This window comes from Drosophila albomicans, chromosome 2R, assembly GCF_009650485.2.
Source record: "Drosophila albomicans strain 15112-1751.03 chromosome 2R, ASM965048v2, whole genome shotgun sequence".
In the NCBI taxonomy this organism is placed as follows: Eukaryota; Metazoa; Arthropoda; class Insecta; order Diptera; family Drosophilidae; genus Drosophila; species Drosophila albomicans.
Window position 1 is genome coordinate 24,723,674 of NC_047631.2, and position 138,824 is coordinate 24,862,497.

Sequence of the window (138,824 nt, forward strand, 5' to 3'; positions counted from 1 at the left end):
AAAAGTAAATTCCTCCTACGGTGTGTAAATTCCTTTTGGCGCTGAAGTTTGGTTCAGGTGAAATTGCAAACAGGTTTCTGCATATTTGCTGATGACATCATAGTTGTGACGCGTCTAGAATGCCGCAAAGTATGCAACACATAAAAGAAGAACAAGGCGCAAAAAGCGAGAGAGAGAGAGAGAGGTGAAGTGTGGGAGAGAAAGAGAGGGAGCGAGAGAGGGCGAAAGGAGCACGCGCTACTTTCAAAGTGGGCAACAAAAACAATTTGCATGAAATTGCGAGTACGTGGAAAATTAGCTGCACCTCCTTCCCCCGCTCCGTCCGCACTCTTAAGTGCCTCGAAAAAAGTTGCCACCGCTGCCACCTGCCACTTGCCACTTGCCTCCCACATTTTGCTCCCGTCTTGTGCGTTGGGCAAAGCGCATTTTTGCAGTCATTAGAAGACACCTGAAAATATGCAACATAAAAACGACGATGGGGGCCAAAAGTGGTCTGGCCAGAACGAGACTATGAGTCCGCAGGGCTCAAAAACAGGACGAAGGACGAACGCTAAAGTTAGCTAGAAAGTCAACGCAGCTGCTGCTGTTGCTGTTGGGCAATTTTTGCTGCGTTTTGGGTCTGTGTAAGTGGATTATGGCAGAGCTCATGGAATGGGCCAAGGAATTGGCCACAACGCAATGTTGTAAATTTTTGATGCTGCTGCAAATTGAAGCAGCTGCTGCTGCTTCTGATGTTGCAATTCTTGGCTTTAAAGCGTTGCTAATAGCTGGGAAAAGTAACAACAATTTGTCAGCATTATGCAAAAATATTTAATGCCACCATTCTCTCCCCTCTCTGTCTCTGCATCTTTCGTTCTCTATTTTCTTTGTTGTTATTATTGTTGCTGTGCAGTCACCTGTGAAATTTGCCCACTTTTCTTCTTCTTTGTTGTTGGCGGTTGCCTACTTTTGAAATTGGGTCGTCGTCGTCGCCTTTGTGTGTCAGTATGTGTGTGTGGGCGTGGCAGGGGCTCGTCAAATGCCAAACGCAGTAATTGAAAATTAAATGTAATTTTATGGCCAAAGTTAAACATTGGCAACACACAGCCAAGTCTCTGCCTTCAACTCTCTCCCTTCCCTTCGCTTCCCTTCCCTTCCCTTGCCTTCCCTTTCCTCCTTCCCTGCCCACCTTCCCCTTTTCCTGTCTCTGTTTGTGGCAATGAGCCGCCTCGTCTTGTTGCTCGTCGTGTGAACTCGCACAATTGTTGCGGATTTTCGCTGGCGATAATCATAAAAATGAAAATTTTAATAGCGCACACGGCGCGACGTTCTCTTTCCCCCCTTTCCCTTTCCCTTTCTCCTACTTCACTCCTGTTCACAAGGTAACCACATCAACCCCAACCCTCAGCCCCTAGGGACAACACTCCTTTTACCTTTTTTTCTAGCCAAAGCACACGCAATAACACACACACACACACACACACATACAATGCTTACACCTTCTGAGACACGCACACACATACACATATATGCGGGTTTATTGATTTTATATCCCCCGATGTTTTCATTGCATACTTTTAGGCGAGACACCCACAAAATTGCCTTTCTTTCCTTCGTTTTCCAACATGCTCATTAGGATTAGAAAAACCAAACGATACGAATTAAATAACTGCTCATTGTGGTAATAATCTTATATTGGCAACTTCAAATTTGGCTTACACATATAAAAATGTGTTATGTGAGAAAAATGTAAGCAACAATTTGGTTTTAGATTCATTTGCTTTGTAATGCAAATTCTTTAAATATAAATAAAATAAAATAAAATTGTACTAAATGTTTGATTGTAATCTAAATTATAATGAAATATAAGAATAATAAAATAAAATATTTATTTAATAATATTAAATCTATAAAATATTAAATGAATGAATTTAATTTTAAATTGGTTTGCTTTTTAATGCATAATGCATTAAAAAAAACGGGATAAATAAAAATTTTACCAAAAGTTTAATTGTAATCCAAAATGCTGTTGGATTGTACTAAAAAGTAGATATTTAAATAATAATACTAGATAAATGAAATATTAAAATATTGAATTTGATTTTATATTGTTAAATTTGCCATACAAATTGAAAAAAAAATATTATTTTAATTTTTGTTATTCCAATTCTTAAGACAATAATCAAACATATATGAGGTGAAATAATATTAAGAGGATTAAATAGAATTCTTGTAAATGGTCTAAACGTAACGTATTTTTAGTTTGAACCGTTTAGTTTTCTAATAAGTTAAAAAACACCAACCATCAAAAATAATAATTGTACATATGTATATGTATATAATATGATATATAGTATAGATGTAATACTAAAATACACTATACTATTTATACTTGTACTATGTAATCCTCATACTTTGTATTGACGTTTGGTTTAATTTTCATTTACTCTCATTCTAAACATTCTTAAATTTTTACAATCTTAATCTCTATAACTTACCTTGACTTCAAAAAAGTTTTCTCCACAGTTGTCCTTTGTCTAATCCACGTTAAAAATCAAATTTGTTTTAGCTTTCGCTTTGTTTAGTTTAGTTTCGTGAAAATTTGGTCCACGTCTTGAATACTTTAAAAAGTAAACAACTTCAGTGTTGCAAGATGGTTATAATAAATAAGTTTGATATGTTTTGCGATAAGTTTTCTTTCTTTTCACTTCGTTGATATGTTTAGTGATAATTTGTTATAATAAGTTAAGTGTTTGTATAGAATACTCGACTTTGATGTAAAAATTGCTAACAAAACTCGTTTGAAACTTATGTTTTTTTTTATATATTCGTGTATAATTGGTTATAGTTGTAATAGTTATAATTATGTAATTTGTTGTATAATAATTAATTGATATTTGTTGGTAATAACGCTACGTTGACTCTTTGCAAGAGCTCTGATATGTATGCGATAATTAGCACGATTTATTACTTAGACTACAGCATTAATATTAATTTGTTTTTCTTGTTTCTTGGTTAATTAATTAAGCGCTTTGTAAAAGTTTGTAGTCAACTTTTTTTTTGGGGTCCTTCTACATGATATGCTTTTTGCGTTTCCTTTCTCTTTACATCATTTCCTTTTTCGTATTGTTTTGTTTTTGGGTTTTATTCGCCAATTTACATTTTAGCTTTTGATGTTTTGTTTTCGAAAATTAGATTCCACTCTCAAGTTCCACACAAGAAATTTCGTTCTCTTTACACACACTGTGTGCGCGCTCGCTCTCTTCGCAGTAATGCTCCACACCTTGGTGCCTGCTCTACTCCCACTCCCACTTTACTTCTCTCGTGTGTGCTTCACTCTCTCTCTCTCTCGCTTGCTCTCACGCACTCACAAGGCTTTCAGGCGGCAACGGCAGCGGCGTCAGCGACGTCGACAGCGGCGACGGCGACGGCGGCGGCGATTTCTCGATGTGTTTCCTTTTGTGCCTTAGTTTCTGCAATTCCGCTTTGTGTCCACATTCGCTACGTACAACGTAATTTACCGAAAAAAAAACGAAAATACACAAACAACAAACGCACTTTAAAAGTTTACTTTTAGGCGCTTCGCGTCTTTGACGTTTTGTGTTTTATTGAATGTTTTCAATTAGCTTTATTGCTGCTTTTACTTTGCTGCTCTTCTCTCGTTTCCGTTTTTTCGCCTCTTTCGCAACTACTGCGAGTTTCCTTCTTCTTTTGCTGTTGTTCTTGTCGTTCTTCTTCTTCTTGCTCTTCTCCTGGCCGCTGCCGTTGGCCGCCCGCCCACAAATTATACAATCGTCGCAAATAATTTGCGGCTTTCGATTCTTTGTAATATTCGCTTTTTGTACTTATTTTGTTTTACACTCGCGTTGAGATTTATTTGGGGGGTTTTCTTTTTTATTATGTTTGCTGCGATTTATTGCACAATTCAAAATGATACTGAGTTTTCTCGTTTGTCGTTTCGCTGCTGCTGCTGTTCGCTCCGTGTGGCAGAGTCAAAGTGTTGTCGTTTACTCACGAGCTGCTGGACGTTGCCAGCGATGCCAGGCCATGAATTTTTCATGAATCCTTATTAGAGATTTTGCGCCCCCGTCTCGTTGAGATTGCCTTCTACTTCTGTCCGTTGTCTGTTGTCTGCATGTGCGCGCACAGCAGCCAAAAATTGAGAGAGCAGCAACCTCTACAAAATATACGAGTTTTGCCTTTGACTTGGGGATGACTCTGATGTCTCTTCCCTCTCTCCCCACTTCTTCTATACACTTCCCACACCTCACCTGCTCTTGAGCAGCAGCTGAAGAGGCGACCCCAAAGACAGTTGATAAAGCAAATTCCGCTTGAAACATTTCTTTTGCATATTACTTCATCTTTTTGTCTAAGGGTGGCTACTGAATATATGCGAGTAATCAAAAGGGGGTTGCCTGGGAGGCTGTGGGAGCCTTTTGCTCTTCTGTGTGTGTGTGGGGGTTGCATTAACTGTTTATTTTACGCTCTTTTCTTGCTTTCGCCTTTGCACGCTGCTTCGCATCACGGTTTGACATTTGCCTGTGCTCTTGAGCTTGGCAACTCTCTGCTCAATTTGGCTAAGCGCAGGCGCTTGACTTTACGGAGTGTCGCTAGATGGCGCCAGTCTTGCAGTTGGTGGTGTGTCTTGGCTAACGTTGCGAGGTGCTCTAGCGGCAGCAGAGTGTACCCATTAGCTTAGCTGAGAAATGTACCTGCCTGGGAACAGTTTTTTTTATTTGTATAATATTTATTAAATTTATTATTTTTGATGAAGTGTCAAGTGGGATATTAAATTGCAGTAAGTGGAATAATCTTTAGTAATTATTTTTAAATATTTGCAAGTATTTTTTAAGCTAAGTTATGAAAATTTTAGAAAAGCGTTTTAGAAAGAAGTAAAATTCTTGAATGATAAATAGTCTTAGCTCTTTTTCTGGAGCATTTCTGAGATTTACGTTTCGAGGCACAGCTAAAAGCAGCTTCTTAATAAGTATAATCAGATGATGTACGATTGCCTTGCACTCTTTGGATTCTTCCATTAGCTCTCAGCTCTCAGTTTTTGCCTTCCCATCTCCCATTAATTGTGACTCTACCAACATCTGTTGGCCTCCCACTCTGGGGGCAGTTGTTGTCCTGCTGCCTGCCTGCTTGCCTGCTGTCCTAGCACAAGCATTTTTCGGTAACATGAAAATCAATAAAAAGCTCAATGACGTCAGTCGCGTGAATTCACACACACACATATACATATGCACTGCTGTCTATGCTCAAGATGAATACTCCGGCTGCCGCTGGCAAAGTGAGCTGCGTACGAGTCGCAAAAGGACACCCGCAGGATCCGTCGTCGTCGGCTGACAGCGTAGCGCAAAGGATATGCGAATCGCATTCATTCGGCCTGTCCCCGAAGATGTTGCACGTGAGCCGGCCAAAAAAAAAAAACATAAAATGAAGAAGAAAAGTTTCATCAGCAAATGCTGAAGTTAACTCACCCACTCACCAAAAAGAGGGGCGAAGGGGAAGCGGGGAACGATGAAGTGAAGATTCTCTGGTGCTAACGCCGCATGACAATTTTCGCTAAATCACATGATAGCTGCGCGATAAGCAGGCAGATAAAACCGACAACAGCAGCAACAACAACAACAACAACGAGGAACATCGACTAAGTAATTTTGAATATGCACTGGGTAACAATTCTGTTTTTTTTCTGTTTATTTCCTTCGTTACTTCTCTCCGTCTCATTCACTCTCATTCATTTTTTCGGCTGCTTGCGCCAATCCCCGAAAGTATGCTGCAATATTTTTATGTGCACGTGCTGTGTGCAAAGTATTTTTGGCGTGCCGCATTTTTATGCTACCAGCAAATAAAAAAAAAAAACACAAAAAACAGAAAAAAACGAGATAGAAAATGATCCAATTTTAGAATAAATCTCGTTTCCCATTGATAAATGGTTCAACTGGCAAACGAGAGAAATGACTAAATGTTGAAATTTATATGGCAAGGTTTCTGCTTTAAATTCTTGTCTGTCATCATCAATGCGGGATGTTCTCAATTTCACTGCAAATGAAAGTGAGAAAGTTTGAAGTAAAGTTTGTGAAGAACTGAATAGTTGGCTGTAAAGAAATGAATATGCTGCAATTTTGGTTTTTAAGAAAATTTGGCAAAATTCTGCCGAATGCGATTTTTGTAATCGGGACTCCAATTAAAAGACTTTAAAGAGAAGAGAAAATAGAATAGTAAATGAGAAGTAAATAATAAATTTGATGTTCTGTGTTAAGCATTGAGAATTGCTGCCGAAAGCTTCTAAAGAATAGAATAGTTTAGCAATAAATGAGTAAGCTGTAACTTTGGTTTGTAAAGTCTGTTTGCTATGTGAAATCTTAGCAAATTGAAAAAACCAATTGAATTTAAAAACCTTTTAAATTAAAATCAGGAGTTCAAATGACAGACTCTAAGGAGTACATACATATGTATAAATCTCATAAGATTTTCAATTCCAGAAATGCATCCTCGACATTTTTAATATATACGAAAATTTAATTACAAAACTGATTATCTAACCGGGATATTCTCAATTTCACTTGATGAAATCGAAATGAAATACTATAGAGGAAGTTTATTCTAAAAACCATAAAGCACAAAAGGTTTATACAGGAAAAAACGAATATGCTATCAATGTAGGTCCTAAGAAAACCGAATCATGAAATTATTTTCAATGTGAAGCATTGGCGAATTGCTGCAGAAAGCGATTTTGGTAAGCATTTGTGATAAACTCTACAAAAAACATGAGCATAAAGAGGACAAAAAATAGACTAATGATAATGTTGTGAATATGCTGCAAGAAAGTAAATCTGGTCTAAGTTTGAATATTCTATGTAAAACGTTGGCGAATTTCTGGAGAAAGTGATTTGCAAATCATTTAACTTAAAAATGCAGAACTACTTATAAAAAGAACTCTGAAAAGTATAAATCCCGAAAAGACTTGCTGTTCAACAAATTGATGTTCCACAACTTAAGTTTAAAAATGTATTTGTTGAAATCGTTATTCCTTGAAAAAAAAACTGACGAATTGCTTCAGAAAACGATTTCGGAGTTATAAATCGCGACTTCAAGTGAAAGACTCCACATGTATTTCTCTTTGTTTATTCATAAATTTCAGAAAGATTTGTCAATCATAAATTGCATGAATGTTTAATTTATATCAATATTGAATAACAAAAATAATATTTTAAGTGAAACATTGACGATTTGCAATAAAAAACCGCAAAAAACACGATCATAAAGAAGACAAAGAAGAGAATTAAAATAAGGTAATGAATACGCTGCAACTTTATTCACTATTCAAGAAATTAATATTCCGCAACTTAAGCTTAATTAATTTTTAAATCGATTTACTTTACGAGACATTGGCGATTTGCTGCCGAAAGCGATTTTGGAAACCATTTTACGAAAAAAAACCGCAAAAAACACGATCAAAAAGAAGACAAAGAACAGAATTATAATAAGGTAATGAATACGCTGAAACTTTATTTACTATTCAAGAAATTAATATTCCGCAACTTAAGCTTAATTAATTTTTAAATCGATTTACTTTACGAAACATTGGCGATTTGCTGCCGAAAGCGATTTTGGAAACCATTTTGCGATAAAAACCGCAGAAAACATAAGCAATAACAAGCATGGAAACAGGAACAGGAACAAACAGTCACTGCGGCAAAATAACAGCAACAACATGAGTAATAATAATAACAACAACAACATTGACAGCAACAGCAACAACAAGAGCGACAACAACAACAACATGGCATAATATACACTTGAATTTTATGAATATGCAACATCAACTTTGATGTTAATGTTTGGCAGCATGCGACACAGAGAGCTTCAAGTTAGAGCGAGAAAGGAAGAGAAAGAGAGAGAGGAAGGGGAGAGAGTTGGAATTTAGGGAGAGAACGAGTTGGGAAGAAGGAAAAAACACACACACACACACATACGTTTATTAACGCATTTAGTTTGTAGTAGGTGTTAAAATTGCACATGAAATATGAAAAGGCAGAGTCTTAAGGGCAGCAGCACTCAGATTGTTGTCCCCCCTCTTCCCCCTTTGCTCCCACCCTCCTTTGGTTAACGCTCACGCAGCGTGAGCATTAGGGGCATGGTTAATAACTCCCTTGGCCTATTCTCACCACGAGAGCGAAGAGAGAGCGTTAAATTTTCGGGAGCAAGAGAGCAAAGTGAATGTTGCTCGCTCTCTGTCACTCCAAGGCGTTCGCTAGCACGCTGTCTCGCTCTCTCTCGCGCTCGCTCTCTCTTTGGCACTCGTGGGTGGCTCGACTCGACGACACTTGAAAGCTCAGACGTCTGTTGGCTTCAGTTTGCAGTTCAGTTCAGTTTCAGTTTCAGTTTTAGTCGTTGTCGTGTCGTGATGTCGTTGCCGTCGTCGTCGTCGTTGTTGTAGTCGCAGCAGGCAGCAGCAGCAGGCAGCAGCAGCAGAAGAAGAAGCAGCAGCAATCGTCGCGCGCATAGTACAACAACAAAACAGCAACAGCAACAAACAAAATAGCAGCAGCAACAACAACAGCAACAACAACAGCAGCAACAACATCAATAATAATAATACAACAAAATAATACTAAATAGTAACAATAGAGAAGAAGAAAAAGAAAAACGGAAAAGAAGCGAGGCAAATTGCGCATATGGAATGCACATAAGGGCGCACAGCCTTATAGATATACACACACACAGACACAGCTACGCACACGCACACAACACACATATGTGTAGGTGCAGAACACACACACACACATACATAGAGAAACAGAGAGATGTCTAAGTCAAACTAATTGTGATTTAAGCTAAACAACAAACAACAACTCGTAACAACAACAACAACAACAACTGAAACAACAATAGCAACTACAACAAACAACAACTATTACAACAATAAACAAGCAAACATAGTGTGTACTCCGAAATAAAAAAAAAAAGAAAACGTAAGGCGAAATTCATTTTTCATTGCGCTTTTCATTCTTTTATTTTCCTTTTTTTATTTTTTGGTTGCTTCACTCTCTTCGTGTTTTTTTCTGTACACACAACACCACGCAACCCCCGTCCCCGAAAAAAGCCCCCACCTGACCTCCCTCCGCCTCCACCTCGTCAGCGAACCAACCAAAAAAAAATATATAAAAAAAATACAACAAAAAAAGTGAAGCAAAGGAAGAAAAACCCAACCCAAAAAGCAAGCGAACGCTCTTCGTTTTTGTCGTTTTTAGTGACTGAAAATATGTGATTTTAATAAAGGAAATAAATTCAAAAATCCGTATTGAATTAAAGTAAAATAATTAATCGAACAAAATGAAATAAACCTCAAAAACAATTATGTGCGTGAGTGTGTGAGTGTGTGTTTTTTTTTTATTCACTTACACTGACACACTCGCTGTGATAAGTTCACCACACACACACACACACACAGAGCAAACGACAATGAGAGCTCCCCCTCCCACCAAAAAATAATGGAAAGAAAAAAAAAACAACAATGCGCAATTCTCGCAAAACACACGCAAAATGTTAACTGTCAACTGCCAAAGCGCACAAAACAAAGTTGGCAGCTCTCTTCCACACACACACACACACACACTCAGCGCGCTGACGTCTAATGGCAAATTGCTGTGTGCTGTGTGTGAGCTACAACAAGTTGCAGTTAGACACAATAGACGACGCTCTCACGCTCAGTTCGCTCACACTGCGTGTCACACGGTGCGTATGAGCAATGTATGCAAGAAGAACAATGCGAGTGCATCAAGAGTTATCTGTGTGTGTGTGTGTGTGTGTGTGTGTTTTTTATTGGCCTGTTAAAGTTCTGACCCACCAAGACAATTACCCAGTATTTTCGAACCCAGTATTTTTGCCCAACATAATTACTTTAGAGCTCGACGCTCACAGACGGCAAACGCAGCTCGTTGAAGTTTGGCCAGCGACACGATTTCTAAGTTCTACACAATAATTTTAGTTCTAAACAAAGAGAAAAAAAATATGCAATAAATCAAGTTCTTTCAGTTCTGAAACATTCAGCAAAAGTGCATTGTAAATATCTAAACACAAAATACGAAACAAAGTATAACAAAAAAAGAATGCAAATCTATTGTGCAATAAAATATCTACAAATACTTATGTACAGCTTCGCTTTTCTATGCAACAAGCAACTTGCAACAACTGTGTAAGCAACAACAACAATAATAATAATAATACTAATAATAATTCTAATCACAAACATCAGCAACAATTTGAAATAAAACAAACAACGTTCTACAAATTCAACTTACTTTTCTAATGCAAAATACAAAAATACAAATTTGAAACAACGAATGAATAAACAACGCCGTTTACAAACATAACTTACAACCAAGAACAACAACAACAACATTATGAATATATGTAAGTTTATTAAATGGTATTTCAATATTTCAAATTCGGTTATTGATTAGATAAATTTATGGCAAATATTCCAATATTTAAAATGCATTTTCTTAATACATAAATTTATTGCAAATATTGTGAAATTTCAAAGAGAATTGTTTACCAACATCTTTAGTATTTCATCGATATACTAAATATATATATATATTGCGGTATATTGTTTGGTATATTGTCAAGAATATTACCGCTCTGTTTTGCTTTTACACCATATGAGTAGCGTGTAGCTTTCTTACTTGTTTAACAATATCATTTTTATGAAACTCTTCATAGAAATAAAGGTAGAAAAAAATGAGTTTTTATGAAATTCTTCTTTTGTAATATATTATGAAATTCGTCGAAAAGCAAACTCTTCGAATTCGTTTATAAAATGTTTTCAATTAAAAAGACTTGCGAAATTAGTTTTACAAAATTCTTGGAATAAAAAATTCTTTGAAATTATTACTTTTATAAAATAAGTTTTACGAAATTCTTTCAGTAAAACAACTAAGGAATCTGGAGTCGAGTGTAATTGACTGTAAGATACTTGTTACCCATTTTATATAAAAGCAAAACAATGTAATTTAATAATATAATATATCAACTACTTGAATGACTTCCTAATTGAAAAGTTAACAGACTCTTCAAGTAATTGAAATTGTGTTTAATAAAATATAAATGTATTATTGCGATCCATAATTCACAAGATAATTTTAGTTAAAGATTCTGTCAATTGATAATACAAATAATACCATTGTCATTACCAAACAACCTAATACTAAAGTATACCAAAAACTACACTTCGTATATTGATAAAGTACAACATTTAAAATATACTACAGAGTACAAAATATACTAGATTGCCAGCCAAAGTAACGAATTCACCATTGTTTTTGGCGTTTTTCTATACAAAAGTATTTCTTAAATAATTAAAATCATCTTTATTTGATCGATGACATTTTTATACATGCTGTCATTCCTTATATTCTTCCATCATTTATTCTATGCAACTTTTAACATTCTTAAAGTTTTAAAGTCGTAATAAATCTAAAAATTATCTTTCATTAAAGTTGTCTTTTTAGAAGTTTTGGCTGCTTCAATAAAAAGTAATGCAAAAGCAGCTGCAACGAAAGTTAGGCAAATACTTTTTGGTACTCTCAAAAATAAGAAATCTTTCTTTTCTTTCTTTTATCGATGCATTTAAAAGAACTGAAGTAATATAGTTTTTAGTTCTCAGCTAATCTGTAATATTAAGTTACCAAAAATGAGCTTGAAAATGAAAACTAAAGCAAACAGAGCAAACAAAAAACCACGAACACAATGCGAACAATGACCAAAAGATTTGCAACAACAACAACAGCAACAGCAAATCGGCGACTGCCTCAAATGTCATTGCTTTCGATATTGTTGTTGTTGTTCTCGTTGTTGTTGCTGCTGTTTACTGGCCAATAATGAGACAGTGGGATGGGAGGATATGACAACAGGGCTGCATTGATGGGCGGCAAATTTAATTAAAAGGTAAACTTGTTAAGCAAAAGGGACGAGCAACAACAGCAGCAAGAATAATGGCAACGCCAATGATAACAACAGCAACAACATCAACAGTAACAACAACAGCAACAACAACAGCAACAGCAACAACATGACGACGACGACAGTAGCAACAGGCAGCTATTGAATCGATTTTACTGCTAGTTTACTGCGCTGTCAACTCAAAATGGCAAACGTCACGAGGCAAAACAATATCAACAATGACTGCAAAGCATTTGCAAAGAAAAGATTGACTGCAAGATACCCTTTTTTAAGATGAGAAATTAGGCAACATAATAAAATACTAGCAAGAAAGCTGCTATTGAGTGTCCTCGACTGTGAGATACCCTTTATCCATTTTGAATAAATGCAAAACATTGAAGTATTAATTTCAAAATATACCAAATTAATATACCGCAAGCTATATTTGATATATTGAAATAGTTCTATATTAAGAATATACCATAGAGTGCAAATATTCCAGATTGTCAGCCCATACAAAAGAATTTTTTATTTAACTTCTACAATTTTTACCAGAATTTTCAGGAATCATAAAAACTAAAGTTATTATTGTATGAACCACAATTCGAAACTCTTGCTTAAAAATTACCGAAAAGAAATTCTGTTTATCAATTGAAAACTATTTAGAAATATTAAATATTATGCAAAGGTTTAACAATTATTTACTTCTTAGCTATTTTTTATCAACAGTGAATTAAAAATACTTAATTTAAGGTTACTGAAAGTATTTTTTAGCAGTTCAATTGCCACAAGCCAGTTTTAAAGATATAAGAACAATGGGAAAAAAGTATTCAGAAAGATTTGTCTAATATTCATAAGTTTCTTACAATGTTTAAGGGAAAGTATTGCTATAAAATTTGGCCAATCATTAAAAGTTAGTATAAAAGTTAGCACTTATGAAAAATGGTTATATTTGTCAGTAATAAACTCAATAGATATAAAAACAATTTAGGAATAAGTAAATCTCATCATCATCATCAATTATCAATCATCATCATCTGTTCTTTATTCATGAAAAGTAGTTAGAAATATTTGGATAATATTCAAAATTTGATTTAAGGCCTTCAAGAAAGAACTGCAGAAATGTTTGGCGTGTATTTAAATTATAATTTAGTATATTATAATTTATTATATATTAGATATTTCATATATTTAAATATATGTTAGAATAAGAGACAATACCTTTTCAAAAATAATTAGTATGTTTCATTGCACTACTAGAATTCATTAATATAACAAACGAAATTTACCACTCAAAGTACTTTCGATATACCCGCCTCGTGTGCAAACTTACAGGGTATAAGGGGTCAGCAATTGAGTGCTGTGACTGTCGGTTGCCCTGACAAATGACAATGATGACGACACGCGACGGGGTCCTTTATAAAAAGGGACACACTACAACGACGACGACGGCGACGGCCACGGACGTCATAAATGTTTGACAATGCACACGCGGCGTATGAGTAATAGAAAAAAGCTCTTCTTTCGACTAGGAATCATCTTCCCCTTCCCCCACTCTCCCACACTCCACATCGGTTCACGCCAAATGGCAACATCAATGTGGGAGCTCTTCTGTGCCCTTTGTCTATGTTTGTGTGTGTTCGTGTGTGTGTGGCCAAGCTTGTTAAAATTATTGAGGCAAGGAGGCGCTTCCCAACGCCCACGGCATCTTTATTGTTGCTGCTGCTGGTGCTGTTGCTGTTGCTGCTGGGTTCAATGGGTGCATAAAATTGCTTTTTGTTGCCCCATGTCATCGTTCGCTTTTTGACATTTTCACTACATTTACAATGCCAGCTGCCAGCAAAACAACAGTGGAGACAATTTTTGCTCTCTGTTCATTTAGTTGGCCAACTTTCAGTTAGTCTCTCTCCCCGAGTCCCGTGCCCCATTCCGGTCTGCAGTCAATGTTTGCCGCTGGCAATTGACAAGCTTTGTATATATACTTTTTTCACTCATTGTTCTCGCATTTGTTTTCTGTTAATTGCATGGAAATTGTGCGAACAATTGCAAAAGTTGCACAGGAAACGAAGAAACGTTGTTGCATTTGCCACAGCTCCTGCTTTTTTTTTTTTTTTGTGTTTGCCCTTTGTGTGTGCTAGAGTGTGTGCCCAGAGTGGTGCAGTGTGACCAGCTGTGGCGCGGGACGGCAATAAATTGCTTGTACTGGGCAAAGTAAAAATACACAAAAAGTGTTGCCTACTTTTTGGGGTCAAAAAAAATGAAAAATTATAATTACATGCATGCAAGCAACAACAACGAAAAAAAAGGCTGCAATGCCCCATTAGCTTGGGGTTCAACAGAACTCGGTTCGTCAGTCTAATGGCAACAACAACAACAACAAGTACAACAACTGCAATAACATCAGCAACAACATCAGCTACAACAACAACAAATACGGCCAAGTCATTGGCTCTTTTATAGTTTTGGCTTTGGCTTTGAGCTGCAGCCGCAACAGCAACTTGGCCACGTTTTTCTTTTTAGCTGTGCCAAGAAACGACACACACACACACTCACACACACACACTCATGAAGTGAGTGCATTGCTCTCGGCGTTGTTGAAAATGACGCCATGAAATTTATCTGCATAAATTTGCGATCGTGAGGGCGATGACGCCGTCGTCGTCGTCGTCGCCTCCGCCTTTGCCTCCGCCGTCGTCTGACGTCACCAAACAGCAAAAGCAAATGCAAAAGATTAAGAACAGTTTGCAAGAACAAAAAATTGTTGCAGAATTAGCATTTGTGTGTGTTGACAGCTTAGACACAGTTGAGGCTGATAAATGACCCCAAGAAAAACTTCCAGTTACCAAGCGGGAGCAACAACTAAACAACTCTCCAGCTATTTGCAACAGTTGCCACTTTGGCATTTAATAAATTTGCAAACTAAATTGCGACTAACAAATGCGGTCTAAAGCCGAGGGCTGTAATACTCTTCATATGATTATTTGTTAAGCAAAATGTATTAAAAGTTTTTTGCATTTATAGTTTAAAGTTTAATCTATTCAATGATTAAACGATATATTCAGCTCTCTGTAAGAAATTATTATAGGTAGATTAAATTTCGCGCTCCTTATTTTCTTATAACAACGCTGCAAAATGATTTTTTAATGAGAAGTTAAAGACGAAGTCAAAGAATGAAATGTACATCCTGTTCTTCCTTTCTCTTCATTCTGAAATTTTACAACGTTCCAAAATGATTAGTATAGCAAAAGGTATTAAGAGTTTGGTTCATTAAAAAGCTGAATTTGAACTTCCTCTTAAATTTTTATGTTTTATTCATCACGCAATTTAGTTTCTATTTCAAATTTCTCATTCCTCCGAAGTATAACTATAAACAAAAATGATTTTTAGTGTAAAAGAGTGTTTTCTAATGAGTTGTTAAAGAAGATATAACATAAAAGACTCCAAATAATATCCTGCTCTTCATCATACCTTACTTTTCATTCAGAAACATAGCAACGATACAAAAAGATTAGAAATGCAAAAGGCATTAAGGTATTCATTATGAAGTTCAAGTTGAATAGGAAAACTAAAATTTAACTCCCGTTTTTATATTCATCACGCAGTTTAGCTTCCACTTCAAACTTCTCATTCTTTATTTTCTTTTCATTCAGAAAAGTTACGTTATGTGGGTTGAAACATAAGCTTAAGCTGCAGTTGCAGTTGCATACTATAATTAAGCCTTTTAGTAATGGACGTGAAGAGCTCGTAATTCCAATTAACACAGCATTAAAATTAGTTTGTTAGCTGCACAAAATAAGTTGAGAGTTGTGAATTGTTAGTTTATTACGCTTAATGAGGATGTAAGACAAATATTATACCCCATTATGGAGGTATTAATCAGAGGTATTAAGGCAAGGGGAAAAGTTTTGCGGTTGCACTGGCAAATCACAAAATGCTCTCAAACAAAGTGTTGAGGCGATGGCTGTGACTGTGACTCTGACTGTGGCAGCTGCTTGCCAAATGTGGAATGGAAAATGGGAAAATCAAGATGAAAATGTAAATGAGAATGAGAATGAGAATGGGCTTATTTCAGGAAAAGCTTTTGCATTTTGACCTTTTGGTTTTTGTGGTTCCTTCACATTGCTTCTTCTTGTGCTTCTTGTTGTGTCGTGACCAGAATCAAATACCAGAACAATTCCCTCATTCCAGTTTTTAGTCGCTGCCGCTGTCGTTGCAATTGCTATTTCATTTCTGATTGCTAATTGAAAGTGTCAATTAGGGGGTAAGCTGAGAGAGAGTGTTGCATCTCCATCTCCTCCCCCCCACCGTCTTCTTCGTTTTTCCCAGACTGAACTTTCACATTTATCAACACGGTTGCGCCTGGATGTGCGCGAGAGTACGACGGGGCGTATGCGGCGTATACGTTATGTGCAATAACCTTGGTTAATAAAATAAGTAAGAGGCTGGCTTATGGCTGGCTGACCTCTTCGGTCCATGCTTTGCTCTTCGCTGCTCTGCTCTGCTCTGATGCATCCTGCACTTTTCATTATTATTATAATTTATCCTTGTCCCTTTTTAGCTTTTGCTTGGCGGTCGCTTGGGGCTTATGCTTACTTTTTACTCTCGTCGCTTGCTCCTTTGCATTTTATTCTTTTAAATTTTTACTTGCATATAGTTTTTGTTTGCTTTGTGTTGAGCGTTTTGATTGCGTTTTGCTCTAGTTTGCTGTGGCAAAGCGTAAAGAAACCACGCACAAAAATAAATACTGGGAAATTTTTTGATTTTGTTTTTTCTTCCCTTTTGCTGTCTCTCTCTCTCGCTGTCGCAGTCACTCATTCTCTCTCTCTGCGCGTAGTGTGGTGAATAGTTAAACCAACTCTCTTTTGAACATTGCTCTCTTGTCCCTTGCTCCTTTGCCCTTTTTGGTTGCCACCACCCTTGAAGTGCTCCACAGTCACTCCATGCATTGTTAACCCCGTGCATTTTAAAGTTTTTCACTCCAATTTAACAACAATTTTGCGATTGACAAATCTTAGGGAAATTGTTCTATTTTCGCCTGTAAAATCTGTGACTATCTGCAGTTCCTTGCGCCATCAAATAGTCACTTAAGCCCCACATAACTCCCAGTGCAGCCATCAATTTTGCATGTGTGTGTGTGCATATGTCTCTGTATCTGTGTCTGTGTTGTTGTATCTGCTGCATTTGCTGCATTATCAATTCATGAGCCATGGCAGCTGAGCTGAGCTGCCAACGACACGAGCTGGCCAAAGCAGGCCATAAACACCCAGGATTTTATCTCGACCCAACCATAAGACTATCTTTTCCTCCTCCTTGCACAGTTGTCTTAAGGCGACTGATATACAGTTGGAAAGAGAAGCGAAAGAAACGTAAATATTTATGAAATTATTTTTACTTCTGTCTGAAACTTGGCTTAAAGTCTGAAATATGTGTTGCACAAATGCCACAAGTAACTTTCCAGTTTATGATTGCATAGACTGCATTTTCCTTACTGCTGCTTTGCTTGTCTGCTATTATTAAATATTCATTTCATATTTTATTTAGCTGCTGTCTTAGCAATTTCTCTTATTATATCAAAATTTTTCGTATCAGCAATTCTACATATTTTATTTGGAATTGAAGGCAGAATTGATGGCAAATTGTGCGCAGTATTTTTATAAGGGCAGCATTTTCACTATATTTAGAATGTTTGATAGAAAAATAGCTAATTATGTGAAGGAAAATAAAATTCGTGGATCTAGAAATGTTGCCAAAAAAAAAACCTATTTTAATTATGTGCTATCAGGAAGTGTATTTAACAGAATGTAGAACTTCATCGATATGCCAAATATTACCTTCGTATATTTAATAGTGGATACAACAGAATGTTAATAAATATACCATATATGGCCTTCGGTGTATTTTAGTATTTTTGGGTATATTATTTGAACTTTTTTTTTCATAATGTATGTAGCAGAATGTATATATATATATACATTAAAATACCCTTTTTTAGTGAAAGTAGAATGTTAATCGATATACCGAATGTGGTCTTCGGTATATTTTAGTATTTTTTGGGTATATTATTTGAACTTTGTATATTTTATAATATATGTAACAGAATGTAGTATACCAAATACGACCTTCGGTATATTTTAGTATGGTTTAGGTATATTATTTGGTATATTTTAATACCGTACTTTTAGCTTTTCACAGTTGAGCACACTCGACAGTTGCTTTCTTACTTGTGGATTAGAAATATTTGGTGGTGATTATGGAACAGATTTGTTTTGAGCAAAGATTTGAATATAAAAAGAAAATTTTAATATGCATTTGTTTCGCATATTTTCGTTTTATTTTATAAAGAACTTAATTACCTTAAAGCACCATTACCTTTTAATAATAAACAGACAATTATCATAAACAAAATTAAGGATCTTTAATATAAGGAACTTTTCATATTCATCTATAAATGAATTAAAATATTATTTTGCAAAAATGTGCCTAAGTAAATCCTTTGAATCAGCATTAACTTTTAATATAAAATTGATTAGAACTTTAAACAATAATTAGCATCTTTCGCATAGCTGAGAAGAAAAAGAGAGGGAGAAATTTTCCATATTTGTTTGACTTTTTTTCCTAAGAAAGTAATTACTTAAAATAAGCATAAACTTTAAATACAAAACTGATAATAATTATAGAAAATATTTTAGAACTTTAAACTCTTCTCTTAATTTAAATTCAAGTCTTTCCTCTCCAAACTGCAGTCTAATTTCTCTCGTCGCTGCATTGTTGATGAGGCTGGCCACCAAATTGCTTCTGAAGCTGATGCTGATGTTGTTTTGCTCTCTGACCTGCTTTGAGGTGCTGCAGTTGTTTGTTGGCAGATGCTTGATGGGGTAGATGGTAGATGGGGTCGATATCCTTTTAATACAAGTTTGTATTTATGCCTTAAGCAGCTCAAAGCTGAAATCTTTTGCTCAACATAAATTGCCTAATGGCTTTTCATTTCAACGTTGGGATCTAAGGCAGCCAGCCTACTTGGCTGTGGAATAAGTTAATTCTGAAGTGCAAAAGCCGCATTTCAATCTGCATACAAGGGAAACACACACACACATGCATCGGAAATGAGGCGCATGAAAGGCTCTTGCTACAGTTTCCTTATCCTGCAGCTGCATTTCCTACCCCTTCCTCTCCCTGCTCTTCTCTCCTCTCCTCTCTCTTCAATCACTCTGCCATTCTTCGCACTCTGCGTGAAGTGCTTGCTTCCGCTTGCATTTTGCATTGCAGCGCCGCAACGAACAAGTTTGTCAACATTAATAGCTGCAACGCCACCTCAACATCACTCTCTCTTTCTCGCTCTCTCTCTCTCTCTCTCTCTGCCCCTCAAGTTGCATCGTGCGTCTGTGTATGTGTGTTTGTGTGTGTTTATGTAATGGCCTCGTGTATATTTTCGCATTTTATACGTGCGTCACCAGGTCAACCGCAACCAACAACAGTCCGCAACAACCCTTTTCATCACCCACCCCCCGCTCCGCCCCCTCTTGTCCCTCCACATCCCACGGGGCACGCATCCTGCTGTGGCTTGTTGTTTGTTGCCTCAGCACGTTGATGACCATAAATACAATTACACATGTTTGCATTGTCACCCTTAGCACAAATGCCTCTCCTTCCTTTGCCATCCCCCAACCCCCCAACCCCTCTGAGTTCTCCCTCATGCTCTGCACATTTGCACGATCTCGTTAAAATTCTCATTTCCGTTTAGAAGGCACCAAAGTTGTTTATATATTTTTCGAATTTGGCATGTGACTTTTAATTAAACTGCAACAGCAAAATAGGAAAAAAAAGTGTTGCCTACTTTTCAGCTGCAATTAGATTTTGCACTTTTCTAACTAAATTTGCGCCTAATTGAAAATTGTCAGCAATATATGCGCTATGCTCTGCAACCAGTTTATTGATAATATAGGTCAAGCCTTAATGCAAAATGCAAGCAATATTAATAAATGAGAAAATTGTCACGAGTGATACAGGCAAATGGAAACCGAAAAGAAACAGTTTGATAAAATGGTCAAATTCCTTTTTTTAGTATTTCTTTTGAGTAAATCTGTAATTAATATATATTGTATATTCCTAAAACGTTCAATTAAATAATCAATTGCCCAAATATGAAGTTCTGTATAAATATATACAAATATATATAAATATTTTCCTAAAAAGTTCAAGTTCAAATGAATATTAAATTAAATTAGTTATTAATTTTTAATAAAATTTGGTTATTTGTATATTTCACACATGCTTAAATTCATTTTACATTTATAGTATTTTTATTAGATTAGTATTATTATGTAAATATACCATATATAGGCGATGGTATATTTTTTCATTTTGATATACTAATTTGGTGTATTTTCGGAACAATATCCCACTATTTTGCTTTTATTAAAAATTAATAGCATGCGATACCTTCTTCATGTATCGGCATATTAATATTTTTAGTATTTTTATTAAAAATTTGTGGCAGATGTTACCTTCTTCCTATATTGGTATATTAATATATCAAATACATCATTCAGTCTATTTTTAGTATTTTTATTAAAAAAAAAATTGTAGCATGTGTTGTCTTCTTCCTATATTGGTATATTAATATACCAACCCCATCATTCGGTATATTTTTAGTATTTTTGCATATTAATTTGGTGTGTTTAGATTCATTAAAAATAGGTCACGCGTAACATCTCACAGACTGACACAATCGACTGTAGCTTTCCTCCTTGTCACTAAATAACATAACTAATAATAAAATGTTGTCTCTCTCTCTGTTTTCTTTGCAGTGCTGACTACTGAAAATCTTCTACTAAAATAGCGGGTGCTTTAAAATCTATTAACAACACAAAATGGCTGCGAAACCGAATGTGCTACAGGAAAAAACATTTGAACTGCAACCACAACAATTACAACAACAACAACTCATCGCAACAACAACAACAACAACAACAGAAACAACCGCGACCAGCAGCAAAGTTCGACAGCGTTTTACTCGAACGCTGCAAAAATGAAACAGAAACAGAATCGAGGCATTGTTGAAAGAATTATACAAATGTTGCTCTCAATATGAAAGCCACCTAAAGAAAATAGCAGCAAAATAACACGGAAGACAACGACCTTATCAAGGTCAAAGTGCAACACACACTCACACACACATACACCCACATACACAACACTTCCACACACACCCACTCACAACCACACACACACACACACACAAAGAAATGTGTTAAGTGCGATGCAAACTGCAAACTGATCCGTGAAAAGGTTCAACGAATTTCTTAAAGTCTAAAGAAAGAAAACCAAAAAAAAAAATAAAGAAACCAACAACAAAAAATCTAATAAAAATTCTTTAATACCAAAAACAAAACAAAAAATACTAAACAAAAAGTAAAATTTAGAAATTTGCTCTGTGATTTTCTATCAGAATGGTTTAATAATCCAAATAATATTAATAACTAATAATAATAATAAAATAATAGAATAAACGAATACAAGAATTCATAAATTATTATATTTATAAATATTGCCTAATTGCATTCAAAAAATAAATTATTTAAGAACGAGAAGCTTTAAATTTCCCAACACAAAACCAAAAAACCGAAAAACAACTAAAATTCTATATACATAAAACAAATAAAATATAAAATTTAGAGGCAAACTAATTAGTGCAACTGCAATTAGTATTTATGTGCAAAGCCAACGAAACAACATAAACCACATACGAGTTCAAGTTCGAGTTCGAGTTCCAGCATTTCAAGTTGCATTTGTGGCATTCATATCGCGAGTCCAGCTGAACTCCGCCCCCATCCCTTAGTAGCCATGGATGAAATGCCAGATTTGTCGCATCTGACGCCGCACGAGCGCATGCAGATTGAGAATGTGCTCATGCGGCAAAAGCAGGAGGAGGAGAAACAGAATGAGATAATGCGGTGAGTAGAACATGCTTATTATTGTTATTGACATGCTAACTATAGTACAAAATAATATAATAATTAAAAGTAGGGAGTGCTAGCAACTAAGGCCATTAACTAGAACATACTCAAATATTTCTCAAATAAAGATAACATCTTAAAAAAAATTGCTTCAGTCAATTATTTGTTGGACCAAAGACCTATCAAGAATTCAAATTTAAAATTTAAAAATAAGAAGTAATGGAAAAAGAGTATTTATAAAAAATAAATGCATTTATACTGAAATTATGAAGTTTTTAAAATTTATTTTTAGTATTTCGAACATTTCTCTCATTTTTTCTGTTTTTTTTTTTTTTTTTTTTTTTTTTTGAAGATAAGGAACTATGTATTTTTCAAATTTATATATATACCAATTATACATTTTGGTATATTTAAGTATTTCTTTGCATGTATTTATTTTGTATATATGCTAGTAATATATCGATATACCAAATATAGACAGTATATTTTGTATTTCTTCGATATATTAATTCGGTATATTTTAAGAATACTACAGCAATGTTTTGCTTTTATTGCATAGTAGTATAGAATATTGATACACCAAATATATAGTATATTTTGTATTTCTGAAATATATTATATCGGTATATTTTCAAAATAATACCGCAATGTTTTGCTTTTATTGCAAACGAGTAACGTGTATCTCATTTGTAGTATAGTATATTGATATACCGAATATAGATAGTATATTTTTCGGAGATATATTAATTCGGTATATTTTAAAAATAATATCGCAATGCTTTGCTTTTATTACAAACGAGTAACGTTTGTAGTATACAGATATGCCAAATATAGATAGTATATTTTTCTGAGATATATTAATTCGGTATATTTTAAGAGTAATTCAGCAATGTTTTGCTTTTATTGCATACGGGTAACGGGTATCTCATTTGTAGTTTAGTATATTGATATACCAAATATAGATAGTATATTTTGTATTTCTGAGATATATTATTGTATTTAGTATAGTATATTGATATACCAAATATATATAGTATATTTTGTATATCTTCGATATATTTATTCAGTTTATTTTACGAATAATATAACGGGAATAGTATATAGATATACCAAATATAGGTATATCGGTATATTTTAAGAATAGTACAGCAATGTTTTGCTTTTATTACAAACGGGTAACGGGTATCGCATTTATAATATTTGTTTTTGTAATAAATATTCCAAAGCCAATACTTAAAGATGAAGGAATTCCAATTGTGAAAATGTGCTTTGAGTAAACGAGCCACTGGCCAAGCTCTTCCATTTGTACTGACGGTTGAGTGACTCCATCTTTGAGCTGTGCGAACTCTCCACGCAATTCAAATAGTTTTCACGCACAAAGTACTTGTAGTCCGTAGCCATTTGATTGGGAAAGAAGACAGCATGGGCTTCCTCGACATGCACCTCGAATTGACAGTAGTTGCAACGCAGCTGCTGCTGCTCCTTTGCGAACTTGATGTCGCCAAAAGCACGACGATGGCACAACAGACAAATATACTTGAACTTGTCATGGCAATTGTCAATCTGTGGCAACTCTGGTTGCAACATTTTGGCTCGATAAGCCCACTGATGACAACGATCACCGTGTCCCGTCTCGCCGTGATAGATGAAGGCGGCAGCATGACACATCTCGTGGAGCAACTCCTTTACCAGGATGCCAGCTTGCTGAATTCGTCGCGATAATATGATGAGTGAAGTCCTCTCGCCTCCATCCTTAATAGAATGCACAATTGCACTGGGACGGTTCTTCAGGAGTCTTTGCCACTTAATGATGAGGTGTAGACCACAATAGAAGATGCTGTGATTGAACGCATTGAACAAAGTCGTGGCTAACTTCCGCCTAATCTTTTTAAAGTCACTCTTGCGATAGTCGACAGCGAGTGGATGACAAAGTTTTAATGGAGTCTCAGATTTCAGGGAGTCCACAAAGCTGTATAAGTGCGCATGGCGAACCAGCAAATTGGAGACGTTCCTTTTACACTTCTGCTGCTCGCAATTCTGAGCACGCTGCTTCTCGCTGAAAAAACAACTGAGATCAACTGACTTATCGAGCACTTGACTCTCACTCTCACTCTTGGCATTCAAGGCTTTTGCAATGTCGTCCCACATCAGCTTTTGCTTTTCATTGGTGCTTCGCAAACACCTCTCTTTTAACAATGGCGGAAACAATCTTTTTTGTCTAGTTATCGATGCTGTCGCGGGTAGCGAATCCCTTGAACATGGCAACATTTCCTCAACCTCCTCCACTTCCCCGTAATTGTCCTCGGGATTGTAGAGACGACGTCGCGCCGGTTTCACGCCCAAAAACATTTGCAACTTTGTCTTCAATTCACTGTCGCTTTCGACAGCCGCAGCATCTGAGATTGGCCCATTGCTGACCATGGCCACCGATTGTCCCAAGTCGAGATAGATGAGTTCCTTATGCGAAGACTGCTCTTCATCATCGTCATCGTCTTCAGTTTCCTCATATTCGCCATCCGCGTTGTTGTCGTCATAAGTATCACTCTCATTAGTTGAATCATTGAGCTGCTTTTTGCGCGGTGGCGAATTAACCGATTGATCGACAACAGGTCGAATGCGCGTTCTTATTTCTTCGGTAGCGCTTTGCTGCTCTTCCCGTTTTCTTTTGTTATTACATTTATTGCTGATTGATAAGCCTTCCTCCTTCATTGTGAATATTAATATACAGACTGCAACAAATGTCACTTTGCTAATGACAAAGCATATTTTGGTAATTTACTCTTGCCAAAAATATGATACGGTCACACTGAAAGCAACTTGATTCAGCAAAGAATCGCTATTGAGTAATACCAATGAAAAGCAAAAACACATCCATCGGTCAGTTCACTTTGTCTTAACTTATAAACCACTCAAATGTAGCTTTCTTACTTGTTTTTGAAAAGATTGCTAGAAATGCTTTTGGTGGAATAATCTAAGTTTGAATATTATCAATCTGGCAACATTAATCAATTGACAGTTCTCTGTAAGCACTCTTATGTATGTTATTTATAACGTCAACATTCGCATTACGTTTTGTGAAATTTTGACTAAAAAAACAACAATTTTGATATAACTTTACGTTTTAAAGTCTTGAATAATAATTACTAATTACAACAGCTTTGCAATGTAAACTAGAACAAGTTAAGAACAATTATCATGTTTTAAAACATATTTTAGGGATTAAATTATTATTATTTACGTGTTTAATTATTATACAAAATGATATAATAAATAAAAGAAGGGAGTGCTAGCTACTAAGGCCAAAGACTATTTAAGGATTATTGATTGCTGAATTTTTATGATATCATAAATTAAATAAAAGTGAACACATTCATCTTAATAAAAAGTTTTGGTATCAATTTAAATCTAAAAACGAAAATATAAAAAAATCCCAAGTCTAATTTAAATTGACTATCTATATATAACTATAATAATTGAAAACAATATTTAATCACAACGTATTGATTGTTTTTTTCTTCAACCCGCTTTTCTCGCCCTCTCTCGCTGCAGTCGAAAACAGGACGAGGTTGTCACGCTGGAGATGCAAATCAGACAGCGATCGGAGCAGCAGAAGAAGGCCGGCGTCGAACTGGATGCCACCTGTCACATATGCCTTAAGACCAAGTTTGCCGATGGCGTTGGCCACATTTGCCATTATTGCAACATTCGCTGTTGCGCTCGTTGCGGTGGCAAAGTAACTCTGCGTAGCAACAAGGTAAGTAAGACATTGAGTGTCCCTTAAGTACGTCTGTGTACGTATGTATGTGTGTGTGCATCGCTGAGCTGACAACGTGACAGGCTGTGACACATTTTCCAGTTGGCAATTTTCAAGTGCCATTAGACGCGCCTGTCACTCGACGCAACGCGTGAAACCGGCAAAATGCTTGAGCAACACACATCGCATCGCATCGCATCGCATCCCATCTCATGGCCTCTGCCTCTGCCTCTGCCTCTGCCTCTGCTCATTTTCCAGCCATTGATAAATTGGATGACACTCTGTCGCCAGCTATTCTGGCGTCGTCTTCGTCACTAGTAAAGAAAAACCCATTGCTCATACGCCCAGTTGGCCAGCGGCAATTGCCCAAAAAATAAAAGAAAGCTGGCTGCGTGCACTACGCATAAATAATCGCCATTTTCTCGACTGCCCCTCCAACTAGTATAAACAGTAGCCAATATTTATTGAGCATTTTATAATTCTTGAGCCAACAGCGGCAAGCAAAAGTCACAGCAAATTGCTGAGTAAGACCAAAAAAGACCAAAAAAGACAATTGCAAATAGTTTGCTTTTAAATGGTTTACAGTCTAAAGTCATGCTTTAAGTAGATTCCTAGTAATGGAGTTCCTTAAAGAATTGTTTTAAATTTATTAAAGCAGACTTTTATGTGACTCAAATGCCATTGTAAATAATGATGTTTTAGAAAAATTCAGTTCAATGGAAAATTGTTTTAAATTGCTTACAGTCTGAAGTAATGTCTTAAGTAGTGTCCTAGTAATGGAGTTCCTTAAAGAAGTATGAAGAAAAGCTTTTAAGTGCGTTGAATCCCATTCTATGTTATATATTTAAATGTATTTTACTATGAAAACATTTCAACAAAAATTAGTAAAACATTTACAGTCGGAAGTAATGCTCTATTCAACCTTTAAGAAATGAACTTCGTAGAAGAATTTTTAAAGTTTTGGTTTTTTATTGAAGTAGATGCTCAAATGGATTCTGTTTTAAGATAAATTTGTTAATTTTTGCCATTATCTTTAAACAGAAAAAATTATTTCAAAATAATTCTTACCTCTACATTCTTTACCTTCTTCAAAATAAGAATGATACATCAATGTTTTACTTTTATTAAAAATAGGTGTCAGGAACCTCAAAGATTAGCTTTCTAACTCTACTATATTCTATGAAAGTATGTAAAAAATGTTAAAATATATAACTACCTAAATTTTCACATATGTCAAATGCTTATAAATTAAATAGCGATTTTAATGGCTTAACACGTGGGCTGAAAAGTCCCGGGCCTTACACATAGGTGGCGCTAGTTTTATTGCAGTCACCTATTTTTCAGTTAATACAATCCTTCAGAAGACAGCTGCTAAAATTTCATGATATTCTATTCATTAGTTTGTAAGTTATTGAGCTAAGAGTGACACTACTTTTGCTATTTTCAAAACAATGGATCAAAAGCAATTTCGTGTTCTAATCTTACACTGCTTCTTGATGGGAAAAAATACCGTTCAAGCACAGTTTTGGCTTGAATAGTGTTATGGGGACTCCTCTCCATCAGAAACAACAATTAAACGTTGATTTGCTGACTTCAAACTTGGTCGTAGAGAAACCGATTATGCAGACCCCAGTGGACGTCCAAATGGGGAGGTCACACCAGAAAACATCAAAAAAATCCACAAAATCGTTTTGAATGATCGAAAATTAAATTTGCGTGAGTTAACTAACATCGTAAAGATATCAAAAGAACATGTTGGCCTAATATTGCATGAACATTTGACTATGAGAAAGCTCTCTTCAAAGTGGCTGCCGCGTTTGCTCACTTTTGACCATCAACAAGAATGTGTTCATGATTCAATGACAGTGACAAAACTACATGAATTTAACTTCGAATTGCTCCCACATCCACTGTATTCGCCAGATTAGGCTCCCAGCGACTTCTGGAGGTTCGCAGTCCTGAAAAAATATTTGCCGGTAAAAAATTTCGTAGGAATGAAGAGGTTATCACTGAAATTGAAGCCTATTTTGAGGCAAAAAATAAATCGTTCTAAAAAATTTATATTGAAATGTTACAGCGGCTCTGGAATGATTGCAATGCTCTTGATAAAGATTAAATTAATGAGTAACGCCAATTTTGATCCAAAAAAAGCGTGTTTTCTATGTTAGGCCCGGGACTTTTCAGCCCATGTGTTACAGCTATGCTTGAAGAGTTTTTAAAATTTTGCAATTCCATTTAAGCAGATTTTAAAGTAGGTTACCTATTTTATTTTTCTGTGAAAGAGTTTCAAGAAATAGTAAAAAATGTAAATTAACATAAATTGAAGTTGAACAAGTTCAGACTACTGATAAATTTATATATATTTCTTCGCTGCATACGATACTTACAAAAAGTTCTTAACTGATAATATAAACATTACTTTTATATGTACATAAGTAGGCTCGAAGTATTTTCGCATTCACAGTGCAAATTGTGAGCAAATGCTGCAATTTCAATGTCCAGCCCGAAAATGATATTCAAACGACCAGCTTCAAGTCTTTCCAGCAATTTTGCGCTGCAATCCTTTCGATAGTTGGGGAAGGTGAAGAAGTCCTTTCAGCGCAGCATTTGCCATTTGGCACACCATTTCACATTTCACATTTCACATAGCATTGCATTTCAATTACACTCGTGAAATTCACTCTTTCTCTCTTTTTTTCTCTGGCTGGTTTCAATTCTGTTCAATTTTTATTTTAGCCAGTGAGCCGTGACAGGGCTTGGCTCTTCTTTGCCTGGGCTTATCATTTGCTGGCCACGTTGCCAAAAACGTTTCGTTGAAGCGTTGCCAAGATGTCACACATACACACACATAGAGTATAGACATTGACATTGGTGTAGGTAAAGCAATAGAAAACTTTAACAATTCTTTTTTGTTTTTGGAGAAACGCGAAATGGAATTTCAATTTGGCATTTAGTTACTGAAATGGGAGGCACGAAATATGCACGACATGTGCAGCCAATGATATGTCAACTGCTCATCTTCATACGTCTCCAAGTCCAACTGCTCCTCTGCCTCTTCATCCTCATCCTCATCCTCTTGAGATTGCGGTGCTAGCCACTGCAGACTGACAAAGCCCGCAAAGTATTCGTTCTGACCTCGCTCAATGTAGGTGGTGAAATGCACTCCAATACTATCCCAGAGCTCCCACATTCGATTGTAGAAATAGAGCAGAGTCGTCGAGTATGCCTCCTCATCATCCATAACTATTCAAAAAAATTCTGACTTAAGCAACAATGTTAACTTTGAGGTTGATTTCTCTATTCTTCAGGTCATTTGGGTGTGCATACTGTGCCGCAAGAAGCAGGAATTGTTGTCCAAAACAGGTCAATGGATCAACAAGACGGCGGTGCAACAAGATGGTTTCATCCGGCGCATCGAACCCGATGGCAGCAGCGTAAGTTATTTATAATCCCTGCAACCTACTTCTGAACAACTCTTTAACTTTATTGTATTTTGCTCGCAGGACATCTCACAGCAGGCCATTGTGGATCCTCACGATACCACGGACAAGCGACCAAAGCTGGAGCGCACTCGCAGCGCCGCCGAGAAGGAGAATCTGCCCATGCAACGTGCTGGCAGCATGTTGCGTCGTCAGTATTCACAGCAGGAGCAGCCAACGAATCGACGTCTCTCCGTCTCAGATAGCGGCATGGATGCCATGAGTCCTGGACAACAGCAGCAGCAGCAACAGCAGCGACAGCGCATGCAACCAATGAATCCGCAGCAGGCGCAACAGTACCAACAACAACAGCAGCAACAGCAGCAGCAGCAGCAACAACAAGGCTATGGACAGCAGCATCCACAGCGATCTGGTGCTTATCCAGAGGATGATCCGCGATACTATCAGGTGAACTAAATGGGATTCATATAATAAGAGAAGACAAGGGGAGAAAAGGGAAAAGGAAGAGTATTATCAGATGAACTCAAGGGAATTCATATACGAAGAGAAAAGAGGGGAAAAAGGGAAAAGAAAGAGTATTAACAGGTCAACTAAATGGGATTAATATGAGAAGAGAAAATAGGGGAAAAATCGGAATGGAAGAGTATTATCAGGTAATGAAAAGAGGAGCAAAAAGGGGAAATGAAAGATTATTTTACCATGGCAAAAACAGAAAATGTGCCAAAGCAAACTAAGCTGAATTGCAAGTAGAAAAGCTTAAACAAAAAATGTGGAAGAGTTTAATAGTAAAGCGGAAACTAAAACAAGCAAAGCAATAATGAAAATGCATTCGTGGTTAACTCAAAAGCAGATGAGAAAAGATGATAAGAGAGATGCAACAGAAAAAGGTAAATCATAGTAAGCAAAGTCTAAAGTAGAAAAGGGAGTAAATTGAGTTAATTAAGAGATAATAGACACACAGGAACATCTATGAAACTAGCGACAGAAACAGTTCACTACTTGAATAAAAAATACATATGTATGTAGAATAATCTGTAAAAGTAAGGAATTAATTCAAGTGGTCAGGAAGATGAAGTGGAAGAGAAGAAAAATAAATAAATTTGTTGTGCATAGCTTAAGAAACTACAGTGAAATTAGGATAAATAAAAATATGGAAATACTACAAATTGTAGTGGAAGAGAGCCTGCGAATTTATAAGCGATAGAATCACAATAAACTGAGAATTTCTTAGGGTTGAAATGAAAAGAATTAATAGTTTTTTAAGAAACAAGAAATCAGAGACTCTGAATTTCTGAGGCAGAACAAAGAATTTCTTATATCAAAGAAACAACATTACATTTAAGAAATAGAGATAATAAAATGCACAGTTAAAAGTAAGATATTAACACACATTTATTTTAATAGTGGGAGAGAAACTTTAAATTTTTAAAAGAGAAAACATAACTAAAAATTTCTTAGACAGACAATAAATCGTGTGTAGCCTAAGAAGCAACATTGTATTTATAAAAAAAAAAAAAACAATTAAATACATAAGGAAGAGTAAGATAATAATGAATCATAATTTGAATATGGAAGAAATAAAATTTGTTGGGAGAGAAACTGTGAATTTGTAGGAGAGAAGAGTCAACTAAGAATTTGTGAGGGTAGACAACAAATTGTGTCAAAGAAACAATATAGAATTGTTGAAGATTATAAGAATTAAGAATTTGTTTGGGTCGACAACAAGGAAACCATTTTTAATGTATGATTAATATTAGAGAGCATTTTGAATTCGAAAAAGTATCAATGAAAACTAGGCACAGCTGCAAGTAGAAAACTTACACAAACTAAAAACTAACAAAGAAATATGAATGAATTTATGTTGAAAATAGTTTCAAGTATAGTGCAAAAATGAATATTTATTAAACTTAATCATAATAACCAAATATTTAAGGCTAAGGCAAGTGCTTTAGTAAGAGTTTTAATGATAATTTGCATTATATTAAACCAAATCCAATAAATAACAAAATATCTATTTAAATTTCAGGGCGAACTGGACGGTTTGATGCGACAACATCCGCATCTGGCGCATCCCAGCCAGGTGCAACAGCAGCCACATCATCAGCAGCAGCAACATCAGCACCAACAGCAACATCAGCAGCAGCAACAACAACAGCATCTCACGCCACAGCAACAGCAACAACAGCAGCGACAGCAACAAGCACAGCAACAGCAACAATATGCTGCACGCCAGCAACAGCAGCAACATCAGCAACAGCAGCAGCAGCAACGTCAGCAGCAACAACATTCACAGCAGACACAAAGACTGCAACAGCAGCAGCAGCAGCAGCAACAACAACAGCAGCAGCCGTATCAGGGACAAGCGACACATGCTCAGATCCATCAGCCACCGTCAGCGATGAGCCAAAGCCAACAAATGGTGAGCGGTGGATATCAGAAGCCGCCGCCACTCACTCGCAATCTGACGATCAGCGGGGGACACGCAATGGATGCCACCTCGTACAATCAGCAACAGCAGCAGCAACAACGTCGTGCCTTGGCCGGAGCTCAATATGCATCGCAGCAGCAGCGTTCGTTTAGCAGCTCCGAGGAGGAGTTCCAGAACCAAATGATCGCAGCTCAGGCCCAGGCTCAGATGGGGGCTACGATCAATGCGGGCTCCGATTATGACGGTGAGTCGATTCGTTTTCTCCAATTTGTTTTGCACTCCTCCAAAAATCCTCGTATGTCTCTCAATCGTCTCTCTCTCTCTCTCTCGCTATTTCGTTGTCTCCCTCTCTAACTGTTGATCGCGATAGCTGTGACACAATCTCTCTCTCTCTCTCTCTCTCTCTATCTATCTATCTATCTCTCTATTACTTTCTCTCTATGTGTATTCCCTTCGCTTTCAATTTATTGCTCTAAGTGTCCAGCAAAAGACGATTTCAAATTGTTATTTCTTAAATGTTTCTGTCTCTGTCACACTCTCTCTCTCTCTCAAAACTCTCTCTTTTGACTCGCTCGCTCAACAAAAAAAAAAATATTCCAATCAATATTAAAAAAAAAAAACCAAATAACTTTTCAAAAAGTAACACACTGCTGTCTCTCATTGGTGCGTTGTCTTTTCCTTTTAGATCTTTTTGGCTTTCCACTAACAAAATTTATCAATGTGTTTTGAAGCAACATTTTCCCTTCAATTTTCTCACTACCCTTTTTAATTACTTTCCTACTTTTTGATTTATGGTTTTTATGTTGTTCAACTAAGCTCTCTGACTAACTTGAGGTGCTCCAAATTCTAGTGGCAAAGTGTAGAAATTGGATTAATGACGATTATAGTTTCTTAAAATGAGATTTAGTATCTATAAATATAATTGAACATATATGTAATTGTACAAAATAATTTTTGAATTCTACCATTTGTCATGAAATGTTACCAAAAAGTTTAGATAGTCAGAATATACTTTTTAAATAATTGCGAAATAAATTTTACCATGTTTCTAGAAATATTCAAGAAGAAGATTTTTGAACTCTCACAATAATTGGGAAGTTGTTGAAATTAAAGTAATGAATTTTAGCATTTCTTAGTGAATATATAATTTATAATTATTAAAATGTAAATATTTAAAAAAGATAATCAAAAATTCAAATATTTTATTTTCCCATTTCTTAATTTAAAAGAAGAGTTTTAAACTCTCAAAAAAATTGGACAATTGTTGAAGTTCAAATAATGAATTTGACCATTTATTATTAAATTTATTTCATGATTATTTAAAAGTAAATATTTAAAAGAGATCATAAAAATTTAAAAACCTTATTTTACCATTTGTCACTTTAAAATTTAAATTTAAAAGAAGAGTTTCATATTTCTCACGCATACTTGTTATAAAAAGTAATTTCTTTAGCGAAATTGGAATTTGGAGCACCCCTTAAATTATCTTTAAGTCCTAAGTCTAAAATTAAGCTAGCTGTAAAAGTAGTTAGATAGCTATTAAACTCTTACTCCAATACACTCACACTTACACACATACATATAGTATTTGTAGAGTAAGTGCTGTAAGTTGTTTTCTAAAGTTCTGGCTAAAATCGAATGGCAATTTACGTAGCGAAAATAGCCACGTTTAGTGACCTCCTTGTGTATGGTGTGTGTGTGTGTGTGTGTGTGGTGTGTGTGGTGTGTGTGGTGTGTGTGGTGTGTGTGTGTTGTTGTTGGAGGCGTAATCTGCAGGCAAAAAGAGGAAGTCTTAAATTTGCACATAATTTTTCACTGTGCAAAATTGTTTGGGGCAAAGTGCAAGGGAAAAGTTTTTGTGCAAATGCTTTCGAGAGCGCGCCACAAAGGAAAACGCAAGTTGCATGCACCGCATTTGCAAAAATAGAAAGCAAAACCTCAGACCACACTCACACACACACACACAAACACAGACAGAGATAGAGATACACGTATTCTGTTTTCATTTTTTTTTTTTTTGTGCAAGGGAAACATTTCGAGGCGCTTATCTTGGGGCCACTTGACTTTCAACAACAGCAATGGCAATGGGCAACAGCAACGGCAACGGTAACAGCAACCGCAATGGCAACATAAACGAAATAAAATAAAAATAAATTGTTGACTATGCAACGAAAGAGGAGGCAAGGCAAAGGCAAAGCAAAGAGGGGGGGCAGGCAAAAGAACCGCGACAAGTGCGCACTTTTTGGACGTTGCATACTTTTAGGCTGGCCGTTAAATGCAATCAGCATAAATTATATGCAGCAGCTGAAGAGCCATGCTGCGAGTACTGAGGAGTGGAAAGGGAAAGGGGGGAAGGGGGAGGGAGAAAAGGGCCACAGCTGACCCGAAAACACATTTTCCAAGCAGCAATAGGCAGCGGCCGAGGCAGAGGCGTTTTCCTTTTTGGCAGCAACCGCAAGATATCAAATAGTTGTTTGGCCAACTTGAGCTGCGACAGAGAACGAAGGTTGGGGGCATGCTTCCTGCTGCTGCTTGCTGCATTCAGCTTGCAGCATGTTTTGCTGCTGAGCGACAACGAAAACGACAACGGCGACACTGTCAAGTGCGTTTTGCCTGGCAAATTTATTATCCTAATTAGAAAGTTTCTTGTCGGCACTTGGCTGCAAGCCTCAATAACCAGCCCAAGCATTTTGCTTCTTCTTCGTCTTCTTCTTCTGCTGCTTCTTCGCCTGCTTGTGGCGCCCCACAAACTGCAAGAGCATTTTGGCTTGACTGCGCCTATTACAAGGCATGCATGCAACATGGCGACGGGTGATTTAAATTCTTTTCTTTTTATTGCTGCACATTAGCGTGCAAAGTTTCTGGCAAGCATGTTGCACTTGCCACACACACACCCCCAGTCCCCAGCTCCCACTCTCTGTCTCTCTCACACTCCCAACACTTGCTCTCACCATGTCATATAATAATTATTGATTTCAACTTTGGCCCCCAAAAAGAGGCAAGTGCGAGTTGCTTCTCATTGTTGTTGTTATTGTTGTCGTTGCCTCGACCAGCTGCAAGAAACTGTGGCATCAAAATTAGGCGCAAAGTTTTGGTCTCGATAAGCAAGCAGCAGCAGCAGGCTGCAAATTTGTGGCAAAAACTCTGTGACTGTGTGCCACCTCAGCTGTGATAGCTTGCCACCCACAAACCCCTTCTTCAAGTCCACTTCGAGCTTGTTGCCACTTGTCTCGCGGTCAGCCGGTGCAGCTGCACTAATGTTCAGCACCTTCCCCACACGTTGGTGTGTATTCACCACAGCGTCGGCGAATTCACCACGATTCAAAGTCAAGTCAACTTTACCACGCGACAATTCACAATAGATTTAAGCGTCGCCAGACGTCATGCGTTGGAATTTTTCCACTTCCAACTGGAATGTTTCCCACACACACAAATACAATTGGAATGCAGCACGCATGCGCTTGTCTCACTTTACAACTCTGCTTCTCTCTCTCTCTCGCTCGCTCTCCATATTTGCCCTTTCCTCGTGTGGATATTCCATGGCATCGCCATCAACAGCAGCAGAAGCAGCAGCAAAGAAAGCAGCAGCAGCAGCAGCTGATGATGTTGCGGACGAAGCGCGCGTAATGTCAAATTTATTTGATTCAAGTCTAAAAATGTATTTCCCTTTATGAGTTAGTAAAACATCAGCCTTCCTGTTGTGGAATGTACTTACCGTACGAGTGGAAAGAGTGGCGATTAATGAAAGGGGTTGAATTAGTATTTTGAAAACAGTTTCATGTTGACGCTGCAATTGGAAAAGAGAAAGAGAATAGATCAACAAATTTGTTGTTAGGTTAGGTTAGTCAGGCTGAAAGATATGAAATTTATTTTGGAAAACAAATTTGAGTATTTCATTTAAATAAGAATTTATTAAATGAAATATATAATTAAAACAATGTTTTTAATTGTAATTTTGTTAAATTAAATATGGACATATATATTTTTTTTAACTTTAATATGTACTACAATATAAAAGACGGAAGTTTTGGGTTTAGAGAGATCTTAAATTCATTAAGAACAAATTTTTCAGGGAATGTATATTATGATAAGTTTGTCGGTATATTTAAATATGTAGTAAATGAACTTAATAAGTTCCCCTACATCGTTCTTTTTTATTCAGTTGTTCAATTTTGTTCTTTAGTTCGTTCTTAGCGAGTTCGAAAAGAATGAAGTGAACGATGAACAAAATTAAAGAGCGAACAAAATGAACGTCCCAGTTCTGATCCGAAATAAGCTAAAAAACTTATTCAGTAAATTGAAGAAATTGTACACAGTAATTGTTGCTGCGTAGCTTATAATTTAACGTCTTCAATACGCATTACATTGCTGCTGTAATCAGAAAGAAGAATAGATGGAAGTCGATGACGCCATTCGTGATGCGCTTGATTCCTACGCAAAAGATCAGATTGCTTTGCACTGTGCGTTACGCTGTCATTACGCTGCTCCTCTTTGCCCTCTCTTCGTCCCACTCGCACAGTTGTTGTCTCACTTGGCTCCAATTCACTCTTCAGTTTGGTTTTGCAGCGACGTCATTTCATTCACTGCCTTTCATTTGATGCAGCGTCATGCTCTTTACTACGAATTCGCTGCCAACAACAAAAACAACAACAGCAACAACAGCAACGAGCAGAACTAATGCACTTGCAATCCAGTTAGACAGAACAGTTAGTCAAGCATCCAACACGCGCGCGCCTACGCTTCGTTGTAGTCGGACAGGGCGGGGGAAGAGGAAATAGGGAAGAGAAGAGCATGGGTTTTGTGGTTGTGGGTGCGCTGAGTGCGGCGTATGGGGAGTTGGCGTTGCCACCCTGCTGGAAAGCAAAGACAAACACGTTGATTTTGCCATTCGCCTTGGAGGTGGAAACAGCAGCAGCAAAAATACAAACACACACACACTCAGTCCCAGTGCAGCAAAAACCCCTGGCCAAGGCTCAACCCGCTGACCCCAGCATGAGGCAGCAGCAGTAGCAGTAGCAGCAGCAGCAGCTGTCAATGTTATCGCAGTCAGCGTCGCTGTCGCAGTTGGCGTAGCAGTCAGCTTTGGGCACGCTTAACTTTATTTTTAGTTGTGCATTGGAAGCGTCATGGGAAAGTGCTTTTACAGCAGCAACAACAATAATAACAACAACAGCGACACGCGGGGCGAACTTGTAACATTGTTATTGGAAATGTTGTAGGCTACCAACAACAATAATAACAGCAGCAGCAGCAGCAACAACAACAAGCAGTGAGGGTAGGCGCCAAAGGAAAGCGAAAACGTAAAGCAAAATTCCATTGAGGTTTTTTATGAAATCGAAACGAAATTAGTTTTCGATGAACTTTAAAGGCGACCAAACACAGCCGCTGCTGCTGCGTTGCGGTTCTTCTTCGCTCTTTTTCGCTCGTCGCACGTGTCGCAAAAATTGCAAACAATAAAAAACGCAAAATAATATCACAATACATCATAAATAATAAAAATGGATACAAAAATGAAAATTAATTAAACACAAGTGCTGAAAAACATCGCGAGAAAAAGACGCGAGAAAACATAGAACAATTGTGAGAAATCGAAAGTGAAAGAAACCAAAAACGAGACGAACGCGTGTGCGTGTAAATGTACGTGTGTGTGTATGTGTGTGTTTGTGTTTGTGGCAATTTTAAGGCTAAGGCTAAAACAACAACCTTGAAGCGAAATTGTGCAAAAGAAATGTAAGCAAAAAAAAAAAAAAGGGAGAAACAAAACAATTATACTACAGAAGAAAAAAAAATGTGTGTGAGTGCGGAAACAAATCGCATAAAGTCGCGGCGGTTAAATAACTCGTAATTGCCATTGAATAATAAATAAGTGAATCTGAATTCTTGTCCGCTGAAGGACAAACAAAAAATATAATGCCATCAAGTATGCTCACAGAAGGTTAAAATTGTGCGCGAAGAAATATTTGCACGAATTCCACGCAAAATAAAACAAAGAAAAAAATCTGTTAACTAAAGTGCAAATTCAATTTGCTTCTCAAAGGTAAAAAACAACTGCCAATCGAGAGTTAAGCAAGTTTCGACCATACAAAATAATAGAATAAATTAAATCGAATTGTAACATAAATCAAATTTTTGGCTAGCCCAAAACTGCGCAAATTGTGGCGCCCATTGGGCGCTTTTGCATATGGCCACCCACACAAACACATACAGGCACACACACTCACACACACACATACCAAAATCCTCCTAGGCCGTTTTCTTGCGTGGGCGACAAAAAAAAGCAGCAGTAAAAACATTATTCTTATTATTATTCACTTGCTGAGGGTTCATGAAATTTGTAGGACTTGAAATTGGCTTCAAAACGAAAACAGCTGTTACAATACAGCTTTCAAATCTTTCTGAAATATACCTCATAAGTTTCTTGCAATACAGTTCTCAAATCGTTCTGAACTATTCCTTAAAAGTTGGTCAAATTTAAGATCTATACACAAAATTTTCTTACTTCACTTCAGCATTTATTGATTTTTTGTAATTACTAAATTCAAATAATTTGCATTTATTAGAATATTCACAATTACTTTACTCTGCGCCACAGTTTGTAGCACGATTCTGGCAAGTCAAAAAGTGCAATTAAAATCAATTGATTATAATTATCATAAAAGTGTTTGAAATTTTTTATAGTCTACTTTAAAATCGATAACAAAGTGCAATAACCTAAAACAAACGCCAAGAATTAAACAATTTTTAAAGTAAATTCATTAACAAAAGCTAAACAACAATAAGGTGAGTGGGATCGCAACCTGTGCTTCACATAATACAACAACTAACTAAAGCTAGCAACAACCCAATCAAAAAAACAAAAAAAAAGCAACTGCAACACTTTTCTACAACACACAAAAAATGCTTAGAACAGCTAAAAAACAATAAGCCAAAACAACAACTAAAAGAATCTCAGCAAAATGCAAAATGCAAATAGATTAGCACACAACACACAATCAAAGAGGAGGAAACCAAGAACAAATTGAATCGCTTACAAAGTAGCCCAAAAAATTGCAGGCATTTGCCAAAATATCCTAAAACGAACAGTTCCCAAAAAACAAAAAAAAAAGAAATGAACCAAAATTGCTGCCAAAAAACCGCTTAGACATACACTGTAAAAAAATGTAGTGGGGAGGAAGTAGAAAATAATTTCGGCCAATTCCGAAAACGTTTTATGCCATTGCAGATGATTTTTAAGGAAGTAGGATAGATAAAAAATTTGCTATTAATTGAAATGAATGTAAAAGTATATTTCTTAATTCTATTTAGCACTAATTATATTTTAAAGAAAAGTTTTACAAAAGAGAAAAGAGCACAAATTTGCTATAAATTTACATATATTTTTCAAAATGAAGGGAAATGAATGTAAAAGTATATTTCTTAATTCAATTTAGCACTATTTATATTTAAAAAAAAAAGTTTCACAAAAGAGAAAAGTAAAAAAAAAATTTGCTATAAAATTACATGAATTTTTACAAATGAAGTGAAATGAATGTAAAAGAATATTTCTTAATTCAAATTAGCACTATTTATATTTTAAAGAAAAGTTTCACATAAGAGAAAAGAGCACAAATTTGCTATAAATAAAGTGAAATGATTGTAAAAGTATATTTCTTAATTCTATTTAGCATTACTTATATTTTTACAAAGGAAAATAGAGCAAAAATTTAAATTTTTAAATACTCGTATCCAATTAAAAAGTTTGTCATGTGATCTATATTTACATATTTCTAGCATAAAGTTGGCATTTTAACCGCCAGCTATTTGTAGGAATTTATATCCTGTTGTAAGCTCTACTCTTTTTTAGTCCGCGCTCTTTTTGATGCACTGAACATCCAATTAGTTTCCGCTTGAATTGCGCATTTAAAAATACATATTGTAGCATACTTTTAGGAGGCGCCAATCGACTCGCTGTGGGCGCTAATCATGGACAAATATGTCATCCAATATGCACATATATATTTTATGTCTGTTGCCCCTATGCGATATACTACAATGGCATAAAAATGAGGAAGGAGGGAAGGGGGAAAGGGGGGAGAACAAATCAAAAGCAGCTTCTGTAACTGCATTCAGCCCCCGCATAGCGCGCATCATTTGCCATCCATCTGCTAACAACAGAAAAAAAAGGACTTCTGTGTGTGTGTGTGTGTTTTGTTGTATCCTTCTATTGTGTGTGATTTTTGGGTTTTGTTTTTTGTGTGTTCGCTGCGTATTTGCATTTCGTTTCGGATGCAGCAAGCAAGTTTAATTCATGAATAAAGCGAAATCAATAGACAAATAAGCAAATGGCCAAACAGCCAAATGTCAACCACAAAACGCGAAACATGTCGCATATGGCGACAGCACAGCCTGTAAATAAGTAAATAAATATAGACCGCCGCCCACACACGCATATGTGTGAGTGTGAAGAAGAAGAAGAAGATGGAAAAGTGTGAGGCCTGCGGCCTATTTTAAAATGTGAGCAAATGCAGCCGTGGGAACGAGACGAATTTAATTAAAATGTTGACCAACATATTTGCCTGTCCATCTACTATGTGTGTGTGCGTAGGCGTATGTGTGTGTGTGTTGGTGCATGTGCAACTGTGCGTATGAGTGACATTAATGCGAACATTGAGGCTGGCCAGCCAAAGGGACGAACAACACTAACGCATTTTCGTGCGTACTTCTGTTTGTTGTTGTTGTTGTTGTTTGTTTGTGCTATTTATGCGCCTGCGTCTGCCTCTGCATATGTATGTGTGTGCAGTATATGTGTGTGTGCGTCGCTTACTGGTTTAAAAATAGAACAAGCTGTTCTCGCCTGCTGTGCTTTTGCCAGCCGCAATGCCCAAACACCTCGCCTGCCGCCTGCTGCCTGCTGCCACGCCTCCTCTCCACCCTGCCGCCCTTGCTGGCAACTGTCAGGCAAACTGGCTAGAATTTATGGACAAAAATATAAAACAGGAAGCAAGTGTGGCACTCACACACACGAACACGCGCCGAAACAAACACAAACTAAGGAAAAGTTTGTTTGATTTAACCATTTTTTTTCCTTCTTCTTCTTCTTTTTGTGTGTTTGTTGTGCGTTGATTGTGCATAGCTCGACACACACACACACACATACGTAGTTACACACAACAAAGGGCAGCAGGCTGAAGCGACCAAACGACCGACAGCCCGTGTTTTTGTACACTTTATTGATTTTTGCCTTCTTTTGCGCCTTTCTTTTCTTCTTTCGTCTTGGCTGCTCGCTTCCCACCTTCTCTTCTTCCCACACTCTCTCGTTCTCTCTCTCTCTCTCCCTCTCTCTTTCTGTTGCCCACACTCTCACTTTATCTTCTCTTTCGCACTCGCGTGTTTTCTCTCTCGTTCTCTCTGTCTGCCGCCTTCTCCACCTGCCGCCTGCAATTGTGCGTGCGTTTCAGCATTTCAGCTCACCAGAGCAAACACTGTGCTACAAAGATCTGTGCAAATTAACCAAAAGATTTCAGTTTAAGAAGCCACATTCAATATTCAATTGTCATTAGGGTTAATTGGTATGATTTTAGTAATTAAACTACTTTAAATTATATAGAATAGTCCACATCGCTTCTATTTTTTATTATTATTATTTAAAAGGTTAGTTATAATTAAAATTTATACTAACGCTATTGGTAAAGCAATGGCAGCGAAGGCCTTCAGCTTATCTATTTTTTATATAGTAAATCAATTCCTACAAAATTGAACAACAATTCAATAATCAAACTACTTTAAAATAGAGCAATATTTCACATCGTTTCTATTTTTGATTCGATTCCTACAAACTTCTCTAACAATTAAATGATTCAATAGTCAATTGTGACATGCAATAATTCCTGCGCCTTTTATTTTCGAATAGGTTCAAGTTTCAGGAGCCTTTAGTCATACTTCTATTGCAGAATATAATTCGTTTTAATATATTCTAAATCATCTAAAATGGATTAACAATTCAATTATTGAATAATTATACTTCTCCAAAATAGATATTTTGCTCTCCCATCCATTTGAGATATGTAATTGTCCTGTGGAATCTCTAATTATAGCATGTGACAATGGGTGAATTTCAAATTATAGCATGCGTTAACAGTTATGGAGTTTCAATGGAGGCTTCAATGTCATTACTATTTTAAAACAAGTAAGAAAGTTACAGTCGAGTGTGCTCGACTGTGAGATACCCGCTACCCATTTTTATTAAAGGCAAAATATTGCGGTATCATTTTCAAAATATACCGAAAATACTTAAAAAATACTAAAAATATACCAAATGGTATATTTGGTATATCGATATAGTTCACCATTCAAAATATACCATAGACGGCACAATGTACCAGATTGTCGGCCAAAGCAACTCAGACCCCTAGTAAGTAGGCGTTTTTGCCCATACAAAAGTATTTCTTTAATAACTTCCACAATTTTTATTTGATCGCAACCAAATTTTCAGGAATCATAACTACTACAGTAATTATTGTATGTACCAAAATTTGTAGCTCTAGCTTTAAAATTACACTTGTTATTCAATTTTTTTGATTTGCGGGGGCGGAAGTGGGCGTGGCAAAAATTTGAAACAAACTTGATCTGCGTGCAAACATAACAAATGCTGTCGAAAAAAAATTATAGCTCTATCTCTTATAGTCTCTGAGATCTAGGTGTTCATACGGACGGACGGACGGACGGACGGACAGACGGACATGGCTATATCGTCTCGGCTGTTGACGCTGATCAAGAATATATATACTTTATAGGGTCGGAGATGCCTCCTTCTACCTGTTACATACATTTCCTGCCGGCACAAAGTTATAATACCCTTCTACCCTATGGGTAGCGGGTATAATGAAGCCTATATTTCACATCGCTACAAGTCAATCTCAATCACTTCAGTACGAAATATATAATTGTTACATGCTATAAATGATGAATACTCAATTATAGCAAGCGATAATTGGGATGAAGTTATTTCAGAAATCTTTATTGTTTTTATTCCTTAAAAATATAGTAAATAGTTCACATCGCTTCAAGTTAATCTCAATGACTTCGCAACAAAATGGATTAATATTATGAAATATTTATTTGTCACATTTATTGGTGAATCACCAATTATAGAATGCGATAATTTCTATGAAATTTTAGAGTTTCAGAAGGCTTTAGTATCTTTACAAGTAAAGTGGTAGTTCATGTGATTTTAAATTATGTTACTCAATATTCAATTGTCTAATGAATACTTAATTATCACATGCGATAATTGCTATGGAGTTGTGAGGCTTCAATTTTAAAATGTTCGGAATAGTTCACTTCGCTTCAAGTTAATCTCAATCACTTCACTACAAAATGGATTAACAATTATATAATATTATGAACTATTCATTTGTCATTTGGTGAGTCTCCAATTATAGCATGCGATTATTTGCTATGAAGTTTTAGAGTTTCAGAAGGCTTTAGTATCTTTACTACTTTAAAGTGGTAGTTCATGTTATTTTAAATTATGTTATTCACTATTCAATTGTCGCATGAATATTTTAGTTTTGAGGCTTCAACTTTAAAATGAGGAATCTTTCACACCGAATAGTTCACAACGTTTCAAGTTTATCTAAATCACTTTACTACAAAATGGAATAACATATACATATTATTCAATATTCACTTGTCACATGCGATAATTGCTGTCTTCTATTCTATAATTACTCACTATTCAATTGTCACATGCGATAATTGTTGAATATTTAATTATCACATGCGATTATTGCTAAGCCTTCCATTTGAGAAAAATGTCCTCTGCATTGAAGGTCAAAATTGTAGCAAGAGTTGATCTAACTCAGTCAGTTCCTTCCATATATATACATATATAGTACATATAGTAAATCCAGTGGCCAGAAGCAGGGCACAAGAGTAGCGCAGTGAAAATCAGCCTAGTGTACAACGGTGTAATTTACTTTAGTTTTTGCTTTGTTTTGTTTTCCTAAGTTCTTTTGTTTACACTAAAACGTTGTTGTTGTTGTTGTTGTCGTCGTTGCTGTTTTTATGTAATTTTTTTTGTATATATACATATATATATGTGTATATATATATTTAGCTGTTGTTCTGCGTTATTTTCTCGTCGTCGTCGTCGTTACGGGCACAATAAACGTTTTATATCGTGACCAAAGTCAAAAGAAACTGTGCCAGGGGTATGGCCCACAATAGGAGGACAACTAAACACACACACTAGTGTCTGTGTGTGCGTGCATGTGTGTTTGTGTGAGTGTATTGGTGTGATTGTGTGTCAAGTTTACAAGTTTAAAGAAATGAGCGCAATGCGTTGCCGACGACAACATTTCCATTTGCTTGTAGAACAAACCAATTAAATTGTAGTTGAAAAATTGCTAAACAACAATAACTCGTAAGCAGCTAAAACGCTTGAAATATGTAGTTAACGTATTTAAGTATTAAGATTATTAACATAAGTTAATTTTAAGTTCATGTTAAGTATGCGTATACGTAATGTGCTCACAAATTACCTAACTTCACCAAACTTTATTGTTTACTTTGTATGTATCATATATTTATTATATAAAACAACAACAAAATATTGTATATTTTCTCCACTCTCTCTTTTCTATTTGTTTAACCACCCAAAATCAAAATCAAAATCAAAAACCAACTCAATTTGCCCACTCAAAAATGCCCGCCACAAAAAAAAATATATTTTGCAAATTTACCAACCAACAAAAAAAATATATATATGAAATATATTTTACAAAACCTATTCAAAAATAAATACAACAACAACTACAGCAGGTAATTTTGGCGGCCAAACAAATCTCTCGCCCGGCGATCTACAGATTCATGCAAATGTAAGCAAAATGTTACAAAAAAAAGAGAAAAAAAAAAACAAAAACCAAAATGAAAATGAAATCAAGCAAAAAGTTTTATTACATTTTTACTGCGTGTCTCCTTTTTAAATGTTATACTTTATTTATGATTTAACAAAACGAAAAACCAAGTCACTTAAATGGAATGTACAATTAATTAATGTCGTCTCTTATTAATCCTTATTTGAATTAACTTCGTTTCTTTTTCGAAGCACTTACTGCCAGTGTGTCCACACTCTCTAGACTTTTAATCCTTGTTCCTTGCATTATTTCCATTCGATGTTTGTGTGTGTGCGAGTGTGTGTGTGTTTGTAGGAGTGTGAAAAACTCCTTTTTAATGTTACTTCTTCTGTTCTGCTTTAATAACCTCTAATCACAACCACACCACGTTTTGAATACCTCACCTCAACTCACCTCACCCTTCCCCCCTCTCTCAATCTCACACACACACAGACACACACTTTCGCTCGCTGCGCTGTGTATTATCCTCCTCCTTACGTTTTCAATTATTATCTTCCATGTTTTTCTTCTTATCTACCTTTTATTTCTTACTTGTAAATGTAAATTTTAAATGACAAAATGATAAACCAAAAAACAAAAAATTACAAAGTGAAGAATTTGCATGGATATCGTAACGCTGTTTCCTCCTAACTTCAACACACACACACATATATACACACAGAACAGTCTCTCCCAACACTCTTCAAACACAACAAGCAACACACTCACAGCTCCAAATTCAAGTAGTTGATGTTTAGGTCCCACTCAATCCCTTTTTTGTAGCCATAAGCAAATGCATAATTATCTTGAATCTTTTAGCCAACACAGATAAGTATTTCGATTTCCGTATACTCTATATCCAAAAAAATATACTGGTTCCCAACTGGCACAATTCCAGATCAATCAATTAATCAATTGCCTTGTTTGGCTTGTTGTCATGTTAATCCCGAGCACAACTCCGATTGTAACACACTTGATGATTAGCTTAGGTCTTAAGCAGTAGCAACATTTGGCCAAGTTTCAGCTCGCTGTATGCTTTGTACTCCAATCTTGGCACTCTCTACTGCTCTCTATATCTCTCTGTCTCTTAGGTCTATTTAATTACATACTTTTATACTTATTCATAAATAGTTAACATACATTACATACTATGCATAACATTTAAACACACACAAAATGAAACAACACACAACATTTACAGCTCTCCGGAAGCGTATTTTCAGCAGCTGTTTAGAAGAGAGTAAATTCGGAAATAAATAGAGAAGTGAGGAATAATATTCTTTTATAAGAACTTTAACTAACATATTTCATAAAAATTTTCCAAATTAATTTATAAAATTATTGAAAAAGTTTGAAGTCTTTCAATTGAATTAGATATCAGTTTATCGAATAAAAACGTAAATTTCAAATTTCCAAAATATCTTAAATGTATTCTTTAGTAATAATAAAATCAATTGGCAGCAGAACAAGTTTAAAAACATTCCAGTTAATCAAAATATAGATATTAGAAAAAGAAAATAATAAAGCATTATCTTTCGATCATCAAATTGTAACTTACAGTCCTTTTTCCCCAAAGTTCTCTATACTTCTTCGATAGTTGCTGAAAATACTTTTCCCTCCACTAATAAGTCTGATAACCATACGTATTTAATTTACACAAAATCTATGAATTTTGATTTCGAAAACATATCAACATTATATCGATCAGCAGCAATACAACCTTATGATTAAATACTCGCACCTTGTTACATATTCGCCGAAATATATTTAATACCCGAAAGGACAACAAACTAATGTCAGGCAAGCAGCGAATGCGTCAAGAATGTGTTTTTTTTGTCTCTTCCGTATCGAGCAATCAAGAAAGTCGTTTCTTCAGTCCCCCGTTTTGAAATAATTACTACATAGAGAGCCAACTTTTTTCTACTACTACTCTACCCCCAAAATAATCCCCTAAATACCAACCCCTAGAGATGAGTAACAAGAAACAAAAGCATTACTAGTACATCCTACATCTACAGGCGGGCGTCTTCAGGTGCGCACGGATCCCTGGCGCCAACAGCGCAGCCTCAACGAACGTGATCTGTTGACGGTCGGCGGTTCGTACGGTTCGACGGACTTTCGCCTGTTGGGCCATACGAATCAGCGGCTTTACGCCTCGGCGGATCAACGGGATCGTTACGAGCTGCAGCTGCAGCATCGCGATCGTCTCGAGCAGTATCCATTGACCAGGACCGCTCGCTTGGACGTGCAACAGAGGAACTCATTGAATCGCAGCAATCACGAGCGACAATTTACTGGAGGAGGAGGAGGTGGAGTCGGAGGAGTCGGAGTTGGGGGAGCTGGTGTCGGTCCTGGCGCTGTTTCTGGTACTGGTGCTGGAGTCGGTGGTGGCGCCTTCCGTCGTGCACCGCCCTTGGCCGCGGCCAGCGGCTGCGGAGGCAGCAGCAGCAGCAGCACCAGCAGCAGCTACTATCCACAGAGCCAGAGCCAGAGCCAAAGCAAGCCGCAGATTGTAATCGGAGCGGGCACGGGAACGGGTGTTGGAACATCAGCCGGAGGAGCAGGCATTGCCTATGATCGTGGCGCCATGTCGGCAACAGCAGCTGATGGCGCCAGGGGCAGCCTGAGCCGAGAGCGCGGCCTGCTCGGCGCTGGCGGTGGCGGCGGCAGCAGCTCCCTCAGCTCCACGGAGGCCGCCTACTGGGACGAGCCGACGGGCAGCACATCCTCCTCATCGGCGGCGCAGGATTCGCGTCGCTTCACCGAGCGTAGAATAAAAAAGACCGTGCGCTTTGATGCCCACGACGATGAGTCGCTGTTGCTGCCACCTGGCAGCGGAGGTGGTGGCAACAACAGCAGCAGCGCCTTGCCACCAGTGACAACTATATTGCCCTCGACGGCTGTCGATGTGGGCACAGCGACGCTGTTGACCAGCGCCAAGCTGACGCAACAGCCCCTCGATGGGGATTGGTCGCGTTGGGATGCCGAGCGTCAGGGCAGCCAGGACTCGGCGACCAAAGATTCGGGCATCGATACGAGCAGCACGTTCACCAGCAGCGAGGACTCGAATCGCGGCGATGGCCCCAAGGTACACAACGATGCAATGCTGCAAAGTGCGACAAGGCTAAATATACATATGTGAAAAGAATTCCCCCATTTCAAAGATTGACTCCCCCCCGAAAAGATTGCATTGTGTCTGTGTAGAGTCTGAGTGTGTTCTATGTGGTACCCGAGGATGAACTCCCTTCTGTCTGTCAGTCTGTCTGTCTGTTTGTCCATCCAAGTGTACCCCATTCTGAATCCAGCCGCTAACAATTCTTTCCAGTCTTTCTCTTTCTCTCTCTCTATCTCCTTTCTCTCTCTCTCTAACTTTCTCTGTTTCTTACTCTCTGTTTGTTGTTCTTGTCATGTCTTCAACTCGTACCAACCGAATATCAAAGTTGAACCCTTTCATCTACTTTTATTGTACTATATAGCGATCTAGTGTTTTTCAGTTTGCATTCTTTTTAGGCCACACTCTCCAATAATAATAACTCGATAAGTCCAGCTCTGTGAAAAGAATCCCCTTCAACCATTTACAGATCGAAAACTCTTTACAATACTCTCTTAACAATTGCATGTCATATTTATATATCATATTTGTTGTCTGTATCTATCTATCTCGCATGTACTACGAGTCGTATACGTAATAAGCACACCAGCTTAGTCCCCGCGCTCTGTTCCCCGTTCCAATGCTAAAACCTCTACAAAACCCCTAAAAAACACCTACTAACAATAACTTTGCACGTCCTTTTTATCGCATGTCTTCTAAATGTTGTACAACAATCAAAAACTATTTTCCAAACACTCTTTTTTATACATTTTCGATATTCGATGTCGATTTACGACAAAATAACTGAAACGTGTGTGTTCTCAATGTAGGTTTAAAACCAAACGAAAAACTTAAGCAAAATGTGAATGATACTCTATAATCTATAACTATTCTATCTACAGTGTATTTTAGTAGAAACTGTTTTTAGCTCGTAAGAAAAAAAAAAAAAAAAAAAACTGAAAACTGAATGTAAAACTGGAATTGTACAAAATGATTTTATTTTGAATTACTTTTGAATTGTTGTTTCCTTAATTGTTTCTTTGGTTCAACTCCAAATGTATAAGAGTTTAGTATAAGACTTAATATTATAAGACTGTTGTACGGTGCAAATCTAAAACTATAAACCATTCTACTTCCTGCATACGATCATCGACATTCCGCAACAAAAAACTCAAATCCACAAAATCTATGCAAAATTGATATCCACCGATCCACATCACCCGAACACCCCGAACTCAAAATCTAACCATGATAATCACAAACCACCAAAAAACCTCAAATAAAACCACCTCCACCTCGAACCACTTGTAATGTCACCAAACCACCACCAACAACAACCACCATGTGTATCCATATAGAATCCGGTGAATTGGCAAACATCCGCGGATAATACTCGCATGATTGGTCACATGATATTACGTAAATACTATGATGGGGAAGATATATTAGGCTTAAAGGTGAACGGCGGTCAGCCCATTGGCAGCATCCATGGCGGTCCATGCGGCGCCATTGTGGAGAAGGTGAAGCGCGGTTCGGTGGCCGATCTCGAGGGCTGCATTCGACCAGGTAAACAACATTCCCCCACAAATCATCAACCCCCCAAAAATATTCATTTCTCCATTACTCATCTCTTTACTTTTCTGTCTTTCTCTCTCTCTCTCTCTTTCTCTCTCTATATTGCTGTTTTTATTCATCATGCATTCACATTCACATCATTCATGCAAAACGACAACCGACAGGCGATGAGATCATCGAGTGGAATGGACGCAGTCTGCACAACAAAAGTTCAGATGAGGTCTACGATATTATAGACGAGAGTCGACTGGATGCCCAAGTGGAGCTCGTTGTCTGTCGCTCGTTGCTGTTGCCCACCGGGCCAAGCGGCAGCATCGACAGCGGCGGCAGCAGCAGCAACGTCAGCCCCATCAGCGCCTGCTCCGGTTCCACCAGCAGTGCCCCCCAACGACGCTCCTCGGCCAACACGCCGCACAGCGGCCTCGCCACCAGCATGGCTGGCAGTGCGGTGGTCAGCAGCGGAGGGCGGTATCTGCAGCGTAAAGGTGAGGGCGGGATCTTATCTTATACTCTATGTGCTTTCATGTGTGTGCTTATCTGTGTGTGTGTTTGTCTGTGTATGAGTGTCGTAACCACTTGTAAGGAATCAACCATCGATCACTCCTTAATGGTCTCTGCTCTTGCAACCAGCTAACGGTGTATGTCTAAGCATTGGGTTGAATTACAAGATATATGTAGTAACATCTACTTAGTAGGAAGCTATTGTGCTACAGTTGAATACATAACATACAATTTAACAAAGTCATTATTATTACATACATATTTTCTGGACAAAGTTAATAACTTTAAAATTGAAAGAATAAATACTAAATAACTATTTCATTTATGTTTTTTAAGATTTTTATTTTATAAATAATTGAACGAATGAGTGAAATTACCTGTAATGAATTATCGCAGTTTTTATGAAATTTTAATTCCGAAAATTGAAGATTTATTTAATATTAGATACCAAAATACCAAAATAAATCAATTGACTTAAATTGATATTTTTCAATTGATTTTTATGAAATATAAATTCCGAAAATTGAAGATTATTTTTATAACAGCAAAATACTGAGCTCAATCGATTGACTAAAATTTATGTAATATGAAACTTAAACGTTCAACGTTTGAAAATTTTCTTTAAATTTTCCAAATATTTGTTTGAAATGTTTATAACTTAGGTTTGCTCAATGAATTTGATAAATTTATCAAACTTTCTCGTAATTTATCTTAACAAATTTGATTTAATTTTTTCAATTAAAAATTTTAAATCCAAATAAATTTAAAATGACTTAAAGAATTTACAGAAATATCAAAATGTTGGCAAAATTAAGTCATAATTTTCAAAATTTAAATATAAAATATTTTAAAGAATGTTAACAAATTATCAAAAGGTTATCAAAATGTACGCATAATTTTACAACATTTTAAATTTTCCTAATAAATTGAAAACTAACGTTGAAAAACGAATTTGAGACTTTTTAAATGTTTCAAATCTATTAAAAGTTTTTCAAATTAGATCTTAAACATGCAGAAATAGATTTGTGCCAGAAAATACAAAACACATAAGTATTTCTCTACACCGATTAATACCTGCGACAACTTTAACGAACCATTTGTAATCTCTTTTTCACATTTAGCGCCTGGCGTTGAAGCCCTCGAATTGCATCGTGAGAAGCCGAGTGTGCTGATCACATCGCCTGGCTCGCCGGATCTGCACGTTAGCGGATCGGGCAACGGGCTGCGGCATCGTGGCGCAGGCAGCTCGAGTGTTGCACAGCAGACACAGCGTCTGGGTGCCGGAGGCCACAGTCACAGCCACAGCCACAGCGGGAGTAATCACAGCAGCAGCCACAGTCACAGCAGCCATAGCAGCGGCAGCGGGGGCAGCAACAGCGGGAGCGGGAGCAGCAACAGCAGCGCGACACTACAAGCAGCAGCTGCTGCCGCCGCGGGCGGCCTGCACAGCACAACGACGGCGGGCCATCATCACCATTGCCATCCGGCAGCGCCATCACCGCCATCGCACACGCATCCGCACCCGCATCCGCATCCCCATCAGCATACGCACAGCCATTCGCATGTGCCGCACCATGGCATGGGCATAACAACGCAACCGATCCCGATCGAGGGGCGGCTGCAGCTCAAGCTCGGTTACGATCAGAATACGCTGCAGTTGATTGTGACGCTTGTTTGCGCCACGGGTCTGTCGCTGCGTCAAAGCGGCGCCGGGCGCAATCCCTATGCCAAAGTAAGCATCGAATCAAGGACTTCCCACAGATTCAATACTCATGAATTGCAAATTGTTTTTTGCAGGTGTTTCTGCTGCCCGATCGCAGTCACAAGTCAAAGAGACGCACGAAAACTGTGGGCACAACCTGCGAACCGCGCTGGGGTCAAACGTTCATCTACTCGGGCCTGCGACGTTGCGATCTCAATGGTCGACTGCTGGAGGTGCGTTTCCTTTTACTTCAATCAACTCTCATTTAGATGGCTAATCACTCTTTATAATTGTAGGTCACACTGTGGGATTATGTCCGCTATGGCGCCAACGACTTCATCGGCGAGGTGGTCATTGATCTGGCCCATCACATACTCGACGACGAGGCCGAATGGTATCAGCTGCAGCCACATCAGGACACCTCCCATCTCGTATGTCTTCTTCAGGAACTCGTTTCGTTTATTTTCGTTTCATTTCGATTCGTTTCGTTTCAATTATGTGCTTCTTTTGTTTCCGACGTGTTTATCGTTTCTGTTTCATTTCGTGCGTTTCTTTTTTTGTGTTTCATGCCGTTTCGTTGCATTTCGTTCCTAAGTGTTGGTAAACGTTAAAAGAAATGAATATGCAGCCAAAGTCCCAGGTTGAGGTTTTCGATGCCCGCAACAAAAGTTTATTTGAGCGAAAAACTTAACACAAAACTGAAAAGCAGAAAAAACTAAAGAATCAAAATAATGATAAATACTTTCTTTTGTTTTATTATTTTTGGTTTTGAAATTTTTTGGTTTATTCGGTATTTTAGATGTAATGTTTATCCCCGCAGCCGTCCACAAATTGAACTAAATTATTAACTGAGCATTGCCATATCTTTTGTTTTTGTCGTGCACCCACCAAAATAACCAAACCAACAACCAACCACCTACCACAAAAACCACCATCTGAAAAAAATAAACAACAACCAAATCCAAAATCAAAAAAAAAAATAAAACAAAACAACCACACCACAACAATACCAACAACAACAACAACACGTGCTCGCTTGCGCCGTTCCGTTCTGTTCCATTCCAATAACATTTCGACGCAAAATTTATGACAACAATAACAACAACAACAACAACAACGATGAACAGTTACGTGACGAGGGCAGCGATGTGGACGGCCTGATACTGACACCGACAGATCATTTATCACCGCCCAGCACGATGTCGCGTCTGAGCGATTCGGACACAACGTCCGAATGCGACATCGATGGAATGACGCCCGGTGCCAGCATATCATCCATGGGCAGCTCCACCAGTCCGCCGCTGCTTGAGGTAACAACAACAACCACAAGAACAACAACTACTACTACAACAACAATAACCACACACATTGAGTGACACTCAACAACAACAAGAACAAAATTAAATCAAAATATATTATTTATGTACATACTTATATAAAATATACTTACGACCCACACACAAATACACGCACACACATGCAGTCATTGTATGTGTGTGTATATGTGTGTGTGTGTACATGCAACAAGAACTGACAGCAACAAGAGTGAGGACACATAAAGGGTCACACACACACACACACACACACACACACACACAGACAAACAATCGCAGCTTGCCTCTTTCAGTGGCACTTCAACAATCTCACACATTCACATAATTCGAATACACACACACACATACACCGCACACACTCACACACACTCAACACCCACATACAGCAAAACAGTTCCGCCTTTTCTTTCACACTTGCAGAGCAAACTGACAAAATTCTCCCCCATCATAAATGTGCCAACTGATTCGAATAAAAAATTAAAGCACACTTTTGGCAGCAACTAAAAATTTAATTAGATAAAATCATAATTTAAATATTTCATATGAAATTGTTGAGGCTACGTTTTGCCATGAATACTTAAATTCAATGTAGACCCAAGCATTTGGAATGTACTTCAAATCAATTTAAATGTCAGCCAATTCGAAATGCAATTTCCAGTGATTTCAAAGATTGTTAAACTTTTTTAAACAGTATAGAAATATAATTTTTATTAAATGTTTCTTTATGAAATGCTGAGCAACGTTTTACTAGAATTACATATATCGAATATATAAAATCTAATTTGGAAGAACAAATCAATTTGAAGGCAATATAAAATTGTCAAGCTCTCTTAACAAGAATATAATTTTAATACAAAATATTCCTCTAAACAAAAACTCAGTTTCAAGTAATTAAAAGTTAAGTTATTATTACTCTCAAGTTGCTTTGCAAGTCTTGTGAAAGCGAAGGCCTAACGTATACGTGTTATTTGATCCTGTTTTTATACTCCGTTTTTTTTCTGTGGCTTATCTTATTGTGCGTATGCATTTTTTAATTCCTTAACTGTGTGTGTCTCACCACTCACCATTCGGCTCTCGCAATTCGCATCTCACAATCATCACGAGAACATTTTTAGCCAGTCTTTGCTGGTCTGTCCATCATTTGCACACACATATATCACGCATACGCGCCGTTATCCAGTTAAATGCTCGCATTCACATTCACATCTGCCCACCAAAAAAGGCTTCATTGCTGTTCCTGTCAGTTACTTTGCATGCCGGCGATAACCAACAAAAAATTCGAGATACCAAACCGTACAGTTTTCATTATCGGAGAAATCCCATTCAGTGTATATATATTTTATTGCACACCATTGTATAAAGTTATTATTGTTTCAATGTTTGATTTTGATTTGATTTTCCCGTTTTCTCAACTAATTGGTGTCGTTGTTTCGTTGTGCGTGTGTTAAATTTTTCACTCTCTAACTCTGAATCTCTGAATATTTCAAACTCTCAACTCTTATCTACGCTCTACTAAAACAAAAAACTGAAAACTAACTAACTCTATACTAAACCAAAGAAACAACAAAACTAACTATAACTAATCCAACAAACAATCAGCGCGTGGCATTCGAAACGGATGTCAATCGTCTATATATTTCTCTCTATCTGTTTTTTCTTAAGCATCATCAGTTTCAGCTATCAATAATAATCTTTGCATTTAAGATCAAAGTAATCATAGTTTAAGTGGCTTAGGTTAAGTTTCAGTGTATACTTTTATAACTTGAGAACACATACTATATTTCTTTTACAAAAAATTAAAAGAAAAGAAAAGAAAATGACAGTCAGTGAACTGTCGCAAAGAATCTAAAGTCCCAAAACTTTGCATTAAACCCAAACCCAAATTAATATAAATGCATATCAACTGCACTACTCCACGCTATATAGTATAACCGATATACACACTCCACACTCTACTCAACTATAATTTAAGACAGCTTTTGCATGCCTTTTGCCTTGGCCAATCCACAAGCTACTAACAACTCACGTGCTTCTATTATCTCTGTAGCTTTAAGTGTGTAGATTTGTTGTCAATTTGTATTATACTTGATTTGATTTGACCCGAAATGAAGGAAACATCCAAAGATATACACACACTTAACCCTTAGTGAACCCACCACCCACTTTTGTCATATGAATATCTAATATTCTCTCTCACACACTCTCACACTCACACAAACGCAATGTAAAAGAATTAACATGCAATCATGTTAATATACATATATATTATTTACTTATTTACTTTCTCTCATTTTGATCATATATGTACATTTATTTTATCTACTCCTCTTGCTCTCTTTCTCTTTCCTTCTTTTAATATATATATATCTTAAACAAACACACACGAAACATGAATAACTTCCCCCACCTGAACCCTTCTCGTTGATCTTGTGCTGATATATCGCTTCCCAACAACAAACAAACATATATCGAAACTATCCCTAAACCAAACCCCAATCACAAAATATTCAGCTCGATCTAAACGAGCGTCGATCCAGACGTGACATGTCACCCCAGGGCCGTAAACGGGTGGCCGGAATGGTGGCCCGAGATTATCGCACTGTATCTGGCATTGGACAAAGTTATCACAATCAGGTTTGCACCTAAGCTACTAAATTAACGCAACACTCGCCATCAAAAAAATAAAATAATATAATTCAAATTCAGAACAGAACAGCACAACAAGCAGGTAAACACGAATCAGTTCTTTCAAACTAGGGTTCTATCTCGATCTTCAAGTAATCGTTGTCCGTTATAAAATATCCTCAATAAGAACATTAGGAATATTTCCTGTAGTTAAATATTTCTTGATTTACATTCAATTACAATTTAAGGGATATATCTCTTCTTAGATTTGTCAGGCTTATCTTGAATCAATCTCATTCATCCGTGAAAGTTTGTAAATTTTTAAATAACCTGGCAAATTCCTTCATCAGTATCTCATTTATACATTTATCTCTATTAGCTCGAACTCACCTTTAACCCCATTTTAGCTAGGCCCACCTGCCAATATTAAACTGCACTTTAAATTTCAAATTTTTGCTAATCTCTTTAATCCAAACTCAAAACTAATTAACTCAACCAACTACTAACTAATTGAAATGCAAAAGCGACGCTTTCATCGGTTTGACAAACACGATCTTGAGATCTGTTCCTGAACTGATAGCAGCGTTGTTTCCATGTTGTTACCTTGATTTTGTATTAAAAAAAAAACAAAACTCTTGCTAATTATGCCTTGACTTGTAATTACAAAAAATTTAAACTTACAACTTACGCATACTATTTATCCGTGTTCCAGTAGAAGTTTGCAGTAACCAAAAAACAATAACAGTTAACCAACAACTAAACACACACTTGAATTAATTTGAATGAAACTCAGAACCACTCTCTCCACTCTCTCAAATATACTTGTATAAGCCTCTTAGACCGTAAGCTCTACAGGATTCGGCTCTGGAATGCTGAGCAGAGCATTCTCATCTTGCCCCTTTTGTATTTGCTTATCCCACCATACTTAAGTTTACATCGTTTTCTGCATCGTTCCCCCTGCAGGCCTCTGCCACGGGCTACTATAGGCGAGGTGGCGGTAATGGTGTTGGCGCTGCCATTGGACCCGGTGGCATGAGCCTGAGCCAGCGCAGCCACTCGGCGGCACCAAGCGATAACTACCACAGCGGCGGATCCGGGTCGGGGCACGGTGCGCCTGGCTACGGCTATCGAAGCAGCAGTCCACGTCGAGGCTCCCTCTCGCCCCCCGACGATCGTTACATTGACTATCCAGTGCTTCCAATTCACGGTTCACCCAACGCCGCTGCTTACGGCGGCAGCTCGGCTGCGGCGGCGGCACAGCAGCAACGTTTCCAATCGCGCTCAGCGACTGCCACGCCCACGGGATCTCCCAAAAAGCGTCAACTGCCACAGGTAAGAAATTCTAAGCATCTTAACACTGTATGAGAATTGCAAACTATTTGATGACGAGATCGAATCTCAGCTCCGAAGTAGAAGAAATATCCCTAAAGTATTTCTATTGAATAAATAAGATTCCATACTTTTCGGGACTTGAATTCAAAGAATCTACAATATTTTCCGTAAATTTCTGATTTTACTCTAAATCAGTCTTGTTCCTTTTTATACCCGATAATAGGATTTTATAATTTTGGGTCTTGAAGAAATGTATGTAACAGGCTGAAGGAGGCATCTCTGTCCCTATAAATTATATGTGTTCGTGATTAGCGTATACAGCAGAGTCGATATAGCCATGTCTGCCTGTCCGTCTGTCCGTCCATATGAACACTTAGATCTCAGAGACTATTAGAGACATATTTATAATTTTTTTCGACAGCACTTCTATGCTTGCTAGAAGATTGTATTTGTTTCAAATTTTTGCCACGCCCACTTTCGCCCCGCAAATCGATAAAACTCTAATAACAAGATTAATTTTAAAGTTAGAGACTCTAATTTTGGTACCCTGACCAATTTTCTTAAAGTTGTTAGGAAGAAGTTTGATGCGTTTTATAACCAAATCATTTAAACTACTAAAACCATGCATTTACATAGTTTTCTGCTCTACAAAACCCTGTAAATTTCCTCAGTCAGTATCGAGTTAGTTGTAGTCGATCAGTCGATGATCAGTACGCAATCATCCGATCTTAGAGAGTTACTACACTTCTTTAAACGCCTTACCCCAACTGAAATTTCCGTTATAGGTACCACAAACTTCGCGCAGCGCCATGTTGCGCGATCGACTGGGTCAGGACTTTGACGAGCGCCTCGCTTCGGGCAGTCGCTTTGGACGTCATCGGACACGACAGCCGCACCATCAGGCTACATATCGCAGTACCGGCATGGGCGGTTGGGAACGCCACTATACCGGACTGTCGGACAGCGATCTGCAGTCGATGGACACACGAATGCGGCCACGCCACTCTCTGTCGCCGGATAAAGATTTCATGGGTGAATTCGGTGACTCGGACATGGAGTCGGTGGTCAGTGTGACGTCCAGCGCCTTCTCAACGCAATCGGAACGGCCGCGCACATCGCGTGGACTCAGGTGAGTGAGCCGAGAATTGAACTCGGCGCCTCGTGCTGCACCGCGTCCGCTTCAAAGTTCAAGTTCAAAGCCAAAAAGCCAAAAGCCAAAGCCATGCCAAGCAAAGCTGCCAAACAAAAAATTCTGCTGAAATTACGTACATAAACATTCTGGATTGGATGCATTATATTTCTCTCGAGTAGACGCTACAAAATCCTAAATTAACCCGTTAATTAGGCCCTTATAATTCAGTTCCATTCAGCGAATCAGAAGAGCGCGCTTTTCTCCCACCCTCTTTTCTCTCAGTCTCTCTTTGTATCTCGCTGTCGCTCTTTCTCTGTCAAAAACAAAAACCAAAAAAAGAAAATCAACAACACTCAAAATCAACACGAAAAAAGAAAAACACAACGTATACAAAAAATGCAAAAGGCAATCCGAAAAACATAAAGTTTCTTTTCTGCATTTATTTTTTGCGTTATTCGAATTCAACGAAACAAACAAATAAAACAAATATCGAAACGATTCAAAATCGACGCGCGCTCTCGCTTTTGTGTTCACTGCTTCTCTTGCGTGCTCTTCACCACACACACACACACATACACATACACTTGCACACATACACTGACTCTCGCCACATGTGAACTCGGAACTCACCACAACAACTACAACTTCAACAACAACCTTAACAACAACAAAACCACACTATCGCCGACCTCGGACGCAAACCATCGCTTGCATCTGCTAACGATCGTTCGTTTTTGGACACAAACCTATCCACCACCAACCACCCACCACATTAAAAACTCACCACTCTGCTAAAAATGCCCGCCGCATGTTATCCCTGCATGCGAAACTTCAACTGTTACACACCACCACCACACACTATTACACTTCACCACAACCACAACCAAACCCAAAACCAATCAACGAATGGCAACCACCGATACCACCAACCACAACCAATAATCGTCAGCTTTCCACGCAACTGGCGCAATCTTTTCGGCGGTGTGCCCCACAGCCTGCTGGGCAGCACCGTTGGCGGTGGCCCCGTCACCGGGCTCAAGGTGTATCACCACCCCATTGAGCACCACCGTGCCAACACCATCGAGGTGGATGACTGCGACTATCTGTCGAGTGGCGGCACACAGCAATTGTTGCTGCTGGAGCAACTCGAGCAGCTGCAACAGTTGGCCGCCTTGGCTGCCGCTGACTCGCCACCCAACACAGCGGCGCTATGTGCAGCAGCAGCAGCTGCAAGTGGCAACGCTGCAAGTGCACTGCCAATGACAGCACAGCGAGTGCTGGTGACGGATACGAATAGCGGTGAACTGGTCGAGCAGTTCTTTGTGGAGCCAGCTTTGGTGGCGGAGGAGACGCAGACGCCACTGTCGCTGTCGCTGTCGCTTGATCCGTTGTCGCATGAACCACATTTGCATACGCATGGTGTCTACTATTCGCCATCGTCTCATTTGCCCCATACCACAACAACAGCAACAACAACAACATTCATACAGCCGCCGCCAGACATGTACCACCACCAACAACTACAACAACGACGCCACTTGAACGGACGGCCGCTCGCCCCCACCACTGTAACCACTCATGACCACCACAACCACCACCACCACAACAACAGCATCAACAACAGCAACAACGCCTATGCGATGCCGCTGCCCAGCTTTGAGCAATTCAAGCGCATTACCACGCCCGTCATGAATCTCTTTCGCAGCTCCAATTCAGCGGCCAGCGCAACCGCAACCACGCCTGCCCACGATCACGCCCATCTCCACGCCCACGCCCACGCGCACGCCCACACAGTATCCTCCTCGCCCAGCTCGTATGTGGGCTATGTGCGTGATCATCTGGACAAGAGCTGCAGTCACTGCCAGAACGGCAGTCAGCCGGTCGTCCTGTCCACCAACACAGCGCTCGCCACGCCCGGCCTGGCAATTGGCGCCTGTGGGGATCCCTGTTGTCTGGCCGATGCCCATCCACATCCACAGCACCAGCCCATTGCGTATCCCTACAGTGCCGAGCAACTGCTGCGGCGTCCCTCGCTCTCCATGTACCAGCCGAGCAGCTCGGAACCCTCGCTGCCCACCATGGATCCCACGATGTGTGGCGAGTGCGTTGATCAGCATTTCCTGGGCGGTCTGACGGGGCCACAGCTCAATTTGGGCGTGGTGCCCACCTATCATGTTCACACACCGACGCCGACCGCGCATCGTCGTGCCAAATCGCAGCTGGCCACGCCCCCATCGCTGCCCACACAATCTGTGTTGCGTCTGTCCCGACAGCTGAGCGAGGACGCCCTCGTCTCGGCGGTGCCCATTGCCGAGGCCACCGCACGGGCGCAACCCACTTCGATCCTAAAGAAACCGAAGCTCGAGCGACGTCGCATGTTCCACGAGGGACAGTCGCGGTCCCTCGACTACGACGATCTGCACACCAAGAGTTGGGGCCGTCGACGCATACGCTACGAGGACGAGGTGATGCCACCCGATATGATGCTCGACATGGCCGGTTATCCCGAGGAAATGGGTGGACAATTGCCCAGCTCACGACGTTACGGCTCCGAGACGAACATACGTCAGTCGTATATGGGCGCCAATGTGGATGCCGCGAATCCGTTGAGTCATTCGCATTTTCTGGTCACCGACGACAAGATCGTAACGATCACCTATGACTCGGATGTGGGTTGGACGCGACGCGGTGTTGCTCCCTCTCTGTTTCGGGGGCCACATCGACGGGGACTCGATGCGCGCAATCACATGTCGCTCGATCTGCAGCGCACTAGCCAGCAGAAGATGTATGGCCCGGCAGCTCCGTATATGAAGCGACGACGCAATCTGCCGCATCCGCCGAGTGCGCAAAATGCCCACAACTTTTCGCCCATGGAAGTTGGTGTCGGTGGTGGGGTCGGTGTCGGTGTCGTTGGGGCTTCGGGGGTTGGTGTTGGGGGCGGGCCACAGAACAGTGTACACAACAACAGCAACCACCTGAACAACAGCAACAGCAATAATTACACCAACAACAACAACTACAATAACAATCACAACTACAGCAACAGTAACAGTAACAACAACAACCCACACAACAACAATAGCCAAGCAGCGAGTAGTGTTAGTAATAGTCACAACAACAACAACCAACAACAACAACAACTACAACAGCAACAACTACAACAACAACAGTCAGTTAGGCAAAAAGGGAAAGAAGGCATCGCCATCGTCAATGGATTGATGGCAACGGCATCGGAACAACTGACGAAATCTAGTAGTGGGAGCGGTGGTGCAACATCTGCTGCCGCTGCTGGTAATATCGTCGTCGATGGTAATAATGCTAATAATGCTTCTTCTTCCTCTTTTGCAAATCCCCCACAACAACATCATGGTGTCGCATCACCCAATAAACGTGCCCCATCATCAATACAAAACACAACAACCACAAACGACGCCAACAACTTGACCCTTGACGCAACATCACAACAACAACAACAACCAAATACATGCACAAATCTCATTACAAATACAACAACAACTACAACAAACACATCGTCGAATGCAACGAATGCTGCGGCAACAACAACAACAACAACGACTACAACATCATCAACAACAACAACAACAACGGCAACGACTGCTACAACAACTGCCACAAATACAACAACAACAACCAACACGAATGAACCAAACGCAACAACAACGAACGACGCGGATGCGGATGCGGATGCTCCACTCGATGTTATCGATTGGGATGCTATCGATGCGATGCTCGATGACGATTTCAGCGAGTACGATAAAGATAAAAATGGCACCGGCGAACCAGGCGCAGCCAAATCGGGCGATGCCACCGGCGATGCTGAAGACAAAGCTGGTGAGTTTGTATATAAACAAATTATTGATTTAAAAATTCAAATCTTGAACTAAAACAATATTTGAGATTAAAAAAAGTTCATTTAGGCAAACACATAAAATATCATTTCAAATATATCTAGAAAGAAAAAGTATTTACAAATTTATTAAATAAATACATAATCTTATATTAAAGATTCAATTTACTATTAAGTGTAATAATTTGTTGGTTTTTTATTTAATCAAATCTCAAGAAATTTCATTAATCAATATCAAACCTGAAATTTTGCGTTTCCTAATTCCATTAGTTATAAGTTTTAATGTTCCTAATACATATCTAATCCACTTCACAGATGGCAGCCACTCTGATACGACAACAGATCGAAAGAAAGCCGGAAACGTGGATCAGGAACGTTCGCCAAAAGGTGGCAGCGGAATGGGCAAAAAATCCAACTCGACGTCGCAGCTATCGGCAACAGGTATGACAGTTTTGTTACCTTTCTTTTGTATGCCGTTCGTTTATAAAAGTTCTCGTTCAGTTGCCTTGTTGACCATCAGATAATCAGATTAATCAGATTAACAAAAACCAAAAACTAATTTATCAGATAACGAAAGCATTGTAAGCTTCATTCTAGTATTTCGATTCATAAGCTAGTCCAGCATCTTTGGTTTTCTCACACTTTACACACTCAAAAAACAAAAAAAAAAAGTTCAAACTCACTTTCAGACATGTAATGCTTAAAGTTTTTGCGTTTTCCAACACTAAAAACCATAGAATTCATATATGCTAATCTTACTAACAAACTACTACTATGATTTGGTATCGTAACACACAACAAAAAAAATTACTTAACTCAAAACAAACCACAAAAAAAAAAAAAACAAAAACAAAAACAAAAAATACTATTAAAATGGCATACTCAAAAGGTCGTAAAAGACGTATGGGCTTTGGAAAGAAGGGTAAGAACTCGTTCACGGTGCATCGCAGCGAAGAGGTGCTGCCTGGTGATATCACGCGAGAGATGCGCTCGGGCGGAGGAGCGGGCGGCGGTGGCCTCTCCCGTGGCTCGTCCTCGGAGGCGGACCCAATTGAACAGTTTTTCGGCGATGGCGCTGGTGGGGAAAGGTGCGCACAAGTCCAATTTACTCTGTCTCTTACTCGCTCTATCTCTATCTCACTGTCTTTCTATATCTATCTCTATCTCACACTCTGTGAGACACTCTATCTACTACTCTTACTACTACTACAACTATGTCTACTTAGCTAATATTTCTCAATTTTACGCTATGCTATACTATGTATAATGATTTCAGTTTTATGATTTCACTTTATCATTTTTGTCGTTTTCCATTTTCGGTTTTTCTGTTGCCTTTTGCTGGAAAAACAAAGCAATTGCTAAATAATGATATTTAATTATTGCAATGATGATGATAATTACGATGATGATAAACATTAGTTAGACAACAAGAATCACACCCGAAAACCAAAAAAAAAAAATCAAAACAGGACTTTTAGTTTTAAGAGCTTTTCAATTTGCAAAACACATGCGCGCGCTCTCTCTCACTCTCTCTCTCTCTTTCTATCGCGCGCTCTTGCTCTCTATTACTTCTTTCTCTCACTCCGCTCTATATCTATCTTATACTCTGTTTTATTCTGACGAGCTTTTACGCAAAAGCTTATGTCAAAAGCTCGCTCTGCCGCTTCCGCTGAAGGCAATGTCCTCTCTTGATTTACTCGATTTTCGTTTTGTTAACCCACGAGCGCTATAAACCAACCTTTAAACCAAAATCAAAACAACCACCCACCCAAATCAACCAACCAACCAACCAACCAATCAACCAAATAACCAATATACAATCCAAAGTCGATACGTATTTTTAGGCTTATATACCAAGGAATTTTGCCCCACAAGGGCGTCATGCACACCGCGAAAGCTTTGCCTGGCTCGCAGTTGCCAGCATCCATTTTATTGTTTTCAAAACAAACTATAAAAAAAAAATAAAAGCTTTATCCAGTTCAGCAAATGCCCGACATCGCAAAGCTTTCGCCACGTGTGTATGATTGGCCGCACACTGTTGACGCTCACTGTTGTTACGCGGGAGCATCTCAAAACTCAATCCGTAATGCATTTTACTTTTGTAGCAAATATTTGTTTATAATAAATACTACTAACTAACCCCAAAACATTAAAAAAGAACGCCACTTGTTTCTTAAATAATAATACTTAATATTGTTAATGCCATTTATGAACGTAATACTCCTATATATATTAATTTCAATCAAATCCAAAACCCAAAATTCAACATATAACATATTTACACAACATTTTTATCTAGAACTTTGTTCGATTTGCATGCATTGAGTTAATACTTACTTATAACAACTGCCAGACATACTATTACTACAACTACTACTACTTAGCTACCAATCTATTACAGCCTTATAAACAAGCTAAGCTAAAAAAAAATCAAACAAACAAACAAACAAATCATGAAATACATTATTTGCAGTTATGCGGTAAGAGTTTTTCACCATTGACTACCACAAACGACCTGTACTTTTCGACGTATTTTGCAACACACATGTGCCTTGCATTTTGCAACACTAGTCAAGCCAAGCCAAGCGAAGCAATCGATATCGATACAAATATCGATACCGATACCAAAACATTGTTAACTTATCCCATGTGAATTTGCATGCCAGGAATTTTAAAAACTCAATCTCCGCCCACAAAATAAACAATTGAACTAATGTTTATCATCTGTTTTCTACAAGTTTTCTGTTTTTTGCGATACAATTTGATATTATCATATGTATATATACAGGGAGCTCTGTCAAAGAAAGCCAAAAATTTAACACTAAACAACCAACAAACAATTCAGTAACAATTAACAACTCATACACAACTACAACAAGTTCACAACAATCATCTCTGAAAATTGGCATCAAAAAGCAATTTAAAATTAACTGATTATGACAACAACAACAGAAAAATACAGCAAAATTATATGCTATAAGTAGACACAAAATGCAAATCTGTGGAACATATATTACCAATAGAATTGTTGGCGAAAAACGTTAGCCTCAGTTCAGACGTCAATTGTAGATCTGTTTTCTCATGCAGCCGCTAAAATTATAACGAACTTTAACTTGTATAATAAAATCTGGTGCCGTACAGCTCCTAACTTAAATAAACTAAAAAAGAATGAACTAAAAGTATTTTCAATTGGAATTCACATGAGAAAACTGATCTCATATTATACATACATATAACGAAATATAACAATTATAAATAATGAACTAAATGTTACGAATTTGTGTACTTATTATTAACATTATGATTATGATTTCCCAACATTTGAACTTACTCTAAATACTTACGTATTCTATGAGCTAATAATCACATTAATTGATTGATTTTGAATTCTTCGCTATAATTTCTTTCTATATTCTTGAGTTCATTTCACTATCTGTGCCTATAATTTCTATGTAGTCAGGGTTTATTCCCAGAGCCCCAGCGTCAAGCTCAAGAAAAGGAGAAGGTTCAGCCCAAAGCCAGCGTCGCATACTCTACTCTACTTCACTTAAAAGATACCCGAAATCGAATAACACAAAAAAAATCAACTACACATTTGTTGCTGCTGTTTGTAAATTTTTGAGTTTTGAATATCTCTCTCTCTCTCACATTGTGTATATTATTCGTATTGTACTATATGTATATCATATTCTTGACAGACCAATATCAGGCACAATATTCAGGCAGCTCGAGCGCGAGTACTTCCTCCACTAGTCACCATCATATCACACTACCACCACCACATCCATATTATCAACGGCAGTCGCGCGGCTCCGCTGGCAGCATCCAGCGATCTGTGGAGGTGCCGCCGGTGCCAGCGGTTACCCGTTACAGCGCGGGCAGCATACATTCAATCTCTAGCTCCGAGGGTTCATCGTAAGTTTCTGGCAAATACAAAACAAAAACCAAAACCAATACCACAAAAAAAATAAAAAACAAAACAAAAAACTAAGAAAATACCACATAAAATACTATATGACATGCGAACTCTCTTTGCCTCTGATTCTCTCTCTTTCTCTCTCTCGCTCTCTGTCTGTCTCACACTCTCTAACTCTCTCTCCAAGTTCCATTTTCAATGCCTTGTAAATGGCTAAATGTATCGCTCTCTATCTCTCAATTTATATATATTTTTCTTTACTCTATTGCATAATGTGCTCCTGACTATAACACATCTGTCTCTCTCTCTGTCTCTCTCTCTCTCTTTCTCTGTGTGTCTCTCTTTCAACATGTTTATTATACTCTTTGTGTCCTTCTTGCCGGCATCTCTCTTTCTTGTTTATCTACGTAACTGTGTGCGCCTTGATATCGTTGAGCCAGTCTGCATTTTTGTATATCCTTAATAATGTACTTTTATTCCAACGTAACATTTGCGTTCCATTCTACAATTTCCACTTAATATTCTCAGTGTCTCTTTCTGTATTATCAAAATTGTACCAAAATATGTATTTAAACTTATCATTATTATTTGATTTGTAACATTATTTCGTATTCGTATGATTTCCATAAATATGTATATAACACGTGTTTCCAGCTATATTTGATGTGTGTAAACAAAACAAAAAAAAAAAAAACAAAATCAAAAGCAGAACATATGCTAAATTCTTGACCTTTAGGCACCTAGACTTTAAACTACGGCACCTTTGATGTACCACTTATCCGAAACTATTTGACTCTATGGCGAACTATAAACCAACCCATATATATATCTCGTTCATTTATCGGCAAATGACTTTATAAACTGTTCCGATTTCTATTGGCTTTCAATTTGATTCCAAACTGCAGAAACTGAAAAACCACACACACACACACTTGCATGCTATCGAATTCTCCTGTGCACCACTCTGTCAGTACATATTCAAACCACCAGACACACACTTACCATAACCCATCCACGAAACCAGTCGTAAAACCAAACCACAAAACAAGCCACCAAAACTACTTACAACAATTTAACTGTCTTTCTACAACTCCCTGTGTATAATGAGCCTGGTTCCACAAACTGAATTTCGATTTCGATTTCAATCGATCGTCTATTCACTCTGGAATCGGGCTGTAAGAAATTCTTTCTTTCTCAAAATCTACAACTAATCTTTTTTGTTTTATGACATTTTCAATAAACTCTGTGTAATAATAAGATCTATGCTGAAACCATACTAAAGTCGCTTATCATTCTATCAACAACAAAATCAATCGAAATCGAATCAAACTATAGATTTTCGCCTTCACTGCGTAATGATGGAGCCCTTAATGAGTTTGTGGATGGTCTAGGACCCGGACAATTGGTGGGTCGCCAAGTGCTGGGCGCTCCCTCGTTGGGTGACATACAGTTATCGCTGTGCCATCAAAAGGGCTTTCTCGAGGTGGAGGTCATACGTGCCAGGGGTCTTACGGTTGGTTCACTAAATAACTAAGCAAAAAACGATATTAAATATATTACAAATATAGTAAAGATTTTAGTAAGAAGAAATACTGATTAACTTTCGTATCTCATGATAGCAAAAACCCTCATCGAAGATGTTGCCTGCGCCCTATGTGAAGGTGTATCTGGTATCGGGAAAACGTTGCATTGACAAGATGAAAACATCGACAGCACGTCGCACACTGGATCCGCTTTATCAACAGCAATTGGTATTCAAACAACCTTACAACGGTTGTGTCCTACAAGTGAGCAAATGACTGATAATGTTATTGACAAGGATTTAACAATGATTTTATTTCAGGTGACCGTTTGGGGCGATTACGGCCGCATTGAAAAGAAAGTGTTTATGGGCGTGGCACAGATAATGCTTGATGATCTGAATCTATCGAATATCGTTATCGGCTGGTACAAACTCTTTGGCACCACCTCACTGGTCAGTTGTCCCACTAATATAGGTTTAGGCTCTAGGCGCTCATCAATAGCCTCACTCGACTCACTCAAACTCTAACTCTCAACTAAAAACTTAACCAAATCAAAAACTTTCAAAACTCAAATATGAAACGTACAAAAAATACTACTAAACCACTCAATGAGATCGACTTGCAAATTGATAAAACAAAAAAACAAAGCAAAAAAAAAATATTATAAAACACTAACACTAACAACACTTGCACATTTATACTACGTATATACTTATACTTACATACATTTATGTAGCAAACATTTTGTTTGGTATTCAGTAAAATTTATTATACTTACAATAATGCCAAAAATTGCATACTATAAAAAATACAAAAAATATTTTTAAAAATAGTTAACTTTTTGTAGCATAGTCAGTCACAAAAACATCTGTACAAACACAACAATTAATCCCACAAACAAAAAACCAAAACACAAAAAAAAATAATTCCAAACAAAAAAGTTTATTATCAATGAAAAACAAAAAAAAATAGATTACATATACATTTACTGCATTTGTTTTGAGTTAGCTAAAAAAAAGACCAAAACAATTCAAATTTAAAAGCACACACACACACACACCTGTAAATGAATCGCTTGGTATACTCACGAATACATACTTAAACATATAACACATACTTTGATCTGAGGCAACAACTACCAAATTTCCATTATGTAAAGTTTATATAAAGAACATTTAAATTAAAATTAAAATCGTTAAAAAATACCGAAAATATACCGCTGAAAAGAACAAAAAATTATGAAAACAAAACCTATCGCAAGTCACCTTAAATCACCGTTACCGTTACGTTTTTGGCATAGCATACAACTTCAACGTAGTTTTTTATAGACTCGTACAATACTCATATAGGTATGTTTCTCTATCCCCAACTACCCCGAACCAATTACCAATTAAACTCCATATAATTCTCTAGTATGTTTTGCATGTGTAGTTTCGTAATATCGTAATTTCGTAACTTTATCATTTATCATCCTCGTTCACTTTACTCGTATTACTAGTCAGCCATTTAATTCCCTGAATCGCTGTTCTTGCTTTATCGAATCTCCCAAAAAATATTAACAACAAAACAACATGAAATGCATTGAAAATGGCAAATCTTGGCTAGCTGAAAATATAGCTGAATAATCCATCAATATACATATGTATAATCGCAAATCGTTTAGGTTAGAGTCAAATACTATTTAGATCACCGAATTTTGATATCTATGTGTATCTATTCTACGACAATGATTAGGGTCGTCCGATTGTTTGGGCCGGTGAATCAATTATGGAGGAGCAGGGTGAATAACACTTCCCAACAACAGTGAAAACACTTTAAAGACACCAAACAAGCACAAACAAAAAAAAATAAAACAATAATTGCAAACATGCCCCCAAAAAGCAAAACGAACTGAATTGTAAGTGCACAAATCTATAATTTATTTAATATACCAACTATATCGATAATCAAATATATTTTATTCGATTACAATTCCTTATTAGCAGCTTTCTGTATAACTCGCTAGTTAAATGCCATTTTAATAACCACTCGAAAATACAAATAACAATTCCATACACTAAAACAAAGCTACTAACAACTAATTTGCCCGTTAACAACATTACATACTCATGAATCATTTATCGATAAAATGTCACTAATCGTTATTGATCGAACTATTGCAGTAACCCTTGCAAAGAGCTGCCAGCCAGGCAGCCAAATAGCAAAGGACCAAGGTCAGCCTGCAGGAACTATGCAAATGGGAGTTACCGGAACAATGGATATTGGATATGTGCCCGATTTCCAGTCGACACGTTGCTGGCCTAATCTATGTCCAATATATATATATGTGTATATATATATACATCGATATATATATATGTATGCATATTTTTTTTGTATTCTACGACCGGGAGATTTCCATAAAGTATAAGAATCTAGTTAATTTTGTAAGTCATGAGAACAAATGCATTTAAAACCAAAACCGAGAACACAAGCAGAGGCAGTAAAAGTAAAAACAACTTAACTATGAAATTCAAAATAAATGATCCAAGATATAATTGTACACATGCATATACATATATTGTATATATGTGTATATGTAGACGTCTAATTTAATTGATAATATTATATTTGAGAAATGAAACTTGTAAATTGATGCATATTTGAAAGAGTTTTTATTACACACCTAAGATCACTATTATTTTCGTAATACGATTATTATTAATTATTATTATTATTATTAAACTATTATTGATAAAACCAAAACAAAACAAAAAAAAACTACAACCAATATATAAGATTAAAAAAAAGTGCTAATATCGAGAAGATCGAGAAGATAGAACCTAATGCTAAGTCAAGTGAAAAGTTACAGAAAAATAGGGTGGAGTGTAAGAAGAAGAAGAAGCAAAGTTGTTTAATATAGCTAAATTTAAATCAATAAATTAAAGATACAGATTTTCAAAATGTTTACGAGTATATATATATATTATATACAATATATGTATACACATACATATACATATATATACATATATATATATATATATATATATATATATATACATATTTAATGTTTAAGCAAGCAAAGAACCACTAACACTTAAATAAGCCTAACTTACGATAAACTTAAACTTAAAGTTAATCATAAAGTAACTAAAACAAAAAAAAAAAACATTGAGATATATGATATATGATGAGATATGTACTATTAATCCTCAAAATATTTATCAAGCGTGACCGATTGAGCTAATTTAATTTGGTAAAACACAAACAACAAAACATGCATTCAATTGATAAATACAAATTTATCTTAGGCTGTACATAGACCCACATAAACACACCAATACACACACACACACACATCTACTCACACATACCCATAGAGAGTTCAAATTTGTTAAACTTAGCCATTATGCAAGTACTATATAGAATATATATTTTTGTTTCGCTTTTTCGCTCTGCCCAACTGCATAAACTTGGCAGAGAATCCACAGTGTGCAAGTTTTTGAGAAAAGTGCTGAAAATACTATAGATTAGCAATCGGCAATCGATATATATTTCAATAGAATACGACTTCTATATATGCATTTTCGATATTGAGAGATTTATTTGAAAGCATTCTCAATTCTAGAATCCAAGCATTAGACGCGCATCACGCTCTCGCTTCTAGATCACAGACACACGGACCCCTAAAAATATTTATTCAACTGCATACTCGTATATATCTTCTGCCTACATCAGATAACTCGATAACCGCATCAAGTACCTTCAAATTAATAGTGTGAGCTGTAAAAATGTTACCTGCTTGCTATTGAAATTCATATTAAAGTGAAACACATGCCACATCTTAGGCTTATAGACAATTTATTTGCAGAGTTTGAAGACAAAACAAAAAAACAAAACAAAACAATTACTTATTCCGATATAGAAACGTATATGACAAACATTGTTTTAGCGTTTGATCGCGTTTTCTTGGGCAACATTTTGCAATGCATTCAGTCTCTAAGAGAAGAGACTACACGAAATGGTTCATTTTGAGTAAACATATCATATGCCTGCGAGAGATCTATATACTTAGTTGGGAGCAGTAGGTTTTAACTACTGTTATTCATGTTGTTCCTATTCAGATCTTACATACATAACATACATATAAAAACTATAAATTATATTCCTTCACATCAGATGATATTAATTTCAACCTGTCCGTCCATTCATCAGCTTTTGCATTACATTCAGAAACAAATACGGATATGGATAACCATCCACGTTTCTAGAAACAGAACTACATCAACACAATATATACGTAACGAATGCCAAATAATAATCCATTAAATGCAACTTGAAAATACATTCAAAATGTTGTCGCAAGAGATGATCGAGGGACATCACCTAGAACCAGATTAAAACGCGCTTCAAGAACTTCAATACTATCAGCGAGGTTTCCAGCAAATAAATATACCACACTTTAAACGATATTTAGAGACAGATACAGATCCAAGTACAGATACATTAATGCATACAAATACATACAAAACATACATACTAATTATAATAACCAGACTTTGACACTCTGCTCTTTACATTTCTCATACAACCAAAACTTTTCTAAGATAAAACTCTATTTTTTTATTTAAAGTGCTCTCCTAAAAAAACATTTAAATGCTTTTATTAATCAGCAACAATAAAAATACAAATACGATAATACACATTAAATTATAATATTGGCGTGCGTCAATATTTCAATGCTCTTTCCATACAATTGATAAAGTAGCTACCGAAAAACTTTCTAAATGAAAACTGTTTTGTATTGGTAACAATCTTTCTTTGTCCGATATATTCAATAATTAATCCAACTATTTATTATTTCAATATTTTACTAGTATTAAAATAATTAAAAAAATAAAATGCAATTTTTGCTGGAAAGAGTATTTCTGCAGCATACTGCATTTCATTGTGGTGCATCTATATAATTAGAATTCCAGTCACAAAAAATTTACACATTATACACACATCTAGAATTGTTATTGAAACACATGATATATTATGACAAGTTATTTAAAAGAGACAAAGAATAAAACCGAAAAAAATGCTATTTACTAAGTTCAAACTGATAAAAACAATTTAAATATACAGCAACAAGAACAAAGAGATATATCATTTATTGCAAAATGTTGAAAAGTAAAAAATGAAAAAAAAAAAACAAAAAAAAACAAAAAGCAAAAAGCAAACGGCTGCGTGAAATACGCTTCGAATATATTGTATTTTAATATCTCGACAAAAATCGAAGGTCGAGAAACGACAATAAACTGTGAAAATGAATATGTAAAAAACAAAAAAACAAAAAGATAAAAATCCAAAAGAGAAATTATGTAATTATATTATTAAAAATAAAATTTGCAGAGAAGGCATTAAAAAAAATTGCAAAACGCAGACCTTGAAATTGTGTAAACTACAAATTTAATGAAAACCAACATTTAAATAACAAAACAAAAGAGAAATATTCATTAAAATTGTTTTCTAATAAAACAACCCAAGTGTTCTTTCATTTAAAATAATATTCAATGGTCTTGGCAAATTTAATTTGTTGCAAACTTAAATGTTTTCTAGTCAGTCTTTCTAACTTTGTTAGAACGAGTTGGATGCTGCCTAAAAGTATGCAACAAAATATTCTTTTCTGTTATGATTCGAGGAAAAGGAAAAACGAACCAATTGCAGGATAACTCGAGAACTACAAGGACGATTCGAATGTCCTTTGGCAGGATTTTAGGCCTCACTAAAACAATTCGCTTGTCACAGGACTCGCACCGATCAGACAGAATATAGCCGAGATATACGCTATTTTCTGTATATAAAAAAGTCCTTGAAACTTTGTTGTTTACAGGACATTCGTCCTTGTTAGTATACCATTCACTTTTTGTTGATTAGAGATATCTTTGTGCCAAAGGACATCCTGATCATCTTTAAAATGGCCGAGATACTGCGGATTTGACCAATTTTGGACAAATTTTCTATGCCTACCCCTTGAAAAAATGTAACGCCCTATTAACTCAATTTATATAGCATACTTTGAGGGTGAACCATAGATGCTTTTTTGAAAACAAGCTATATCTCTGCCATATCCTGCCCCACTTTTAAAGGACATGTATTGTTAGGATCGCAAAGACCAGAGTTATCAATTGGCATCAAAAAATATGGGGTCATCTAAGGATCCAACACTTGTAATTTTTTGGTGTGCAGCTCAAGAAAATAACGTAAAATTCGCAAATTGTGGGATAAGTCAAGAACTACAAACACGATTCGAATGTCCTTTGGCAGGATGATAGTCCTCATCAATACAATTCGCTTGGCACAGGACTCACACCGATCAGACAGGATACAGCCGAGATATACGCTATTTTCTGTATATAAAAAAGTCCTTGTAACTTTGATGTTTACAGAACATTCGTCCTTGTTAGTATACCAATCACTTTGTGTTCATTAGAGATAACTTTGTGCAAATGGACATTCTGATCGTCCTTCAAATGGCCAAGATATGGCGGACTTTCCGACTTTTTGACAAATTTTCTATGCTTACCCTTGAAAAAATTGAAGGCCCTGTTAACTTAATTTTTATAGCATACTTTGAGGGTGATCCATAGATGCTTTTTTGAAAACCAGCTATATCTCGGCTATATCCTACCTCATTTTTAAAGGACATGTATTGTTAGGATCGCAAGGACCAAAGCTATCGATTGGCATCAACAAAATATGGGGTCATCTAAGGATCCAACACTTGTAATTTTTTGGTGTGCGGCTCAAGAAAATAACGTAAAATTTGCAAATTGTGGGATAACTCGAGAACTACAAGGACGATTGGAATGTCCTTTGGCAGGATGATAGTCCTCACAAGTACAATTCGCTTGACACAGGACTCACAACGATCTGACAGGATACAGCCGAGATATACGCTTTTTTCTGTATATAAAAAAGTCCTTGTAACTCTGTTGTTTACAGGACATTCGTCCTTGTTAGAATGCCAATCACTTTGTGTTGATTAGAGATATCTTTGTGCCAAAGGACATCTCGATCGTCCTTCAATTGGCCGAGCTACTGCGGATTTGACCAATTTTTGACAAATTTTCTATGCCCACCCCTTGAAAAAATTTGAGGCCCTTTTAACTAAATTTTATAGCATACTTTGAGGGTGAACCAAAGATGCTTTTTTGAAAACAAGCTATATCTCTGTCATATCATGCCGCATTTTTAAAGGACATGTATTGCTAGGATTCCAAGGACCAACTCTATCGATCAACTAGAAAAAAAGCGCCAACAAAGAACACTTAGATATATTGGGGTTTCACATAAAGCGGTGGTATTTCTTTATTTACCATTGATAAACCTTTAATCATATATGGTATGTATAAATAATTCAAACATTTAAGATTTGACATTTGCTTATTAATGTGTTGTTGTAATAAATATACTCGTATTTGCATATATACTTATAGATGCATGTGTCGTGTCACATTGGGATCATTGGCGGCATTCTTCTTTCAATCATTTACAATATACTCGCTTGGTTAGTTAGACTTACAATAGATATGACCATGATTAGACAAATACATAAATACATACATATTTTGTCATATCTGAATTGGGCATACTTAGTATTCATGTTAGATATATTCATATGTATATCGTTAATCTTAAATTGAATCGAAATTATGTTACAAAAGTGTGACTTAAATATCTGTCTAATGCTCTCGGTTAAGCTTTAGTGCGTTTCTTAAAGGAACCAATGTTAAATGTTTTTTATATTAATTTAAATAAGTTTATGGCCTAACTTCATCTAGAATCATATAATGCATAAGGTTTGTGAAATCGTATATAATCGTAGAGTGAAAATTGAAAAGGGTGATTGTGCTGTTGTGTTTGGGTCTGCTTCTTGGTATTACAATACTAATCAGTCTTTATAACAAAAATCAAAACGATGCTTTAAAATTCACAATAAATGTGTTGACTGTGTGAGTGCCATATATAGGAATTATATTTAAGTATTCAATTTTTGTTTTGTCTTTAAATATTTAGTAAAGTTAAATGGCATGATTGGTTTTTTTCTTTTTGTTTTCTAAAAGCGAGTTTAAAGTCTTGATTAGAATCTTGTATTCTTTCTTTGGGGAAGATATGTATGGGGAGTGCTTTGTAGAGTCCGTGAGTTCTGCGTAAGAATATGTATTCCAGATGATATATAATATATGTAAATATTAACTAATTCCGTACAATAGTTTGTCATTTATGATACATTTGATATTTTCATATTGTCGCTTTGTTACATTACATTTTACATTAATCTTAGACGTTCGAGAGACCAGATCATAAAAATACATATGCTGAAGCTTAGTTAATTTAATCGTAACTCTACGACGACTAGCTGAAGCGTTGCTAATGCTTTCTATATATTTCGAATACATATCGAATACCGTATGTATGTCTATCGGGGATAGTAGTTCAATTCATATTCACTTTACAATGCTATAAAAACCATATAATTGCTGCTTAAATTCGTATGCATCTGCTTTTTGTTTTTCGTTTTGGAATTACAATTTAACGGGGGCGAAAAAATTGTCTGTGATTACTTGATAATAAGTAAGTATTTAAAGTTATGCATGCTCTTGGCTTAGATTTAGTTTTAGATTTAGTTGTAGTTTGTAGATATTATGCATAGTTTAAGTATACATATATAGTATATATTATCGTATAGATGTTATGATAAACACGCACACGTACAATACGATAACTAATATCGCTTATTATCTTACACATTGTGTATAAATATAGAGTTGTATTTAGTATGCATAGATCTATAGATCGTACAGTTTCTTTCTCGCCTTAATATCTTAAAGTTATGCGTGGGACTTGTGCTATATATACTAGTACATTAGATCGGCAAATCATATTGTAACTTGGGCTGGGGAGTTTAGTTTTTGGAATTAGTTTTAATCGAACAACTGATTCCAAATAAATTGTGCTGTGAATATGGAAGATTTAAGATTTGAGGCATTCTATACACTTAGGATTAAAGAGATACAGATACATATATGTATATAGATAATACCTATGCTGACTTTTATGCAATACTACGATACTATATGTATGTTTTCTGACTAATCGTTTCGTATATGACTAAATGACATCTAATGATGCTGATCATTTTCGAGTCGGCGTTTAGTGCAGCTGCGCCGTCACATAGAGCGCACAGTCCTGATCCGAGGCCATCGAATAGTTGGCCGAATCTCGATCCTCGGGTATGGTTGGATGCGTCTCGTGTGGCAGTTTACTGAAGGCATGATGTGCGGCCCCATAGCCCAGATGTCCGTATGGCGACTCGGCCGCCTTACTCACGTGCGGCAGGCGGCGCAAAAAGTGCGGATTCGAGTAGCGTACTCCATTGGGCAAGGTGGTGTGTGGTCCATGCAGCGATGCTGCTCCTGCTGTTGGTGGAATTGATCCAAGGGCAACAGCAGCATTGGCATAATGCATGCTAGACGGCGACTTGAAGCTGGACACCTGCGATGGCCCCATTGAGCTGCTCATGGCCGAAGTGGAGGCATAGCCACCATTATTGTTTCCGTTACTGCTGGCAAGCTGCTGGCTGTGGCAACCCACCGGCAGTGGCATGGTGCTGCAATGGGCCGTATAGTCGAACTTCTGCTCCGGTGCACTGCGTTGCATAGGCAGCGTGGCGCTATTGATGACTGTGGCGGCGGCGGCGGCAGAGGGGTCAGCATTGAAGCTGGACATGCGCATGTTGGTGCAACGTCCGTAGGGCTCCTCCTGGATGGGCGGCTGTGGAGGGCGTGGCGGCGCCTTGCAGCTGACCCGTGGTCGTATAACAACCTCCAGTTCACGCTCTTCGCCCGAATGGACGCCGCTCGATGATTCGGATGGGGCACGCTCCGGTGGCGAGGTGGTATTGGTGCTCTCCGAGATCGAATTGGTATCGCTGCGTGGCGTGAGCGCCTCATTTGGCACGCCAGAGTCGGCACGACGCAGACAGCGGGGTGTGGAGCTGGAGGCGATCTGATGGATAATAGGATAACAGAACAGCGTGAGCAAGAGAGAAAGTGGAAGGACGCAAAGGAGGAGGCTCAGAGAATGAGAGAGAGACATAGACAGAGAGCGAGAGAGTGAGAGATTGTGATATGGGGGAAAAAGTCGTTTAATGTCAGCTTCAGTTCGGCGCCTGCAAGTGAAAATGAAATTAAATCAGGCGAGTGTCCGATTATTCCTGTCCTGCACACACGCACACACCCACAGACAGACAGACATTCTGACTATCCATCAGACAGGCGTGTGTGTCCTTGTGGCCCTGGCATTGGTGCTGGCACTGATTTATGCTGTCTCATAACAGCAAACATAAATCTCATGGCTGGCCGCACTGCAGCCGCGGGCGTGACACGAGTCCCAGCACGCCCCTCGTCCCACACGTCTCCAAATTGTGCTGAACGCAACGCATCAATCTAGCCCACACATGCATGTTGCATGCTGCCCAAGTCGAACTGTTTGCTACACTAACTTTTTAATTTTACAAAGCTCTATTTCAATTAAATTTATTCCTTTTTCATTACGTATACGCAATGTGAGTAGTAACTTGAATTTTTGTCACAGATAATTGTGTTGCAGGTTTCCCAAGTCGAACTGGTTGCTACACTAACTTTTCAAATTCTTTTAAATTTATTCCCTCTGTATTACGTATACGTCATGTGAGTAGAAACTTGAATTTTTGTCAAGTCGAAATGTTTGCTACACTAACTTTTTGGTCTAACAAAGCTCAAATTCTTTTAAATTTATTCCCTCTGTATTACGTATACGTAATGTGAGCAGTAACTTGAAACTTGTCGCAGATGATTATCAACTTTCATTAAAGTCTTTGATCAAGTATTCGCAACTAATTGGCGGCTTTTAATTTGCAACCTCAGAAAATTGCCAGCTAAATTCCAGCAGCATAATTTATTTTGCCCGTTTCTAACTGCATCTCTGCATATCCGCATCATGAGCTGTAAGTTTGTTCAGTGTTCATGTGTCTAGTGAATTTAATGAACAAATATTCACATTTCCGAGTGCTGCCTAGAGGCAGTGAGGCTAGGTGGAGGGGCATGCTACACATGTTTACACTGCATGACTCCCAAACGCAATTGCAAAATGTTGCTGCTGCCTCGTCTGCCTCATCTGCCCGCCTTTCGAGTTCTTTTAGCTACTTACATGCGCCTCGTTGGTGTGCACGGCGACCGTGACCGGAGCCAATGGGCTGACTAGATGATGCTGCTGTTGCTGAAGCGGATGCGGATGTGGATATGGATGCTGTTGCAGTGGATGCTGCAATGCCTGTTGATGGTGCGGTGGCAGTTGCTGTTGCTGCTGATGCTGTTGCTGCTGCTGCAGTTGCGGCGACTTGTGATGTTCGGGTGAAATTTGCATGATCTCGGGCATGGCTTGGGGAGCGCGTCCGTAGCTGGCATGTGGTTGCGGCAAGTTGGGTGGCTGTGGCATCGGGGCACCCTTCATGGGCAGCGGAGGTGGCGGCGGCGGAGGCGTTGCCTGCTGCTGCGGTGGTTCCAGATCGCGTGTGGAGGCATACGTGATGCTATCATCGCGCACACAGGCCAACAATTTACCCTCCTCAGAGATATTATCATCACTGATGCCGCCCAAGCCACTCAGATTAGCATAATCGTGGGCATGACCAAGAGCGTGATGATGTTGCTGCAGTTGTTGTTGTTGTTGTTGTTGCTGCTGACTCGTTGGTGGTGGTGGCAATTCATCATATTCGCTGAGATGTAGTAGGCCGTTAATGCTGCCACCGCCAGTGGCACCAACGCCGCCGCCGCTGGTGACACCGCCAACCGTTATTGTGGTCTTCATGCTGCCCATGGTGATGCCCACAACGGCGCCGGCGGTTGCCGCCCTTAATGTCGCGTACTCGCCGTCGTCAATTTCCCCCGTAGAACTGGCAAAACATAGCGAGGTTCCACGGCCCGTATGGCTACAGGGAATAAAGGGAGTAAATCAAGTAAGTCAAATCAGAGGTTAGTTCAAGGATTCGCGGAATGTTACCCACAATATACGACTGGACCTTGTGTTGCTCCGTTGGTTAGTTAGTTAGTTTACTTTACTTTTTTGTAGTTGTTGGTTAGTTCACTAGTTTAACAATTGACTAACAGCAACAGCAACGACAACAACACAAAACAACAAACACAAATTGTGCATTTAGTTAATGAGTTTTCAGTTCAAGTTTAGAAAAAGTTTCAAGTTTTTCTCTTTTTTTTGACACATTCAGTTAGTTAGAGTTAGTGGTAAACTAATTCTAATTCACGTCTAGTAAATTGAAAACAATAATTAAACTAAATGAGAAGTTATACAAAACGAAAAAAAAAAATAAAAGAGAAATGAATGTAGAAAATTCTATTAAAACTCTGTTTTAAATAGTTTCAATAAAACAGGCGACAAGCGGAACAAAAATAGTTTCCTTTCTTCTTTTTTTTCTTTCTCTTTCACTCTATTGTGTTTTTTTATGGTTAATTCGTTCTAACGGTTATTTGGTTGCAAATTGGAATTTTTGTTATTAAAAAAGAACAAATTAAAAAAAGTACAACAAAAAACTGATGACAAACCGATGAAAAACCAGTGCATTAGTGAGTGGGGCGAATGGCGATGGTTGGGTGTTGGTAAACGCTGTGTAGAGGTTAATGAGCGTAGTGTTGGGTAGTAATTAATGAAACTGTACGGACCGGAAACTCAAAACAAAACGAAAACGTGCAATGAACACAACACAACATATAAACTGATTGCTGATAACACTAGATAAATTTTGGAAAAGTGTGGAAGAGTTTTTTTTTTATTCACGGTGAGTAGATGAATTGTTTAATTATCGAGCAGTTCGCTTTTCATTACTTAAAAACGTGTAGACGATTTGTTGGAGATATAAATTCAAAAAGTATACTTCAACGTATACGTAATATTTTGCATGCAATGGACAATTCAATTAAAGTAGTAATTTTCTATGTTGGATTATTTTTGATAAGTGAAAATGAATTTAAAATATTTAAAACACATTATTTAAATGAATTTTTGAAAAGTTACTTTAATTAAACGCTTCATCTACCTGTGAATTTCATAAATGTGCTGGGTGAATGTTTGAACTTGGGGTTGGTGCATAAGAAACGAAATGAAACTAAACTAAGTACGTGGTGTGATAATGCAGGTTGCAGGTAATTTTTGAAAGTAGTTAAACGGACAACGGTCGCTGCCTTGATTGCCATTCGATTTCGTGGCATTTAACTTTGATTGGTTTTTTCATTTTTTTTTGTAGTTGTTTGTTTTGTAACTAAAAACGATTTTTTACCGCTTGCCATCAGTTTGTTCTTGGTCACCAATTAGTAGGACATCATCAGACGTACTCGTAACTTCATTGAAGGTGACCTTCAGCTTTGGCGAGCTGGGCGTCAACTTTGGCCAATAGATATCCTCCTGTGCCACAAGACCCATGCCACCTAATTCCGTGCTGGTCGCCGTGCTCATCATATCCGGTTTAGAGTTGTCAGTGCCATTAACTGTGGTACTTGTCGAGTTGGCACCGCTACTCGAATTACTGCCCGTCCGTTGGCCGCTCGACATGAGCAGCGGCTGGGCACTGCCCTTGTTCAAAAGCCCGCCATATGTGTGATCCAGTGGTGGCAGCTTGAAATGCCAGCGCCGTTTGATGCTCAGACACAGCCAGACGACAATCCATAGCAACAGATGCGTAACGCCCACGAGAGCTGAAGTTGAACAACAAACAAATGGAATGCGGAGAAAGAACGAGAGAAAGATGATTAAACGATTCGTGGCAGGCAACATAAGATACGTTAATTGAGTCAAAGCCAAGTTGGCGAGTTGCGATTGAACCTGGTCTGGTCATTTGATACACAGCCTTTTGTGCCGTCGATTAATGGCAAAAAGACTACGAAACAATGCCGCTAATTGGCTTATGAACTGACGACGACGACGATGACAGTCCGAGTTCAAGGTGTTATAACATGGCTTATGGCTGACTCATCCGCTTGCGGGGTAATTCTAAACCTGTCCAACTAACTGTCAAAGCCTGTTGCTTCCTTTGGCTTTGACAGTCACAGTTCTCTGCTCTTCAGTTGAGTGACTCGATTAAGCCAGTTAAGTCTTTGTTTCCGAGTGCGTCATTAGCTCAACTCGCTCAAGCAGACAATTAATTAGTTTAGCTAGCGTATAATAATGAATAGCTTGCAGAGTTTATAAAATTTTCTGATAGTTTCTTCTGTATATCACTTTTAATTTCATAATCCTTTTTCACTATTTTAACTGAGTTAAGTTTGCTTTGAATAACGTTCTTTTTATACACGCTATATTTTACGTTCCATGGTATATTTTATAATTAATATACCGCATAAATACTACAAATATACGAAAGGTATGGTATATTGATATAATATAACCTTTAGTTATATCAATATACCATACCTGGTATATCAAATATATCAAAGGCTATATTTGGTATATTGATTAGTATTATATTAAATATACCAAAAGCTATATTGGGTATATTAATCAGTATTACATCAAAATACCAAAAATAACTTTCGGTATATTTTTAGTATTTTGCGGTATATAATTTTGGTATATTTCAATATCAAGACCGCACTGTTTTGCATTGATACAAAATTTTTTATATTTGTTTCAGTTTATTTTACTCTCTGCTAAGATACTCCTTAGATTAACTTAAATCTGAACATCAACTCACCTGCCAGAAAAGTGGGACAATGCAGATTGTTCTTGTAGGTGGCGCTGAGATCGTTGAGCAGCGGCGCCTTGACCACAGCCAGAGCCAGCACAAAGCACAACGAAGCACAATGAGCAAAGTAAATCCAAGATTGACTCGCCTTCAGCGTGATGATGGAACGATCTCGCATACGCGTTGCTAATCTGCCATGTCCGTATAGATACATAACCATCGAGGAGGCCAACACCAAAGCGGTGGCCAGCAAGTAGAGAGCCAATGTGACGGTGGCATTCAGTATGAGTCCTGGCTGATGGACAGGCATAATCTCGGCGTAAATTTGCAGCTTGTAGAGATTTGAGACGCCCACATAGCCGAGCACAATGTCCAAAGCGGCCACAATCATCTGCAGACTAAAGACACAGGCAAAGGACTTTGAGGTATTCCAAAACACGGCCGGATAGCGCACAGACCAAACGAGCAGCGCACACAAGAGGTTCACGAACTCTGCGCTCGGTGGCTGGGCAAAGATGTTTACATCGATGGGCTTATCGATGCCAAAGAAGAGTTGCAACATGCCCGCAAAACCATCGAGACGTACAAATTCCGGATTATTGTTGTTGTTGTTGCTACTGCCTGAAGAGCTGGTTGCTGGTGTTACAGCGGGCAGAGCCTGGAAATCCGTATCATCCAGATCAATATCAAGATCTTCGTTCTCCTGCTGCTGCTGCTCGTTGCTCGACTTGGCGATAAATTCACTGGAGCTGAGCAAATATTCGGGTTCGATTTCCACACCAGATTTGGCAGCTGCACGTTTGTTGATGCGACGCTTCTGTGTCTTCGGTTTGATGGCAATAATCTTGGAGTTGCTCGAAACCGGGGTCGAGGGTATGATGACATCGGGCAGCATTTCGGTGCGGACTCGATGGATGCTGCTGTCGCGCGTCGTCGTCTCCTCCTGCTGGTTGTTGTTGTTGTTGTAAGTCTCTAGCAACGCTTGCTCATGTGAGGCCACGTGATGGCGACGCGTTTGTTCCTGCTGCTGCTGCTGTTGTTGTCGCTGTTTGTGGTGATGCTTGCTGTGGTGCTTACGATTGTTCTTGTGATGATGGTGCTGTGGCTGCTGCTTGTTGCCAATTGGCATTGTGGTTGTGCTGGGACTTGCTGTTGTTGTTGTTGTTGTTGTGCTTGTTGTCGTCGAAGTTGTTGTTGATGTCGAGCTAGTTGTTGTTGCCTTTGCGGTCGTTGTGCTGCTGCTGCTGCTGCTTGTGGCTATTGTAGTTGTCTTGCTAGCTGCTTTGTCCAATGTGCCCAGTTTTTGCCAATTTTCAGCACCCAATTTGGATGTTGTTGTCGCTCTCGGCAGCACAAACTCATTGCTCGCCTCAAAGTCTGGCATTATAATAGTGCCCTCATCTCTGCCAATGGCAACAACACCATCATCATCATTGGCGTTATCATCATCATTGTTGGCTTCATCAATGTCATCAATGGCCGCCTCCTCCAGCTCTTGGCGTTCACGCTCATCCAGCTCCTCGTTCTCCTCATCAATATCTCGATTAATTAAATCGGGCACTTCAAAGTATCTTGTCTTGCCCATGGCACCCGCATTTGTTCCCCCAGCTGCTGCTGCTGCCGATGTTGTTGTTGTTGTTGTTGTCTTAGTTGTTGTTACCGTCGTCTTGGCCGCCTTTCTACCATTAGTGCCATCCTTATCACGTGTCAGCTGGAACAAATTATTATTGATGCTGTTGCCGTTGCCTCGAATTGCTGTGAACATCGTATCGTTGTAGGTGTAGTCCTCCTCATCGTGCTCCAAACTGTTTGCGGTTACGTTTGGCGGATGCTGTTGTTGCTGTGGTTGGTGCTGCTTTTGATAGGGCGACGTTGGCCCCACCACAGACATGGCCATCAAATTGCGTCTATTGATAACAACAAAGTCCAATTCTGTGGCCCAAACTTGCTCTGCAATAGACAAGTAAACAGCTCGAGTCAGTGAGTGAGTGAAAGATAGATGCGAGAGATTGATAGCGATAGTAAGAGACTAGAGAGAGGGTGGAAGAGGAGGGGAAGAGGAGGGATTGCTGTGCGTATAATTAGACGCAGCTACATCCTCAGACACAGCATGCCTGATTTGTCGGGGAAACAAACTAAATTGCTTTGAACTGCTCAATAATATTGATGCGCACGATGAGGGATTACATGTAAAGCGACTCTGTTCCGGGCAAATCACTCAAGCACAACACACACTCGCACACACACACACACGCACGCACTCACACATAAAAGCAGATGCACACATTGTCTTAAATAAATATGAACGCAGGTAATGAGTATTTGAACACACACAAGCATACGCTTACGCACGGAAACAACTCGACAAACGCTTGCAGCTAACGTTAATTAAATGGGGCGTTAACGCCAGTTGCCTCTACTTATTGCTCTTGAATACTCAATGAGGCATATAAGTTGAACTAAAATTAACGACAATTGTCGGATATTGGGCAATAACTTAACAATAATTTACAATTGAAATTGAAACTATTGAGAGCCTCAAAGCAAATGAAATTTGAACTGCGAATAATATAATAATTATGCAACAAATACTTGTATTCGAAGTCAATCTGATAGCTTAAAGTACAGAGCTTAATACGATGATATTTGCTGGCTCTACAGGATATGTGTGCTTCATTCTTATCTGTAAGATTTCTACTTATTATTCAGCCATATATTATCCAGTTCACTAAGGTCCAGCTGACCGCTTTTTTTGATCGGAAAATAAACACTAATGTTGCGTACCAGCAACTTCAATAGATAGCAGCACTTTCGAAAATTGTTCTAAAATACAGCTGATCTGATATTGGCCAATAATTCACAATTGAAATTAAAACTATTGAGAGCCTCAAAGCAAATTAATATAGTAGATATATGAAAAATCCTTGCAAACTATTTGAAGTCCATCTAATAGCTTCTTCACTCCAAATTCACAGCTTAACTTTAACTGATTTGGTAAGCTTTACAGGATATGTTTACTTCATTCTTATCTGTAAGCTTTCTGCTTATTATTCCCCCATAGATATTCAACTCCACCCAGTCGCTTCGCAGTGCTTTACGATGTCCATTTTGTTAGCCACAAAAAGTGTTGCCTACTTTTCGGCGGCTGCTGTTGAACAGAGATGAATGCTAAGCACTTGCCTAATACCACGTACAAAAGCCCCGTTGGGCTAATTAAGCGCACATTTACAGCATATGCTGCTGTGGATTTTATGTTTCATTAAACGATTCTCGCCAACTACCTTAACTAGCGGTCTCTCAATGGGCGGCCTAACCTTTGGCTTTCGCTGGCCAACTTAATGGGCGTTAACCTAGAGATATAGCATATATTTCTTTTTGCTTTGGTCTTGTAAGCCTATGAAATTTGTTCAAGTGTATGTTTGGCAAAAGCCAAATGAATATTAATTTAAGCTTGCCGGATGGCAATGTAAATGAACGTAGTTTAATGAAACGTGTTGCCAGCGATAAAAACAAATGATTGCATATTCATTTCGGTAATTCAAATTGTTGTTGATTCATATCCGAGAGTGCGGCGAGCAATCTTTAATTAAGTTTCTTTGGCAGTATAGATGATATCCTTATTGAAAACAGCAATCATAGGTTGACACTCTTATTGAACAAAAGAGATGCATCAATATATCATTTGCTGTCAATGATTAATGAATTTCGTATTTACTAATATTTTTATTCATTCTGTCAGTGACAAGTTACTTCTTTGAAAGCCTATCAACTATTAATCTTTTATGGCTGGTCATAAATATTCTAAAAGAATTGAATTGACTCAAAATTGTGGCTATTAATTAATATCGAGTTGTTTGAGAGTAAAAGCTTCTATCAACATTTAATTCAGTTTCTTTGCAATATAGATATCGTTTCGGAAAAGAGAATTCACTTGGCTACTAGATTGATATTTTAATTGACCCAAGATATCAGACTATTGATGAAAAGAATTTCTGCTCAATGGCTAATGCATTTCTAAGAGTGAACTCAATATAGAAGTCTATCAAGCATTCATCTTTTTTAAGTGCTCGTAAATATCCCGAAAGAACTTCAGTTCAAATTGTTTGCATATCTATAATCTATAGCTAACTATTGATATAAAACTGTATCGATTAATTAAAAGCTGCCAAAAACTGGCTTGTGCGGTTGTTTGTTTAGGCTGATAAATGTCGCAGCTAAGCTGAATTATAATGCCTAGCTAATTAGTTTATTTTATGGATTTGGGGGCCACTTTCGCTGTTGTTGCTCTGCTGGCCCAGTTAATAACTTGAGTAGCGTCCGACACGAACATTTTGCCAAGTTAACACTTTCATAAAATTATTTATTAGGCGAGCGCGTCGCTTAAAGAGCGCACTAAAGGCACAAAGAACTTGCCAAGCCAAAAATGCCCAGCGGGTGAGCCGGCAAAGAAACTCGCAAAACTCGGAAATAAAAGATGAAAATTGTCGAACAAATATTAAAGACAATGCTCGGGACTGATGTGCTGTTGGATGGACTCCACTTTGGGGGTGGTGATGTACGGGGGTGAGTGCGGAGGGATTGCTTGGGGATTACAACAATGGCTGCCATAATAATATGTCGTTGTTGGCAAACGGCAAGTGGCTCGTAAAACCGACAACACCGAAAATCTGCAGATTAACCCAGCGGCAAAGTCGTCCTCGCACTGCCCCACCATCATTCCCATCGTTCGCCTCGTTCTCATCGTTGTCCTGCACATCCTTGTCTCGATTATGGCAATGACAATAACACCGAACGCCAAGGAACAGCAGTATAGAGCGAAGGATGAAGGCAAAGTAATGAAAATGCGCAAATCCTAAGGCAAAGCAAACGCCCATTCACCCCCAACCCACCCAGCATCGCTTCTCTGTCTTGTCTCTTCTCTCCCGCTGTGACTGTAATAGTTGCCCTGCCACTGCGCTGATAAGCCCGGCAAGGATGCTTCTCCCTGCTTGGCTCCCCTTCAGCCTCTATCTCTTTAGATGGCTGAAACTCGCGCGCTCGTTAAGTCTTTAGCATGAATAATGATAAGTTTCTTGCCATGCTCCATGTTGCTGGCCACAACATCTTGGTCCACTTCCGGCTACCTTGCCCTCGTCCTCGACTTTGGCATCGCTGTTTTGCTCGGTAATTTGAGTGCGCCTGTTTAGCAGCCTTTTATGCGCTCAATATGGCGCATAAGAGCTGCGCGCCTCCATCCTATCGCAATTTTCATTTGTTTTCGTAACGTCTGCATTAATTATTTATGAGTCCAACACGGCGTATAAGTGATTTTAACCATAAAATTGTCGCCTGCGCTGATTTTTACTCATCTTTTAATTAAATACACGATTTCGCACAAGGGAATAACTTTTGTTTTATTTTATTTTTTTATTATATTTCCTACTTTTTATGACGCCTGCCAAAAGGGTGTAATAAAGTTGTCGACATGGATTGCACATGTAATAATTACGAATTTAGTTGTATGATTTATGGGTTGGCAACTGCTTAATTATGAAACTTGTTTTATTTTTTCAAAAAAAGTTACAACACTCAACTTTTAGTTGGCATTTTAAATAATGCCAAAAAGTCATATATTTATTTCGGAAATAAATTATTTTATTAGATTAATTATTAACGTAGTTTCGTGTTTCATGTGTCGAGTGCAACGCTGCGTATGCGTAACTTTCTAGCTTGCCTCAAGCCATTAGACTGCCGTCATAATTTAATTAAATAATGAAATGTAATGCCTTCTTCTTGCGCAGTTAGAACTTGTTCTCAACGCTCAACCGAAACTCAAACCCCAGTTCAACTTTTCATTTTTATGCGATTTTTGTGGCAACTTTTGCAAAGTATTTTCTTTTTTTTTACGATTTAACGCTGCGCTGCCTAATTGCCTGGGCATTTGGTTATCCAATTTTATGCTAATGCAAAAGTTGAAAATGAATTATAATAAAAAAAAATGGAACATCTCAACGCGCCCCCCTCGATTTAAATATATATGTGAAGCTTGGGATACCAAAACAAGTCAATCAGAGGATAAAGTTTTTATAATTGCGCAGACGGAAATTATAATGGGCAACTTGTGAGCACACAAAAGGCTCAAGCTTGGGCTTAGAGGTAACTTAAAGAATGTCAAGACGCAAGTTGACAAATTGCAAACGGCGAAGCGAAGTGCCAGAGGAATGAGATGAAATGCTAGCGATATCAGCCGAGCATTAAAATGGCCAAAGCAGTCGCGACAAGGCATTGCACTTAACTTGACCAGAGCTTTTCTCTCACTCTCTCCGATTCTCTGTCTCTATGCCACCGCCAGACACAGGCGAGTGCAGCTAAGACTTTGGCTTTCAGAGACTTTGCAGCGTTGCACATTTTATTTGTGCCAATGATTTTCTAATTTCAACATCAACAGCAGCTGCAGCAGCAACTGTGGGGGCAACAAGTTGCGCGAAAACAATTTCCCAGCATGGATTTAAAGCCAAGGACCGCAAGCAAACTCTGTCAGCGACAGCGACAAACACACAAAGAGAGCAAAAGTGTGGCAGGAGGGAGTGCAGCCAACTTTATGACTAAACGGGAGATGCAGGCAGGCACGGGGGGAATAAGCAAAACAAAAGAAATCGAAATTAATTGAAATATCACATGGTGAGCTGGGTCTCGTCCCCTCTCTCTGTGCCATGGGTCACTCTGGATTTTAAAACTGAGCTGAACTCAACTGAACTGAACGAAGCGAGGAGCTCAGTTCGTCATGGTTTTTATGAGGCCAATGTGAACGCCTGCCACATTTTTAATTTACTCCCGCAACTCGATGCCGCTTCGCTGATGGCTTTGTCCTGCCGCTCTATATTTTTTTCCATCTCCCTCATCGCTTGTTTCGTTTCGTTTTTTTCCCCCACGTTGTTATATTTTTTTTTTTCAATCTTGCTGCCATTTGCCGTTGCCCGGTTCAATAAACCCGCCATACGGTCAGTCAGCCACAAAGTCTGTCAGCAATGTGGACGTAGATTGCAACTGGGATTGGCACAGAACTCACAACAGACAAACAGACCGACATACAGATGGATAGACGGACGGATGGATGCCAACTGCAACTCCAACAGCAGCTCACTTTAAATGTAGTTAATTTTGATTCGCTCTGCCGCTGTGTCCTGCAATCCTCTTATTTCCCCCGTGGTGCAGTGTGCTCAGTTTACACACTGACTGCAGTTCATTTCACAAGAAGATTTCCGAGTGACAGCAAACATTTGGCAGCTAACGTTCGTTAAGCAGCAGTGAAACACCTTCATCCTCGATTTAAACATTTTATAAATTGTTCAAATGTTTACTGACTGACAAACAAAACAATTGAAGTGTTAAATTATACTACTATTATACATAAAAGAATGACAAACATTATTCAACCTAACTTAACGAACTCAAATTAAGTTAATCTATAAACGAAAAACTTAAAGTTGCACCTCATAAAAATCATTAGAACTAAGCAAACTTATCAACCTTCACAATCTTTATTTAATGCCATTCTCAACTGCTAAGTCCGTCTGCATTTTTAAAACATGCTCTGTCAAAATGCTTTCAAATCCTTCTTAATCCATTGTTGTGTGCCATTTCAGTATCGAGACTGTATTGAGAGCATGTCTTATACATTTTCAGTAGCTTTGCATCTAAATCTCTTTAACAACAGACTGAGCACATTCTCTGTATAGTTCAGCTTTCACTCTGCTTGGATATGCCAAATGTGATAAAAAAATGTTGTAGCATTTTTCAGGCTTTCACATCTCGGTAGCTCGCAGCAAACAAACCTAACTTTTTGCCTTGCTTTGCTGCACGTTCTCTACTGTTTTTTAATTCTTTGTTTTAATCATTTACTGTGGCATTAGTTTACTGTGCTACGAGTAGCATCAACGCCACTCAGTGGCCCGCTCAGTACACATGTATACATAGCCACATGCACACAAAGAGAGAAATGGAGAGAGGGAGAGAGAGAGAGGCCTCTGTGTCCTGCCAACTCCTGCTTGCCTGCTGTTCATTGAGCCAACATTTGCACAGTTTTGGCTCGGTTCGTTGATTCGTTGCCTGGTTGCCCGCCCGCACCGCGCGCTGTTAATAACATGGCTTATTGCTGCCCATAATGGGCGTGCCGTCGTCCTCTGTACTCTGTCCTCTGTCAACTCATGTACGTCTCTGTGTGCACCGGTGTATGTTTACTCCTGTGGTTGTTAGCCAGCCTGTGTGTGTGTGTGCGCGCGCGGCCATATTGGGCATGTTTGGGTTTGTTTTTGTTTGCCTGTGGCAGCAACAGAAACATCACGAGCAGCAGCAGCAGCAGCAACGGCAGCGAGTCATGCATATGTTTTGCCAACAGATTTCCCAAGCGATTGCAATTGCTTTGAAGATACTACTGGCAGCAGTCAAGCAATGTACTCTCGTAACATATTCCCTTAAGTTCACTTGGCTAAGCGCTGCCACGATATTAGGCGCCGCCACACACACTAAACTTCTTGGCCAAACAGCTTTATGCGGCAACCAGAGAGACATGTAAATGACGCTTACATCACATCACACATTTGTCGAGATGACGACGATTGTCTGGCGGCCAATTACATACGTGACTGCCGACTACTGTCGAATGGAATTTCATTTCGCTAGCCGCAATATAATTTAATTAAAATGTGCACAATGCCAGGCAAAATACCAAATTGATTGCTCACATACACACACAATTGAATTATAAACAGTTCGTCAATGCCGGCGGCACTTAAATGGCATTCATCATCAAGTGACAATGTGACCAAAGTGTACCACGTGGCGTATGCGCAACAATAGTGAACGCGCGGCGGAACTGGCGAAATTGAAATTCAATTGAGCAATAAACCGAAAGAAACCGAAAACAACATCAACAAAAGAGCAGACGCAGACCCAAAATGGCGGGCACATAAAAAATGAAATGGCGTTGCAGCAACTTCCGGTGCCTCGTTCGAATATTTTTCATTGCATACTTTTCAGCGGCGTCTCTTGCTGATGTTGCTGCAATTGTCGCTGACAGTTGGCAGCAACTTTACAATCCCAACGTCAACTCAAACACATACACACACTCAAACACACACACTCACTCAGTCAAGCACACACTCTTTTGCTACCACACACACCACTTAATTACACTCACCTTTCGGCAACAGGCCATTCTCAATGATGCGCGCCTCGAGCAATAGTCGCGGCAGAAGCAAACACAACGCGATGAGGATGTGCACAAAAGCCGCTGTCGGTCCGCCGTGTGTCCACAGAGCGCGCAATGTGCCGCCGCGTGCCTCCTCCTCGAGGCCATCGTGCGGTGCCAGAGTGCAGCGTCGCTCCTTGGCGCCAGTTGCCAATTTGATGCCATCGTTTGCCAAGTTGCCAACCTGTCGAGCAATAGAGAACGAACGAGATTACAATAAGTTGCAATGCACACACACATGAAGTAGAAGCACAAGCTACGAGTTCACTGCAACAATATTTATTGTCTGCCGAGTGCTATGTAAAGGTCAATAGCACTCTCTGATCTGACTCTTTTACCATTATTGTTGCTTGGCAAACACATAAAGTGGTTTCTTTGCTGCACATATTTTGCTATGGTTTAGAAATTTAAATTGAAGTGAAAAATACGTATTTTAATTGATTGCTTTTTTGCTGTTATTTTGTATAAGTTCTTACGGAAATTATGAATTTTTATTTATAAATAAAAAGAAAATGGAGTAAAATCGAGATGAAATGAAAAATAAGTATTATTGCACACTTTATTTCTGTTATTTTGTTCAGGTATTTTTCAATAACTATTAAAATTGTATTGCATTTTCATTGCTTTATATTTCATCTGATTAATTAGTGAGCAAAACAACACATTTTATTGTATAAGCAATGAATTTCTTAGCATGTCATAGATTGCCTTTTTGATATTATATCATCACTTAAATAATAAATTTATCTTAATTTTTCAATAGTATTTATTGCATTTGCGTAATTTGCATTTAAAGAAAGTAAAATTCAATGACGCATTAAATGTCAAACACTCATTATCATATTTTAAAATATGTAGTTTGAGTGATTTGGTTAATTCTAATCCGCATTTTGCATAATTAATGCACACTAATAGTGCACTTCTTTCACTTTCAACTCACATTTCAATTGTAGCGCAATTGCATTTATTATGACCAGACATAAATCAATTGAAAGCCTTTTAGGGCCGCAACCGACAAAGAGACATTCACAAAAATTCCCAAATGAAATCCCTGTGCATGCCACATAACCATGAACGACGATTTTGCCCCCTCGACTTTTTATCCCGTAAAAGCTTATATGCAATTAATAAAATAAAATACTTATAACAACAATTCACGGAGAGAAAAGCAACTGCAAATGCAAAAAAAAAAAAAAACAATGTGAGAATGGAAAATAAAATATGAATTCAACGGCAGCATTTACGACAAAGCGCAAAATGTATTGCGGGTGATTTGGGTTTTTTGCATTTCATTCATTTGTGTGTGTGTGTGTGATGGCAGTGAGAATATCGCGTATACGACGCGTTGGCGCATAAAAAATGCACGTGACAAATGGTAAAATGAAATATTTATATTTATACAGTGTGTGTAGATCCATGTACTACACTATATTCTACTACGTGAGTGTGTGTTCCGTATGTGTGTGTGTGCTGGCAAAGTGAACATAAAAATCACGTGCAGCATATAAATAAATGTGCGCTGTTGGGCTTTTAAATTAAAAACAAGCAGACTTCATGGAGCTGCTGAGACAAACAGAGATTGAAACTGCCATCGCATATGCTTTCTCTAGCTTCTCTAATACCCTGTAATTCATCTCGATTATCGCGTGGCTTCAATATTTTACAGAGCATCTGTTAGACGCATAAGCTGCAGCAATTCTTGCTTATAGTTTCATTTCGTTACGTTTGCTGTGCAGCAACAACAATGATTGCAATTTGCAAAAAGCGTAACGCATTTGGAGTGCACACCCACACACACAAACACATGGAGAACTCTCCTATATCCTGTAGCTAGAGCTGTGCGAGTGAGACAACAAATGCATACCCATTTAGCCCAGCGAGATAATACATTTAAACGTGCCGACATTTCGCGGTTGTCAGCCCCCCAGCGAATGAACTAAAGTGTAGCTTCTGTGGCCAGCGAAAAAGGCGCAGAACACAGCAAAGCAGAGCAGAGCCGCGCAGAGGGGAGCAGAGTGGAGTATGTGCACCCGCTGCCTGAGGCACTTCAACGTTTTTACACACTCGACGTCGTCGTCGTTCTCGTGTATGTCTGTTAGCTCTACCAAAATCAGCGACCCACTTGATTATTACGATGTGCATGTGGTGTGCGGTTGTTGTGGCTTTTAGTTTAATTTACAAAAAAAAAGTGCAGTATATAAAAAACAAAGTTTACCACTGAAAGCTCACTTCTATGTGCTGCTAAACTTTACACTTAAGCTTTCTAGAAATACTTGAAATCTTTCAATTGGGTTAAGCAACAATTCAAGAATGTTAATCCGCTTAAAACAAAACTTCAATATCATTATTGTTCTACTATTAATGGCTGCTAGTTTCTTGTCAAAATTATCCAGTTTGAAATTGAGTATTCTATTAAATTCATGTAAATTCAATGGAACAGAGAGGCAGCGGATGCCAATGCCAATTGCTGATGGCTCTGCTCTCACACTTGATGCTCGCTGTTGTCGCTGGTCAGAGAACTATTTCAGAATTCGAATCGTGAATTCATTGCTAATATATCTTTGATTTGCAGAGCTAGAAACACATGCCAAAGTCGTTGGTGGTCATCCCATAAGCATCGAGGTTGTGCCCTATCAAGTCTCGGTGCGTCTGCGCGCCTTCGATGAAATAGAGTTTGGAGCTGGCCACATGTGCAGCGGCACAGTGATCTCTCAGCGTGTGGTTTGCTCTGCAGCTCACTGTTTTGCCGAGTGAGTTAATCAATTACTACTCCAAACATATCTCAATCTTAATCTGTTTCACAGCAATGCGACTTATCCGCCAGTGTACAATGATCCCGAGGATTACATTGTTGTCGGCGGCAGTTCACATTTAAATACTTTTGGGCGATTCGGTCAGGTTTATTTGGTGCAAGAGATTATCGGCCATGAGGCTTATCACCCCTTCACGCTGGAGAACGATATTGCACTTGTGTTCCTCAACAGCTATATTCCTTGGCAGCATTACACCACACGCGCCTTGCCGTTGGCCACGCAACAAGTGCAGCCGGGCACTTTGTGCCTCATCAGCGGTTGGGGCAATCCATTTCGTGCATTGCATCAGGGAGTTGTGCCCATTCAGGACCAGCGATTGTGCTCGTTTATCTACAATCATCTGCCCATCTCACAGATTTGCGCTGGCTATCTGAGAGGCGGCATCGATGCCTGCAAAGGCGACTCAGGTGGCCCATTGGTCTGTAGAGGTCAACTCACGGGCATCGTCTCGTGGGGCGTCGATTGTGGCAGAGATTTCTTTCCTGGCGTCTATACGAATGTTTCGCATTTTCTTAAGTGGATCGAAAGAGCGAATTCATCACTCGACTATAGCAAGTTCTTGAAAATGCATCCCTTTAATGGAGTTGATCAAAGATGCTTTGACTTTTATGTGGTTATCAGTTGTTTAATCTTGGCAATATCAAGTGTATAAATTTGTTGTGCTTAGTGAAAATACAGAAACTATAAAGGTAGGTTGTAATATGGAAAAAAGACTATTATTGCCAGCTCACATCTCAAAAATCACATATTTCAAAACCTACATCCCATATCCATCCTCCAAAACGCAACCCCAGAAAATATAATTAAAATGGTTGAATTCCTTAAAAAATCTAATACATATCAGCTTCTCTAACAATAACATTAATAATAACAAATAAACAAATGTAAATATGTAATTATGTAAATATGTAAATACTAAGCTGAAGGCCTTCGCTGCCATTGCTTTACCAATAGCGTTAGTATTAATTTTAATTATAGCTAACCTTTAAATAAATAAATAAATAAAGGTAGGTTGTAATATGGAATATAGACTATTATTGCCAGCTGTTTAGCTTGGATTTTTTGTCACGTTTTAAGTATACGCAAAGTAATACTATAAAGCTGTTAATCTAAAATTCACTTAGTTTAGTTTTGTCTTTACTTGTTTTGTTTAATTATTTTCGAATAATACTTTGCAAAATGGTTAATCTTAAATTTGTTTCGGTTTTCTCTTCACATTACTACTTTGCATTTATTTCAAAATTATAAATCTTTAATGCATTTACTATAAATGGTCTATTTAGTTGGACAATTATTTTGCTTAAAGTGCTGGTCTAAAAGTTACACCTCAATTACAGCCAGGCGATGGCAGACAAAAATGTACAATAAATATGTAGTTTAAAACTAAAAGTCTGTTAGACAAATGGCATTCAGACGTGTTATCCATAAAACGAACTCATGAATATCCTGCCCCCTCCCCCAAAAACTGTAGCCAGTTATTGTCGGGGTTTTGCAGCTTTGCCTTTGAGGCAATATCGATGCATAACAGAAATACGCGTCTGTCTGCATTGAAAATGTGCACAAAAACTATGAATAATTGGCAATAGACGAGAGCAACACTGACAAGAGGGAAGAGCGCAGGTGGATGTGAATGTGAATGTGACTGTGTCCTGCCAATGCACTGATAACCACGCGTCAATGGCCAACTTTATGTGAATCGTATCGAAACGAGACGAGACGAGACAGTCAATGAATTGGTCTTTATTAAGTGGGCGCCATATGATGAACAATTGCTGCTGCTACTCCTACTCCTTATTGCTTTCACAGTGCTCCGAACTGTGCTCTGACAGATAGGCGGCTTTTGGTTTGCCTTCAGGCCAGAGCATTGTGGTCTCTGCGTTTATTTACATACAATTTTTGGAATCCAAACAGTTGCCTGTTGCCTAACGTTTGCTTGCCATGCTCAATAAGTTTTGTGCTTTTTGTGCAAGAGAGAAACAGAGTTGTCAAAAATCGAGAAGCAACAAAAAAAATAAATAACCAAGCCAATTACTCGTGTTTGTGCAAAACCCGCAGGCAAATAGCGTGTCCAGACAACAAGTCCAAACACCGAAAGTGACAGCAAAAGGACATCTACACCTACATCTAGGAAATGGTGCTACATACTATCTGCCAGCTGCCAGCCAGCAGCCAACAGCCACTTTAAGTGGCTTTTACAGTGAGTGTCGCATGAGATGCAGCATTGAGTGCAAATGGGAATTTTCTTGCCACGTTGTCTGGGTTATGTAGAGAAAGGGTATATAGAAAGCCGTTTGCAAAGCTATTGCATTTTTCTATCGAGTTTTTGCCCAGTGCCAACGTCTGCTATGCACTTCAAATGGACAATAAATAAAATGCCAGAGTAAGGGTAGAGAGAGAGAGAGACAGAGAAAGAGAGATAAAGACAAAGAGCGACAGAGATGGAATATGAAAAAGCCATAATTGCATTTATTATGCTGATAAAAGCAGGGACACGAACGGCAGCACATGACTATGTATGTGTGTGTGTGTATGTGAAAGGATAACCAATGCAATTGTCTACGAGTGTATGTGTGTGTGTGTGTGTGGTGGCCATTCTGCAGTGAGACCAGGACACAGCGTATGCTGTGTTTGTTTTTCCAAATGAATTTAATAACGAAAATAATGCCACTAAAAATAGTTTATACACAAACAAAGAACTCTCCACACTGCAGACAGAAATCGCATCAGGCTGCTGCAACAGCAACAGCAACAGAATGCAACAACAGGGAAATTTAATTATCAAGCACAACGTCTCTTCCATGTCTCTGCTCACATGGCCGCCAGACAAACGAGCCACACTGTTAATTTCATGATCCCAAATTAAGTTAAAATCGCCAGTCAAACGCATCACTTACCTTAAACACAGCCGATGTAAAGAACACGGGCAGCAGTATAAAAACTACGCCGGAGAGCACAATCTGTAGATTCAGTTCGCCAACGGGCTCAATCTTCCAGGGGATTAGCGAGCAGCCTGTCAAAAAGAAACCATGATAATTAATATCCATCAACTGCAGACAAAAGACTTAAAAAATGTAAAAAAAAAATAATATAATAAATAGTTATTTATACTATAAATTCAAACATGTTGGAAAGCTAAAGTGTAAGTGTACTCGACTACCGGATTATTATACCAGAAAATACTGAAATATACTAAAATATATAATAAAATACTGAAATATAATATTAAATATACCGGTTAAATACTGAAATATACTAAAATATATAATAATATACTGAAATATAATATTGAATATACCAGTTAAATACTGGAATATACAACGGTATATACCATAAAATACTGAAATATATCAACCAATATAAAATACTAAATTATACAATTGTATAGACCAGTTAACTACTGAAATATACCAACATGTACAATATAAACATATAAAATACTTAAATATACCATGGTATATACCGGTAAAATGCTGAAGTATTTCAAAATATATAATATAAAAATATAAAATATACCAGTTAAATACTGAAATATATCAACATGTAAAATATAAAAACATAAAACACTAAAATATACCATGGTATAACGACATACTACTCTATTCAAAATATAGCTTAAAAGCAAATATAATAAACAATCTGGGTTTTCCGTCCAAAAAATATTATTTACATATGTTAGCTATTGAATTTCTTATCTTATTGCAAAAGAATGTTCAGGAATCATAAGGATTTATTATTTGTTATTATTATGTTTATCAAAAATTGAGACACCAGCTAACTTTCTACTTCTAACATATCTCTCAATCAAAAAGAAAACTTTCCTCAAGAGTTCAAAAAATCTTAAACTGCTGTCGAGTATTGCATTTAATATCAGTAAGCTAATCACAAATGACCATTTTTAGAACTTACCAAGGAACCTGTAGGCGCCATGCATAGCCAAATAGCCTTGAAAGAGTGTTAACAACACTCCGTACCATATCGACCAGAGCGAATTGAGATGCAGATAGCTGCTGGAATCGTGACCAGAATGCTGCAGATTGCTATAGCGACTCTGATGTCGTTTCGACTTGATATATTTGGCCTGAAGCTGCTGCTGCTGTTGGCTAAGACTGTTGCTCGCTGTCGTTGCATTTGTAAGCACCGAATTGCAAATGGAAGAGTTGAGACTTCCTCCTCCTCCACCGCCACCTCCACCGCCATGGCCATTAGATCCGTTTTTGCCACCCATTTGAAATGGAGTTTATTTATCTTGTTGCCTTTTGTTTGTCTCGTTTATCACCACGCTGCTTTTGTTGTCGTCGTCCTTCGCTGTTGACAGTAAATTTTCCCAGCTATTTCTATTGATTTTGTATTGATTTTGGTCGCGTTGATTTTCTATTTGCTTAAGTGATGCTCATTCCAATAGCAGTCGTTTGTTTGGTGATTGTTATTGTTATTGGCGATATTATTTGTTCGCTGATATGCCTCATTATAGCGTTCAGTTTTTGTTGATTGCTGTCGCATGTTTAACACAATAAATAAGCCAATTGCCTCTTTTGCTCTATGACTGTTTTGTGTAGTTACATTTCATCAAATCTGCAATCAAATAGTAGGAAAAACAATACTATTAATAAGTGTGTGCTTTAATGTGTTTGCTTAAAATATTTAAATTCATTTCGCCATTTGCCAATATCTGCAAATTCAGTTTGTAGCCGAAACCTCAAAACTAATTGGATTTAATTACAAATATTTACTGTGTAAACGGTAAAACGAATATGAAAATCTGCAACTAATCAAAATTGTAATTAGAGTTTACCAATTAAATCTAGGTTAAAATTGTAGATAAATTGCAACAAATTTTGTAATATTAAACAGTATTAAATTTTGGTAATATTCTTGACTTTAATTTAAAGAAACAATTAAAATGAGAAAAAATCGAAAACTCGCGAATTTCAGGCATAAATCAATCGGGTTGCAGGAGTTGCCAGACTGACGCTTCCTCGTGTAGCAACAACCAATTTGTTGCAGTTGCATAATTAAGCCGCCAACAAAGAAAATGTTGGCCCCCAGGGATGCAGTCACACACACACAGTATACAGTATATATAGTAGTTGGTATATATAAGTATATATAGTATGTCCCAGTTGTCGTCTTTGTCTGCTGGATGTTTTATGCGTCGCGCCTTTGAGCCGCATGCAACATGCATAATTATAGGCCGCAGACAGCTAACGCTAATGGCAGCCAGGTACAAGGATACCGACTGCAACATGGCGTGCGTGTTCTGGTCAGGATTTGCTGCAAGGCAACTGAAACAGCAACAGCAACCGCAAAACCGTTAACATTTATGAGTCTGTCGCTGTACAAAATGTTGCGTTTTGTTCATCAGCCGCCGCTGCCTCCCAGGAGAAGCAAAAAAGTGAGGCGAACTTTCATTTGTTGCTTGTCGTGCACAAAAAAAAAAATTGTACAAATTGTTATTACACGTGTTATTAAAAGCAAAATAAAAATACCGTAACTGTTACATCCAATTTAAAATGTGCTGTAATCCGTTAAGTAAATATAATTGATAATTACCCGTTCGCCAAGTTGAACAACGGGATTTGGGGAATTGGATTTGGCAAGCGACAAATGCGGGAAAATTGATGTGGAAATTTGCAAATAAATTTCATTGTTTATATTTGCGTTATAGCCTAACATTGACTTGTTGAGTTTGCGTAAATTATTCTCATAACGAGTTGGCCATGAATTCAATTTCCCAACTGAATTTTCTATTTAGTTTACAAAAATTCCTAGTTCCAACAGTCTTAAACACATCTTCCATCTATACACATTTCCGAAATGGAATAAAAACAAAGCAGGTAAGCTGATTTTAAATAAGTTTTTTTCAAAGCTGACCATTTTTTTGTAGCAGTTCAATAAACAGCAAACAAGAGCGCAAATGGAGAGAATGGGTGCATTCAACAACAACAGCAACTGAAAAACAGAAAAATAAAACCACACAATCGAGAGAAAAAAATAATAAAAAAAATGTATACACAAATTAGATATAAGCATAAAGTGTAACCAAAATAAAAATTCAAAAACCAAAATCTAATTTTATGTTTAGTTGGAAATGATTTCAAATCGCTTTAAGTAAATTTCTAAGGAAAAAGTTTTCGAAACAATTATTTTTTTTTATTAAAATAATAATCAAATTGGAAATTCAATTAAAAATGATTCCAACTAGATTTGTCTTCAATTTAATATAGTCTACCTGCAAGTAAACATCAACTTGGAAGCCAAAGACAAATGCAACGGCTTATTTGCTTAGCTACAACATAAGATAAGAGAGCCAAGTTAGCAAAGGAAGCAAACATTGTAATATTCATATAAGCTTTTGCATCTACACTCGTATTTGGTCTTGGGAAGTCGGCTTGATCCCAGAGTTGCTTGCCTGCTTATTCCCTGTTCAGCTATTCCAAGGACTTCCTCTTTACATGTTGATATTAATTTTATGTTAATTACAATCTTAACATGTTTGTTTGTCTCTCGCTTTGTGCCAGCGTTTAAGCCCGAACATGCCGTTCGGCCATGTGGCATTCATGCTTAGTCCTTTCTGTCTTGGGTCTGCGTCCTGTCTCGGGGTGGTTTTCTTGCCTGGCTGCTTGTGTCTTGACATGCTCAGCATCAGATTAGCCTGCCGCAAAAGTCATAAATGCAGATGCTAACATTTCTTTTGCCCCCCCCTTCATCGTCATCATCATCTTCTCTCCATCCCTCCCCTTGGGGCATTTGCTTTGTTTTTAAGTCAGTGACAGTTACCAGAGCTCAGACTCGAGTCTTCCCTCCTCCTCTGTACTCCTTGTGTCTTTCCCACCTTGGGGCAATTTGTCGCGTTCTCACGACTTTCACGCAAATGAAACAGCCACTTTATGGGCTGCTCCTGTGCGTGTCTGCGTACGTGTGTGTTTGTGTATGTGTCATTGGCATGCGTCTCCTGCGTATCCTTTGCGAAGTCAAGGCGTGAAATTAAAATGCGCTTTTCATACCTTCAAATGTAGTTGCACTGGGTATATGCACCTTGAGTGCGCAACTTTAGTTGTCCCATTCTAATATGGGAAAGAGAAGAGCTAGCAAAGAAGTGCACACATTTTATACGCGCTTGTCTAATTAATAATTTCCACTGCTTTTTTCGCTTGCACAGCGCGCGACCTAAATTTAAATTATTAAAAAACTTTTGACTAAATGTCGCTCACTCTGCATCTGTTGCCATGGTTGCCACATTCATTCTTTTAACATATTTTTACATCTCTTAGTCATTTCTTTAGGACGTTTTATTTCAAATCTCAACTCTTTTTCTACAGACATTGCACTTTATAATATTTCTATCTTAATTGCAACACATCAATATGAATTTTAAGTATTTTCTCTGTTATCTCGTGTGTCTCGCCTCCCTCAATTGCCATTTGTAGCTCACTCTATAGTCGTGTCGCCTCGAAAGTTTTGCACAATTTTCCATTATCTGGTTAGCAGTAGTGCTTTGACTTTGACTTTAAAAACAACAACTCTCTCCCATGAAAGCAACTTCAACTCCTTCTTCTACACATTGCCCCCAGACTCGTTGAAACGCCCAGCACTCAACTGCACTATGTTTATGCCTCGTTGCCACTTCACATGCCACCAGCAAGCGGCAAGCAGCCACCAAAATATGCTAAATGGCACTTGAGCTGTTTTTTGAGGGCATGCCCAGACCCCTTTCCTCCGTTCCTCCGTCCATCCCTTTCCCCTCTAACCACAATGCAGGCCCCAAGTCTAGTACATTCACGCCTCCCACTTTCTGCACTGTGTCTGCGCCCCTTTTTGGCTTTGGCATTGCGCCTCAGGCGGAAGTGCCTGAAAGTCCACTCATGCTAATTTATATGGGCAACCAGTTTTTATGCTCCATCTGTCTGTGTGGGTATGTGTGTGTGTGTTGGTGTGTGGCTTTCACTTCATGCACCTCCCTCCCACACCCAGCCGACGTCTTTTTCAAGTTAAATGAACCAGGCGAAGAACAAAGCAAACACACAAATGCACAGAAAATATTCCCCCCATTTCATTTTGTTTTTTTTTGTCACAGCATGTTGCATGCAACCAGCTAGCCACAGGCAACCACCAGCAGCTGTCAATTTTCATTTTCATTTTATAAATTCATATTTATATTTATTTATTTATTGACGCTCGTTGCAGCAGCTAGTTCTTCTTCCCCTCTTTCGGAGTCGTCGTAAGTCCTTGTTTTGCACATTTTCATTTCTCTGCCGCATTTGGCTCATTTGCATAACTCGACATTTCACATTTTGTAGCAAGTATTTTTATGGTATGCAGCTTGCAACGCTTGCAGCTGGGCACCCCAAATCAAATACAAAACAAAACCCCTCAAAAGAGTGTTGTTTTTTTTTTTTTTTGTTGCCAGTTCTTTACGTTTTGTTGATGCAACACCCACCTTGCCACAACCGCAGCGCACCATCAAGACTCTCAAGTCGCTCAGAGTTGTGTTGAATGTATTTTTCAAACAGGGGCGAAAGAAAAGCAAACGAAATTTTTGTGCATTGCTGCTGCATCAGCATGGAAATTGGCACCGTGTCTCGGTCTGGTTATGTGTGTGTGTGTGTGTGTTGCATGTGTGTTTTCGTATATGCGGCACGTGGCATGTTTTGAATTGGATTTACACATGTGCCGAGCTAATACGTGTCTCGTACGACGACAACGACGACGTTTTTCAATTTCAACTTGCCTCAGACGTGCCACGACAGCCAAAAAACTAACAAAAACGAATCCAAAACCAAAGCAAAGCACCCAAAAAGTGCTTTTATTTTATATATTTTTTCTTTGTTGAGGCATGCTTTAAGTGGCAACTGGGTCAGTTGCAATGATTTATGCACAGTAATAATGCAAACTATATAATAACAATAGCCAAAAAGCCAACGAAATGCAATACCAAAATTTATGAAGGCAATTAAATTTGCTTCTAAAAGCGAATAAAATAGCAAAATTATACAATAAATAACGAGTTTATAAATTAACAGCGGGAAACGAGTGGGAGTCGCGAAATCAAAACAGTTGCATCCATTTAGCTGATTCTGATAACGATTGCCACATGCCGCATGCCACCACCAAAAAACCCAGAGAGAGCAAAGCACATTTGGTGGCACGCACAGCGCAATGCGTTGAAATGCCGCCAATTCTGACGGCGCTTAAATTGCGTTAGAGAGCCAAAGCTAAATAGAAAGAAAACATCCCCCAACATTGACCTTTTGGGGGTTGCGCTAATGCACTGAGAAAAAAGTTGGAATTTAAGGAAATAAATGCAAAGGAATTTAAAAAAAAAAACCATTGTGTTGAGCAACTTCTTAGCAAATGTAACTAAACCTTGAAATTAGTTTTTGTTTAATACGTCTTTCAGTAACTCAGATCCTTTAAATATATAATAAATTGCATAGTTATGGATCTAAGCATTAAGTAAAGAAATGAAATCCAAAATTATTAAAATATACCAAATTTATATATAAAATATTAAAATATACCAAACGCCATAGAAATGAGACAAAGATTGTTAAAATATACCAAATTAATATACCAAAGAAACACTTAAGTAGACCAAATCTATAACTGGTATATCCATACATGGTATATTTTCTATATATTAGTATTCTTGTATGTATATCTACTACTACATATACTGGTATATAGATATACCACTACATAGAAAATATACCATGGTGTACAAAATATACTAAATTACAAACCAAAGCAACTAAGACCCGAGAGCAGTTTCCGATTTTTATCATATATAATTATTTATTGAATAGCTTTCTTGAATTGCTATTATTGATCAATAATACTGTAAATAGTTGAGTAAATTGTTAACATATTCAACTAATCTGTAAATCATTTGTTGCCTAACAAGCTATCCAAAAATACATTTACTTTGAAAAACAATTAAATTAAATAGTTATGCAACTAAGAATAAGAACAATAAATGTAGAGAAATCTGTAAAAAAGGATAAAGGTACGTAACTTGTTAACATACTTAGCTAAACTTTCAATCATAATATACCTCAACAAGTTCATCAAAAATTAGAATACTTTAAGTAAATAATAAATTAAATAGTTATGCAACTAAGCATAATTACATTAAATAGCATACAAAGCAAAAGTAACAGCAGTCAAACACTCTGCATAAAAGCTTTTTGCAATTGTTACAAATGCTTTTAGATTTTTGTACACAACTTTCATGCAAAGTTTTTTATTCAATTTTGTGAAAGTTTTCCGCAGTGTATGGAAATTTGCGCCAGACATAGGAATTCTGGCAGTGTTGATGTTGTTTTTTTCTCGTACGCTTGCATTCCGAGCTAAGCTCGTAAAAACGCCGGGAATTTATCGCTTTTGAGTAGATTTTGAGTAGAGGCAACCCCACATAGCAGAACAGAACAGAACAGAACAGAGCAGGAAAAAGCGAACCACTGAACCACCCAAAGAATTGGGGGTTGTTATTGTTATTGTTGTTGCTGTTGTTGCTGTTGTTGTGCAATTGTCGTCAGTTGTTATTGTTGTTGCTGTGGTTGCTTGCTTGCTTCGTAGGTAGTTGTTGCATGAATGAATTTTGCAGCTTGTGAGCACAAAAGTTTTTGCCGCTTAAGAAAATCGATGGATGAAAAAGCCACCTTTGCCTCAGCCTCAGTCTCTGCCTGCCTGCCCTTTGACCCAAGCCACCCTTGGCATGCACACGCACAGGTGGCCAAAACACACACACATACACACACACACAGCAATACCCATAAACATCTACATATAAATGGCAGTGTGTACGTCTATGGGCCAGGACATGCCACATTAAGCGACATTTTGTCAGAACCAAATTGTGTTGCCTACTTTCCCGGGGCGTTGCTTGCTTGCTTGCTTCCTTGCTTGGTTGCTTGTATGTAGTACCTGTGGAAAAGGTTTTTCCTTTTTCTTTTGCTTTTCTTACGTTGCCTTGCTTCCCCATTCAAAAGAAAGAAAGTGCGCACTTGGCAAAACGCTTTGAGTGTGCAGCCGACATATGAGTATTCGATCACTTGGCGAGCAGAATTACCGCTCTGCATTTTCTCTTTCTCTCCTTTTCTTTTCGCTTTCTCTTTTTTCTTTATATATTTTTTTTGCTTTGTTTGAGTGTTGTTTTTTATGTGTTGCTTCCTTTTTTGTTTGATTATTGTGAATCATTTGGTGTTCACCCGCTTCCATCAGTTTCAGCAGTCACAGCTCAAATTGGTTTTTTAATTAAACGAAACGAACTCGAGTCCCTATGCCCCACTCGAACCTACCTCTTTACTTTCCCCTCTCTCTCTCTCTCTCTCTCTTTCTCTGTGTCTCTCTCTCTGTGTTTGCCCTGCAGCTGAACGTTGAAAATTGCATTGGCAATGACTCGTGGCAGAGCGGCAAATGGCCAGGATTCTGGATTTTCTTTCCTGTTCATTTATATGCCAGCAGCAATGTTTCCAGTCAAACCACATGGAGAACAACAACAAGTCAGCATGTTTGTGAAAAATGTGCATGTGAAGCAGGAAAATGAAAAGCAAAGCAAACAAAATACACAGAACATATACATACATATATCAATTCAATACTGCTGCAGATAAACTCAGTTAATTGAAGTTATTCTATGAAGTCCAACATTATAATGATATCATCTTTGATCTACTCAAAGACAACTTTGAGGCATATTTGCAAAGCCAGTTGAATTGTTGCATTTATATTATTATTGAAATAAATATCTAACTTTATCTTGTTGAATTGTATTCACGTTAGTATTCTTTTATCTTACACACATGTTATCTAATGAAGAAAAAAGATAATCCTAGTTGGCCTTGAGTTCAAATTTCTCACCAGAATTTTCTATCTACCTAAAAACAAATTTGACTTCTATCATTCTTTAACACAACTCTCATACACACATATGTATATCAAAATACATAAATAAAAACATTCTGAAAAAGATATAGTAAGCAATTTTTAAATAAGTTTTTTCAAAGCCTACAAATTTTTTTTTTACAGAACTCTAGCCATCAAGCGACAAGGTGAAAACTCATTGTCATATTCATTCTTCAGTCATTCACATTGTACGTAAATTCTAAATTATTGTTTCTGAATCAACTAATAATTTACGATCTACAACAGACTCTAGGCACAACTGAATAACAAATTGAAGTGAAAATGATTAAAGTCGTTGATAAAATATAGAAAAAAAATAGACAATTTAGATATAAGCATAAAGTGTGAACCCAATAAAAACTGCAAAATCAAAATTGTGTTTTATTAATTAATGCATTATTAATTATTGGAGTTGATACAACAAAAAACAGGGCTGAAGAAAGCAGAACAATAAAATCTTATGCTGTTGAAGTGAACGATAAGTCAAAGAAAGCAATCACCATGACTTCAGAAAGAAAGATGGCATAACCAAACGCCTTCGCAGAATTTCAATCTTGTTTTTATCTATCGCAGAAGGCTCGGCTTGTCGTCTCTCATTAGAATGACCAGCTTTGACTTTTTTTGCTGTCGTACGTACGGCTGACAGGTTTTGCTCGAGTGGATTGATGGATTAAGAGGATATGCAGATAGAGAGAGAGAGAGAGAGGGAGACACACTTTATGCACACTTAGCACAAATAAGAACGTTAAAAATGTTGGCACATAACTGCACATAAAGCGCGTACTTTTCCCACATTTCCGACTTAATTGTTTTTATGATTGGATTGCAATTGAAATGAACGGCATTGGCACGTTGTTTACACATCAATCGGCATTGTGGGTCATATGGGGCGTATGAGCAATGTGTGGAAATGCAGCATACATTGTGGACGACTCATAAAACGTTGGTCCATTAAGCCCAAGGACTTAGAGAGGCCTGTCAGCAGCTTAATTGATTTTCTATTGTGCGAGTCACAACGGGAGATTTGCAACAGTTTGTGGTTTCCATTGAAGAGATGTTTAAATCTGTAGCATGTATGCATGCTACTTGCCACAAAAGCCGTCAATAAGCACTGAATTATTTAGAACATGCCTGTACAGGACAACAATAAAATGCAATAGATAGAAAATGTGCAAATTTTGTATGCAGGACGAGAGACTGGAAATTGAAATGATTTTCAAATATGCAAAACAAGTTTCAACAGCAACCAATGAAAAGGGGAAGGAGGAGAAAGACGACGATGAACGGTTGAAATGAAATGTTGTAATTTATACAAGCAAGCAAAAACGTAGCAGGCAACAGTATGCTTCTAGTACATACTTCTCTCTTTGCTGCTCATCAACCTAGACATCAATCAAATTGCAAACGAAAAATGAGAAATTCTACTAAAATATTCAATGATAAAATATATGTATATCTAGTACTAGAGCAAAAGCTAAGCAAAGACCGCACGACTATAAAGATAAGCCAAGTGACAGACGAGAGCAAACTGGTAAACTATCTGTCTATCCATCTGTCTTTCTTTCTGTCTGTCTCTCCGTCCGTCTGTCCGTCTGTACACACAGAGAGCAACCGCAGAGAGCAGAGAGCACGAAGCGAAGAGCTTATGGCATTGCGAGCTATTAAAAATTGCACATGCCAGAAATTGAGACAAGACAAAAGTCGACAGCAGTTTTCAATTTCACTTAATGTCGGAAAACTTTGTGCGCACCGCATAACGGAAAAAAGGAAACGAGGCAAAAATCATAAAATGAAATGCGAGCGGAAAACCAACAAACAAATAAAGCAACAGCAGCAGCAGCAACAGCAATAGCAACAGCATAAAACCCTTTTCCTGTTTTTCCAGCTCTCTCTCAAACACTGAGAAAACAAATTGGTTTTAGTTCACATAAGCAAGGATTATTATTTTTCTTCAATATTTGTTTTAGTTCACATCAGCAAGGATTATTTTTTCTCCAAGATTTCAAATTAAAATGAAATCAATCGGAATTATTTTTCTAAGCTTCGAGATGAGTTTTCATAAATGCAGCAAAGCTGGATTACAGCATGCATAATTGAAAGTGGATTCTTCATGAAAATATTATTCTAATGAAAATATAAAATCGTGTTCTATATTTCTCTCAGTGTAGTAGCAAAGTTCAGACTGCTGCTGGTCACATTTGACGCGAGAGCAAATAACAAAGATGATGTTGTTGCTGCTATCGTTATTGCTGCTGCTGATGTTGTTATTGTTGCTATTGTTATTTTGGTTCGACGGGTCAGGAAAATTGAACAACTTGCAGCTGATGCTGATGCTGTAGTTGTTGTTGTGCAGCAGTCGCAGAATAAGTGAGACCACACACACAAACACACACACACAGTTGTCAGTTGGCAGCTGTTGCACTCCAGTCCAGTCAGCAAATCAAATGCCAGAGGAAACTTGGGTAACATGCCTCCTGCCGCATGAATGCCGATAGTTGTCAAAGATTATGACACGAGCATTCCAACAATGAGAGCGAGAGATAGATAGATAAGAGTGAGAGAGAATGAGAGCAAGAGCGAGAGCGAGAGAGTGCTCAGCGGGAGGATGAAGGTAGTGTCATAAACTTTCAAGCAATGAACACATTTGCGCATATTTGCATAAAACTCTATGGATGAACCCTTGAAACGAGGCCAAATGGCAGAGCAACTTCTCTAAAGCGACAAAACTAAGTATGACAAAAATAATCCCAAGTCGAAGACTCAATGCGCTGCTATTGAAAAATCTAAATGATAGATTGATAATGAGATAAATAAATATAAATATATAAATAAGGAAATAGCAAATTTCTTGAAGGATTAATTTTTAATTCCAATCTCTAAACAGAAATTGTCAATTCTATCGAAATAACCCGAAATGTTATCAATAAAATTTATAACTTCTTCCTTTTAATACCGAAATTTATGACCTAAATTAAGGCATTCAATGCTATCGACCGATTTTCATCAGCATCTCTCTAGGGTTAAGCCCTTCGGCGATAGAGTAAAGAGCATTCTGAGCACACGCAAAAACTTTCTGCATCGATAGATAAAAATGCATGCATAAAAGAAATCTCATAAAATTTTTGTTGCTGCACAACATACTTATGCCACATCTTTGCATGTGTGTGTATGTGTGTGTGTGTGTGTGTGTGTGTGTGTGTGTGGTGTTTGCAGCTCATCCTCCTCATTTTGCTGGCTCTGTGCCTGTCCTTATCTTTATCATCCTCAATCTTTATACACTTACATGCAGCATCTCCATCAATGGCATCACCATCGTTTATCTACTTTAGAATTCGCTTTCTTCCCTTTTTTTCCCCCCTTTTCCTGCATTTGGTTGGTTGGTTAGTTTGTTGCCTCGGTTCGTTGGTTGGTTGACTGAGAGGCGCTCGTATAAGCCACGATTATTAAAAATTGAAAATACTTTTGCAATACGGAAAAGTCGCAGGCAAAGGCAAAAGCAAAAGCAGGCAGGCAAGACAAAGTTTTTGATTGCAGTTTATGCATATGAATGAAGTTGTTTGGCTTTTAACTTGGCCAACAAGCAAAAGAACAAGAGCTGACACAAGCAAAAGGAAAAATCCGCCAAGACAAAGTAAAGAACAACTATTGACAATTTGCATTAAAAACTGGCACAAAACCAAACGCTCCCCCACTTCTACCCACTTTAGCCCATTTCCCGAGCACGGGACTCGTAATTAAGTTTACGATCGCATCGCAGGTGAGGGGAGAGGGGGAAATGGCAGGCAGGTGTTGCATTCAAAAGGTGGGTAAAACTTTAGCTCGGCTAAATTGTGGATAAAAATGCATTATTCATTTGATAGCTGTTGCCAGTTCCCGACTCTCTCACTCAGTCGGAGTTCCTTCTCCTTTATTTCTCTCTCTCTCTCTCTTTCTCGCTCGCTCGTCGCTCTTTATGCCAATTCAACCATTAGGCAGCGCGTCAAGCGTAAAATGCTAAACTGAAATTTTGTGTTCAACAAATGTTGACAGTGACGCGCCCAAGTTCTGTCACCACACACCACCCTGCAACACCAGCAGACTGCGAGGCAAGCAGCTCCATTAGACGCCTCGGGACTGCCCGAGTTGACAGCTGGCGTTGGAGCCGGAGTGATGCGCGACGACGACGACGACGACGACGACGACGACAAACTGACGCAAAGTTTAATTGAAATTCTAGAAGAGAGCACCAAACACCAAAGCGGAACTAAAGCAGCAACAACAACACTGCGAAAAATCTTAAAACAAAAAATACTGCGGCGACTTCAAATTAGTTTTACATAAATTTTCTTAGCAAAGCAAAAAAAAAAAAACTTTTGTCCCATTCATTGCCACAGAAATATTGTGCGCATAATTACTACTCATTGGGTTTTTTGAAATTTTTTCCACATTTTCTTATATTGAATCTGAGTACAAAGATGGGAGCGAAGAAGTAGAGTGGAGGGAAGTTAGTGCTCAGAAGAAAGTATTGCATTTGAATGGGAGAGTAAAAGAAGAAGGATGAACAGCTGAAAGTAGCGAGACATCAAAGTGTGAAATTAAGAAGAAAAGCAGGGAAAGCAAAGTAAGTGCTTAAATATGTTGAATCCCTTTGAAATTGAAAAGAATGTGAACAGAATGTGTAGGGATTAAGTTAGTTTCAATATCGTATATGGAGAATGTGAAGACAATAAAGTAAATTGTGGAAATCTTGAGCGGAATTAAGGCTACTTATAGAACTAAAAAAAAAACCATTTGATGACAATAGATTTGAGACAATGACAAGCAAGTTTAAATATAAATAAAACAATTTGCAATTTAATACTATTACGAGAAAGTATGAACAACAGAAAAGGCGAAAAGAAAGTATGGAAACTAGAGAGCTTAACATTGAAACTGTAAAAGGAAATTTAACACTCAATGTGCACATTTTTTAAGTTGCTCCGTTTGAGCTTTCTTTGCGCTAAATGAAAATAAAAATATACTATTTTAATAAAAAATATAAATATATGAGAAATTAGTTGAATAAGTTCTGGACAACTTTATTAACATACCAAATATAGCCATCGGTATATTTTAATGTTTTTCAGTACATTAATTCTGTATATTTTAAGAATACTACAACACTTTTTATACTCTATTTATATCTACATATACATATACTAGCCTTTGGTATATTTTGGTATTTGTGGTATATTAATGTAGTATATTTTAAGAATAATACTGCTCTGACTTGATTTTATACAAAATGGATAGCGGGTATTTCATAGATCATACTCGACTGTAGATTTTTTCCTTGTTTATAACAACTATTGAATACTATAAGTTAAAACATTTTAAAAGAAACGCCACAATTTCTGTTCTACCACTTAAAACCTCATATTCAATTTAAAAATGAAACAGTAGACTTTGAAATGAAGTGGCCTACGCCATAAATTATACACACAATATGCTTTTACAATATATGAAAAAGAAAATACACTCGAGTGTATGTAAAACCTCCATTACGTCGTCGAGTTTTCCAATCAAATTATGCTGCTTATGATATATACTCCAAATGACGAAATCCAAAAAGGCAAAAATAAATTCACTTGATTCACTTGAGGTTGGTTGGTTGTGGCATTTTGCAGAGAGTGTTCCCCCTCTCCCCTCCCTCCGCTCTGCATTGCCGCATCCCACGCTTAATCCACATCGCTGCCACTTCGCTCCTTCCCCGAGTCGCCACACTGGGAGGCTGTCAGAATTACCGCTTGGTTGGCCAACGCCACTTGAGGCGACGGCGACGGCGACGTTTGAACAAAATGTTTGTGAGTACCAAATTCTTCCACTTGGCCTTATGAAAATTATATGAAGCTAAAGCTTAAAACTCAACAAACATCTTTCAAAGTGCGAAAGTTAAGTGCCGTTAACGTTGGCTATGGGAGTGAATGAGTCATGAGCCATGCGGCATATGGCATCTGGCAACTGCCAAGTGGCATGTGGCATGTGGCACAGTGCCTCCCATGCCCTTCCGCATGTTGCACATAATTTGCCTTAACCTTAACAAAAACCGAAGCAAACAAAAAAAGCGCAAAAGAAAACCAAAAATCGTATTCACTGCATGCCACGCAGCAAGTTTATTGTTTGAAGTTGAAAGTTTTTCAGCAAGTCAGCGTGATTTGTATACCCTGTAAAAGCAGAGTATGGTTAGTTGTAGTCTGAGTTCAAAAAGAATCAAATCGATTGCAGTAGGCATACCCACTTGAAGTGCATTTGATATGAACAGGGTACAAGGCAGAGCTTAAGCGAGAAGTACTCAAGCTGCAGCAGTTTAAGGCGGACAAATTTTACCTTCTTATCGGCGGCACATTGTGATAAGTAAATTTATAACTGAATCGCACACACACACAAGTAATAAGAAGAGAGAAAAAAAGCAATGGCAAAAGACGCCATTTATGGAGGCGGAAGGCGAAGGCGGAGGCAGAGACGCAGTGAATGGGACACGTTCTTTTTGGTAACATGAAACTTTTTTAGAGAATCACAGCTGGCAGTTGAATATAACACTTATCGCCAGCTCGGGGGCGGGTTAAGAGTCTTGGCAACACAGATATGCGATCTGTGCTTTTTATTGGCTTTTGGGAACGACGCAGGCGAACGCAGAAGTCTCGTCGTTTGTAGTTTACTTTAAAACCTAATCCCTTCTTATTGAAACGCAAAGCGAAGGATACTGCCCTGTGATAAATCTATAGGCTGCAGCTTGCTCTCTGAATGTATGTGTTTGTGTGTGTGTGTGGTTTTTATGTGAATGGGTGTGCCAGTGTGTAAGTAAGGCACGTGCTGGCCAAAAGTAGCTCCATTTTGTTGTTAGGCAACGGGTTGAACGCTGTTTAAGTTCCGGTCCGGCGCATTGAGCAATTTATGACTTGATTACAATGTGTCTCTCCCCTTTGGCTGCCCCCTAGGGGAACTCTGCTCGTTCCATTTGCATGGTCGTAAAACGAACCGCTTGCTCTCTCTCTCTCTCTCTCATTCTCTCTCTTGGTGGCATCTTCAACTGTTTGGCAAATTGCAAATAATGTAATAACATTTAACTAGATAGACTGCAGACTCTAGGGTAATTGAGCGCGAGGGGGCTTCGCGGGGGGGCCTGAACAACAACCTCGGAAAAAAAAACACACAACAGCAATAAATGTGGCTACAACAGCGACAACAATTCAATTTAACGCTTCATTGAAGTCAACGCCGCTTGGATTTCATATTTTTTTTTCTCGCGCTCTTGTTTAATATTAAATTTTATTGTGGTTGTTATTAAGCCAGTGAGTGGATTTAATTTTGTGAAATTTATATCAAATTTATTGCCAATCGAAAATAAAATGCAATTTGTGTATTCACGCGGCGTATACTTGATATACTACAGCATAGAAGCTTTAAAGAGTAGCTTTAAATGACAACCAGAAAAATCAGTTGATTGATGATTGACCAACTGATTGACAGCTTTGACCAAGCAGCTGCAACGTCGTATAATTTTTAATTGTGTTGTAAGATTTTTCGACGTGCGGCCAGCTCGAAAGTCAAAGCATCGCAAATCCCTACAAGAAATGAAAAATTATGTGTGCGGCGACGACGACATAAAAATGAAAATGTCATATACGAAAATTACAATTCAATTGCCTTCAACGTGCAGCACGTGTGGCCACCTAGGCCACCTACAACCTACAACATGCCTGGACAGAATCTGCGACTCATGCCATAAATCTAGCCAAACGCATTACTCACACACACACACATAACACCCAAAAAAACGAGAGAAAAAATGCTCGCAATCTAATAAGCAGCGCCTACCTAGCTGCCACGCCTACCTAACTGAACACACATTAGAGGCAGCTGCAAAAATGTTGGCCAAAAATATATCAGAAGAAGAAAAGTTGCCGCAGCTTTGCCAGTGACATTTGAATTTCTGCGCAAATTTTCCTTTTACCCAACTCAATTGTTGTTGTTTTTCTCATTGTTGTTGTTGTTGTTGCTGCTGGTTAGCCGAAAATGACGTGACATGCATAAATAATTGAGTTTTGCAGCAGCAAACAGCTAACAGCAAAAGGCAAACGGCAAAAACAACAACAAAACAAACAAAGGCAACGACAAGCGGAAATGAAATATGGCGAATGGCAAAATGGCGGCACGACAGCCGCCATATTGAGTTGAGCATATAAAATATTTATTTGCTGCCATATGGAAGGCAAAGCAACTGAGCAACTGAGCAACCAAGCAGCCGAGGAGCAGCAGAGTGGAATAAACCAAGTCACAAGACAAAACACGAGCAAAAAATGTGAATATAATCGAGGGAAAAAGGTTAAATCTAAAAGTTAATCTACAAATACATTTATATCGATCTCACATATAGAAAAAACGGATTAAACGAATATTAAATACGCTAAGAGACTTAAGGAATATTAAAAGAATACGTTGAGACAAGCTCTAGATAAACTCCTTCCAAATTCTTAAAAATTCTTGCTACCCTAAGTTAGTGTATTCCAAAAAAAAGAATGAATCAACTGTCAGCGTCAGGTGAAAATAAAAGGGTAAAAATCATTGTAGTGATTTATGATTGGCAATTAATCAGACAAATGGAAAATAGAAAATGGAGAAATGCCAAGCAAACAATTTAGGCAAATGAAAATCAAACAATCAACGACGGCAGCAACAACACAAATGCCAAATGCTTCTATTAAAATTAATGCAAGGCAAAAGGCAAGGACAAGGCAGGGTTAAAGCAAACAATTTGCGACTCACACACTCACGGCCAGTTTGGCCGCAGCAAATGATGGGCAAGAGAGTGAAGTGAAGTGAAGTGGAGTGGAGTGAAGTGGAGAGAAGTATGTGTGCATTTGTGAAAATAAATAATTCGTTTGTTTGCCAAGTACTTTTACTTGTAATTTTTCCTCTCTAATCAACACATTCGTAATAATTGCGAGTGAGAAAGTCCGAGGCAAAGATAAAATCCTCTAATGAGCTAATGATACACTCTTTTTTTGCCAGCTTTTTAATGGGTAGAGGGTAATTAAACGAGTCCAACGGCGACTTAACGTTTATTTATTATTCCTATTTATTTATTTAGGCTGGCGAATGAGAGAAAAATGACCGCATGCAATTAATTTATTTAGCACATGAAACCAGTAAGTTACGCCTCCATTATTAAAGTCAGTTTCGAGTTAAAGTTAAGCAAGCAATTAAAGCAGTAGTTTATATGAAACTTGATACGCAATGTGTGCTTTAATCAGAAACCCTTGCGGTATTGCCTGAAGTGCAAATTGGATGTGCGTATACTTAATTTCTCAACTTGTCTGTTATTGCAGCTAAAATAACATTGTTCTAGCCTAAAGTGTTTAGCATTCGTTAAGTATGTGAAATTGTTATTTATATTGATTTTAAATTAAAAGAATTTCCTAGAAATTTGAATTTACTGCACTAATAAATATGTATTGCATTTCTATATTTTCAAGTATTTTTAACTTTTATAAAGCGAAACTCTTAGTCATCTACTCCCCTTAAAGAGTCTTTGCATAGTTTCATGTTCGAATTTATTGTATTGTTTTATATTGTTGTGCCTTGCATGCCCAGGCATCGTGTCTATATATTGTCCCAGTTTTATGGTCAATTTATAAACTGCGCTGTAAAAGTGTGCAAACATTTTTCGGGGAGTAATAATTTATAGGCCACTTTTTACGTTCACTGCTGCACAGCACAAGAGAGGGAAAAACTTTTCTGGCCATGCTCAATTTGTGCAAGCGTTTTTGTATTATTAATGGTTAGCATTGTTGTAACTGGTAACTGCAAACTGCAAACTGGTAACTGGCAACTGCTAACTGGAAACTAGTAGTAGAGAATGGGTAGCTGGGTGTTTGGCTTTAAAAGGATTTTCATTCATCTCAAATAAATGGAATTTGTGAAAATGCATTTCCATTGTGAGCGAAAGCATTTTCCTTTTTCTCTGCTGCTGCTGCCCCAAACCTACAATTGCAATACGAAGATTTTTGGCTGTGCCTTTTGCTGTGGTGACACATGCCACATGAAACCGGAAACGAGCAACAACAACAAGAACAACAACAACACTGAAAGACGTCAACCATTTTGTGGGCATTTTGTGCACTCAACTGTACCAATTTCTGTCTGTCCTGTGTCCCTGTCCCTGTCCCTCTCGTCATGCTGTTTGCCTTGTTGTGCTGCGTATTTTATGACTTGTTGTCGTCGCCTGTTGCCCCAACAACATTGTCACGCCTCCCGCCTCTCGCCTCGCATGCTCAGCTGAACATTGCGAAACTTTCGGGTTTTACAATGGCATTGAGAAAACCAACTTTAACCTTTAAGTCTTAAGCATGACTTGGACGTTTTGCTGTGGCCTACAAGCTGACTGCACATTAAACTCAACGCAAAAGTTCGCATCGAATTACAACTATTGGATTAGACTCATTAATGAAGTAACTGTTTATTAATTTCTCTAAAAACTTTTGGTGAGTGAATAATAATAATTTGTAATGTGAATTCGATAAAACTTCATTCACTTCGAATTACACACACTGGATGAGTCATTTATGAAATAACTGCGTTCAAATTTCTATAACATGATGGAATATCAATAATTAGTAATGTGAATTCGATTGTTCGCTTCAAATTCTCACTATTAAAATTTATCTAAAACCTTTTGCTAATTGTATATAATTTTAATTCGTAATGTGAGTTCGATGGAACTTTGAATTTAGCTTCGAATTACAATTCACTGATGAACTAAACTGTTTACTAATTTCACAAAAAGTTGTTGATAATTGAATCACAAAATTTGGTAATATTTGTAAATCGTTAAATTTCAGTTGACCTTCTAATTTTCTAAGAATAATTTTCTTGCTAAAGTTTTATTATTACTAAAGTTTTATTACTTTAACAGTTTGCTTTTTTCTCTTAACATTTTTGATAATTTAATAATAATAAGTTGTAATGTTTGTAAGTCCTTAAATTGAAAATTTGTTTCAAATTTTCTGAGAATAATTTTCTTGCTATAGTTTTGCCTTTCGATTAGAATAAACTTATAAAAATTCAATTACTTGAACTAAAATTGTATCCAATAATAACTTTCAACTTTCACACTTTAAAATTTGCTATTCAATTTTGCATTATCGATCCGCATAGTTTTCTTTAGGGTATCTGCAAGTACATGGCATTCCTTCGCCACATTTTCACTTAGCTGTGCCACATTCTTGCATAGGTTTTTGTCTTAAGTTCTAGTTTTTTATGCCTGTCTTCGTGTTAACTGCCACCCAGAAACACACTCAAACGGCAGCGAAAAAAAGCCCAATAGCACTTGAGCACAAAAACTGAAAGGATCTACTGAACCATTGAAGTCTATTGCCGTGAAAGAGACAGCAAGAGCATGTAAGAAAGAGAGAGAGTGTGTTCGCCAAGTGTTAAGGCGTTTCACTTGTTTCTTTTCACTTTACAGAAAATTTTTACCTTTTCGCCTAGTTTTTAACACAACAGGAACCAACTGAAGAAGAAGAAGAACAAGAAGTTGTAGCACAAGAGCAAGAAGATGAAGAAGAAGAAGTTTCTCTTATGTTCTTCGTTTGGGTTTCCCCCGCTTTGTTTACGGCCAAAATACAAAAACACTGGCACATTTTTACACTTGAACGCATTTTAAGGCAAGTTTTTTGTTCATATATATTTCTTCTATGTAGTTGCCATGGTTGTTGTTGTTTTACTGTTGTCATGGTTCCTATTGTTGTTGTTTTGGCTGCTGACATCTCGTATTCAACTTGAAGTTTAAGCTTCTCTCCAGCTGCTGCTGCTGCCGTTGTGACTCAGCCGCTTCCGAAACTCGGACTTGCACTGCATATTTAATCCTTAGCTGCAGGTCCTATTCGCTTACTTTCCCCGTCGCTCCCTCACTTCCTCGCTCCTACACTTTAACTCGAGGTTTGTCCATGGCTTAGCCATCCAAAAGTGAATTATTGCTAGCATCTGGAGGCAACTGCTGCAGAGCAGCATTTCAATTGGCCAAATCATTCGACTCATTGGCTCGCTGCAAGCTTTACTAACGTTTCTCTGCCGCCTCCCACTTCATCTTCCTTTCTTCTCTCTCCCACTTCTCTTCTCCTTCTCCTTGTACCTCTTGCAGCTTGCCCTGGGCTGATGGCCCGCTTTTGTTTGCTTTTAGCATTAGTAATACAAATTGCATAGCCAAAGTTCAACAAACTGCATTTAAAATGGGCCACACCAACTCTAAAACAAAAACAAACACAAAGACACACACACACAGAACGACACACGCAGCAAGTCACTAACAGAGTCGGATTTAAAAATGGCGCTGGCAGCCATTTTGTTGCCTTTTCAGGCTTTGCACATTTTACGCTCTTTTTATTGTCACTTCTGCGGTTGAGATACATTTTAAAAGCTTCTTTAGTTGCATTTATTTCAAGCATAAACATATCACACACTCACTAAGTGCAACACTTTGCACTCTGTATTATGTTATTTTTTCTTTATATATAATATATTCACATTTAGTGAAATAAACAGTTTCTGTCACACTTCTAATTCAATTTAATTAAATTCCAGAACTTGCACAAACTAACAACTGATTAAGTGTCTCATTAGCCAGTAAATTGACTCTTGCTTTATACATATGTACATATATAAAATTACGTTTATTAATTATCGAGCAATAAATCGCATGCATCGACGAATTGCAAACGAACGTGATTTTGACATTTCGAATGCATTAAAATATCTCTCACTTTTTGCACATATTTCTTCAATAAAAATCAATTTTTTTTTTTTTTTCGCATTCAATTAACGTTTTCGAACTTTGCCGGCTAATTGAATTCCATGGCAATTACGAATTACCAATTTCTCAAATTAAAAAATAAATAAAAAAAAAAGAAGTGTTTAATAAATGAAAGTCAAAGCTTACCAATTCAATATATGTATATGATGCTGAGCGCTGCAAATAAAAAAATGAAGAGAGAGGGAAAAATTATTAAATATCGAATTGATTTATAAAGCAACTGCGAATCGTATGCGCAATCAAATAACTAAAAGGCCAAAGAGCCAAAACGATTCCTCCAATTAAAATGTTGTGCGACAGCGTTAACTGCCACGCCCACCCGACACACACAATTGCTGTGTCCGCCTCCCGAAAAAAAGAAAGCAAAAGCAAAGAGAGCAACCCACACATAATGCTTTGTCCATTTTGTTTATTGACTTTATCGAGTGTCAAAAATGGCATCATAGTAATAGCAGCAAATAGAAAAGACAAACAAGAAAACGCTGTAAATGCGCACTTGATTGGACAGCTTAATACCCTGTATTCAAGTTGCAGCTACTTTGATTCACCTATCGACTTTTGTATACCCTGTAATAAACATTTCATATGTTTTCTTTCGATGCTGATCTACCATTCATTAGCTCTCGTTTATTATACCCACTACTTACTAAGTACAGGGTATCATAATAATGACCCAGCTAATGCTGAACCCAGAGGACACTTCCGACTGCCATTAGGAAGCCAATGGTTAGAATTTATGACCCCAGCCGCTACACAGAGCGTTAAATCAAAAACTTTATGAAATCGACATAAAAAGCAGTTACCACTCGCCTCTCCTCCTCCTCCTTCTCGCCCATCATGCTTCCCCTAATAGAACATTGTATACTTATGTCCGTATTATTGACGATCCTGCCAAATGAACCGCCACAAAAAAAAGGCGTTGGCTGCCAGCCCAACTGGGGGGCATAACCACGGGGCACTGTTGAGGGGGGGTATGGGAGAGGGAAGGAAGCTCAGTTCTTGTTGCTACTTGGGTCGCTGTTTGCTGCTGCCATCAGCTTAAACTGCTGACAGTTGAAAAATGCTGTTCAATTTGTTTTCCCCATTTTCTATTTTTGTTTTTCGTTTTTGTCGCTTTCTTTTGAAAATTTTATAAAATAGCGGTTGACATTTGACGTGCTGGCAAAACTGAAGTTGAGAGAGTCCCCGGAAAAGTGAAAACAACTGACTCAAATGGCAGTTATTGAACATACTTTACGTTCTGAAATGCTTCGCAATCAATTTTAAATAAAGTACGCTTTTATTATAAGACTTCAATGGGTGGACGACTTAAAGTGAAGGCAGCCAAAAGGATTTGTTTGCTTTTAACCAGTGAAAAACTTTGCAGAAAAATAAGAAAAAATAAGTCGAACTTTTTAACAACTTGTCAATAAAAGAATTTGTTGACATAAATACTTAGGCATTTAATATTTTACTCTTTCTTATCTTAAAAAAAAATATATTTGTCTTCTTTCACTTAACTATCTAATTCCATTGCGGTTTTGTGGTTTTAGTTATGAAATAAAATCAAATTAATCAAGTTGATTGAATAACTTTTACCCAAGAGGTTTGAGGTTTGTTATTTCTATGTCAAGTTTTTCGAGCATGAGAAATTAAATTTATATTTTGTTTAAGGTTTGTTTTAACTTGTGCCTGGATTAGCCCAGCTTAAATTGACTTACAGCATATTCTAATTGTAAGTCCCTAAGGTTAAACTTTATGATTACACAACGATAGAAGCCTGGTCTCAACAAAAGAACAAAAAGAGTCAACGACTTTCCAACAAACTTCAGCGCAAACTTGTCATAACAATCAGAGTAAAAACAACAACAACAATTGCCAGATGGCGGCAACAATATTATGTAAGAAGTGGAAAAAAAAAGTGTACCATATGTTCCAGCCGCCAGGTCAACAGACTTGGCCAAACATCTTTTGAAGTGAACAAATCATAAGCACGAAAGAACAGAAATTCGCAACAGAAAATGCCAAAGAAACAAGCCTAGAGCACAATTTGTACCAAGTTTCCGTGCGCTTCGTTTCGACCACAAATATTGCCTGTAATCTAATTAATTTGAAGCATGAATGCATAAACTTTCTCAACTAATCTTCAAAGTCTATTAATTTCGTTTCGAACGAGAGGAAAGTGAAGGCAGAGCGTGGGATGCGAAGCTGCTCTGTTGGGTCAGGCAGAATCTATTAGGCTGTAAACTTCTTCCGTTGCAGACACGCACACATTGATTAATTTTAAGACAATAATCATAAAGGCGTTGCCCACCTGACCACACAAATTTGTTGTGCCACGATTCACCACCCATCGCCATCGCCCTTATATTCAAAAAAGACCGCACGTGCCTTGAGTTGAATTTTGTGTAGCATACTTTGCAGCGCGTCTTCATTTCAGCAAACCAAAGCACGTTGTGTACGCGCCGATGTCCTGGGGAGTCCTTTTGACTGCCTGCAGAAAGTTTGGTTAGTTAATTCGCCGGCTTCTAACGCTCATTGCAACTTTAAGCAAAGCCAAAGGCATAGAAACTTAATCAAAGTTATTGCTCTTGTTGTTGTTCATGATGATGTTGTTGTTGGTGTTGTTGGTGTTGTTCTTGTTGTTATTGTTTTTTGTGTTTGGCGCAAAGTTCAGTACGTTGTCCTGGTCTGAGGCTAGGCACGCAAGCAATTGGGCCAATGTGCGGCGCCCCCCGTTAACTCGTTCAGGATGTGCCAAAGGAGCTGCCGGTGCCGCTGCCATGGCCAAGATTCCACCTGGCAAATAAACTTGCTCAAACTGCTTGCGTGTTTGGCTGTTATTTATAATATGGCTCTCCATCCTCTTCCCTTCCTATCAACTTGACCATTCACGGCAGTTGCAACAAGACGCGCTCGGCCTGTGAAAAATTTAACATTTCAAGTTCTTCCATCTCTCGACTTTGTGGCTCTTGCAGCGGTGTTTAACTTTTAATTGGATTTCAGTTGATTTTATTTTAAGGCTGCATTGTTTCTCTATTCCACGTTGTTGTTGTTCTTGTTGTTGCTGTTGCTGTTGCTGTTACTGGCTACTGGTCTTCTGGCTATGCGCATAATTTTAACAAATTATTTCCACCGACTGACCGCCATTCATTTACATTTTTCGCATTTCGCATTAGCATTTAAGTGCTGCCTGTCATAATTATCATCATTATAGCAACTTTAAACTCCCACTCGATTCTGTTATTCTGATTTTGGTTTCTGCTTTTTCACTTGTTTAATTAGCGTACCCAAACATCTCATTTGAATTTGATATTATTTTAACACGCAATATTCCACAAAAAATATCTACAAATTCAGCATTTAATATGATTCCATTTATGCATTTAAATATTGAACTTTTGCAGTAAACTGACGGATGTGTATTAACTTTATACTGCTAAAATTTTAATCTTAAATTCTGGTACCCAAAATAATTAATTTATTTACATTCATTGGTACACTTAAATATTGCTTTAAATATTTATAAATGTGTTACAACGCTTTATACAAATGTGCCTTCTTTTACACCAATGTATTTAATTTTAATTGCATTTAATTATTAATACTCTTTTCATTCAATCAATGTGAATGTTTTTATGCTTTTACGGTTTTTTATACTTTTATTTTTTGCAGTCTTGATGTGTAATCGTTGAGGTTTTTGTTACAAGATTAAAAGTTCAGCTCAGTTTATAGCATGCTTTTAAACAATTTCTTAAATAATTCCATTTTGAGCTTATAATTTTTAATATATTTGCTGATTGAATACATTACTCAGCAGCTTCCCACACATTCCAATGCATAATTTTCGAATTAGGGTCATTGTATGCGACGATTAAAAAAGGGGAACTCATTGCCCTTTTTGCTGGTGAATCGTTAACTCCGACTTGAAAATAAATTCCTTGCCAGGGACGCTTAACAATTTTCTTCACAAGCACATTCCAGACACCACAAGAAACACCCACGCACACATACACGCACACACACACATATACAGACAGAAGGTATCCTAGACCCAAGGAGTTGGTTGGGTTCCTTCATTTCCGCATTGAATTCCTGGCAAGCATCAATGTAAACACATTCAAAGCTATCAACAATTTATCACGGCAACTGAACGAAATCTCATTTGCAAAAGAGGAAAAAGTTTTTGAGAACTTCTCTATGATGAGATGACGCGGGAGAAGCAAAACCGAGGTGCCGCACAGTGATTGTCAAACTGTTCAGCGCACCCGCAGGCGCAGCAACAAACAAAGAAATATACAAAACACAAGAATAAAATCGGTTGGGAGAAGCAAAAAAGGACGGAAGCAGCGACAAACGAAATTTATGTTTTATACCAACAAAAGGCAGCAACGGAGAAATGAAAAACGCAGCAGACGAAAAGAAGCAAAAAAAAAAAAAAAAAAAGGGTTGGAGTGCAAAGTTCCTTTTGCTTGGGAAATGGAAATGGAAATAAATAAGGAAATCATGTTTAACTTTGCCCAGCAAGACAATAAAATTGTACAAGTGTTTCAAGGAGTTGTTGGGGGGCCAAAAGGACTTCCAATTCACGACCAATTCATATATCATATATCACAATATATATGAGATTCGCACCAATATTGTACCCATGCTGATCCCCTTATGATTGCCTTAGTGACTACTGCTCCGAGCTTTAAATTTTGAAACAACATAGAAGGGATGCGAAGGGAGTAGTGAAATGTGTAGTTCAGGGTGTAGTCTAAGGTCTCGTAAAGTATGTGATGGGCGTAGTATAGAGTGTAGTCTAGGGTGTAGTCTAGGTTGAAGTTTAGGGCGTAGTATAGGGTATAGCGAAGTGTGTATTCTAGGGTGTAGTCTAAAGTATACTATAGGTTGTAGTCTAGGGTATAGTCTGTGGTGTAGTACGCGGTGTAGTATAGGGTATAGTGAAGTGTCTAGTCTTGGGTGTAGTCTAAGGTGTAGTATAGGGTGTAATAATAAAGCGTAGTACACGATAAAGTGTAAGGTTTAGTATAGGGAGTAGTGAAATGTATAGTGAAGGGTGCAGTATAGGGTGTAGTGAAGTGTGTAGAGAAGTGTGTAGTGAGGGATGAAGTATAGGATGTAGCAAAGTTTATGGTAAAGGGCGTAGTAAAAGCAGGGCAGGTATGACACACACAGACACAAAGTCGACGCATTCCTTTGTCTTTGTTTGCGATTTTCATGAAAAATATTATCAGCGGCCAATTGCAAAAACAAAAACAAAACTCAAACGTGCAACAACGATGCACAAAGGACACACAGAGTCAAGGAGCAAACGTTGTTGGCGCCACTCACCGTGTCCTGCAAACCATAACAAAATTGTTGGGAAAAAAAAACATTAGCATAAAATGTGCACAGACATTCACCAAGCAAAACCACGCAGCAGACTTTTTGCAGCAACTGTTTGTCTGTGTGCTTCGTGAATAATGCAGTGAGTGCAGTTTTAAATTTAAAATTGTTTGTCGCCTGTACACAGCATGTTTATGCGTCATCTTTTAACTGGAAGTTCATAGGTAAACAATGAATTTTAAATTCAAATTGCAGTTTAAAAAAAATCAATACCCAACATAAAAACAGTTTAAATTTCAAATAGAAAAATACTTTGACATGATATAATATTCTTTTGTTTTAACAAATAAGACAATACTTTAAAATATACTTCAAATACAATTTAGGTTAAATTTAAATATTTTTGCTACATTTACATTTTTTTCTAATTTGTAAAACTTTGTTTTTTTCCACCTTTCAGTCTAACAATTGCCGTCTTGTCTCGTTTGAAAATATTTAATCAAGTTCATGTGTTGTCAACGCATAAACGCAGTTTTCCGTCTGACTTTTCATTAGTTTCGTATGCAAATTTGTCAGTCACATACGTTTACTTCGCTGACAAAGACATCCTGTCTTTTATAGCTGCCACAAGAGTCACATTCACTTCTCGCTTTTTTCCATTTATTGTACCTCGTATGAAAAGACAATAGAGGGAAATGTTGGAATAGAAACAGTGGCACTCTGAATAAGGTATTTAAGAAGCGCAACCATTAAGGGGTATCAACTTGTCTAGCAACTATTTCCTCATTATTTGTGCTCTATGCAGTTTGGCTCATTGCAGGCAAATGATAAATTTGCAGTCTTCTTTGTTGTCTGGCGTCTGACATTAAGTTCGCCTGACGACGCCGCTGATGCACGGGATTGACTGCTACTCGGGCAACAAGGAGCAAGTAGAAAGTAGAAAGTAGCAAGTCAGCAGTGTGTGTGTGCTGTGTGTGTGCTGTGTGTAGATAGCCAGAAGGCATGGCATATGCAAAAGGCGAGGATTTTGTTTTCAAAGTTAACGAGCCAGAGGATGGGAGGCGAATTTTGCAGTCAGTTTATAATTTATGGGCACTTAAACTTGGGCTTAACGCAAACGCAACGTGGAGACAAAGAAGCATCAGGAAATTTGTCCAAAAATGTTGCAGGGATTTCAATGTTGCAAGACATCCTGCCCGGGACATACCTTCCGTAGTCTACGTAAATTAATGGACGTGCAAAGCTTCGTCGGGTTAAAACAAATGATTCTCCTACTACTCTTTTTCTTGCTTCTTTTTTTTTTGGTCTTGGCTGAGGTGCCAAAATCTGTTTCATACCGTCACGTGCCAGCCAAGGATCCCATATGGCGGAGCAGGAAACGTTGCTGCTGGTGCAACCCGTTTTTGTGCCTATTCTATTAGTTGGCAATTTTCACGCCTCATTCGTGACATGCGAAATGCGAAATGAACCTTTTAACTGACCCCCGGCAAAGGGTCAGCCCTTGTGCTCTGTCTGCGTTTACACCGGATTCCACTATCAAGGTGACCCAGACATACACACACACATACACACACGCCAACATATAACTTGCACACCTTTTGCACCTTTCCGGAAAGCTTACAACCCTCGATTGAAACACATGTGGCAGACACACTGCCCACCGCCGTTGCCGCTGCCTGCCACACCCCGTAAACGCACTCAAACATCAATAAATTAAAGGTACAAATGTAATTTCGTATCCTGACGCAGACCGAGAAAGGAAAGAACGGCAATAGGAAAATAAATGCGTTCCTTCGTATCAACTCCAATTCCCGAACTCCCTTTAACGACTCTGCTTGTAAATAGATTAGGGTGTTGCCATGCCAACGACGCCAGGCAACGTCCCACTGCCCTTTTCGGCTGACCTCTTACCCTCCACCCTCCGACTTCTTTTTTGGCCTGCCCACTCATTTCTTTTGCTGCTTTGCCACTTTCAGTTACTAGCCATATTTCAGCCATTTTATGACACGCATTGGTCACACGCCTCAATGGACTCTCAACGGCAGTCCTCATGCAGGAGTAAAAATTCCAATACAACGAACAACTGAATACTCTATATAAACATAAGAATGCGTAAACAAATGTTTAATCAAGTTTGTATTCTGATTTTCAAAGCTTGATTGATTTAAACTATGTATGTACTTTATTCCTTTTCCTATTTATAATCATCTTCAACTCTCCATAAACTGCTTTCTTCTACATTATCAAACAACCTCTTCACTTCCTCTTTATTTACAATGTTGCATACCTTTCATTGAACATCATATACTCTATACATCCGTCATAAAAACTGTGTCTAACCAGTGCAATGAGCAATGGGAGCCACAGCTACATCTGTTGTTTGTTACTTTAACACCTCATTGCCATCATAGTAGGTGGTGGGGTGAAAAAGGTAAGAGAGAGGGTTTTGTAAATCCACTCAGTTGTACAGTTGTTCAGTTCCAGTGTTGTCACCTTGCACAAAGCGCACATTAAGTGACGACCGACTGAGTGAAAGCCGACGACAGGTGAATGAAAGAGGCAACAGCAAATGGCAACAACAAGCCCAACAGCCATTGATGAGCTGAGCCACGGCGAGTCCTGCAAGTAAACTGACAGCTGCACAATGTCAGCGATGATGATGAGAGGCAGACGCAGCAGTCGAAGCTGAAGCCGAAGCTGAAGCTGAAGCCAAAGTCCCCGTGTGAGTCCCCAAGCTGCGGCTGAAGCTGAAGTACTCGACACGACTTAACGCTGAGTGCGTTGGCAGGGTTGTCATTTTGTTTTATCCTCCTTATATGGATACTCTCAGAACTCCGAGGGGGTACACTATGTAAGTATATATATATTGGGGGTAGCAAGTATTGGGGTTTAAGGACTCGGAACTCGTAACTCGCACTCACAACTGGCACACTGAAATTAATGGGTCGGAAAGTGTTGAGATTAATCATGGTCGCATAAAAAGTGTCGCTGCTCTCCAACTTCTGGCTGCCCTCCCCTTACCCCCGCTGAGCGGAAGTCCAGCCATGTCCTGTGTGCCTGTCCAGTTGCTCATTAAGATCTGGAACATGGCAAGCCAAGATATTCCAAACCGAAAGCAATCTGGGCCATTTAATCAGCAAACTTAAAGCCTAAGCAAATGAGCCGTGTAGCAAAGCCAAATCTAAATGAGAACGCCTCAACGAATGCTTGATGAGCTGAAGAGCAGCGCAGGGGAAATGAACAAGCTGCATTCACACAGGGCACAAAAGCCGCTAAAAAGGGGAGAAAAGCGCTCTCGCTACAGAGAAATCCGGGCACGAAAAGCGGCGACTTAAAAACACCTGCTAAATGAGACTTTAATCTAAAGTCGAAACACGAAAGCGCCCAGGAGAAATGCGCAATGAAAAGTTGAAAGCCGAAGTTGAAATGCGCTGTAAACGGCTTGAAAGTTTAATGATCATTGAAGTTATCTTCGATGATTATCTTCGATGAGAGAGATATAAATTTACATACATTTAAATTAATTGTTCATCATCAAGTATCTGATAAAAATTCTGGCATATTTAGTTTAAGATAATAACACTTAAAATTCAACTGCTAATTTGAATAGTGTTCCACCTTGTTTTGTATTCAATTGCAATAAATTCGAATCGAAAAATGTTGGCTGCAAGCTGAACTTCATTTTTCATGCCAGCGACATGATAAGTGCATTTGATTTATGAGTTGAAACCCTAACTGCTAATGCTACTGCTGGAATGTGGCAGGCTCTCTGACAAAGTGAAATGCCCACGAGGAGTGTATAAGAGGGGCAGACACATACACAGACACACAGAAAGAAAGAAAGAAAGAAAGACCTGAAGAGAGAGAGAGGGAAAGGGAGAGAGGGGAAGACAGTCAGATAAACAGACCAACGGGCCCGGCACAGAAACATAAATTACGCTGAAATCTAAGGCAAACATGAAAATATTCTGAAAAACTTTCATATGCGGGACAAGTCGAGGGAAGGGGGGAAGCAAACAAAGCACTGAAAAATGTTTTTAGGCAACTTGCGACGAACACTCGGGAGGGGGTCTCTTCAAATGGGAATGAGAAGCCAACTTTGCTAGGTAACTTGGTAGCTTGTCGACGTCATCATCAGCCACACACACACACATTCACACGGACAGACAACTGTCATGATATGTGAGAGCTATTTAGTTGACTAACTGACACATATAGATACAGCGATACAACAGCTGGAGATACGACAGTTACGTTTACAGTTTTACATGGACCCGGCCACAATGTGGCCAAATGGTTGTGTTAATGATGAGCGGTGAATGAATGTGGCCCCGAAAAATAGGTGGCTACTTCTGCTTGACAAGTTCATTGGGTTCCGGGTCCGATCCATTACAAATTGTAATTGGGTTGCGGACAGTCCGCAGTCAGCAGCAAAGCAGCAAAAGCATCTGCACTTTTGACCATTTCACTCATTTTTCAATTTTTGGCTCGTTTGTCACTTGAGCCAAGTGCAAAATGATAAATATGCCACCAGCCAAAACCACTTGGCAAAGGCACCAAAAACCACATAGACGACACAGCAAAAGCAACGCCACTAAACCAAGCAGCAGCATCAGAAGCACCGTCAATAGACGATGTCTGATATCTTTTCTCATTTGCACTCGAGTCTGAAATTGAAGTCTGAACTCAACTGAACTGTATTCAAGTGGCAGTCAGTCAGTCCCTTTTGCATCCTTGTTCCGTCTCCTGTTGTGTTTTATTGCCAGGACACTTGATGTGATATTTCCTCTATTGATAGGCAGACGAAGAGCAAAGCTCGACACGCACACACACACAGAGAACACTCTGCGTTTATCACAGCCATTTAAAGTAGCCTACCTTTCTGTGTCTCAATCTTTATTTTTCACAATCTCTATCTCTATCTGTATCTCCGTCTCCGTCTCTTTCTCCTTTGTAGCTCTCCCTTGCAGTCAATAACTAAACACGTTCCTCTCAGCGTCTGTCAAACGTAATGGAAGTGAAAAGAAGTTCAGGAAGAAAATGTTCAGCTGCACAGTCAACTGGCATTCCATTTATTGGCAAAATGACGTACCGATATCGGCCTTCTTTCTCCCTCGCATATTTTCTTCTTCCTTTAGCCGTTGGCTTTTGGCTCTCTTTCTCTCTCTCTCTCTTTCGTTTGCCTCTCGTCGCGGACAGGACACTTTTGACAACTGTCTATGCGCTTCGGCAAAGTGCCGGCAATATTCTACTGCAAAAAGCGTTATGAAATTGTCATCAGTTTTGCAATTTACCAAAGGTATTTCAATTCCATTCGCATTTCACTTTTGACAGACATGCCAACCTGCTCCGTAATGGGGCTGCTAACATTTTAAACAAGTTTCGATATAGAGAATAGAAGTAGAAATACTTTTGTTATACAAAATAATAATATCAATTCTACTGAACTAGAAATACTTTTGTTATACAAAATAATATTATCAATTCTAATTCTTCCCAAAAATTCTAGAGATTTACGTTTGTAATGAAATTTCCCAATCAATTATCTAATTAAAGCTTTTCAACTCTATTTTGCTTTAATTTAAATGTGACTGATCAATATAAACATTGTATCAGTTAACTGTAAATTGATTTAAATAAAAGTGGAACAATTGTGCAAGTATTTGTCCGTTGATTTCCTAATCAAAGTATGTCAGAGTATTTCGATATGAACTTAGCTGAATGTTTGGCTTGGAATTCATGTCTGTTATTCTTATCGATTTTTGGTTTAGTTTGGTCTCGGTTTTCGTTTCGTTTCATTTGCGTTGCTTTGATTTTTCTTTCCTGCTCTCTCGCTCGCTCACTCACTCGCTATCGCTGTCTCTTTCGATGTGTGTGTGCACAGTCAAAAAAAGTTTTTATCTTGCTCTGTTAGCAGTACGAGTCTGTCAAACAATGCGACGGCGTTGGAATAACACTGCCCAAGTGCAGGGGAGCTTAGGCAAGAGAAGAGGGGGAGGGACAGCGAGGTAGACAAGGCACGTTTTGAGTACGAGAAGAGGAGGAGGAGAAGGAGGAGGGGAAAAGAAAATGCAGAATGTTGGCAGCATTGGCAGCGACTTGGATGGCAGTTCAAACTGAAGTGGCCAAGTACACAGTTGTAATTTTTCGCAAATCTGCACGAGATGAGAGTAGGCGACTGCCACGCCCACTGCCATGCTGCCTGTGTTTGGTTCTGGGCCTGATGATGGCCCTCGAGGCGGCGAGCGCACTGTTGTAAAGTTTAGTTTTTGGAGTTGATTCATTTTAATGAAGGAAATTCTGTTTGCCCAAGTGTTCCGGCAAAACTTCATCACTGAAGAGAGATGTTCGCGAGAATGAGAAAGCAATAAAACAGCCACAGAGAGAGAGAGAGCGAAAGATAAATAAACTGAATAACTAAATAAGTTCGTCATATGAATGAGCTGTTTCAATTTCAAGTTTTCAAGCAAATCGATTTCGAATTTAATAATAAAATAAACATAAACAACGTTGAGATGAGCTAAAATTGCAAGCAAATTTGTTCAACATTAATGCAAAGACATAAACACTATAATTGAATTGAAAGAGCATCCTTGATTGAGAAATACATAGCGATAAGCGAGGCCAGCCCTAATTGCAGCCAGCCACGCCCACTGTCACACAATATATATAATATAAAATGAAAAGCAACATAAATAATTGCATTTACACCTTGCAATTATACTTATTTTGTGTGCACAAGTCAGGGTCAGTGCAACAAAAGGTGCACACAATGCAATTAACACACGACGATGACAACGAGAACGAATCGGAATCGGAGAAGGGAAAAGGGAAAGGGAAAAGACAGACGGGAGGAGGAGGAAAAGTCACAGTTACACAGTTTCTATTTCAGTTACAAACTGTGAAACAGTAGCAGGTAGCGCAGTAATTTATGACAATTATTTTGACATGCCATTAAAGATGCTGTGGACGATGACGATGAAGAAGTCTCTGGCTTTGCGTATCTGAGTTTAGACATCTTAAGAGACTGCACAGAACAGCCATTAAACAGGATATAATTCAGCCAAGCATTTTGAGATGAGCAGACAACAAATTGTAAAAGGCTATTATAGCACAAAAAGGATCAGCACAAAAGTCTACCTGCGGCTGCGAGAACAGCAGGTGTGCACAACAAATCAGTTATAGTCAATGCACACACACACACGACTGGCCAAAAATAATAAGAAACAGGAGAGAGAAGCAAAGAAAGGGAAAAAGATGCGCACAAAAACGAGTCGAGTGACGACTGTCGACAAGCCCCAGCTAGCTATCACGACAGTCCGAAAATTTTGCACCTGCCGCAAATCAAAGAAGACAACAAAGCAGAGAATAAGCGAGAGCAGGTAACTTGAGGTAACTCGAAGGTAAGACGATCCCCACCGCGACATCTGTTCGCGCTGCTTAACCGAACTTCGAGGGCGAATCGAGATCAGAGAATGGACAGACAGACAGACGGACAGACAGACAGTTGGACGGACAGCGGGAAGCAAAGCTTGCCCCGTTTTTTTGTTGCTTTGTGTGTAGCCGGTTTCCTTGTGACGAGGGTAACCCAAATTTTGGCATTGTCCATGCTATACACATACATATATAGCCATGCAGATACCGTTGCCATATAATTTTCGGCATTAGCTTTGCTCAAATTAATGGGCAGTTTGTGGAGCCCGCAGCACAACGTCCGCAAACGGCAGCTGTTAGATTTGTATTTTGTCGATTTCGCAGTTGCAGTTACTCTCAACTAAACTGGTTTCTCCGTTCTCGCCAACAACACTGCGCTACAAGATTTGGCATTGACAGCAATTACACTTTGATGCATGCAATCTTTAATGCAATCAACACGATGTGGAAACAAGTAAGAAATCTACAGTCAAGTGTGCTTGACTGTGAGACACTCGCTACCCATCTCAAATAAAACCATATTCTACAAATATACCACAAATATACTGAAAATATGCTGAAAATATACTAAAATATACCACAGCTATACTGAAAATATACTGTAAATATACTAAAATATTCCGCAAATATGCTAAACTATACCGAAATCTATATTTGGTATATCGAAATATTTATACACTCAAATATACAAACGAACATGGCTTATTATATCTTTTAATGCTGATCAAGAATATATGTACATATGTATGTATTTACTTTATGAGGTCGGAGATGGCCAGCGAAGTTATAATACCCTTCTACCCTTTAGGGGTATAAAAACAATTTTCAAGTTAATGCGAATTAATTGAATGTGCTGCAGATTTACAGATAAATATGTATATAAAATTGCAATTCTGTCAATCAATGATATAAATCTTGGACAATTTAATATCGCTTCGATATTTATTTTAATTTGTTTTTGTTAAAATATAGTTTGTACTTACATATTTGTGTACAGAATGGCTTCAATTTATTGTTGTATGAATATTCTGCAAATACAAAAAGGAAATATAAAGTTAAGTAATGTTAATATTGTAATACTGAGAAAGAGGTAAATAAATTATTCTCCCAAAAATGTTGTCTTTATCTGCTCAATCAAACATTAAACTCCCTTTCATTACCAAATATAATTAAGCTGATTAAAATTGTGGGCGTATTTATTGCACTCCCAAAATGAATGTTTATTTATACCAAGCTAATGACAAGTAATTCCCATATTAAGAAGAAATTATCATTAATCAACTGACTTAACTCCACTCGGTGCAAAACATTGCGTTGTTTAGTGTAATAAAAAACGAATCGAAACGAAATGAAAGGAAAGGAAAGAGATATTGCTGTCGACAAATTGAAGGGAATGCAATTGATGCTCTAAGAATTTCAATTGCCTTGATAAATTAATTAATTAATGTTTCGTTAAAAGCCGCAATTAAAGCGAATTACCAAAAATATTTGATATTAACGCAACATGCTTGCCAATTAAAAGTTTTTTGTAACCGCAAAGCGAATGATAAACGGGGCAAAGTTAAAAGTTGCCAACAGCAGCAGTAGCAGCAGCGGAGAGGGAGGGAGGGAGGAACAAGAGAGTTGGAGAGCTTAATCGATTTTTGATTTCATATTGATGACGAACCCGGAAAGTGCCGCAACATGATTTCAGCTGACAGGATAACATTAAAATGAGGCTATGTTAATTATGAACATGCTGTTCTGCTACTGTTGTCCACGTCCATAACTTATGGCCATGTTTATTTCCGACTTCCCCCCGTCTTTGCTGTCTGTCTCAAAAGTGTTCCCAAAGCTCCAGTCCTGGCTGTGACATGCGTCACAAATAACTGGGCAAAATTATTAAATCAATAAGTCAAATATACTATGTGAACGCCATTTTGTTGCAACGTCGGCCATATTGAATTGTTAACTCATTTTATGGGTCGCCTGAAATCGGTTTGCGTGTCGAAACGCCTTGAACTTGATGCATCGACAGGGACAGGGACAGCGATAGAACGATAGTGACGTGGAATGGGATTTGTTTTGGCCAGTCGAGGGTTGTGCGCGTTTCCAAATGGCCCAGTTAATTGAGGCGTCATTACAAGGGCTAACATCGATAATGAGCAGCGCTCTGGCTCACTCACTCACTCTCGTTGCCAACGACAACTTAACCCAGCGACCCAAATTCACAATCACATGTAAGTAAAACCAGTCACAAACACACACACACAACAAGGCTTCAGCTCGAGTCCTGTGCGTACGAGCATATTAGGCCAAAGCCGCTTAAAACGAGCGGAAGACGAAGAAAGCAAAGCAAAGCCACACACACCCTCAGAGACTCACAGCGTGTTGAATTAACAAGCACGCAAGTTCCCTTTCGTCTCTCAGTCATCCTGTTGCTCAACAACTTTGCAATTGTAGAAAAAGGGCGAAAATTTATTTAACATTTCTTTAAAAGTATTGTATTAATTAAGAATTCTTTGCAGTTGCACAAAATTCGAATTCGAAAAACTTATATTTCATTTTTAATATTTTAAAATATTTTCCAATTGTAGAAAATGTTATACTAAAACTCTAAAAAATTTCATTAAACATTCCCCAAAAAAATATTGTATAAATATTCATTTTATTTTAAATAACACTTAAAACTTATTAAAAAATAAATTCTCGTGAAAACCACACAAGTTTGCATTAAATATTTCTTCTTCATATAATCCTCATACTTTGTATAAACGTTTGCTTTATATCATTTTACTTAATAAGTTGTACAGGTTCTTTACATAATAAATAATTTATAAAAAAAATTTTAATATTTCTTCAAAAGTATTTCAGACCAAGTTACTCCAAAACAAAACACCCAAAAACTCGTAAAACTGCATTGAAGATTTCATTAAAAGTATTTTATAAATATTGTATTCTTTTAATATTTGCAATGAAAAAATATTTATAACTAAAATTCAAAAGAAATATGGAAAACCCTCTTTAAACATTTCTTTAATGGAATTATACAAATATTATATGCTGCTAATATTTAAAATCACTTTGCGAGCGCAGAAAAATGATAAACGTCAATAAGTATATTAGTAAAATTCCATTACAAATTACTTTAAAAGTATTGCATAAATATTAAAGATACTTTGGAAAAACTTCATTAAAAAAATTTCTATAAAGACATGATGTACATCTTTAATTCTTACAGTACTTAAATATATGTTATTTACTTATAACAAAGGGTCTTTAGCTGTCGTCTATGCTACTCTTGCTTTTTACAGTAAGTTGTATGCAAGGACTTTAGCTGCATCTCATTTAACTCCTTCCTTCGTTAACATATGCCCCCTCTTCACCTCGTTCTCCTCTGCAACTCTTGAGCTGCTGGCAAAATGTAGACACAGTAATTAAGTTTCAATTTACTCGACTTGAGCTCGTTTTGACGCCTCTTCAATGTTTGGATGTCCTCAAGTATTCAGCACATCAAACACATACGCATGTAAGGACATTTTGAAGGAAGTCGCACAGTTACAGTTACTGCGACAGAATCTTACATGAATTCCGAAAGAGATGACATAATGAAAACTTTCCACTTTCATTCACGTTTGTAACGCAATAAAATGAAATCCCTCGGATGAATTATGCGCTATTTAATAAAGCTTTCTCCCCCCCTCCCAACGACGACCAAGGTCCTGTGTCCAAAACGTCCAATCCCCTTTCTCTTCCTTCCCCTGAAGCGGGAGGCAGCATCCGCCGAAATTTTACGCAAATTATGCTCATCAAAATAAGCAGAGGAAACAACTCGATAGGCTGGATAAGAACGCAGCAAAGTGGCAGAGGATGTTGATGCGGATGCCGTTGCCTGACATGTCGCAAGTGGCATCGTTGATGAGCAGCGCGCACCGACAACGACAACGACAACAAGAACACGACAACAACAGCAACAACGACACGCAACAAATACGAAATAAAAAGTCTCGCAAAAAGTCACGCAACGCACATTTAAAGACGACTGCAAACGAATGAAGGAGGAGGATTGGTTGGAATGGGAATGGGAAATCCTGGGTACAAAGGGCGACCAATAAGCCGCCAGTGGAGCTTAACTGAAGGCAGCCAAGAACAACAGACTGAGCTGCTTTCGCATGTGTGTGTCTGTATGTGGCATGTGGCAAGCGGCAAGTGCGGTTGCCTGTCATCGGCTTGCCACGCTGCCTCCTTCGATGGCTTAATGCTCTAGGTAACTCTCGCTCTCTCTGTCTCTCAGTCACATCCTCTTAAGCCGTAAGCGCCAAATGAAATGAAATATATGTGCAAGCAATTTACATAAAATGCGCGAAAAACGCGCCAAAAAACGAGAGCAAGAGACGGTGAGAGAGAGCGGTTAACCATTTGGCAAATGCTTCACGTGCTCAAAGCTAACAAAGATTAACGAAGGTCAACGTCGAAGGCAATGGCAATGGCATTGGCAACGGCAACGGCGCCTGGCAACGTTTGGCGCCATATGGCAAATGGGATGTGTTCGGCACTGATAAGATGACTGTAAGCCAAAGTGCAGCAAGTCAAAGCCGCAACAAAGGTTGACTCTTCAACAAAATAAAGACGGGTTGCACAAGTCGAGAATGTAATTCTCTTCTCAACCTGACATCCGTCACTGACTTGTTGCTCATTAAGAGATGAATCATCTTCAAGGGTTCATAGTGCGGAAAAAAAGGTTGAGAGAGACGAGACGAACGAGATTTTAGAGAACATTGTTTCAGTTATAATTTGAGGATTGTGGATAAGTGATTCTTGCAGGCATTGTATTTTTTATAAATGGATAAGATAAGCATTAAGATGAGTTTTAAGATAAGTATTCTTGCAAAAGGGAATGAAATATATAATAATAATTTGGATGTAATGTAAATATATCGTGATGGAACCAAAAAGTAAAAAAAATATACAAATATTATAGTAGAAAACAAAGATATTTACTCTTTTCTATATTAAATTTCCTTATCGATGCCAGGAAACAACTTTTTCAAAATATTCTGGATTAATATATATATCATTTTGGTACCAAAACGTACGAAATATAATAAATATTTATTATAAAACAAATTTATTTACTCTTTTAGTTAGTACTCTACATCAGAAAACTGTTTTTACAAAATATTCCAAATTAGGTTCCCATCAATGAGGCAACAGAAAACTTCTTCAATACAATACTAAACATACAAAACATATTGAATACAGAATAGGAATTTACTCTTCTGGGTTTACTTTTAAAATGTACTACATCATAATACTTTTAAATAACTCATCATATTACCAAACTGCAAACTGAACTGAACATTGTTTCACATCTGCTAAAGCCAAGACTTCAGCCAAAAACACAACTTGTCAGCCAGAATACTGCTGTGGCTGAGGCATTAGTAAAATTAGCTGCCTTCATCTCCAGTGACTGATCCATTATAAATTCTAGCCAGACTAGAGGAATGCTCCCGTTTATTCAACTTCAACTCAGTGCAGTTATAAATCAGCTGAAAAGTATGCTATACATTTTGCACTAATGCATTCATTCTATTTCCCAGAATGTCAGTCAGTCAGACTGCTGCTAACATGAAATACTTTTGTCTGCGAGTATATAAGCAAATATATATGTATATAAAATATATATACATAAAAAAAAGTAGAAATGCAAAACAACAGCAGAATGAGGCCGGCAACAACGAGAGTACAATTAGAACTGGAGTCGCAACTTTTGCAACACAGCCGCAGAAAATTTAATAAGTTTTAATACAAAAGTTGCTTCATTATGAAACTGCTGCTGCATTTAGTATCCGCAGACTCTTTGTGCATATGTGTGTGTGTATCTATGTGTGTGTGTGTGGGGACACAACTTTCTTTCTCTCGCTCTCTTTCTTAATCCCCAGCTACTCAGAGAGCACTAAAGTGCGGATGTTTGCCTGTTTCTCTTTCAAGTGCAGTTGAAATTATTTAACAACGTTTTGTATTCCAATTACCCTGGATAAGTTTTAAGCAAAGCAGCCGGTGAGTATTTGTTTATTTTGTGAGTTGAAAGGGGTTTTAAATTTACGAAATATAATTTATATTATATATTCAATACAATTTTGATGTTTTCTTTATAAATTTCTTCAAACACTTTTGAAATAAAATCTTTACTTTTTCTTTAAATATTTGAGTATAAAACCTTTTTCAGCTACAGGGTATTCCCTAGTTTGCTATGCTTTTCTGTTTTCAAATGTTTTTCTTCTTTTTTTTGGAACGTCGCATTTCATGCAAATGAAGTTAACTTGTTATGTGAAAGTGTGCGTCTGCGTGTGTGTTGAGTATGTCTGTGTGCGTATGCGTTTAAGTACATATGCAAATGAGCCTGTTTACGATGTGTGAGTATATGCTTGTATGTCCTCTGTGTGTGTGTGTATTTGCCGGTCCATGTAAATGTTTAAAGTTTGCCAACTGCAGCTGCGTACACACAGAACATTTTTGCGTTCTGTTTTCGCGCTACGCTGACACCTGATTTATGGCTAATAAATAAAATTTTAATTTCCCAACAATTAACATGCCAATTTTGCGTATGTGCCAGCTTTAAGCCTTAAAATTTCACACGCAGTACAGCACATCATTCACACACACACACACAGACACAGACACCGATACAGACACATGCACAGATAATGGAATCAAGCAAATGCGATTAGCATTTTATACCATTTAAGCCTCAGACACAAAAGCAACACACCAACAACAATGTGGCCCCATAAGCAAAGCCCAAGCTTGCACACGCCCAACCAGAGGCAACTTCCCCTCTCCCCCTCCCCCCTCTCCCTGTCTCCCTCTCCGACACAAAGGGGTAAAAAAAAATAGAGCGTTAGGCGGCAAAAATCTGCAAACAAGTGTGCAACAAAGCGCACAATTGTAATTTAACTGCAGTCAGAGTCTAGTTGGTAACAACAACAACAACGACTACAACAACAACTAACAACATAGTGCCACAAGAACAACAAGAAACAACTGCAACAACAAATAAGTGCCACAACAAAATGTGCGCGCCTCAAGTGTTGTAAGCGGCTTTTGTTGCCAATTGTTTGGCAAATGCACAAGAGCGTAGCAGAAGGAAGAGGCGAAGAAGGGGCGAAGAGGGGCAACAAAATTGGTAGGCAAATGAAATGCACACACACTCACACACAAACACAACATAGAAAACATCACTCTATGCACTCACACACTCACATGCATAATCCACTTTGCACGAAGCAACAGACACAACAACAGCAGCTGCATCAAAATCGGAAGTTACACATACGCCCCGTTGTGACGTCGCATTGTGTCTGTCACTATGCCTACCTCCCTCGCTCGCTGTCTTTGGCATGCTGCATATACCCTGTAATTAATGGCAATAGCTTTCACAATATTTGATCAGCTTGCTAGATATTATCAAGTGAACAAATTGCTCAGCATTCAACACATCATCAAACAGTTGAAAAAGTTAAAGAGAATTGTGAAATCTGCCAAGAAAGAACAATTTTATATAAGTAAAATTTAAATT

At 38.1% G+C, this 138,824-nt stretch overlaps 4 protein-coding genes and 2 long non-coding RNA genes across 16 annotated transcripts; 4 read left to right on the top strand and 2 right to left on the bottom strand.

Moving 5' to 3' along the window:
• Nucleotides 1-10,376: 10,376 nt before the first annotated feature.
• LOC117576885 (regulating synaptic membrane exocytosis protein 2) lies at nucleotides 10,377-70,911 on the top strand. Of its 10 annotated transcripts, XM_052008044.1 has the most exons (25): nucleotides 10,377-10,404; nucleotides 20,742-21,887; nucleotides 25,440-25,644; nucleotides 28,953-29,078; nucleotides 29,148-29,531; nucleotides 31,111-31,756; nucleotides 46,406-47,475; nucleotides 48,837-49,044; nucleotides 49,218-49,538; nucleotides 50,676-51,286; nucleotides 51,352-51,489; nucleotides 51,553-51,687; nucleotides 52,384-52,566; nucleotides 55,102-55,224; nucleotides 56,179-56,547; nucleotides 57,333-57,676; nucleotides 58,629-60,655; nucleotides 60,755-61,531; nucleotides 61,863-61,988; nucleotides 62,437-62,635; nucleotides 66,799-66,976; nucleotides 67,083-67,250; nucleotides 67,307-67,438; nucleotides 68,721-68,883; nucleotides 69,149-70,911. In XM_052008044.1, the coding sequence occupies exons 2-24, from the start codon at nucleotides 21,778-21,780 to the stop codon at nucleotides 68,772-68,774; spliced, it is 8,634 nt and encodes a 2,877-aa protein (XP_051864004.1). In that variant the 5' UTR covers nucleotides 10,377-10,404; nucleotides 20,742-21,777; the 3' UTR covers nucleotides 68,775-68,883; nucleotides 69,149-70,911. The 10 variants fall into 10 exon arrangements, with proteins under 10 accessions (XP_051864004.1, XP_034117905.1, XP_051864001.1 ...); XM_034262014.2 differs by lacking the exon at nucleotides 58,629-60,655 and having other exon boundaries at nucleotides 61,446-61,531; XM_052008041.1 differs by lacking the exons at nucleotides 58,629-60,655; nucleotides 62,437-62,635 and adding an exon at nucleotides 65,246-65,462 and having other exon boundaries at nucleotides 61,446-61,531.
• On the bottom strand, nucleotides 27,975-28,913 carry LOC127566189 (uncharacterized). Its single transcript, XM_052008045.1, has one exon. The coding sequence runs from the start codon at nucleotides 28,883-28,885 to the stop codon at nucleotides 28,595-28,597; it is 291 nt and encodes a 96-aa protein (XP_051864005.1). The 5' UTR covers nucleotides 28,886-28,913; the 3' UTR covers nucleotides 27,975-28,594.
• Nucleotides 70,912-74,299: 3,388 nt separating the features above from the next.
• LOC117573983 (protein tincar) lies at nucleotides 74,300-118,678 on the bottom strand. Of its 2 annotated transcripts, XM_034257531.2 has the most exons (8): nucleotides 118,649-118,678; nucleotides 97,696-98,361; nucleotides 96,684-96,799; nucleotides 90,926-91,160; nucleotides 81,757-83,697; nucleotides 80,347-80,761; nucleotides 78,207-78,987; nucleotides 74,300-77,024 (listed from the first exon to the last, which is right to left on the bottom strand). In XM_034257531.2, the coding sequence occupies exons 2-8, from the start codon at nucleotides 98,012-98,014 to the stop codon at nucleotides 76,170-76,172; spliced, it is 4,662 nt and encodes a 1,553-aa protein (XP_034113422.1). In that variant the 5' UTR covers nucleotides 98,015-98,361; nucleotides 118,649-118,678; the 3' UTR covers nucleotides 74,300-76,169. The 2 variants fall into 2 exon arrangements, with proteins under 2 accessions (XP_034113422.1, XP_034113424.1); XM_034257533.2 differs by lacking the exon at nucleotides 74,300-77,024 and having other exon boundaries at nucleotides 78,711-78,987; nucleotides 80,402-80,761.
• Nucleotides 93,327-94,486, top strand: LOC117576752 (trypsin I-P1). The gene is made up of 3 exons (XM_034261785.2): nucleotides 93,327-93,486; nucleotides 93,549-93,726; nucleotides 93,781-94,486. Exons 1-3 carry the CDS (start codon nucleotides 93,408-93,410, stop codon nucleotides 94,439-94,441), a joined length of 918 nt encoding a protein of 305 aa, XP_034117676.2. The 5' UTR covers nucleotides 93,327-93,407; the 3' UTR covers nucleotides 94,442-94,486.
• On the top strand, nucleotides 99,547-99,854 carry LOC117573985 (uncharacterized). The gene is made up of 2 exons (XR_004572740.2): nucleotides 99,547-99,623; nucleotides 99,674-99,854. It is a non-coding gene; the product is annotated as an uncharacterized LOC117573985 (long non-coding RNA).
• LOC117573986 (uncharacterized) lies at nucleotides 105,671-106,061 on the top strand. Its single transcript, XR_004572743.2, has 3 exons — nucleotides 105,671-105,763; nucleotides 105,817-105,881; nucleotides 105,940-106,061. It is a non-coding gene; the product is annotated as an uncharacterized LOC117573986 (long non-coding RNA).
• Nucleotides 118,679-138,824: the final 20,146 nt, after the last annotated feature.

Coding starts and splice junctions, on each gene's coding strand:
- LOC117576885 (XM_052008044.1), top strand. CDS start 21,778: ATGGATGAAATGCCAGATTTGTCGCATCTGACGCCGCACGAGCGCATG. Junction 49,045..49,217: donor CGAGGGCTGCATTCGACCAG/GTAAACAACATT, acceptor GACAACCGACAG/GCGATGAGATCATCGAGTGG. Junction 55,225..56,178: donor GACAAAGTTATCACAATCAG/GTTTGCACCTAA, acceptor TTCCCCCTGCAG/GCCTCTGCCACGGGCTACTA.
- LOC127566189 (XM_052008045.1), bottom strand. CDS start 28,885: ATGGATGATGAGGAGGCATACTCGACGACTCTGCTCTATTTCTACAAT.
- LOC117576752 (XM_034261785.2), top strand. CDS start 93,408: ATGGAACAGAGAGGCAGCGGATGCCAATGCCAATTGCTGATGGCTCTG. Junction 93,487..93,548: donor GATGCTCGCTGTTGTCGCTG/GTCAGAGAACTA, acceptor TTTGATTTGCAG/AGCTAGAAACACATGCCAAA. Junction 93,727..93,780: donor GCAGCTCACTGTTTTGCCGA/GTGAGTTAATCA, acceptor TCTGTTTCACAG/CAATGCGACTTATCCGCCAG.
- LOC117573983 (XM_034257531.2), bottom strand. CDS start 98,014: ATGGGTGGCAAAAACGGATCTAATGGCCATGGCGGTGGAGGTGGCGGT. Junction 78,988..80,346: donor GAACAAACTGATGGCAAGCG/GTAAAAAATCGT, acceptor TATTCCCTGTAG/CCATACGGGCCGTGGAACCT. Junction 77,025..78,206: donor TGCACACCAACGAGGCGCAT/GTAAGTAGCTAA, acceptor ATTATCCATCAG/ATCGCCTCCAGCTCCACACC.